We start from the raw sequence: 143,027 nt of genomic DNA, 5'->3' as shown, positions 1-143,027 counted from the left end.
CTTTGTATGACAGTGATGAGTCCCATTTTGTAATAAAATTAAGAGAGAAGCCAATTAACTGTTTGTCAAGTATTATAGAGAACAAAGAACAAAGAACAAAGAACATTACAGCATAGTAACAGACCCATCAGCCCACCAAGCCTGCCCCAATTCCTAACAACCAAAACAGAAAACACTGGAAAATCTCAGCAGTTCTTACAGCATCTGTGGAGAGAAAATAGAACCAGTGTTTCAAGTCTGGATGGCGCTTTGTTACAACTGATGATCGCTGTTCCTAGTCCTTATTTTGACCCACTGCTTATTGCCCATATGTGATTCTATCCCTCAGTTCGCCTCCCATTCAGTAGCCATGGAGAAGTCATTATATGTTCAATCTACTGAATTTCTACTTTGATTCTTTTCACAAGCATTAACTATTTATTGAGTTATTGAAAGGGATTTAAACTGAATAACATTTTATGGATGTAAACTAATTAGATGAAAAAATTTTGTCACTGGCTGATTGCTTTTTTAAAATTGTACAGTCCTAATTATGATTCATTAACCAAAGCAACCAACAAGGGCTTGCTTTTAAAATAATTTTCTTCCAATAAAGTTTTATTCACTTGACTTTTAAGCAGTTATTGAAAAGAAAAACAAATTCCAAGCAGCTGCCATCACTGAAACTTTTTTTCTCTTCTATCTCATCTTCCGATTGCAATCAAAACCATGATTATCAGTCATTTCAAATGCTATGTATTATTATTCCCTCTTCTCTCTATTTCTCAAATCACGCAGAGCTCCATGTAAACACAATTATTTAAATTTTATTTTTCCCATCAAAATATTCCAAATCTCTCAATTTCAACCTTGCATTTAAAAATGAAAACACCAAGAATACTAAAATCAACGTTGATTGCCTGTCAGTGAATCTTAGTTTAAATTTTAATAGCAAATAAATATTGCATGAATTATATTCATTATATACCTTTTAAAATATTGTAAATAAAAATCAAAAATGCATTTTTAAAGTAAAGTTAGTTTATTAGTCACAAGTAGGCTTACATTAACACTGCAATGAAGTCACTGTGAAAATCCCCTAGTTGCCACACTCTGGCGCCTATTCAGGTACACTGACAGAGAATTTAGCATGGCCGATTCACCTAACTTGCACATCTTTGGACTGTTGGAGGAAACTGGAGAATCTGGAGGAAACCCATGCAGACACAGGGAAAATGTGCAAACTCCACACAGACGATGACCCAAGCTGGGAATCGAACCTGGGTCCCTGGCGCCATGAGGCAGCAGTGCTGACTACCCTGCCACTGTGCTGCCCTTTTATTTCTGCTCCATGTCTGATCAAAATCTGTTTATCTTTGCAAACAAAATATTCATATCAACTCTTTGACTTAAGAGTATCTTACATATTTGACAATAACCATTCAATTTACTTGTGAAGAATGTTCAAACTTACCCTTCACATTGTAATACTTCAGGCTTTGCCTTGTAAGAAAGTTCAGGCAAAGTCACTGTGAAGTGAATAGGAAACAGTCCACCAATAATGATGTCTCCGTTTTTATGGACTCCATACAGATTAAACTTTTCAAGTAGCTTACACGATGGATCAATGGCCCAATACGCAGAGAGAAACAAGGAAAATGTGAGGACCAAATATACATTGAACTTCATTGCTACCTTCATCACAGGATAAAAGCAGACTGAACTATTTCAGTATCAGTTTGCCCTTATATACAGCTGGTGCATTTGGCAGAACTTTTAATTTTACAGAAGTTCAGAACTAAAATATCCCCAAAAGATTGTAGTTGAATCCACATAGGGAAAAACAACAGCTATAATGATGAAAGTAAATCGTGCTTTGTATATAATGTTGCTAAAGCACAGCAGCTTGAAAACATCTTGCTCCATAACTAATATGTGGATGAAGGAAAAGGTATAATAATAGACACAAAGATAAAACTAGGCTTTAGTTAGAAACAAACGTATTATGATGGCTTGTATTGAAATGCAGAGAACAAATACATTTGATTTCAGGACTATGTGTATCCTGAAATTGGACTACTAACCATGAATGGTTTATTTTAAGAATATAAGAACATAAGAACATAAGAAATAGGAGCAGGAGTAGGCCATCTAGCCCCTCGAGCCTGCCCCGCCATTCAATAAGATCATGGCTGATCTGTTGTGGCTCAGTTCCACATTCCCGCCCTCTCCCCGTAACCCTTAATCCCCTTGCCTATCAAAAACCCATCAACCCGTGTCTTAAAAATATTGAGCAAGGTAGCCTCCACCACTTCAACGGGCAGAGAATTCCAGAGATTCACCACCCTTTGAGTGAAGAAGTTCTTCCTCAACTCCGTTCTAAACCGCCCCCCCCCTTTATCCTGAGGCTGTGCCCTCTAGTCCTACTGTCCTTTCTGAGTGGGAAGAGTCTCTCCACCTCTATCCTATCCATCCCATTCAACATCTTATACGTCTCAATGAGATCTCCCCTCATTCTTCTAAACTCTAATGAGTACAAGCCTAGTTTATTCAGCCTCTCCTCATAGTTCAACCCCCTCAACTCCGGAATCAGCCTAGTAAACCTCCTCTGCACTCCCTCCAAGGCCAAAATATCTTTGCGTAAGTGCGGTGACCAAAACTGCACACAGTACTCCAGCTGCGGCCCCACCAGTGCCCTGTACACCTGCAGCAAGACCTCCCTACTTTTATATTCAATCCCCCTCGCTATGAAGGCCAGCATCCCATTCACCTTCCTGACCACCTGCTGCACCTGCAGGCTGGGTTTTTGCGACTCATGCACAAGGACCCCGAGGTCCCTCTGCACCGTCGTATGCTGCAGTTTTTTGCCACGTAAGTAATAGTCCTTCCTACCATTATTCCTACCAAAGTGGACAACCTCACATTTGCCAACAGTAAATTCCATTTGCCAGTTCCTGGCCCATTCGCCCAGCCTATCTAGATCCTTCTGCAGACTCTCCACACCCTCCGCAAAATTTGCTGTTCCACCAATCTTGGTGTCATCAGCAAATTTCGATACCATACACTCTGTTCCCTCCTCCAAATCATCTATATAAATGGTGAATAGCTGAGGCCCCAGCACCGACCCCTGGGGCACTCCACTAGTCACCAACCGCCAATCCGAATAGCACCCATTGACCCCCACTCTCTGCCTCCTATTTGACAGCCAATCCTCTATCCACGCTATGTATTATAATAGGATAGTTCACATATATAAATATACATACAACTTCCCAACTTCCACTTCATTTCTGGATCATCAATTCCATCAATAAATTTATATGTATTATTTAGTTAATCGTACAAAATAAGCTGTTAGTCATAAGTTAAAATAAAACTTGAGGCATATTAATTTAATCCATTGGCAACCATATGTTTGCTTTTATCCTGAACCAATTTATTGAGATTTGGGTGAGAATTGGGACATAATAGATGCTGAAGAACAAATGTATATGTAACCAAACATAGTTAGACTCATCCGTCTTCAAAAAATTCTTACATGTGATAGGAATGCTTCCAAAAGCTCCATTGAGATACCATTGTTTGTTTGTATAAACAAGGTATTCCAACATAACAGCTATCACAATAATGTCCCATCCTGTCCTCCACAAAGTCCACATTTTTAAGGGAGGAAGTGGATAGCAACAAAGTGGGTGAGGTTGAGGGGGTGGGGGCGGGCGCACCCTACAAATGACAACCAAACAGCGACTAACCACTTCTTTTTTTCCCTTTAAGCAGTTGAATGAAAATAAATCAGGCTTCCTGCTCCCATTTGGCTGCCACACCAAACATTTTATTGCATAGTCAGCATATTATCAGTGTCAACTGGCTTATAATAAACCTAATGGGCCCTTGATTATTCATTTAATATGGTTGCTGCATTGCTGATTTCAGCACCCATACACTCTGCCATGCATTGTGGAGAAACATGTCAGCTGGGGACACATAATATTCAGCCTCATGTTTCAGAAAAGGTCAACCGATAGTAATTGGAAGCAGGACTCCATGATTGATTCCTGTCTCTCTAGCCTGGTGGAAAATTATTATAGCCCATTGCTGACATTAGCTAACTCAATGTAGGAATTGAATAATTAGTGTGGGTCAACTGAACATTTCATTTACCAGTTTAACCATGTGTGGAGGCTTTTTTGCATTGAACTTTTGTGCACACTCTTTTTCTCATTGTCCCCCGCTTCTTTAATATTGAAAGTTTTAACTCATTGGTGTGCTTTACTTGTCTTTTAGATTATTTAATCATGCCACTCCCCTATGTTTTCTTTAATATTTCAATAAAATCTAAATAAAACCAGAATAATGACCCAAAGGAAAACAAACCTTGGACTCCTGCAATGAAATAGAAAATGATGCAAGTACACAGCATTTCAAATTGAATGCTTTGCATAGGACACGGTTAAGTCCTTATTGTACGTGCTTGTTTGATTTTGAAAGTATCGGTGATTTAGTTGTTGATTTAATGCCAAACAGAATGCAGCACTCAGGTTCAAACTCATTTTACAGTACTTGTGCAATCTAACTTTTGCTGATTGGAATTATTACCATGGTGAAAGTTTATGTGAATGGATTGTATCAACTATTGAGCCTATTGTTAGATTGAGACCAACCCCAAGTTGACATTTATATATATTTCAACCACCTTAAAACCCAAATTACTGTGCTAAATGTCTAACTGGAAATAGATTTGATAGCATTGTAGGTCCAAAACATAATTTGGAGACAGAACTGAGCCATCAAGGAACAAAATGAAAAGATACTGGGCCCACAAAAGATATGGAGAAGTGGGATAAAGCAGGACAAAGATAAAGATTTATGACCGTGGATAAAATGTGTGGCCGTGGATGCCCTCAGAAGAAGTAGGTTCTCAATAATGATGACAACATATTTAATTCAAAAAGTTTCCAAATACAAGAAATAAAAGAGTTGATGCTGAGCACTAGTGCAAGGATTTGGGGAAGCAAATATAGGTTTTGGTTCATTTTGGTAGCTTTTTCATCTGTATCAAATGTTGGGATCCAGCCTGGAAGGATCCTGAGTGACTCACACTGTTTGGCTAATTGTTATTACGACATGGATTTTCAACTATGGGTTTTGTGTGCAGATTGGAAGACTTTAAGGCTCTGTGAAAATGATGTTTAAAAATTGCTGCTTACATCAGATTTTAAATCCATTGGGTGGGCACGGTGGCTTTTGTGTGGCAGGAGTGAGCTGAGGAGAAGGCCAGCATTGGAGCTCTGGCACTAGGTCCAGAAAATTTTTTAAAAAGATGAATCATCCCTCTAGCCCTCACCCCTCATCCTCTACACAATGTATAGCCCGTCATATCCTTCACACCAACCTATTCTCCTGTACCTACCCCATAGCCCCTTCCCAGCCAACCAATGCTACTTTACCCACCCCAGAGCCCTTTATAGCCCCTATGCCAATTTAGTGTCAACTCATGCAACCCATGTACCCCACCCATCACCCTTTGCACTTATACCATGTCAACTCACCCAGTATCCACCATGGGCAGATGCATGCAGCAAAAAGATGAAATAAAGTTCTATAAAATAAAGTTGTGCCTATTGCAGACTTTGCTTTCTTGAAAAAAAATACATTCATAAAAATACATTTATATATTGATATTCCTGCAACTGCATAACATTTTATAACGATAAGTATAAGTATTGGAATTCGTAGTCTCATTTCAAAGAATCCATAACCACTGTAGCTTTCAATCAAATCGTGAAATGGTGAACATCCTACAGTGAGAATAGAGGAAATTAGGCACAGTAAGCAGTCTGACAACACCAGGTTAAAGTCCAACAGGTTTATTTGATAGCATAAGCGTTCGGACTCTCACTCCTTCTTCAGATGAGTGAGGAGTTGTGTTCACAAACAGGGCATATATATACACAAATTCAATTTACAAGATTATAGTTGGAATGTGAGTTTTTGCAGGTAATCAAGTCTAAAGGTACAGACAATGTGAGTGGAGAGAGGGTTAAGCACAGGCTAAAGAAGTGTGTATTGTCTCCAGCCAGGATAATTAATGAGATTTTGCAAGCCCAGGCAAGTCGTAGGGGTTACAGATAGTGTGACATGAACCCGAGATCCTGGTTGAGATGTCCTCATGCGTGCGGAACTTGGCTATTAGTTTCTGCTCAGCGATTCTATGTTCTCATGTGTCATGAAGGCTGCCTTAGAGAACTCTTACCCGAAGATCAGAGGCTGAATGCTCTTGACTGCTGAAGTGTTCCCTGACAGGAAGAGAACACTGCTGCCTGGAATTAGGCATGCAGCACTGCTCCAGTAATGAAAACCTCAGGCTTATGTCAGGGTGAAATAGCAAGTAATATTTTTGACACTCCAGGCATGATTTCAAAGATTTAAAGGGAAGGACTTTCAAATGATTTAATAATTCAAGAGGTCCCTTTAACAGATGCTTTTGACAGGTCCTCTTGACATTATTGCGAGGTCCTCCTGACACTTTTGACAGGTCTTTTTGACAGGTCCACAAAACACTTTTGACATGCCCTCTTGATAAGTCCTGCTGAAGGTTCCTTTTGACTGGTCCCTTTGGTACATTTGACGATCCCTCTAGACGGGTCTTCTTGACAGTTGCTTTGCACACATTTGACAGTGATTTTGACAGTTTTGTTGACTTTTCCAATGAGCTTGGCAGTAAATGAGTTTATGCAAATGTACATACATTCATGCCTAATTTTAATAATTCCAAAAGGCAACGTACCTCCCCCAAATGTGTCCAGGGAGCCCAAAGGTACCCCGGGACCATATCCAGAGGGGAATCTTACGTCTCCAAAGGGAGGAGACCTTGGCTATCCAATAAAATGCAAAAGGTTCAGACTTGCTCTTACCAGGTCTATTTTGCACAGTTCAAGTTTAATACATCCAGGCCAGTAAAATCAGACTTGAATGGAGGCAGCTGTCAACTTAAATGGCCAGCTGCATCCGTGAAATGCAAATACTCAAAATATGAGCCACCTCCGTTACCAACAGTGTGAAAATGGGAAGCAACATATTCAGGGACAGGACTTCTGATTTTTGGGCTCGGAGACTATAATTGTCATAATGGAGAGGTTCTCTGTTGGATGCCACTGCAGTGAATGGAGTTTTGACAAATACTCCACTCTCGCTGAGAGTGAGACAGGTATGGACAAGATTGGAGAATCCAGCCCATTAACTTTTCAAAGAGTGCTGATATGGAGCAGAATCTTTTGCCCTCCCTCCTAGTGAAATGCAACAACTCCCTATTAAATCAAAGCATGCACTAAATACCTCCAAGAACCCTCCAGAGGTGACCTGTTCACAAAAGGCTACAATAGCTATGGGGCAGCAGTGGAAGTGCCTCTGGGTCTGCAGCATGCCAGAGAGATGGAGAAGAGACTGTGGAAAGAGATAGCTGTGCATAATGCCCTCCACCAGTTTGGAGCAGGACACTTCCAAGCTCCCAGACAATGACAGGAGGAAAGGCAAGCCAATACACCCAGAAAATCAGTTGCCAAACATGCATACTCATTAGCATTTGCCTGTACACCACCCAAGAGATCATCATCTGAATCCCCCGCAGTGGGACTGCATTGTGACTTCATCCTCTGCTAAGCTGACAAACAAAACATCCTTTCCCCCAGCTGGGCTATAGCCCACTGGTGATCTCTCACCTACCTACCTATGGCTGGGCAGGCAGTTGTTCAAGGGTATCTTTTTTTCATTCATTTGTGGGACTTGGGTGTCACTGGCTGGCCAGCATTTACTGTCCATCCCTAGTTGTCTTCAAGAAGGTAGTGGTGAGCTGCCTTCTTGAATCACTGCAATCCATGTGCTCTGGGGTGACCCATGATGTCATTAGGGAAGGAATTCCAGAATTTTGACCCAGCGACTGCAAAGGAATGGTGATATATTTCCAACTCAAGGTGGTGACTGGCTTGGAGGGGAACTTGCAGGTGGTGATGTTCCCATGTATCTGCTGCCCTTATCCTAGATGGAAGTGGTTGTGGGTTTGAAAGCTGCTGTATAAGAGTCTTTGATAAATTGCTGTAGTGCATCTGAAAGCAAAAAAATCAGAGGAAGGTAGATTAATGAAAAAAGAGTGGAATGGGAACCAAGAGGTCCATGAACAGATCATCTGCAGCTTCTCATCATATCAAGTTACTTTATTGAATACTACTATTTTCAATTTTTTTTAATTAAGAGATTGTTTGATTCTCCCATGTGATCTAAAATTAATTATTTGACATTCACACACCTGTGTTCCCTGTTTTATTTTACAACACCAACTGGAAAAGTAACCTCAGAGGGGTGAATATTGGAACACGTTCAACTCAGTGCTACTTGTGTGATAGAAGTCTGAGGTCCATCAGGGACGTTCCCAAAAGAGAGAAACATCTGGGTTCTCTCCTCCTGTAGGCTAGCAAGAGCTTGCCAACTCTGCTTATCACAAGGCCACAGACTTTATTTTGTTCTCATGAGTCATTAATCTATTAGAAAACTGAGTATAATGTCAATCTAACACCTGAATGTTAATTGATAGACAGCAGCACAAGTCTTTAACATTGGCTCCTTTACAATTATTATTTATGATTTTAATCAAAATAAGCAAAATATTTTTTAAAGGAACTTCAACAATGGGTGGTATTTTTTGGAGGTGACAGGGGTCTTGCAGGCTGGCATGAGAAACAGCAAACTTTCAACTTTAAATGCTTCTCAAGCTCTTAACGGCAGCGGCAGGAATTACCTGTAATCAGAGCACCCTGGAAGTGGGAAATCCTGCTTCCCTCCCAGAGCTGCTGACCAGAGGTTGGTTCCTGGGCATTGCTCAGCAGCGCCACCTGGTGGTGGCAGTTGCCAATAATTTATACCATCCTGAGGTCCAGAATCACCAAGGAACCCACAGAACAGGTGAGAGATGGTGGGATGAGGTTGACTGGTGGAGGACATGTGGGGAGGGTGCGGTGAGAGTTTAGCAGAAAGGCTAGAGGGTGGGTGGTTCTTAGAGACCACTTGCTTTTCCATATGCCAAGTCCCTCAATCAGCCACTGAGTGCCTTTGAATGAGGAAGCCTCTTCAGAAGTCTTCAAACAACTCTCGACCAGCTTCCCGCAAGGCAATACCCTGTTTGCTGTGTTGAACGAATACCTTAATAAGAGCCTCAATTAGCGAGGGGGTGGGAAGGCCATCCATGACCCTTTCCACCCAGGACTAATCAGGGCAGAAGGAGGAAGGCAACAGGGTCCCTAGTTCAATTAAATGGCCCCTGTCACCAAATTCTCCTCGGGGGAGGGCATAAAATTTCACCCAACATTTCAGTAAAGTGAGGCTTTTTTTTCAGCTCAATCAGGTTAGCACTAGTGCCTCACAGTGCTGGGGACCCAGGCTCAATTCCAGCCTCGCGTAACTGTGTAGAGTTTGCACGTTCTCCCTTTGTCTGTGTGGGTTTGCTCCAGGTGCTCTGATTTCCTCCCACAATCCAAAGATACACCAGTTGGTCATGGTAACTTGTCCCTGTGTACCAATATGTGTAGATGTGGAGGGGTGTGGGGTTACAGAGAGTGGGCCAAAGTAAGATGCTCTGTTGGAGAGTCGGTGCTGACTTGATGGGCTGAATAGCCTCCTTCTGCACTGTAGGGATTCAATGATTCTATGAATAAACCTATCATTGTGCTTATTTTCAAACTACTGAAAATGCTCCATTCTCTGTATCAGGACAAATGATATTTGTATGCTCTAAGTTTAGGTATAGGTTAGCATTGCCAAGGCCAGCACATCCTCAAGTGTGAGTTTCATACAGTTTGTTCATTTAGGACCACACTACTCATTATTGTATTCCTTTGCATTAACAAGTAAACCTATGCATTGCTTGCTCATATTTATATTGATAGGACTTTGACATTACTAGGGGTGAAATTTTACCACTTTGTCATGGCAGAGCAGGGCTGTAAAAGGCAGCAAATCATTCATCAAGTCCAATGACTTCAGTGGGACTGGAAGATGCCTCTGGCAGGAGGGGCTGTAAAATTCCACTTTAAAGTATGGACAATACATAAACAAGTCAGACAACTCAACCAGGTCTGCACTGGTGTTCATGCTTTCCACAAATTTCCTGAAACCCTTATACCCTTAATTTTGTCAACATATCCTTGAAATTGTTCCTCTCTTACATGCTTAGCTAGCTTCACCTTGAATTTATCAATGCTTTTTATCTCAACTACTTTATTATAGTACGTTTCACATCCTAACTATTATCTGGGTAAATAAGTTTCTCCTGAATTCCCTATTGGATAAGTAATTATCTTATAATTATAACTCATAATTCTTGTCTCACCAGCAAGTGGAAGTATAATTTATGTAGCCATCCTTTTATCCTTTTCTTTATCCTAAAGACCTCAACAGGTAACTTCTCAGCCTTCTCTTTTCCAAAGAATCTCAAAAACTGTTCAACCTTTCCTGACAGGTATAACTGATATCATTAAAGTAAATCTTTTTTATACCTTCTCCAGTATCAGTTTTCAATTTTATCCTTCTAAAAATGCATCTCACAGATTCATTTGCTATTTTTAATGGTCTTATTGACTTAGGTTGCTACTTCTAATGATTTAGAACATAAGAACATAAGAATAGGAGCAGGAATAGGCCATTTGGCCCCTCAAGCCTGCTCTGCCGTTCAATAAGATCATGGCTGATCTTTTTGTGGACTCTGCTCCACTTATGCGCTTGCTCACCGTAATCCTTAATTCCATTACTGTTCAAAAAGTTATTTATCCTTGCCTTAAAAACATTTAATGAGGTAGCCTCAACTGCTTCACTGGGCAGAGAATTCCACAGATTCACAACCCTTTGTGTGAAGAAGTTCCTCCCCAATTCAGTTCTAAATCCGCTCCCTTTTATTTTGAGGCCAAACCCCTTAGTTCTAGTTTCACCTGCCAGTGGAAACAACTTCCCTGCTTCTATCTTATCTATTCCCTTCATAGTCTTATATGCTTCTATAAGATCTCCCCTCATTCTTCCGAATTCCAATGAGTATTCCCCAGTCTACTCAGTCTCTCCTCATAAGCCAATCCTCTCAACTCCGGAATAAACCTGCTGAATCTCCTCTGCACTCCCTCCAGTGTCACTATATCCTTTCTCAAGTAAGAAGAACAAAACTGTACACAGTACTCTGGATGTGGCCTCACCAGCACCTTATACAACTGCAACATAACCTTGCTGTTTTTAGACTCCATCCCTCCAGCAATGAAGGACAAAATTCTATTTGCCTTCTTAATTACCTGCTACACCTGCAAACCAACTCCTTGTGATTCTTGCACAAGGACACCCAGGTCTCTTTGCACAGCAGCATGCTGCAACTTTTTACCATTTAATTAATAGTCCATTTTGCTGTTATTCCTACCAAAATGGATGACCTCACATTTACCAAAATTGTACTCCATCTGCCAGACCCTCACCCACTCACTTAGAGTATCCATATTGCTTTGCAGACTTTCAGCATCCTCTGCATACTTTGCTTTGCCACTCATCTTTGTGTCATCTGTGAATTTTGACACACCACACTTGGCCCCCAACTTCAAATCATCTATGTAAATTGTAAACAATTGCAGTCCCAACACTGATCCATGAGGCATATCACTAGTCACTGATTGTCAACCAGAAAAACCCCCATTCTTTGCATTATGTTAGTTAATCAATCCTTTATCCATGCTAATACATTACCTGTAACATCATGCAACTTTATCTTATGCAGCAGTCTTTGGTGCAGCACCTTGTCAAATCAAGATACACTACATCAACAGGTTCCACTGCTCATGTAATGTTCTCAAAGAATTCCACCAAATTAGTCAAACATGACCTGCCCTTCATGAACCAATGCTGTGTCTTACCAATGGGACAATTTATATCCAGGTGTGTCGCTATTTCTACCTTGATGATAGATCCAAGCATTTTCCTATTACAGAAGTTAAGCTAACCTGCCAATAGTTACCCACCTTTTGTCTACCTCCTTTTTTAAACACTGGTGCCACATTTGCTGTTTCCCAATCTGTGGGAACCACCCCAGAATCCAGTGAATTTTGGTAAATCACCACTAGTGCATTTGCTATTTTCCCCGGCATCTCCTTCAGTACCCTGGGATGCATTCCATCACGGCCAGGAGACTTGTCTACCTTTAGCCCCGTTAGCTTGCCCAACACTCCTGCTTTCGTGATAATGATAGTTTTTAGGTCCTCACCTACCATAGCCTTCCTGTCATCAATTTTTATCATGTTATTTGTGTCTTCCACTGTGAAGATGAATGCAAAATACCTGTTCAAGGCCTCAGCCATTTTCTCATTTCCAGTTATTCCATCCCCCTTCTCATCCTCTAGAGAACCAACGTTTACTTTCGCTGCTCTTTTTCATTTTATATATTTGTGGAAACTTTTGCTATGTTTTTATATTCTGAGCTAGTTTACTCTCATAATCTATTTTACTTTTTTATAGCTTTTTTTGTGGCTTTCTGTTGACCTTTAAATATTTCCCAATCCTCTAGTTTCCCACTAATCTTTGCCACTTTGTATGCCTTTTTTGTTCAATTTGATACCCTCCTTTATATCCTTAAATATCCATGGCTGATTATCTGTTTTTCTGCAGTCCTTCCTTATCACTAGTATATACTTTCGCTGAGCACTGTGAAAGATCACTTTGGAAGTCCTTCACTGTTCCTCAACTGCCCGTCCATAAAGTTTTTGCTCCCAGTCTACCTTAGCCAATGCCTCCCTCATCCCTTTGTAGACTCCTTTGTTTAAGCACAAGACACTGGTATTGGAGTTTACCTTCTCATGCTCCATCTGTATTTTAAATTCTTCCAAGAGGATTCCTGACTATAAAATCATTAATTTTTCCTGTCTTATTACACAGAACCAGATCTCAGAAAGCTTGCTCGCTTGTAGATTCCATTACATACTGTTCAAGGAAACTATCGTGGATAAATTCTATGAACTCCTTCCCAAGGCTGCGTTGACTGATCTGGTTTGACCAATTGATATGTAGATTGAAATCCCCCATTTTTTACATGCATTAGTTATTTCTTTGTTGATTCTCACTCCACCATGATGTTATTATTTTGTGGCTATAGACTATGCCTATCAGTGTTGGGGGAAAGAGGGGGCATCCTCCATGTCCGTGGAAGAGGCTGTGGGAAGTTTATTTTTAGTTCAGGTTGGGGCACCCTTTAAACACGGTGTCATGATCTTGGTGGAGCCAGCTTTGGCAACTCTACCAGCCCTGCCCTGCCATAGTGACAGCATAAATCATGATACCAAATTTTTTTTGCTCAGCATCGGGAGATCTGGTCTGAAAACTTGGCCATGAAGCCAGGGAGTTACACACCCGTTTTCAGTCTAAGACTGATATTCTGACAAGCTTTGAATTTCCCTGTGGTTTGGGGATTGGCCTTGAGTTAAGGTCATGTTTTATGAATTAAAATAAAATGGGAAAATTCCACCCCTGGGTATGGAAATGCTCAGATACAACTGGCATATTGGAAAGTTCTGATTATTTTAGCAGAAGTTTGAAATGAACAGTTAATTACCTGAAGTCTTCAACAATACATTTAAGACCACTTCAGTTCCCATTTGCAGATTTCAAAACACCAGATAAGAGATATACCAGATAAGAAACACCAGATATCCTTTATCTTTTTATTGAAAATTCAGAGGTAACATATTTAAGTCCAATCAAATAAATTAACTTTTTCCATTTATAGAAATGAATTAATTAAGAGTTAGAAATGAAATCATTTTAAAGTTTAAGTTGCAGTAGAATTCTTTATCCAGACAGCTGCAAAATATTGCAAAGTGTTTGCGGTATATTCACAATCCTACTATAAAAAGTTGAAAACTTTCTTATTCATCATCATGGTTTACATTCTATAACTGCTGATCTGAGGCATTTAGGGAGAAGACTGTTGGTCAGAATATCACACCAATCATCCCCCTCCATTGAGTTCCTTCCAGCAAACTTATGAATGGTATTGTCTGCCTTTAGCTCCATTTTGATCAAAGTGGAACTTTACTTCAGGGAAAATACAATGCAAAATGTCTGCTCCCTGACAATTTTGGAGAGGCAGTGGCATAACAGTATCATCATTGGACTAGTATCCCAGAGACCCAGGGCACTGCCCTGCAGGCCCCGGATTTGAATCCCGCTATGGCAAATAGTGAAATTTGAATTCAATAAAAATCTGGAACTACAAGTCTAAGGATGACCATTAAACCATTGCTGATTGTTGTAAAATCCCATCTGGTTCAGCAATGTCCTTTAGGGAAGGAGATCTGCCATCCTTACCTGTTTTGACCTACATGTAACTCTGGATCCTTGTGATAGACTCTTATCTGCCACTTAGTTCAAGAGTAATGACGAATGGATAAAAAGTGCTGGCCTTATTAGTGATGCCCATGAAAGGATAAAAAAAACTTCTGAAACACATTATCAGTGGTGATGGAGGGACATTATTAGTATTCAAGAGCATAAGTAATAGGAGCAGTAGCCTCACAGCCCCTCCAGCCTGCTCCACCTTTCAATAAGGCCACAGTTGACTGGATATTGGCCTGAACTCCACTCTCCTGCCTATTCCTATTCTGCTGAATATTCCATTGGTCATTAGTCTGCCTAAGCCTTCAACATATTAAATCACTCAACCTCCATGGCTCTATGACATAAACAATTCTGAAAATTTAGGACGCTCTGAGTTGAGAAATTTTCTTCATCTCCATCCTAAACGGGCAACCCCTTTATTTTGACCTCCTAGTTCTCAATTTCCTCTGTGAGGGAAGACATCCTCTCAGCATCTACCCTGTCAAGCCCCTTCAGAGTCTTATTGAAATGTTTCAATAGGATCAGCTCTCTTGTAATTGGATCTTGTAGATTCCAATGAACATAAGCCCAATGTTACATTTAGGATTATGTGACAATTCCTTAAAGCTCTTATTAATATAAATTAGTTAATTGCTCACAGCAAGATGTTAATTAGCAATCTCATCCAAAAATTAAGCTATTCCTTTGCTGACAATTATTGCAGTTCACTGGTATTGATGTTTAACCAAGGGTTTAATTGATGAACGCATTTAATGAAAATATCTTATAATTTAAAGAGACTAAATAGACAGCATTAAAAACCCACTTCCACCTAATTGAATTGAAAGGGTTTTTACAGCAATTCAAATGAAGTTTATGGCAATTCAAGTGATTTCCAAAGACACCCATCTGTGGTGATATCAACAGCACAACTTATGGAGCTGCAGAGAATCATTAACAGCAACTTCCAGATTTGCAGGTTTAATTGGGCGCACATGGATACCAGAAGTTGCCATCAGTTTCACAGCTGCATTGGTGATGTTGATTGGCCATCATTACTGCCACTAAATCTGAGCCTTTATTTAAAAACATTATGTACAGGTTTGAACAAGGCTTCCTTTGGCACAAATATCTCTGCACAGGGGTCCCAGGATGTCCTCAACATCATTAGGTTTCTATCTAAATAAGTTGCCATATTTTCCTATATTGATTGAATTACCAGCAAATTATTCTTGTTGCTTTAAATGCCAATACATTTTCTGTAATCATAACATTGTTTTCGTTTTCATAGTTGATGGTATTTCAGAAATGAAGGCAAGATATTTTTGTAAAGTGCCAATATTCACAAAACAATTAGAAAACCACTAATTCTTGCATAGCATATATCACCCTTAAAAAACAAATATTTCTTATATATTTAAATAGGTTTATAACTTATGTTTCATCAAAATCTTTTAATATTGACAGCTCTGATAACATTAACATTGATGTACTGCAGACTGCGATCCTTATTGAAAAGGATATTTTAAAAAACCTGTACAATGGTGAGAGTATCACATTGCCATTAATAGCAGCCCATTTTAGGCTGTGAAAACTGAATTTCGCTGGATGTTTGTAACACAGCCCAATTCTTTCATCACCTAACAATTTTCATTTTATAACCCTGGTGAATAGAAGTTATTTAACAAATATGACAAAACATGTTTATTCATCGTATTTCATATGAAGGGCAACTAATCTGAATTTTGATATTAAGTATACATGTATATACCTAATCAGGGGAGGTTATGGCCTAGTAGTATTAACGGTAGATTAATCCAAAAACTCAACTAATGTTCCGAGGGACCCGAGTTCAAATCCTGCCACAGTAGAAGATGGAATTTGAATGCAATAAAAACAAATCTAGAATTAAGTATCTACTGATGATAGTGAAACCATTGCCGATTGTTGGAAAAACCCATCTGGTTCACTAATGGCCTTTAGTGAAGGAATCTGCCATCCTTACTTGGGCTGGCCTACATGTGACTCCAGAGCCACAGCAATGTGGTTGACTTTCAACAGTTCTCCAAGGGCAACTAAATGCTGGCCAGCCAGCAATGCCCATGTCCCACAAATGAATAAAAAAAATTAAACAGAAGTTTTAATAACATTACAGTGGGAACACAATCTAGATTTATAACAAGTAACTTACTGAATATTTATTTCCCTAAAACACACCTAATCCCAAACTTCTGGTGGCTGCCAGCTGGAAGCTTCTTTGTTGTTGGTCTGCAGCTGCTGGTCTGTCCCTCTACTAGGTCAGCATCATTTGTATTGAAAGTGGCAAGTGGAATTTTGGAATGTGACTGTGCTGCAATTTTATGGACTTAAGGTTATATGAAATGATATCACAGATTCAAAATTGCTGCTTTCCTGATGGCAATCAATTGCCAATGATCCATTGTAATTGGGACTTAGTGACAATCATGGAGCCAACTTCCAGTTGGATATGGTCCTGGCACACAAATATAAAGACAGCCTTTGCATGAGGGTTAACTTGAGGGGCAAAATTTGCATATCATAACATCCTGATATTTGCATATCATACATCCACCTCTTCAGCTAATAATTGCATGGCGATGGTGGGGCAGGTATGGATGGACAGCTCGTCTCTACATTTGGTAGAGTTTGGCTGTGTAATTCAAGAAATGAAGAATTAGTGGAATAGTGTCCCATCACTAATTTCTGTCTACCTGTGCTGTCAGCACCCAGGAAGTTTAGAACAGAGATGAAAAGAGCCCCATGGAACACCTTAGCCCCCTTCAGGACTGACTGAAATAAAAGCGGAAAACGCTGGATTCAGCAAGTCTGATAGCATTTCTGGAAAAAGAAACCAAGTTAACGTTTTGCGTCTGTATAACTCCTTCAGAGGTGAAGAGGAGTAGAAATGTAATGGATTATATAGTTAGTGAGGGTGTGGAGAAGCTGGAGCAGAATGTAGAAGCTCAGGTGAGATTGATAAAGATATCATCAATACAACAGATTGTTAATGGTTGTGTTAAAAACGGAAGATGATAAAAATGACATGAAAGGTAGCAGAATGTGTTAATAACTGAACAAGGCATCAGCATTCTTTAAAAATAAAACAAGTTACTCCTCTGCAGAGGAGGGACTGGGAGGAGAATCAAAATGGAGGACAGAATTCATGGTGTGAAGTTGTTGAACCCTGATGCTAAGTCCAGAAGGTCGTAACATGCCTATTCAGATGATGAGGTGGTGATGTTCCTCCAGTTTGTATTGGTCTTCACAGGAACATTGTAGCGTGCCAAGCACGGAAATGTGGGTATGGGAGCAAGATGGCAAGTTAAAATGGCAAGCACAGGAAGATCAGGGTCATGCTTGCAGATTGCGTGAAGGTGTTCTGCAAAGTAATCACCCAGTCTACATTAAATCTCTCTAATGTAGAGGAGACTGTATTGTGAACAGCTAAACTGGAGAAGGTGCAAGTGAAATGCTGCTTGTTTGGGGCTTTGGATGGTGAGGAGGTAAAGGGACAGATCTGCATTGACTGACTGATACTGTTAGTGTAATGTGTGCACGAAAAGTATATAGCCTGGGCAGATTGTGTATTCAATCACCTTGTAAGGTTGATTCTTGGCACAATTTGGCACGTTTGACTACACAATTCCACTTAGCGTCTTCTCGTAATCAATGGACCACCCGCCCACCACCTAACTCCTTGAGCCCAAACTTTGGGAATTTTACCATGGCACCTCCTCCCATTCCCTTTTCAGGGTCTGTTTTAACAGTCTCCTGGACCCCGTTAGAAACCTCCTTTCCATCCCCTGAATTAATACCTCCAGCAACATATCAAAACTCCTGGGAGCGCTCTCTCTTTCCTGGTACTCCATTTTCAATCCTTTTGGTTCTCACCAAATCTAGGAACGGAAATTCAAAAAGTGCAGCACCTTAAGTGGGGAAAGCTGAATTAGGTGTGCAGGCTAAGTGAAACGTGTGCTAGTGATGTACACTGCTAGACCCCTTTTCAGCATGCAACCAGTCAGCAGTATGTTCAGCACTCAACGGCATACTGAAGTCATTTAGATAAGAAGGCAACATGCAGTTTGAGTGCTCCTTAATTCAAAGGGACTGGTTATGGGGGTGACTGAGCATCATGATCCCCATACCCGCAAACAGACCTTAACAAATACTCACCTACACCCCCTGCAGATTTTAAGAAAAAAATGCCCAATCTTGAAATCTGAACCTTACTATTCCTTACAATTTACAATTTCCTTACGCAGTCCGAAAACAGATGGCGGAGTGTGGCAACCAGGGGATTTTCAAGTAACGTCATTGCAATGTGAATGTAAGCTTACTTGTGACGAATAAATAAACTTTATAAAGCAATCCATTTGATTGCTACCTGTTCCACAAACATTCAATCTCTCCATCACCACTGAACGTTTTCTAGGAGAACAAGTGGGCAAATATTTTGAGAAATGCTTAGTGAAAATGCCTGATATTATCCTGTTATTTTGTAAATTTTTAAAGATTGCTTCATTTCCCATGTGATCTGAAATCAATCATCTAATACCCACACACCTGTGATTTCGGTACGAGTTCATGCTATATTGAAACCATTCTCTCAAAGGGGAAAGTACTAATACTTGAGAGACAAATACAAGCCTCATATTTATCAAAAAAGAGCCATGTGGATATCACATCTGGGACCTCTTTTTCCTCCGGCGAATAAGTTCCTATCAACTCTGTTTACCATCAGTACATGTGATTCTGTAAACCATATCAGCGTGTACAAAACGCTACATAGGCTTTATGACATGTATGATGAGAACAAAATGTTTAAGATTGATTTACAGATTGATCTTGAATGTTTTTATATTACAGAAAATGCATTGTGCTGTCAATCTGACAAATCAATCGACAGTTCAGAACATTCCAAATGGTTCAAGCAGTATGAATAGTAAGCATAAATATTTTCATAAGTGTGGCTGCCTTCACTCAGTGATGCAGCACTGTCACAATAAAACATTAGACCAAATCTCCAGTCATGAATAAAAATCACATCAATAGAATCAGATCTATAATTGAATATATGGGATCTGATGGGTTTTTCCAAAAATTGAATAGTGTACACCCAAATTCCCTTACAAAAGCAAATTACTGTGGATGCTGGAGTCTGAAATGAAAAGAGAAAATGCTGGAAAATCTCAGTAGGTCTGGCAGCATTTGTAAGGAGAGAAAAGAGCTGACATTTTGAGTTCAAATGGTAAATTCTCATTTGAGTTATTTCATGGCTAGGTCATCCTTCTCAGAATGTGTACATTTCACTGAGTTCTTTGCCACTTGGGGAGGGAATTCTAATATATGTTTACATCTCCAACATCCAGGAGTTACCAGTTATCAGAAACTGAACTGGACTATGCATATAAATACTGTGGTTACAAGTGCATGTCAAAAGCTAAGAATACTACACTGAGTAACGCACCTCCTGACTCCCCAAAGCCAGAACACCACCCACAAGGCACAAGTCAAGATTGTGATGAAATACTTTCCACTTATATGGACAAGGACAGCTCCAACAACACTGAAGATGATCAACACCATCCAGGGTAATAGAGTGGCACTGTGTTGCAATGGTTAGCACTGCTGCCTCATAATGCCAAGGACCCAGATTCGATTCCTGGCTTGGGTCACTACGTATGTGGAGTTTGCACATTCTCCCAGTGTCCGCATGGGTTTCCTCTAGGTGCTCCAATTTCCTTACGAGGTCCGAAAACAGATGGCGGAGTGTGGCAACCAAGGGATTTTCAAGTAACGTCATTGCAATGTGAATGTAAGCTTACTTGTGACTAATAAATAAACTTTATAAAGCAATCCATTTGATTGCTACCTGTTCCACAAACATTCAATCTCTCCATCACCACTGAACATTGGCAAAAGTGTACCAACTACAAGATGCATTGAAGTGACCCACTAAGGTTCCTTAAGCAACACTTCCAAACCCACAATCATTACTATCTTGAGCATGACAAGAACAGCAGATACTTGGGAACTCCACGACTTGGAGGTCCCCCCTCTAAATTACTAACCATTCCGATTTGGAAATATATTGTTGTTTCTTCACTGTTGTTGGGTCAAAATCTTGCAATTCCCTCCCTAATAGCACCTTAAAGACTGCAGCAGTTCAAGGAGGTAGCTCATCAACGGCAACTTGGGATGGGCAACAAATGGTGGTCTAGTCAGTGATGCCCATGTCCTGTAACTGAATTTAAAAAGATCTTGGCTACAGGTAGGGCCAGAAAGTCTCAGCCTAGATCTCTATCAATGACAGTTCAGGGGTAGAAGCTGTGTTCATAGTTGCCATAAGTGATCATTCTTTCCATTTTCTTTTCCTTCCTTTAGGAAAATAGACAGTTTCTACTTGGCATTGCCACGACATCTTCTCCGGAGTCTTCAACATATCATTGATGAAGACGAACATCTCGCCAGGGCTATCCCCACACCCCCACTTCTTGCTTTCAGACAACCACACAACCTCAAACAGACCATTGTTCGCAGCAAACTACCCAGCCTTCAGGAGAACAGTGACCACAATACCACGCAACCCTGCCACAGCAACCTCTGCAAGACATGCCGGATCATCGACATGGATACCATCATCACACGTGAGAATACCGTCCACCAGGTACATGGTAAATACTCTTGCAACTCGGCCAACATTGTCTGCCTGATACGTTGCAAGAAAGGATGTCCCGAAGCATGGTACATTGGGGAGACCATGCAGACGCTACGACAACGGATGAATGAACATCGCTCGACAGTCACCAGGCAAGACTGTTCCCTTCCTGTTGGCGAACACTTCAGTGGTCACGGGCATTCAGCCTCTGACCTTCGGGTAAGCATTCTCCAAGGTGGCCTTCACGACACACGACAGCGCAGAGTCGCTGAACAGAGACTGATAGCCAAGTTCCGCACACATGAGGACGGTCTCAACAGGGATCTTGGGTTCATGTCGCACTATCTGTAACCCCCGTGACTTGCCTGGGTTTGCAAAACCTCACTTACTGTACTGTCTGGAGACAATACACATCTCTTTAACCTGTGATCAGTGCTCCTTCCACTCACATTATCAGCCACTTCAGGTCTTGAACAGCAGGTTAGGTGTAAGGATTCGCATTCTAATCAGTAATCTCTAAACTGTCTGTGCTTTATATGCTCTGTCTGAGGCCAGAACTCTCCATTCACCTGACGAAGGGGCTAACCCGAAAGCTTGTGAGTATATTATCAAATAAATAGGTTGGACTAAAACCTGGTGTTGTCAGACTTTTTACTGTGATTGCCCCACAAAGACAGAGGTCATATTTGAATTGCACGGAGAATTACAAGTGCAGACCATATCTTACATTAGGTGCCAGAGCTGTAAACAAATTTTCCATTTTTTTGGTCCAGAAATGTTACTATTTTAAAAATATACATCAAAAATACATGAGCTTGCCTTCTGCTTCCATATATGAAATTAATGATCAAGGTTTTGTGGTTCCAGTTTGATCTTACAGCACCTGCTGGAAACTTCATTCTCTCAAAGGAGAGAGTAGACATGAAATTCATGCTGATTCTTGTATGATAAACAAGCCTGAGGGCCAGGCACTACACAACTCAATTCCTTGTTCCTTCATGAGTGAGAACCTGTCATTTCTGTTTATCATCAGTCTGCATGGCTGAAAGGCTTGGCACCAATAAACAGAAATGGCTTTATATAAACAATTTTCAACATGATTTCAAGAAATGTACATGATAACTCACTCACATTTTATGATGCTTCAAACTAGCCTACAATTTAATCAGCTGGATGTTTTTAACATGGACTTCTTTTGATCAATAATTGACAAGCATTAAAAAAAAGCAACTTGGAGTACAAGTGGAAAATTTGGAATTTTATCCCTTCCCTTGTGCATTTGGTCTACAATGCTAAAAAGTCCACACTCATGTACAGCTGAATTTGTTGGAGGCTCCTGGACTCAAAAGGGGGAGATTCTCTCTTGCTCTGTCACTAAAATAGTATAATTTGTCTGATTCCTTGACAGTTTGGGGTACTAACCTTGACTATTCCCATTCAGTGGCTTGGCTTAGAATCTTCTCTCCATTGTCCTTATGTGTACTACAAAAATGCCATCAGATAAAATAGCTGATCATTAAAAGGTTCTCTCATTCCCATATTTCTTAATCATTCAATTAATCTTGGTCCACGTCTTGCAAATCCAGCATTGAAATCTCATAGTTTTCATTAATACCAAAACCACACTTTATCAAAGATTTTCCTTGTGTAATAGCCTTGTCAGGTTCAGTCCTCCAATACAAAAGTGTTTTAATAAAACAAAGGAAAGGCTATGTCCATGGCTTAAAACAAATCAAGGCCTGGGCTCTGGACCTACAGAACCTGTAGTCCAGGCTGTAAATGCAGGTTTTAAACTCCTGCCACTGGTCTCTCATTGAGCAAGCTCCTGCTCGCTCAATATGAAACATATATTCCACGAAGTCCATGGGAAGAGCTAATAATGACGCCCAATGTCTTTCATGACCACTATAACACCCTGTTTAACCCAATGAGATACACAGAGAAAGAGCTTTTTTTATATATAAAATAAATGGGTTTGAATGAAAGAGGAATAGAGGTGGCACAATAATAAGTTGGTACAATTGGTTTGGTTTAGTTGATAGTACTCTGAATTAAATGATTAAGGATACAAATCTTACTACAGCATATAGGGGAATACTATGACAGTGCTATACAGCATTGTCCAACGTGACATCTCATAGAAATTGAGAAGTATCGACCTGCTGGTACAATATGGATGCAAAGAATGACCCCTGCAATGGAGCAGGTAGACATGAGGCCCAATCAGAATTGGACTGGAAGCTTCATTTATATTATGCCAAAAAGCTGCAGATGCCTACTGTGTTTTTCCAAGCAGTTCACTGGTAAAGCAAACATTGTAGCATTTTATTCTTAGCTTTGTGTAAATCCTGGGAGCTGAAGATGGGGAGGAGAAGCAGGTGGAGTGCAAAGTGTCTCCTGGTCATCCTAACTTCCCCTCAAGTCAATAGTGACTTCTATTGGCAACCACAAGAAAAGGAAATGGGTCCAACACCACTAATGCTCATCACTATAAAAGGGGTTCTTTAACAGGTCTCATGTATCAGGAGTATAGCATATGTAATATGGCTATATTCAGCCAAGACGTTTGAAAATGTCAATGTCCATGAGTTTAGTAGTGAGGCTACATCTGTGCAAATTGCTCACAGGTCATCCACAGCTAAATTAATATGCTTTACACCCATTTTGTAGCCAAAAACAATATTTACACAAGAACATAAGAAATAGGAACAAGAGTAGATCATGTGGCCTGCTCTGTCTGCCATTCAATAGAATCATGGCTAACCTTTAGCTCTCCATTTTCCCACCTGCTGTTTGATTCTCAGACACCAAACTCCTTGTTTAATATATTCAATGTATCTGCAACCCCTTCTGTGTTGGCATCTGAAATACTCTGCAGTTTTATTTTCCACATTTATGGAAGACACATTTGCATTAGAGATACAATAAGGTTCTTTGGATGAGAGGTTGGTTCTTTGATGAGAAAGAGAGTAAATTGGGAATATGCTCTCTGGAGTTTAGAAGAATGTAAGCATGATCTTTTTGAAAAATACAAGATTCTGGGGATTGGCAACTGAGAGATTGTTTCCGTTGCCTGGGAAATCTAAAACACGGGTGCAGCCTTAGGGTTGTGGGGAGAGGGCGGGAATGTGGAACTGAGCCACGACAGATCAGCCATGATCTTATTGAATGGCGGGGCAGGCTCGAAGGGCTAGATGGCCTACTCCTGCTCCTATTTCTTATGTTCTTATGTTCTTTCGATGGGGAAATCTCATATCTCAGCCCTAAATGTTTGCCCGCTTATAATAAGGCTGCACCCATGTTTTAGATTTCCCAGGCAACGGAAACAATCTCTCAGTTGCCAATCCCCAGAATCTTGTATTTTTCAAAAAGATCATGCTTACATTCTTCTAAACTCCAGAGAGCATATTCCCAATTTACTCTCTTTCTCATCAAAGAACCAACCTCTCATCCAAAGAACCTCATTGTATCTCTAATGCAAATGTGTCTTCCATATATGTGGAAAATAAAACTGCAGAGTATTTCAAATGCCAACACAGCAAAGCCCAATAATTGTAGCAAAACTTCTTTATTCTTGTATTTCAATTCCCTTACAATAAAGGCCAATATGGCATTTACCTTCCTTGTAGTTTGCTGTATCTAGGTACTAACTTTGTGTTTCTTGTAAGAGTACACCAAAGTCCATCTAAGCATCGACTTCCTAAGCTTCCTTTAAAAAAACTGCTTTTCCATTCTTATGACCAAAATTAATAACCCCACAGTTCCCCACATTATACTTCCATTTGCCACCTTGTTGCCATTAACATAATCTATCCATATCCCATTGCAGATTATTTGTGTCCTCCTCACAGTTTAAATTCCTATCTAACTTTGTATCTTTAGCAAATTTAGATCCATTACTCACTGTCTTTCTGTCCAAGTCCGTGGATCACCGCCTTGACATGGTGGAGAGGCAAGCGTGCACTGACAATGACTTCAGTGATGCTATCAGAATCTCCTTTGCTCAAAAATTGACAAAAAAATACCATAAACAAGGTTTTATTTCCTGCTGCACTCAAAGTTCTGGAGCTAATTTTAAACCCATTCTGAACCAGTGTAATTGCAGTAAATTTTCATGTATTGCTATTTAGCTTAGCAGCAGAGATAAGATTTGTTCAGGCACAGGGATTGATAGGTGGTTGTAAAAGATCACAGAAATTCAGTCAGTGTAATTACATGCATGGCTCATACCCTCAATTTAAGTTGATCTTTTATGCTTTATGTCTCAATTACAGACGTCTCTAGATGACATTTGTCTCCATAATGCTATTTCTTGGTATCTGTGAAACAAAAATGTACTTCAAATTATGAACAAAATTTAAGCATCAAATAAAACGGATGCTTTTATTTCAAACAAAACGTAACTTTCACAAGTCTGAGCAAACTGACAAAAACAAAGTCTACAAATACGACAGAAATCACAGCTACGTAAATGGATTTATTTACCCAATTGATTAACTTCCCACATCACCATTAAGCATTTCAGCAATGTGTATAAAGACCAGTAACAACTTTCATTTCAAGACTCCAACATAAAATTTTATGCATTCAACATTAATAAAACTTCATACATAGAAATTCCAGTTCAATGACATTTACTTTTAAGACGACAACAACTCTTACATTTTTAAACAGTTAAGGAACTATGCATGTGCTTTATTCTAAAATAATGTTTCAAAGGGAGTGTTATTTTAAAAAGTTGCAAATGGCATTTTTTTAAAAAAAGTCCTAAATCACAGTCTAAGTAAGAAGTAAATTTCTGGCTCACTGACGGTGCTGGGTTCAGTTTGCAAAATTGAGTTGTCAGTGTAAAAGTTGTCAAGATACCTATGATGTAGTGTACTACAAGAACCTTCAGGAATACCTCGGCCTTCCAATCCTTCCTCTTCAAGCTGGTTCAGGTATCCAGCAATGTAGGAACCTGTAGAGTGCCTATTAACTGTATGGTGCTGTATTGGGGGTTTATTTCTTAAAACCACACCACCAGAATATCTGTGCTTGTTGGCTTCTTGAATTTGCTTTGCTCTGTTAGCAATGTAACGCACTCTGCTCTGACTCCTGGATGACAGCTTTCTTACTAGTCCCCGTTGGAAACCGGATTCTGGCCTTATACCTGAAACCTGGGTTACTTGATTTTCCTCCTGTTCTAATGATACAAGTTTGCGCAATTGCTCTGTTAAAGCATCTGCAGGCTGTGGCACATTTTTAAAGGAAGATGTCTGTTGATCTTTTATACGTGGCACAATAAAACCTTTGCTAATGAACTTGTATTTACTTTCAAAGGTGCAGCCTATGTCCTCGGAAGTCAGATCACCAAGACTCTTGGATTTACATGAGCTCGGTTGATTTGCTGCAGTAAAACAATGGATGTCTGTTGAGGTTCTGCATGTAGCTGAAGGCAGTGGATTCCAATTATTTGTTTTAGAAGTACACAATCCTGCCTTTTCATCTGCAGTTGAAACTGGCAAGTCCTCCAAAAACATGCAGTTTCTTACTTTTTCACCATCCATGTGGCCCAATGGATAATAATTCCAAGCTGACGGGGAATTTTCTGGGCCCATGGCTTCATTACAGTTATCAGTGGCTGTCATTGTAAACTCAAATTCATCCATTTCGATCAAACTACTGCCAATAGAATCTATTGGTGGAGGCACATTAAGAACTGTATCATCAGCTGCCATACTTGTGGTAGCTGTACTATCACACTTACTGTGATCATCCATTGAGCTACAGGTTACATCATAGATACTGGATGCACTTACATTTATAAAAGTATTTGTATGGCTATCCAAAGGGTTAAAGGTTTTATTCAATGCTACCTCCAAAGTTTTATCAAATGTATTTCCATTTCTAGTGTTTTGCAAGGAAATTGGAGAGAGAACTTCTTCGTGAATTATGGTATACGTGGAATGGTCTGATGTTTCAGGGCTAGAGAAGACTGTAGTATCTGCTGTAACATCCAAACATGGTTTCTTGTTTTCAACATTCTTACATAATGGATCTACAGGTGCACTCATTTCTAAGCCATTAACATGTGACAGTCCAGACATCATGCTTAACGTATGACTGCCGGTTCCCTGAAAACTGGAAACCGTGGTCAGATTGGTTCTGTCAGCTGTTGTTTCAAACTGTGAAATGAGTGCTGAAATGGAACTGCCAACTCCACTTTCACTGGACAAGGACATGGCATCAATCAGATGAGAGACTGTGCTGTCAGGAGTCAAAGCTAAAGATTGTGAAGCATCAAAATTGTTGATAGGGACTGGTGAACAAATGGAAGACATTGTGAGGTAATGCACCTTATTGTTGGATTCTATTTTTCCAATAGTTTCTTCAGCTTCTACAAGCTTTGTATTGCAAAATGGAGCTGAACCAATTTCCAGATTTGGTTCCTGCTGTCGCTCAATGAGATCCTGTTCTTGTATCAGGTTTTCTTTGGTCAGCTGACACAAAGTCCGATTAGCTTCAAGTTGGAACTGTTTGTTTTTGTGCAAATGTTCTTCCTTATGTACCTCATCAGATTTAGCATGATGCTGCCCTTTGAAGAGAAGATTTTCAAAGCAGCTTTGCTCATGTTTTGGAATGTTAGATGAAAAGTCTTCTGTATTTACAGATAATGCTTTAGAAATATTCCTTGTCAAGTCTTGTGACTGAGATCCACAAAATTCATTGGCAGCAGTTAATGGAATACAGTGAGATAAAATAAAAGATGATTCCACATGGTTGTCTTCACAACACTTTTTACTTGAGCTTTTGTTAGTTTTTGTTCCTGCAAAACAAATCAGCAGAAAGTGAGTTTTTGAAGGAGGGCCCATAATTTTATGTTGGTTTAATGGTAATCTTTTCATTTCTGAATCAGTTGAAGGATTCGAGTCTTACTCCAGGCAGTGCCTGCAAGTGAAGCCAAGAATATGGCCTCTAAATCGTTGGTTCTTTGCATCTAGATGGAATGACCACTGGTCAGTGGTAGAATTCCCACTTGTGCGACAGAAGGGGTCAGTTTGGGCTCCAGGCCAGACAATGTCACAGCACTGGTTCTAAATGTTGGACTGGCTTCTGGCTGGGCTAACATTTTTTGCCCATCATGTTGGGTCATTTCAGAGAGCAGTTACGAGTCAACCACATTACTGTGGGTCTAAAGTTCTTTGTAGGCCAGACTAAGTAAGAACGGCAGATTTCCTTCACTAATGTACATTAGTGAACCAGATGGGTTTTTATAACAATAGACAATGGTTTCAAGATCATTATAAATCACTAGATTGTGTCCAAGGATGTGCATTTTAGGTTGATTAGCCATGCTAAATTGTCCCCTAGTGTCAGGTAGATTAGGAGGGTAAATACATGGGCTAAAACATGGCGTCTTTCTGCACTGTAGGAATTCTATGATCTGATGAATGTGGACAATGGCTGCAACAACCATCCTGCCTCTTCCTCCCCACCATTGTATGAGTAAATGAGGTTCTTTAGTCTTAGCCAACAAATTCAAATCATAAGTATAAATTTAAATGCCCTGCATAATTTGAGTGGTTTTATCAATCCCAAAGTGTAGCAAGAATTAATGTCCAATTTGTGTATGAAGTAAATGTTTCTGATCTTGGATATTACCAATTAACTCTCAGCATTCTGAATGCAGATTTGTAGGATGTAAATTGCAACTCTTCACTGCAACTCATTCATCCCTACTTGATCCTTTCACTGAAGACATCTGTTTTTAACAATCACACTAGAAAATATATGGAGATGCAGGTTTCATGGAAATATTTTTAAATACTTGGAGCGAAGAAGAGAAAAAAAGTTATTGATGAGGTCCTTCACTGAACTTCATCAAATGTTTCAGTTTAAATTTACTGACATTTCAAATCTGAAAACAGCAAAGAAAAGAAATTTGTGAAATACAGTCTTGATTCTTATCAGTGAAGCACCTTTCTCAAAGTTTAGATTTACCTGCAGAAGTTTCCTAGTCAGTTTTGAACTATAAAGAAACAGGACAGTGAAGACAGAACAAAAATAGAAACAATTTTGTTAAAATAATTCTCAAATCAGATCCACATTACAGAATTTCAAAAGAAAGCAATTTAATCAAAGGGAAGAACACAACTGGATCATTAAATTTAAGATACAGAAAATGCTTCATAAACAACATTCACACACTTTTGGCAGGGATCATATAGATATTTTTCATGCATTCATTTATTTTCAATTTAAATTTGCCTTCCTAAACGAGAGAAAACTAAATGCTGGTTTTTAAAAAATTGACGCAGCTTGCAAGGCTATATCATGAACTGAGAGTGTTTTGATAAGACTGTGGCAATAATTATTTGTACAGAGATTCTTTATAAATTCTTTATACAGCAAGTTCAGGTGAAGGGGTTAAAAGCAAAAAAAAAATACATCAATATAGATAGGGTTCAAACAATGTGTCATCAGATAACCTTCAGCCAAAGAATGCAAGGAATTCAAGAGGATTCCATATCATTCTACATCCAGAGGATGATGGAATTAAGGATTTGAAAACAAAATATTTCTTGCCTGTATGGTTCATATAAAGAAGTCAAGAAAAACTTGCCATGACTTACTAAAACACTCATCACCTCATTTGTCTATTTGCTTACATTAAAAGGCAATTACTTCACTTTATGCCTCTACAAAATTTTGTGTCACTAATATCATGAAATTATCTTCTATTTGAATATTCAACATGCTAAATATGAAAAGGCTACTGAACCAAATCTAGAAAATCAATTACAACCAGAACCGGGCTTGCAGGGATGAGGACATGCTCTCTACATGCCATGTAGGTCACAGCACCTATGTTAGGTTGGTACTGGCAGGCCATGATAAGCCAGGCATTCAGCCAGTCATACCCACTTTTTAATGGCTGTAGGCTTGTCTAAGGGTTGGGATATTGAGCTTCACTGACACAACTTAACTGGCTGGCATTTCTTAAAAGGAACATGCGTCCTGGTTGCAGACAGCAGGAATTATTTGCAGTGGAGAGTTTAATGCAAGTATAAAGGGTGCATCCAGATTCTCTGAAGCTGTATTGAAAATCCAGGTCCCAACAGTGGGCTAGGAGAAAGAGCTAGGGGCAGAAATCTTTCCGGGCAGAATCTCCTCTGCCAGTGGGAAGTGGACGCTGAGGAGCAAAATGCCAAAACCATGGCTCCCAAGGATATGGCTGCAATGCAGGAAGCAGTTCAGTAGCACAATCAGGATTTTCATAGTAAAAATTTTGTTTCTCATAAAAGGTTCCCATTAAAGATTTTCAGCCTTTTTTTTCAGTGAGTGGTCCCTTTGAATTGCTTTGAATGCAATTGTGGAATTATTCTGCCTGTGCAGCACCTTCTGGTCTACACACTTGTGCAGCTTAGCAAGAACATTGCTTCCAGCTCTCCTGTGCTTTCCTCATCTGCAATCTCAATACTGCTCTCCCTTGCCTCCCTCAGTTCTCTGCAATCACTACACCACACTATATTCCAGCTTCTCTTCTGTTCACATAGTTACACTTTCATCACTATTATGATTCTCACTTTCATAAGTCAGATCTCACAAACTACATGCAAACTACTTGACCATGACAAGCACCTTCTTTAAATACTTGATGAGGTTTCTCATGGCAGCATGGGATGCCAGTTCTGCAGCTATGCCTGGGGTTGCTGACAGTTTCATGAACCACTTCCGAAGATCTTTGTTGCTCAGTGGCATGATATCCTGAGTTGATCAAAGACAACACAAAGGGATGGTGCAAACTAAATGAATTGTGAGTACTCTCAACAAACTAGATATAGAATTGTAATGATGCTCTGCCTATGTACACAAATCAGCTGGACACAGAGGGAGTGGAATCCTTTTCAATTCAAATGATGGAGGTCAAACAATGCACTGTTGTGCAATCTACAAGAATTTACACCTTGGGAATCCTGCCAAGAGGTGAAACCCTGTGTTTTTTCACCCTGCTTTCATTCTGTGCATTGAGAAAATAATGTAGCTGATCCAGTTGGTACAGACATCCTCAGAGACCTCCCATTTACAACACTGAAAAGTAAATCAGTAGATATCGCTGGTGTCACCTGCTGCAGTCTGGAATGACGCCATGACAAAAAAGTTAAGGGCCATAGTGACTTTAACAGCTACAGGCAGTGCTGTTTATGCTTCAAAGTGATGATGCTTCAAAATTAAGAATAAAGACCTGCTGTGGGTATGGCCTCCTGCTCATTCCTGTCATTTTGAAAGCTCCCCTACTTATTTCCAGTCCTAAAGATGGATCTACAGATTATCCATGATTGCAGAAAATTTATTTTGGGGGAAGAGTTCAATACTGGCAAAATGTGTCAGATCACATATCAGCTGTAGAAGGCACAAAATTTTCCAAAATCTCCCTGCAACAATCCCCTCCTTCCACCACAGTAGTTAGCCAGAAGCCTCAAATGAAAAACCTGCACCTAATCTGTATGTAGTGAACCCTTTAAATAAACATGCTAAGCAATCCATTCTGCCTGTTAACTCACTCATATGACAAGTCTCTTCTTCAAAAGTTCATCTTTTACATGCACTAAATCTCTACTGGAGGGAAACCAACTTGTGTAAATCCTTCTACTACTATATACTATGTTAGTCAGGTGAATTTCGCCTCCACCAGTTTTGTATAGAATGTATCATTCTGAATGCCAATATTAATTGGTTAGGAGGATTGGCTGTGCTAAATTTCCCTTAGTGTCCAAAGATTTGGAGGCTTGGTGGATTAGCCATGGTAAATACGCAGGTTTACCGGGATAGGGCATGGAGGGCCTGTGTGGGATGCTCTTTTGAAGAGTTTGTGCAGACTTGATAGACCAAATGGTCTCCTTCTGCACTGCAGGGATTCTATGATATTCTACTATATGGTAATTATTTGATCCCAGTTGCCCTGAAGCAGCCATCAGCTGCTCTGTCCCTACATGTCTTCAGAAGTCACTCTCACCTTAATTCTGGCATTCAGCTCTTTTGTCCATTTTTGAACTAAGGCTGTAATGAGGTCAAGTGGCCCTGGCGGAACACAAACTGAGTGTCAGTGAGTGGGTTATTGCAACTGCCGCTTGATAGCACTGTTGATGATCCCTTCCATCACTTTACTGACAAGCAAGAGTAGACTGATGGGGTGGTAACTGGCTGGGTTGAATTTGGTATTTTTGTGTACAAGACATAGCTGGGTATTTTTCCACATTTCTGGGTAGATGCCTGTGTTGGAGCTGTACTGGAACAGCTTGGCTAGTGTAATGGCAAGTTCTGGAGCAGAAGTCTTCAGTATTACAGCCGAAATATCATGAGGGCCCACAACCTTTGCAGAATCCGGTGCCTTCAGCTGTTTCTTGATATCATGCGGAATGAATCAAAGTGGCTGAAGACTGGCATCTGTGATGCAAGGGTCCTCCTAAGGAGGCCAAGATGGATCGCCCATTCAGCACATCTGACTGAAGATTGTTGCAAATGCTTCAGTCTTCTTTTTTGCTCTGAGAACAAGGCTTTTTATACACACAAACTGGGGGTCAATGGATCAGAATAGGAGTAACTTTGCTGTGGATTTCTTGACACATCTAAGTAGTTTCCCTTTCTTTTGTATGATGTAAGAAAATCCTATTTTTGTTATTGATAAATAATAAACACTCTAAAATGTCATCTTTATGGAAAGAATCATATTCCTGTTTGCCCTACTTAAAAAAATGTAATTTTGCATTTTTAGAATTATGTATTTGCCTTACCAGAGCTATCTTGATTTTCATCAACAGGTGGCGTTATTTCTCCACAAAGCAGTTTATCGACCGGCATAGACGCAGGCCGTGTTTGGACTTTTTTCATTCCACACCTGCTGCGAGTTTCTTGCCTGCTACAATCAAGAGGATCGGATTCTCTTGGCTTCAATTCAGTGCATGTTTCCAAAAGGACACTTTTGCTCTTTTTGCCTCCCTTTGTAGGTGCACTGGCAGTGCGACGTAGAATGCGATTCCCAAAGGATTTCTTCTGCGTAAAGTTGCCACGGTTTCTGTTTCCAGAGACATTCTTGGTGTTCTTGTTAAATAAACCTTTCAGTCCCATTAGTTGCTGCATCTGGTGGTTAAAGCATTAGTAACTCAAATCAGGAAAATTGACTAAATTTTTTTTGAGGGATTTTATATTCCTGATGTTGAACATGCTGGTATCAGATTTTTTTTTATATATCAGGGAAAATCTGAGCAATTCTACACCAGGCTTGCTAATTAATAAATACAATTCACAATGCCTGGTACACACTACTGTGGAAACTTAAAAATATTAAGTTGTACATTTTAAATGGTTACTTACAAAATTGGAAATGATTTCCATTTGTTTCACAATTGTATACAATGGTTTTTCAAGGTTTTTGATTTATTTCAAATTAAGGACTAAATAACCCTTAAAATAACACATTAAATCAAATGAAAACAAAATGATCCATATTGTATATTGTTATGACAACAAAACTGTCAGCATTACTGTTGCTACTGTATAAAATGGGCAATCATTTCTGGTGTTCACATATAGAAAGTGAAATATAGAAATCTGGAAGCTTCTGTCAATGATGCCCTGCTCCAATTTTATAGATTTGATCAACACAGAATAAGTGATCCCACATGAACTCCAACTTTGTAGGCATTATTCTCACTCAAAAGTCTTGGTGAATGAGGTATAACTGAGTTTTTGACAGGTTAAATACCCATGAATTCTCTGGAAAGATTAACATTACTACTGTGGAGTGTCATTTCCTCACAATATGTAAACATTGGATGATTTTTAAGTTAAAAGATAACTTAATTTTAAAGTTTATGATATTTCAGTTTTTACCTTAATCTCAATTATTATGCTCCCTGTATTATGACTAAAAAGTGATTATGACCCATGCTTTTATTTTCTGGCATTCCAGCTATGAAAACACTTCATTCTGATTGGTTGATCCACCAGCTTATGGCTTTACTCTTGTTGGATAGCACAGATTCCAATAGACAGTGCCAGATTCAATGTCACACCCGAATAGGAGAATTGACATCAAGAGACACTAAGTGTTGGTGGGTAGCTTTTCTCGACATCATTGGCATGCATCTTTTCTTTACTGACTGATGTAATATCCACGTCCAATATATCATTTAACATAGTCACCAATTTTTGGCAAGGTCCATAGGCAAAAACGCCTATCATGGACCATCATTGGAACTCTGAGAATAACACTAAATTGGACTGATTCGGGGCTCTAGTGCAAAATAAAAGGATGTTTAAGTTTATTTATTAGTATCACATGGCTTATATTAATACTGCAGTGAAGTCAGTGTGAAAGTCCCCTAGTTGCCACACTTCAACGCCTGTGACTACTAGCAACATTGATCAGTTTGTCAGAGAACATAACTGTGGGATATTCTTATCACTAGCCAAATACTGTAAATACAAGTTCTAACTAGGCTGATGTGGCAGCAAAGTTTAAGTGTCATCTTGTATAAAAGATGTAGGAGCAGAAGCAGAAGCCCATTGAGTTTGCTCTGCCACTCAATGAGATCCTGATATGATAATCCTCAAATTCACTTTCCTGCCTTATCCCCATAATCCTTGGATTCCCTCGCTGATTCAAAATCTGTATCACCTTTCCTTGAACATTTTTAATGATCATTTCTGAGATTCACTAAATCAGAGAAGAAATTCCTCCTCATCAGTCTTAAAGGGTGACCCCTAACTCTGAGATTATGCACTTTGGTCGTAGATATCGCCACAAGGGAAACAACCTTTCAGCATCTACCATGTTAACCTCCCACAGAATCCTATCTGTCTCAATATGTTCACCTCACATTCTTTTAAACTCCAATGAGTACAGGCCCCGTCCTCATAAGAAAATCCTTCCATACTTGGGATCATCCTCGTGAACCTTTTCTGGAGTTTATGCCAGTATACCAGAAGTGGTAAGCAGCCATTCCATTCGTAGGATCATCTCATTTTCAGTGGTTAGTACTGCTGCCTCACAGCACCAGGGACCCAGGTTGAATTCTGGCTTGGGTCACTGTCTGTGCGGAGTCTACATGCTCTCCCCACGTTTGTATGGGTTTCCTCTGGTGCTACAGTTTCCATCCAAAGTCCGAAAGATGAGTTGGTTAGGCGCGTTAGCCATGCTAAATTCTCCCTCAGTGGACCCGAACAGGTGCTGGAGTGTGGTGACTAGGGGATTTCCACAGTAACTTCATTGCAGTGTTAATGTAAGTCTACTTGTGATACTAATAAATAACATTTAAACTTATCTAAATAATATTTAAAACTTGAAGATGATCGTTTACTCATCCAATTTCAATTTGGATTCACAATTTAAAGCTGTCCATTATCGTCAATAACTTTTCAAGTTAAATTGCCAAAAGCTAACTTGCAATTTGGTTTTACTCAAAGCTTTAAAATCATGCAAATTCATCTAGTGAGATGTACTTAACATCTGATTTTGTACCTCCAAAGAATACATTCCATACAAACAAAAACATTTCCAAATCAGAAATGAAAATAAACAAATCCAAGCAGGTTACGTACCTTTCCATAAATATCATGAATCATCACATGCACAAAGAGTGAAGCTTCTTCCATGCCTTCCAGGTAAACATGCCTATATCCTGTGGAAGGAAGAGTTTTATTTAAATTTCTATGTTACTTGTTGGTCCACATAGCAATGTAATAATGAATGGCATTTTCATAAATGATTTCAAAAGGTGTACTGACCAGGCATGAGAGTACTAAAAGGCACAGTTCTTTGACCAACAAAATCTCGACCAATAGGATCATGATCCCAGACCAGAAACCGAACCAGGGCTATTTCGGGCATGTGGACTGTAAAAGTTATAGTTTCCTCCCAGACAGGATTAAATCCTAAAGATGAGGATTAAGTGAGAATTTCACTCCTGTTTGAAACGTCCCTTTATATCATACACACATCTTTCTCTGTCATTAATTGCTTTATTAGAAAAAAACCAATACTGCTTTAGAAAATACAGTTAAAGAAATGTAGATGCTGGTACCATTCATCATGTGGTGAAAATTGAAATATGGAGTGCAATATTACATATTGTGTGTGATGTGTAAAAACTAACAAACTTTATATAGAGCTATCCAACAGTATGCAAATTAATCAAAAGTTGACTGTATAAAGCAATGAATGTAAATGTGGCAGATGAATTGACTCATACAAGGGAAAGAAAGCGTTTGCACATACACAAGAAGGTATTGTTAATCAACATATAGCGTGGAGCCAGAATCCCATGCTAGCTGGACTGGATATGGACTGAAGAATATTAATGAATCAGCTGGGTTACAATAACTTAGCAACCCATCATGCTCTTTTAAAAATTCCTTTACTTGCCCACAAATTACCAAATTTGGTCAATTGTTTATCATAGTGGGATTTGAACTGTCATTTGCTGAGTTACAAATCCATTGCCATAACTGCAACACAATTGAATCCACAGGATCAAATGCTCAGGAAGTGATGGGACTCTCAGGTTCCAAAGCTTTTCCCTATGTATCTTTCACCTCTTCTCCAGAAGACCTCCTCCCTCCAGTGCATGTATAACCCAGGAATACTCCCCATTGCTATTTTGAGATACCAGAGTCCTACTGTTTCCTCGAACTGACAAGCCTGCATTCAACCAGATTGTCAGAACTCCGTCCCAGCGCAATGATAACTGGAAGCCTTCCGAATTCAGAATACAAGCTATGGCTGCCTCCATGCTCGTGAGCAGAGCATCCTCCCCATCTTGACTAATTCTGGAACCTTCTAGTGTTAGTGGTGGCAAATGGTAATACCTTCACAATGCTATGTGAGAATAAATTTGGGTTACATTTTATCTGACCTGGAGCATGTGCATATTATATTCAGGGCAGTAACTCACAAGGTCAAGGAAGTCATTTTAACACTACCATGTGGCTGAAGAAACCATTTTGTATCTTGTATTAATATGTATGAATAAAAGTTCCGTATTGAGTAGTGCAGTGGTTCTTAACCTTTTCATACGTCATGACACACCTCTGTATGCTAAGAAAATTAAGGTGCAACTCCTATTTTCTCTTCCTTCTTCCCTGATTAGGAACTTAGTTTATAAACTAAGTTTGTCTCTGTCCTGTTGCCTGTATTTTTAATCTCTTCTTGTCTCTGTCTCTCTCATCTCTTCCAGTGTTTTTATGCTCCTTTTGAATTTTTGATTTTTGTGCAGGCGCATGGGACCTTTGCCTTCAGCATCAAGTCCCATTGGTCATGCGCATGGGTCTGATCAACATAAAAAATCTAAACTGTGCACCTGCGGCTCTTTCCCAGCTGGTGCATGCATGAGAGGCCCAAGATTCATTGGGTCTTGGAGATGCCAACCACAGAGCTCAAGATGAAAATTAGTTTCAGTTCAGTTATATGAATTTTGAGTCAATTCTTGCAACACACTTGGAGGGGTCTTCACAACATGCTGGTTGGGAACCAATGCAGTAGTGACTGGTCATGAAACAGGTCACTGGTAAAATGAATGCATCTTCATAGAGTTAAAATCAGTGAAATTGATAATGATATTACAAAGACTGGGTTTTTATTTACATATTAATGTATAATCACTGTATAAGTTGTAAATTTTTCTCTCCAAAAGTGTAGTTTTAGCTGGAATTGTGCAAACAATCCTGATTAGGTTAGTGAGCCAGTATGCTATAGTCTTCAAGAGTCTAGCTTCATTCAGGAACAGTTGATTAATAAGCAGCGAGAATTAATCCCATTGTATTCCTGTTACAAGCTGGTCTTGTGGCGTATTGGATCTCTGAGCCCAAAGCTCTGGCTTCGGAAGATGCATGATGTGGAGATGCCAGTGTTGGATTGGGGTAAACACAATAAGAAGTCTCACAATACCAGGTTAAAGTCCAACAAGTTTATTTGATAGTAGTAGTAGTTCCACACACTTGACAAAGGAACAGCGCTTCCGAAAGCTTGTGGGTTCACTATCAAATAAACTTGTTGGACTTTAACCTGGTGTTGTGAGATTTCTTACGAAAGAAGACACATTCATAATGCAGTCTACAAGTTGAGTATCAACCTGCAAAATTCTTCCAATGCACCAATGGCAGACAGTAAGAGCGGGAGAGTCTCCTGGACAGCCATACTTTGTGTAGAGTTATGTTCCCCAAAGTACAAGTCTGGCAACAGGCTAATGACTTGTCCCAGGTAAAACTTGCTATGGAATCAGATGAAAGTCTGCCTTATGCACCAGTAGGTGTGGGAAGAGAGACAAACAATTCCTGTTAGAGATCCTAATTGAGATAGGGGAAAATGATGGCATAGTGCTAATGTCACTGGGCTAGTAATCCGGAGGCTCAGACTAATACTCTAGGTAACATGGGTCAAAACCTACCACAGCAGTTGGTGGAATTTAAATTCAGTTAATAAAATCTGGAGTTAAAACTACTATTATCTCAGTAATAGTTCACCAATATCCTTTAGGTAAGAAAATCTGCTGTCTTTACTTGGACTAGCCAACATGCATATCCAGATCACAGTAATGTGGTTGACTGTTAACTGCTCTCCAAAATGGCCAAGCATGCCACCCATTTCGAGAACAATTACAGACCATCAACAAATGCTGGCCTTGCCTGCGATACCCATATCCCATGAAAGAGTAAATAAAAATGAAATTCAAGAAGATAGACGGTCTCAAGAGGGAAGATGCAAGTGAAATTTACCTAACCAATCATTAAATCAATGATGGTCTGACTCTAACATGTTATGATCATCGAGGGGTTCTATAAACTTTTGTTGCTAGCCATCGAATAGTTCAAACTAATTTACAATCTTGACAAATGGTTTCCAGATCAGACCAGCAGCTTCAGAATGTGAATCCTGTGGCTTACACTTCAACAGAATGTGCAATCAGCTGAAGCTAAAAAAGTCATTGGCTCAAGTTGCTAAGTGTACATTTTCATCAATAATCTTTCTAAATTTTATGATTCAAAACATCATGTTTTGCCTTAATTGGTTAAGTTTCTTTCAAACAAAAGTAGATTTATCAAGTCACTTACAATTTGAGTATTGCTGAAAAGAGACATGCTATCAAAGCTTTTTGCCTTGCACTCATCAGGACAGATTTGCAAGAGTACCAAATCTCAATAACAATTTACATGCAAGAAGCATGTCTCCTTTGTCAGCAATCCTCAATACTATGCTGCCAAGTGACTATTTGCTTACAATTGCTGGCAGTTTGACTGAAATCAGTTATATTGAGTTGTACATCTCAAATGGCAACTACACTTCAATAGAACTGTAATATTCCAGGGCCCTAATCCTTTTACCAATTGCTACAAATTCCTATGCTATCTCTCAATTTCTTCCAGATTCAGAAAACATTTTCACTGGAGTGGAGGGGGGGGGGGGTGGTGTGTGTGTGTGTGTCGCGGGGAAGATAAATGGGGACAGGTTGTAGTTCATACATCCACAGTTCATGGAGTGGCTGCACATGTAAATTTTCATAACTGAGATGCCAAAAACATGACTTGTGGGTTTTAGACATATGAGGATAAAGGCTAAAGTTGTCAAAGTTATTAGAAGAGGTACAGTATTCTTTCAAGGGTGCAGTTATGCCTTTGAGAAAAGTGAGGTTCCTTTTGTTAGATGTCATGTGCCCCTTGGGTTTGAGAGTAGACAGGGCTGTGCATATAAAGTAGATAAACGCAGCAAAACTATCAAGCTATCAAATCATTTAAATTCCTAAACCCTGTGAATTTAAAAAAAAAGCCTGTGGTTGTTTAAAGATTCATTAGCTGTCTATTGACATAAGCCCAAGGGTTACCTTTATAAGATTTGCGCTGCATTCCACATCCTATCATTTTACAGTGAGGTGGGGAGCTCTGGAAGTTCACAGCTCCATTGATAGCCTCACGTGGTTATACAGTTTTGATGTGAGGCTATCAAGACAAATATTAGCTTTCATACGGGATCAAATACTCAAAGGAAATGTTAGTTTTTATTTGGAATTGAGTACTTGTAATAATTTAAATGTATTCAGTGGATTTTTGTTAATGACAGTGCTCATTTTTAAATAGTAAAGTCTGCAAAGACACTTAGAAGCCAGGGTAGATGAAACAAGTTTAGATGAAACAAAATAAACTTCAGAGCTCTGCCCACAGTGGATGTGGGCGAGTTGGCATGCAAGTGTAATAGTAAAGAGTGGTAGACCCGAGATGATGATCTTTATTGCAAATAGGAAATGCTTTTGTAAAAGGATACGTCCACAATTTTATTATACACAAACTCTGTTCTTATCCTGTGAATTTAAACAGATGGTAGGACAAACATTTGTGGCTAAATGAACAATGCAGACTTGAGCCAAAGGTGCTGACCACACCTCTGTTTCTTCATTTATAAAACAGCACCACTTAAGAACATAGGTACAAAGCACGTAAGCCCCAAGATCTCACCATTATCATCCACCACTCTGGTTTGTTCCTTACAGCAATCAATTGGTAAACCAATGATTTCCACTTCAACAAAGGGATCAATTATCTGTTGGAGATCAAGTAAGTAAAAAGCATAAACATGTGAATATTTTATTAAGAGTCAACTGATTTACTTACTCATTTTAAAGAAACAAAATAATAAAGAGAAGAAATTACATATTATATTACAGCAATAGATGCAGTGCAGTAGTGACCATTTGTACATGTCACAAGAAACATAACTGTTGGAACCAGGGGCTATATTCCCTCCATTAATTTTAGCAAACAATAAGTAAAGTATCAACAGTTCAAATGGTTACTATTTTTATTTTACATTTATAATTTATATTGCCAGTGTAGCTATTTTTCACAAATGTTCATTTTTTACCTGTTTGTTCTACCTTGTATCAGAGATCTGTGACGCGACCAAGGGATTTTCACGGTAACTTCATTGCAGTGCTAATGTAAACCTACTTGCGACTAACAAAACTTTAGAACACCTTCCAGTCCTTAGTGTACTAAGTGTGAAGAATTAGTATTTCTGGTTATCGTGCAATAAACACGTGATTTGTTTGTACAAGATTTCAATCAAGTGAAGTGGATCAATGTTGCCATCTCAGCAACCCAGTGAAACTACATTACCTCTCCTCTATAAGAAGAGAAGAACAGAAGAGTGTGCTGATTGAGTGAGACAAAGAGGGGTTGATGAGATTTGCGGATATGGACCATTGGGCAGAACGGCTAATTTCTGTACATTGAATGCTGTTTCAGTGAAGAGAAATGATAGTTCTATATCTTTACATTTCAATTTGGTTTCAGTACCAAGGCCAAATCTTTTTGTGGAAACTGAAAAGTAGCCACTGGAATAATTCCATTCTGGAACACACTAACCCCCTTCACCGTCACTGGATCAAAATCCCAGAACTCCTTCTCTAACAGCACTGTGGATGTACCTGCACCATACACACTGCGGCAGTTCAAGAAGACAGTTTACCATCATCTTCTCGAGGGCAATTAGGAATAGGCAATAAATGCTGACCTAGCCAGTAATACTCACATCCTTGAATGAATAAATAAAACATTTGTGTTGGATAAGAATACCACTATCACCGTAATTGGAGCTATGTTGGTAATTCACCTTAAATGAGAACTTTTTTTGGAAAGATGAATCAAAGTAGGGGTTGTAAAAGCATGAATTGTACTTCAATGATTAAAATCTATCTCAGCAACCCAGTGAAACTACATTACCTCTCCTCTGTCCCCAAACATGGAATGAGGTGGCTTTGGCAACTGCTGCCCACTGATTATTTTCAGAGTTAGCTGCTTTTTTGGATGGCCATGCAGAGGATCTTCGGAGAATGGATTAAAAACATCTAAAACAGCAATTTAATACTATTTAAAGAACAGCCACAGGATTTAATTGATCAGCTATGATTTCTTTAAGAGAAACAGACTTAAACTTAACACAACAGCTTGTCAATATTGGTATGCAGGTCAAACTAATTTAGTCGTATGTTGCTTCCACTTGGCACAACTCAAAATGCATCTGCTACAATTATTAAACTTCAATGAGATGCTTGCACATCATCTGCTTTGCTACATAAAATGGACTTGGCAAAAATGAGAGACAACCATCCAGAAATTATTGTGTATTAAGCTTTCATCAGCTATTATGCATCTGTATCTGCGCAAAACATTAGCTAGATGTTGTGTTGTTTAAAATGGAATTACATAAAATTATATTAAAATGTTGTTTGCTTTAACTCCTAAACTGAAATCTGAAAAGCTTTGGGGAATCTTAATTCCCACCAAACAAACTCCCACTAAAACTGAAAGAGGAGGGGAATTAGAGAGGAGTGGAAGACTTAACTGCTGCTCTCCACTCAGGCTGACTGAACATAAGAACATAAGAAATAGGAGCAGGAGTAGACCATCTAGCCCTTCGAGCCTGCCCCGCCATTCAATAAGATCATGGCTGATCTGAAGTGGCTCAGTTCCACTTTCCTGCTTTCTCCCCATAACCCTTAATCCCCTTGCCTACCAAAAACCTATCTACCCGCGTCTTAAATATATTTAGCGATGTAGCCTCCACCACTTCAACGGGGAGAGAATTCCAGAGATTCACCACCCTTTGAGTGAAAAAGTTCCTCCTCAACTCCGTTCTAAACTGCCCCCCCCCCCCCCTTATCTTGAGGCTGTGCCCTCTTGTCCTGCTGTCCTTTCTGAGTGGGAAGAACCTCTCAACCTCTACCCTATCCATCCCCTTCATCATCTTATACGTCTCTATAAGATCCCCCCTCATCCTTCTAAACTCCAACGACCGCAATATTATATTGCAGCTAAAGCTGGCACAGTCCTCATACAGATTGGGCAGAAATCACTGTATTTGGCCCTCACCACAATCTGTGCAACTGAATCTACGCATCTCCCTAGTAACTGTCTCCTGTTGAATCAGACGGTTCACAACCTGTCTTCTATCTTGACTTCGGCTCCACTTCTGAACCCGAAATCTTCCCATCACTAAGACCATTCATTTCCTACTTCAAGAACTCTGATCTATGTTTTTTGATACTTTTAGGCTCTGGTCTTCAGCAGTGCTGCTTGCCATTCAGTTTTAATGATCAGGCAGGAACTTCTTGTCCACTCCTGATAGTTTCTGTCAGAAAGCCAGTGACACATTAATGAAGCCAGGCCATTAAAATTGGTTCAGCTTTTCAGCTGCCATTCTCAGATAAGCCAGACACTCGTTTGACATAATTCCTAATGGAAGGTTAAAATCAATTCCATTGCTTATTTTAATTCAATTAGTCCTAAACCGTATTGAATCATATAGTGCAGAAGGGGCCCTTCAGCCCATCAAATCTACATCCACACGAGAAACACTTGACCTACCACCTAATCTCATTTACCAGCACTTGGCCCACAGCCTTGAAAGTTATGATGTGCCAAGTGCTCAACATCTTTTTAAAAGGATATGAGGCAACTCGTCCCTACTACCCTCTCAGGCAGTGCAATCCAGACCGTCATCACCTTCCTCACATTCCCCAAAACCTCCTGCCCTTCAATGAGGGAACAGCTGCTCCTTATTCACTCTGTCTAATACCCTCATAATCTCGATCAGGTTGCCTCTCAGTCTTCTCTGCTCCATTGAAAACAACTCAAACCTGTTCAACCTCTCCTTAACATAAATGTTCCACCCCAGGCAGCATCCGGGTGAATCTCCTCTGCATCCCCTCCAGTGCAATCACATCTTTCCGAAGATGAGGCAACTAGAACTGCACACAGTACACTAGCTGTGGCCTCATCAGAGTTCTATACAACTCCAACATGATTTCTCTGCTTTTGTAATCTATACCTCGACTGATAAATGCAAGTGCTGCAGATGCTTATGTTTAGAAAGTATTGGAACAGAAAAGTAGTCATGGCAGGAATCTTATTAACAGCCAAGAAGTTTTCAGATAGATCCAATTGGTTCAGATTCTTTCAAACATGAGCTGATAGCTCTTCAAGTGCAGATGTTAACTGGCCCTTTTTAAAAAAGATTCTGGTAACAACTCCTGCAGGGGGAAATGAGACAGTTCATTTTTTAAATTGCAAAAAACTGATCACCAGTGCAATCAGATTGTACAAACTGTATATACCATAAATTAACTACTATTTTGTGGGTTCTCAGACTCTGTACCTGTATCCCTTTAAAAAAAAATGTATCCTTCAGGAAAGGTATACATGTCTGTTTTGTAAACCTGCCTTTATTCATCAAAAGTTATTATGTTGTAAAATAAAATATTAAAACGTATTTTTAATGCCATTTTGTGGTTACAACAACTCCCCATTCAAAGGTGGTCATTTTTGCATCTACCTAGTTTACCCAACATTCGCACAGTAACACTTAATTTCAGTAGTCCCAGGAAGTAATATATTTACAAATTGAATTTAACATCGAAAAATATTCCAATACATTTCATATAAATATAATCTAACACAAATTGATACCAAGCCTAAATAGGAGGTGCAATATTAAAAAGGTTGACAAAATTCTATTACTAAGCTACGAAGAGGTACAAAAAAAAATCTACACTTGAGGTCATTTTCTTCAAGATTAGAGATCAATGGAATCTTCTACCAACTGTCCTTTATTCTTTAAAAAGATGAGAAATAGCTGAAAATTTAAATGGCAGAATACCTTGACACATCGACTGAGGTTTCAGGACATACCCACAATTTCCATTCAGCGTAAATAGCGCCCTGTTTAGCTGCATCATTCGACCATCAGACTGGTAATTCAATGCCACTGTGAATACAAACGGAATGCCAGAATCACAAACAGAACATTTCCCTCTCTAATACTTCAATAGCTACTTTCTAAGAATGAAATGGCCTACAGAATAGTTGTACAGATTAAGCTGTAGCAAGGCAAGTCAACTGTTAATGTTAAAAATTAATGCTTTTATTTGGTTCTGAACTAACATTTCATTTCAACAATTCTGAAACGTCTCAATCGTAAAAATCTGAAAGGAACAGTTTGCTCAATCTACCCAACATTAAAAAAATTTTTTTCTAAAATAGGAGGTGAAGGGACCAAAATATTTAAATTTCATTTTGGGTCAGAGGACATCTGTAATGCATATGCTGCAATAATTAGGATAATTTATCAGTTCCAGGAAAGCAACTTATTTTACCCTTTTTCTTTTCTATAACATTAGGTATGTTGGAATTACCAGTGTACACCCTGATGCAGTTAATTCCTTCCCTTTAAACTTGTTCCATCAGCAGCTTCTAATAGAGTTTGTCAGGGAGCAGCAGCACAGGAAATAAATCAATACATTCATTTCAATGGCGATGATTTTCAGGCCCCACCATAATGGATGAGCAACTCCAGAAAATTCTGCCGGCGAATGGGGCCTGAAAATCTTGCCCAATACGTCCATCATGTTTCTACTCAAAATTTTGAACCCTTGCATCTGTGATGCTTGCGTCAGTGATGCTTATAGGTAATACTGATAGTAAATCCCCAATTTATTTTCAATTGCATTGGAATATCACATGATGGCTCCTTAAATATTATTATTCTTCCTTTTCCTTTAATGTTGCATTTTTGAAACAGAGTTGGAGAGGTCTTTGCCAGTATTTCCTCTGACATAATGATGAGCATGCTATCAGTTTTGGTCACTTTAAAAGTAAATATTTGGCTTCACCATAGCTTAGGCAAACTGGTGCCAATTTTTACCATTCTCCCCAGTTGGTCTGTTCTGCTCATGAATGTCCATCGATGACTTTAGACTTTAAATGCAAGACATTGATTTTTAATAAAACATTCAAATTATCTCATACACAGTGAGGAAAATTTTGCATCAAAAAAGGCCAAATGTGGGTTTGATGAGAAGTTAAACTAAAAGAAGTCTGAACTCTGAACCTAATGTGCTGATTTTCAATCTATTTCAACGCAAGCAGGATGAGGTGGGGTGGCAATTGGCAGCCAAACTACTCCAAGAGGCAGCTTGGCACCTTAAACATTACAAGGAGATTGTGCACTACATTTTATATTCACTCCCATATGAAATTGAACATTGGTCTCAGAGATCATGCCAGCTAGACTGAGGTGAAAAGCTTCTGGATTAGGCAGCAAGTGCCTTTCCACTTACCTGCTGATCCAGTGTGCTTGCCTGGCCAACCAATGCTTATCATCTGCATAGCAGTTCCATTCTGTAGCTTTGGTAGCTCATTTTTAGCCATCAAGACTAACTACACCAACCTGTGAACCACTTTGCAATGCATTCTTTCATCATAAAAACTTTTCCAAGTGTTAAACACTCCTTAAATAAGCATAAGAGAGCCTGTTAAATCCTGAAGTCTGTGGGGAAACCGAGTAGACCGTCATAACAGGCACAGACACTTCTCTCCCCAGTCAACCTCAACACTATTCTCCTCTTGTAACCTAGTGTCTTGGCCTTGACTCTCATGGGTGATTGAATGGTACTAATTACTTTCAATTCATATTTGTCCCACAACATTTACAGAGATGATTTTGTGCCATAGAATAATTACAGTGACAGCTGAAATTTTGCTTATAAGCACTTAAACATAAAACAATTTTAAGATAGGAATCTGAAAATAGGATTTAGCCATCTATTGTTAATTAAACATCATTTTTAGATATCTGAACAATAAGTAAACTATTACATCACCAATGTGGTTACTCAATTTGGCAAAATCATGCTCTTTCAGATAAACATGGATTAAAATGAGAGGCAGATTGCTCCAGAAACAAGAGAGACACGATAGATGAGAATCTAAGGAGCAAAGACTTCAAACTTTGATAACTGGTATTTATTCAAATAGTAAATATTAATCGAAGGTTGTCAAACATTTACAAAAACAAGTCATAAGTCGGGCAGGTCCAGATTTCTTGGAGGGACTGCACCTTGAAATTGTATTTGCATAGTATGTGATATGATCAAATTGAAGGAGAAAACAAACTTAATTGTATTATGTTTGCTCTTGGAAGAGATTCGATTTTAAAATCATTAACATACTTACCCATCTGACAGCCAACATTCCAGTATTCTTGTGGGTTAAAATTGCTCGAATCTATTCTATAGGCAGATGGGTAGATGCGGGTGAGTTGCTTTTGATTGAAACGGATGAAGTATTCCGGTTTTTGATTTAAAAGTTGGTTGGCTTGAGTCTCACTTAAAGACAAAACTTTCCCTGCAGGACCTGTTTGAGCATATTTAGAATGTTAACTGGGGACAGAACCTTACATAAAACGAAGGCATCAGCAACCATGACAATCTCATCTTTGTGTACTTTACCAAATTTAAAAGCAAAGAGAGTCTCGATATGAGTGCAATCTCAGTATGAGATAAGGGCTGCCACTGATTAGGTTCATACTTAAACAACAGCCACTTGCATAAGTGCTGGAGAGTAACTCAATGCATTAGCACTACAATGAATCATTACTTTGAGGAAAGGGGAGTGACAGGAAAAGCATTGGCAGAAAAGCGTTTGACAGAAAAAACGTACCCCCCTCTTTGTTTCTTGGTTCTCAGCACCCCACAACCCCACCACCCCACCCACAATCCCACCACCCCGCCCACAACCCCACCACCCCGCCCACAACCCCACCACCCCACTCCCCCCCCCCCAAGTTATTCAGCAGCCTGCCATTGGCTGTAGCGAGATCTTCTGTTAAGGGGATTTGCCATTCAATCCTTCCAATGCCACTGGGAAACCCACGGCAGGGAAATGCCATCAGCAGGGCCAGAAGACCCTGTCAGCATGAAGAACTGGAAGATTTCACTCAAAATGTTTTTGAAAAAGTGAGAAATCAGATGATGGAGGGTACAAGTGGTCAAAGAGTTGACATGATCACATGCCATCCTTGACCTGGAACTATATCAGCATTGCTTCATTGTAGTTGGGTCAAAACCCTGAAATTATTGTTCTATCAACACTGTGGATGGGCCTACCCAGCATTCAAACTGGCAGCTCAGCACCATTTTCTCAAAGGCAATTAGAGATGGGTACTAAATATGGCAGTCATCAATGAATGCTTACATCCCATGAATGATTGAAAAAAATGATTGTCACAAATGTTTAGTGCTGCAAATCAACCTTGAATTCATCACAACCTTAAATTCACATCACAAGCTGTTGCAGTGAATATATGATTGACGATCAGATTGTGCAGCAAATGTTTTACCTATGGTGTTAGCGGGTCATTTTAATTAGTAGCAAGCTTATTTGTAGTTTTTTGTTCAAAGCTCAATCCAGATTTTAAAACATTCCAACAGAATTTTAGTTTCTTTAATAGGGTTTTACAACTATTTCATGTGCATCTTTCATAGTAAGAATGCATACCATAAATATTTGATTGGCAGCTGATTGTGTGGAAATGTCAACTCTCAACCTTTGTCCAAAAATCCTTAATTTTTCACATACCTCACGTATACATCAACCCCCAACTTTTGGAGATAAACTCCTTATTTTTTGCATGTACCTCAATTAATTAAAACAGTAATTATGTGACATTTTCCAATGGCATGGTCTTTTGCTTTTTTTCACTTTCTCTCCCAGGCTGTGGGGGTTGACGGACACTCTCTGATAGGGAGCATAACCTGATGAAACCTTGTCGCAGACTGGGCTTAAGTTCAGTACCTCTATGGGATTTTGGTGGAAGCACCATGTTGACAGATCATTTGGTCACCTAACATCTAATGTGTGCAGTAAAAACGGATCAATCTGGAACTGAGTGCCATGCTACCTGAAAGACTGGGAGCTCCATGCCCAGTTCAAAGTTCATTGGTGATTAAGCCCTGGTACCTTGCTTGGAACCAAAGATTGGTTCCACCATTTAAGACAATTCAGACATGCACCCAAACAATAAGTGGGCTGATTGGTGTTTCCATACTTCTTAGCGATGGCTTCCCTTTTATCTCTTAATTGAAAGTAAGCCTGTTGAAAACATTACCTATGTAATTGTCAACCTCATCCCCCCACCTAATTTTTTGCCTAAAAATTGGGTCTTAGAAATTCAACTCTTTTTTTGGTCATGAGAGCCTCACAAATGTTGCTTACCTTTCCCTAGAAGATCCTGAGAAGTCACAGAGTTGGTGTATATAACCAGATCAGAAAGGCCGCGGTAGAGTTTCATTGTTTTCCTGCGGTGGCCCATTCTATGTAAAAACACAAAGAAAACTTACTGATGATAGGAAAAGTAGTTTAACTCCAGCAACCTATCCAACACTGGTCTGGAAGAAAGGTCAATTAGTGAGCTGAATAATTCCATTTACAACTCAATTAAACGTTGTTCTTTAAAGTGATCCTTTGTAAGACTGCTGTAGCCAAATCTCTGGAGACCACATTAAAAACACTTCATGTAAAAATGACTTCTACTGTTTCCATTTTAAAAAGTTATGGGTGGGATCAGATTCTTCCTAATTTTAAAATTGAAAAAGAAGAAAGCTGAAAGTACTCGGACTTGGCGCCATTTATGATGAAGCAATCTGATCATGTTTCGCATCTAAGATCCCTCAGGGCTGGAAGGTATTATAGCTGTACATCAGGTAGGAATAATAGTAGGAAGGACTACTACTTACATGGCGAAAAGCTGCAGCATGCTACAGTGCAGAGGGACCTGGGGGTCTTTGTGCATGAGTCGCAAAAACCCAGCCTGCAGGTGCAGCAGGTGGTCAGGAAGGCAAATGGGATGCTGGCCTTCATAGCGAGGGGGATTGAATATAAAAGTAGGAAGGTCTTGCTGCAACTGTACAGGGCACTGGTGAGGTCGCAGCTGGAGTACTGTGTGCAGTTTTGGTCACCGTACTTGCGCAAGGATATTTTGGCCTTGGAGGGAGTGCAGAGGAGGTTCACTAGGCTGATACCGGAATTGAGGGGGTTAAGCTATAGGGAGAGGCTGAATAAACTGGGCTTGTACTCGTTAGAGTTTAGAAGGATGAGGGGAGATCTCATTGAGATGTACAAGATGATGAAAGGGATGGATAGGGTAGAGGTGGAGAGGTTCTTCCTGCTCAGAAAGGACAGCAGGACTAGAGGGCACAGCCTCAAGATGGGGGGGGGGGGATAGTTTAGAACGGAGTTGAGGAGGAACTTCTTCACTCAAAGGGTGGTGAATCTCTGGAATTCTCTGCCCATTGAAGTGGTTGAGGCTACCTTGCTAAATATATTTAAGACGCGGGTAGATAGGTTTTTGGTAGGCAAGGGGATTAAGGGTTATGGGGAGAAAGCGAGAAAGTGGAACTGAGCCACTTTGGATCAGCCATGATGTTATTGAATGGCAGGGCAGGCTCGAAGGGCTAGATGGCATACTCCTGCTCCTATTTTTTATACTCTTACGTGCCGACACAGATGTCTCTCTAATCTAATATTTTCTTGCCCCTATGTAGACCATTTGCCTCTATTCCCTGCCTATTCACGTATCTATCCAGATGCCTCTTGAACGTTGTTATAGAATCTGCATCCACCATCTCCTCCAGCACTTTGTTTCCGGCATTCACCATCCTCTGTGTGAAAATCTTACCCCTTACATCTCTTTCAAACTTTCTCCCTCTCACGTTCAACTTATGCCCCTAAGTAATTGACCTTTAGATCTTGGAAATAAGATTCTGACCATCCACTCTATCCAAGCCTGTCATAATCTTGTAAACCTCTATCAGATCTCCCCTCATCCTCTGATGCTTCAATGAAAACAATCCAAGTTTGTTCAACTTTTCTTCATAGTCCATATCCTCCAAACCAGGCAACATCCTGATAAATCTCTTCTGCACCTTTCCAATGCATCAACATCTTTCCAGTAGTGTGGTGACCAGAATTGTACACAATATTCCAAATGCAGCCTAACCAAAGTCTCAAATTTTCCACTTCCTATACTCAATGCCTCAACCAATGAAAGCCAACATGCCATATGCCTTCTTGACCACCTTATCCAACTGAGTTGCCACCTTCAGGGAGCTGTGGATCTGCACACCTAGATCCCTCTGTATGCTAATATTTCCCAGGGCTCCACCATTTGCTTATCTACCATTTTCTTCTGCAGTAGATCTTCCAAATCGCATTACTTCACATTTGTCCAGGTTAAATTCTATCTGCCATCTTTTGGCCCCAGGTCTCCAGTCGATTTATATCCCACTGTACCTCTGACAATCCTCCTCACTATCCACCATTCCTCTGATTTTTGGATCATCTGCAAATTTACTAATCAGACCACCTACATTTTCCTCCATATCATTTATATATATTACGAACAACACAGGCTCGAGCACTGATCCTTGTGGAACACTGCTTGTCATAGATCTCCAGTTAGAAAAGTACTGTCCCACTGCTACTCTCTGCTTTCTATGCCCAAAGCAGTTTTGTATGCATCTTTCCAGCTCACCTTGGATCCCATATGACTTCACCTTCTGTATCAGCCTGCCAAGAGGAACTTTATCAAAGGTTTTACTAAAGTCCATGTATACAATATCCAATGTCCTGCCCTAGTCAATTGTTTTGTTACTTCCTCAAAGAATTCAATCAAGTTTGAGAGAACCTCCCCTTCACAAAACCATGCTGCCTATCACTAATGAGCCTATACTCTTCCAGATGTGAGTATATCCTGTCCCTAAGAATCTTCTCCAATAATTTTCTCATCAGTGATGTAAGGCTCACAGGCCTGTATTTTCCAGGATTGTTACTTCTGCCCTTCTTAAACAGAAGATCAACGTTAGCTACTCTCCATTCCTCTGGTACCTTGTCTATGGCTAAAGAGGACACAAGGGTTTTGACCAAGGCCTTAGCAATTTCTTCCCTTGTCTCTCTCAGTATTCTAGGAAAGACCCTGGGGACTTGTCCACCTTATTGTTTTTCAAAACCTCTAATATCCCCTCCTTTTTTATTTCAACATGCCCTAGAATATCAACATTCTACTTTCTACACTCACTATCCACCACATCCTTCTCCTTTGTGAATATTGATGCAATGTACTTGTAAGGGACCTCACCTATCTCATCTGGCTCCGCGTACAAATTCCCTCAATGTCCTTGAGTGGACCCACCATTTCCTTAGCTACCCTCTTCCTCATATACACAAAAAGCCTTGGGATCCTCCTTAATCCTGCCTGCCAAGGGCATTTTATGGGCCTTTTTTGCCCCAAGCCCCTGTTTAAAATCTCTCCTGCTATCTTTGTATTCCTCAAGAGCCTTATCCGTTTTCAATTTCCTGAAATTTATGTATGCCTCCTCCTCCTTTTTCACTAAGTTTATAATCTCTCATCATCTAGGGTTCCCGAGTCTTGCCACCTTTATCCTTCATTTTTATAGAGACATACTTGTCCTGAATTGTTAACAACTGACTAAAAGACTCCCACGTTTTATTGAACGTTTTTAAATTATGGAATACTTACAGTGAACGAGAGAATCACAATGCTTCTTACCTGTAGACCTGCCCAGTTTCTTTCCCTGTGGATTCCTGCTGATCTTCATCACTTATAGCGTACAATTTTGCTCTGGATTTTCCATTTTTCTAGGAATAACAAAGGAAATTACATTAGGCGCAACATGCTAAATGCACTGATTAAAAGCTGCACTGCTACTAAATTCAACGTATTGGATAAGCTTAAATAATTAAACTATAGCAGCCTGCTGTGTACAAATCAGTTATATATTGCTCTAAGTTTTAAATAACAGCTTTAACACATTGTACCAATAGATTAAAATGAGCAAATGATACCTTGTGTTTGGAAAAGCTACTGATAAACGAACGATTGTGTGCTTTCTTTTCACTTTCTTTAACATTTTCTTTAACCTCTAACTTCTGGAGGAGCAATAAAGGAAATGCATAGCAGTTAGATTTACAATACAAAAGTCAGATGTATGCCATAAAATATTCTATAAAATTATTAAACGATCATAAAAATATTGCATGATAATGGCGATTAAATTATTACAATAAAAAGACAAATTTCTTCCTTAGTCGTGTTCAGCAGTTTTAGAATCCTATAACAGGTGACAGACATAGTGATGCACTACAACTGTCCTTTAGTATTTGGATGTGGGATTGTAATTCCATAATTATGCATTTTCCTAATTTAGGTCAAGTTCCTGACAGGCAAATCATTATGGCATGCTTACATACATCATTAATCATGAGTGGGAAGCTCAGGAATATTATTGTACCTGACCCAGTTTATTATCCACGAAATACAGGCTTATGAAAAAGCCTGTACAAGAAAGTAATATAGCAGGAAAGTATTTACAAGAAAGTATTTACAAGAAAGTAATATAGCAGGAAATGGAAAAAAAAAAGCTACTTAGCATCCTTTATGTGGTCTCAGTTGGATACTACAGTTTATTTTAAAACTCTAGGCTTTCATTTTAAACAACCCAAGACTGTCTCCTGGTTCTGAATGTCTTACTGAAATAAATTTCAGTTCCATCAACCATAGCACACAGCTAGCCATACTTGCTCTCAAGCATTACTGGAACACAAATGTGGAGAACTGAAAATATTGCAACTATAGTGGAAGTTACTTCTAAGATTTCTGTGACTTAGAGGAAGATTTTCATTGCATTTGAATAACATACCCAACACTGGATCGATTGCGGTCACATGCCCGAAATGTGAGTTTGCAATTTTGCAGCAGGAAAGAAACTAAATTCAATAGTTTATATACTAACGTAATGAAATGAGCTGGAAAAATATTTCAGTAAAGTGAATGCTACATTTGTTGCTTTCTTTGCCAGATAAGAAAATAAAATGGAATGTTGAAGTATTTTTTCTCCAGATTAATTTCTTTCCTTGGATTAATTTATTCCTTTAACCCTTCTTTCACAAAAAGCCATGCAGGAAACAGCATTCTGCATCATATAGGAACAGGAATAGGCCATTCAGCCCCTTGAGCCTGTGCCAACATTCAATGAGATCGTGATTGATCTGTGGCCTAACTCCAAATCCTTGTCTTTGGCCTATATCCCTTAATACCTCTGCTTAACAAAAATTTATTGATCTCAGATTTAAAATTAGCAACTGATCACAGATCAACTAGTGTTTGTGGAAGAGAGTTTCAATACTTTGTGTGTAGAAATGCTTCTTAACATCTCTCCTGAATGGACTGGCCCTCATTTTTGGACTATGCCCTCCAGTTCTAGAATCTCCAATCAGTGGAAAGTTTATTTTTATCAACCCTGCCCTTTTCTATTAAAATCTTGGAAGACTTTGATCAGATCATCCCTTAACCTTCTAAAGAAAACAGGCCTAATTCGTATAGCCTCACCTCATCTCATAACTTAACCCCTAAAGTTCAGGTATTATTCTTGTAGACCTGTGTTGTGCTACTTTCAAGGGCAGTACATCCTTCCAAAGGTATGGTGCCCAGATCTGTTCACAGAACTCCAAATGAGTTTCCTAACTAGGATTTTGTAGCATTCCGCTTACATCCTTATACTCCACTCCTCTAATATAAAGGCCAGGATTCCATTAGCCTTCTTGATTATGTTAGTTTGCCAATTGTCAAACAATCAATTGATAAAGTTGCATTCCAACCAACTAGATACTTGGGTTTGATCCAGAGACTAGCCTGTTGATTAAGCAATGGTTAAGGGACTGAATTAGGTTTTCTGTTCGTCTTTTTGATGAAGATATGATATTGGATTAATGAAGTCCACTCAAACTCAACAGCAATGTGATCAAACACCAAAGAGTAATAGCCTTATTTAAGTATAGTACACTATATCTGAGGCTCTTCATTGGCATCTATGTCTCCCTAGAGATCTGCAAGGTAGCTTCAAATTTACAGACCAACTATTCCACATTGCTCACAAATGTCTCACCTTTCTGGCTATATATCTTCTAATTTCAGATTCCCAATAGTCAATGATTCCATCTTGAAAATCAGAAACAAGTATTGGTTTTACTGAAAGTTATTTTCAAAATTCTGCACAGCTTGGCAGAATATCTTATTGCAATGCCAGTCTCCTTCGAAATGAGTCATGCTTAAACTTATTTTAATATCCTCTACCCCATGTTGACCCATACAAGAAGGCTCGAGTGCCTGATTCCATGCTTCAGTGGTTGCTATTTCCTTAGGTCATAGTTTGAGGCTATTTACATCCAATTAGCCAAGTGAAATGCTGGATGTGACTGAACAATGGACTGAATAAAGAACAAGATTCAGGCAAGGCAATGACTTGTGACTGATAGCTGATCTTTCCTAAGTACGTGATTCATGGGCATGATTGCTAATTTAGATTGGAATGAGTAAAAAGTAGGGTTATAATGGATTTCTTGCAGAAAGCACTCAATCAAGAAAGAACATTATCTCCAAGTGCAATCATGTAGGAATAAGAGAAACAATCACAGCAAGATATAGATCGGTTGGAGGCTTGGGCAGAGAGATGACAAGTGGAGTTTAATCCAGACAAATGTAAGATAATGCATTTTTGAAGGTCTAATACAAATAGGAAATATATAGTAAATGGCAGAACCCTTAAGAGTATGGATGGGCAGAGGGATCTGGGTATATAGGTACACAGGTCACAAAGTGGCAACGCAGGTGGAGAAGGTAGGCAAGAAGACATACGACATGCTTGCCTTCATCGGCCAGGGCACTGAATTTAAAAATTGGCAAATCATGTTGCAGCTTTTTGGAAACTTAGTTAAGCCGCAATTGGAATATAGTGTTCAATTCTGGTCGTCACACTACCAGAAGGATGTGGAGGCTTTGGAGAGGATGCAGAAAAGAGTTTACCAGGATATTGCCTGGTATGAAGGGCATTAGCTATGAGGAGAGGTTGGAGAAACTTGGTTTGGTCTCATTGGAATGGTGGAGGTTGAGGGGTGACCTGAGAGAAGTCTACAAGATGAAGGGCACGGACATAGTGGATAGTCAGAAGCTTTTTTCCAGAGTGGAAGAGTCAATTACTAGGGGACAAAGATATGAGGGACAAGGTTTAAAGGCAAGTTTTTTTTACCCAAAGGGTGGTAGGTGCCTGGAACATGCTGCTGGGGAAGGTAGTGGACGCAGTGAGTCTTAAGGGGCGTCTTGACAAATACATGAATAGAATGGGAATGGAGAGATATGGTCTCCGGAAGAGAAGGGGGTTTTAGTTCAGTTGGGCAGTATGGTCAGTGCAGGCTTGGAGAGCCTCTTCCTGTGCTGTCATTTTCTTTGTTCATATCTGGTCCTGGAAGAGTTGGAGTGGGAACGTGATACCCGGATAGAGGCCGTGAAGGGCTTAGTGAGGCAAACCTGTGAAAGGCATGCTCACTTCAACGCATTCACAGATCCATTAAGGCATCAGTGATGCAGGCAACCCTACCTTGGTAATGATTCTTAGCCAGGTGAGAAGGGCCCATTGCAAGTTGGCCAGGATGAGTAACAGCCTGTGTGCAGCAAGTGGCAGTAGGGCCTCAAGTAGGTCAAGATGTTGGCGAACACAGACATCTGCAACAGCGAGCATTGGCCTGACCACGGTATCACAGACCGTATTCCTTGTGAAAGGCAATGCATGAGTCGCAAAAACCCAGCCTGCAGGTGCAGCAGGTGGTCAGGAAGGCGAATGGGATGCTGGCCTTCATAGCGAGGGGGATTGAATATAAAAGTAGGGAGGTCTTGCTGCAGCTGTATAGGGCATTGGTGAGGCCGCAGCTGGAGTACTGTGTGCAGTTTTTCGCCAACATCTTGACCTACTTGAGGCCCTACTGCCACTTGCTGCACACAGGCTGTTACTCATCCTGGCCAACCTGCAATGGGCCCTTCTCATCTGGCTAAGAATCATTACCAAGGTAGGGTTGCCTGCATCACTGATGTCTTAATGGATCTGTGAATGCGTTGAAGTGAGCATGCACAGCACTTACGCAAGGATATTTTGGCCTTGGAGGGAGTGCAGAGGAGGTTTACTAGGCTGATACCGGAGCTGAGGGGGTTGAGCTATGAGGAGAGGCTGAATAAACTAGGCTTGCACTCATTAGGGTTTAGAAGAATGAGGGGAGATCTCATTGAGACATATATGATGATGAATGGGATGGATAGGATAGAGGTGGAGAGACTCTTCCCGCTCAGAAAGGACAGTAGGACTAGGGGGCACAGCCTCAAGATAAAGGGGGGGGCGGTTTAGAACGGAGTTGAGGAGGAAATTCTTCACTCAAAGGGTGGTGAATCTCTGGAATTCTCTGCCCGTTGAAGTGGTGGAGGCTGCCTCGCTAAATATTTTTAAGACGCGAGTTGATGGGTTTTTGATAAGCGAGGGGATTAAGGGTTATGGGGAGAGGGCGGGAATGTGGAACTGAGACGCGACAGATCAGCCATGATCTTATTGAATGGCGGGGCAGGCTCGAAGGGCTAGATGGCCTACTCCTGCTCCTATTTCTTATGTTCTTATGTTATGTTTATGTTCTAAAGGTGCCTACATTTGTCCCTGGGTGTGGATGCTCACATCTGCTAGTTTGTCCAGTACAAGCTGCAGCCACAAGGATTCTGGAGGAGAATGAGGAGCTCCTGGCCTGGATTGAGTGAACATCTGTCCAGGTCCCATTTAAATATGGCACCAGGGCCTTTGGCCCATCTGGTAATGGCAGAGTAGGTGACTTCCTGCTCACCCTACCACAAGATTTGCTGTACCCCTTATAAAAAAACTTATTGCCCATGCCAGTATAAAAGAGATAAAACGCAGATACTTTATCCTCAAACAAAAGCATTGTATTAAAATTCTTACTGTTACTACAAAAGAGGACAAAGTCAAGTAAATTTACATGAAATGTTTGTTAGTACCAGTAAAAGAAACCATGCACTCACAATTGCAATATAGATTTTTTTAAACGTTGAAGGGCTGTCCTTTTGTTTGATTCATTTATTTTGTTGAAAAAGCAGCAAATATCCTCCCATCCTGCTGTATCTTGTGGGGAATCTCCTTTTTCATCAGGCTACACAGGCGATGGTGGGGTAACTCTCTCATATTCTTTCATTCAAGAAAGATGTGATCAAATACAGCCTGCAGCAAACCTTTCTGGTGTGCTCATTAAATATATTTACCCACCAGAACTCATGGTGCTGCAACCCTGTACAAACCCTTTGGGCTGGATTTTATACAACCCCACCAGGCATGCTTCTACTAGGAGCCATGTCAAACGTGCCAGATGGCCAGCCCACCACATTCCCACCCGCACAGCCCTGAGTGCAGAAATTGGCAGCCTACTATATTTAAATAAATATAGATCATTTAGTCTGGCTTGCAAGCCTATTGATTGGCAGAATACACTACGCATGCCTTAATGCGGTTGCTGAAGTTGCACGGGTGGTTTTTGTGACCAAGATGAAAAACAGCAGGAAGGATGGAAGACATCTTGTTTGAGGGTAGAATGGGGAGGGTCCTGTATGCATTAGGGGCAACCATTCTAAGGTGCCATCCCTCTTTCTCCCTCAACTCTTGCTCAGCAGTAATTGCCCCTCCCCCCACAAAGCTCTCTCTCCCACTCCCTGGGTTCTTGGATCCCCCACTCGCCTTCCTGCTGACCCAGCAAGGCTACTCATAAGACTGTTTACAATTGTCGGCCAATTAGGTTGGCTGTTTGATCTTAAGGGCAGGGCTTCCATCCCATCAAGAAGTCCCATTCTCAGCAAGTACTGCCCACACTCCAATATGCTGTGGTTGCAGAGCATGCTTCTTTAGGACCTGTCACAGTCAGGCGATTTTCCTTCTGGGAGGTAAGCAGTCCGCAGCCCCTTTTGCGAGAATACTGAAGCAGAACTGCCACCCTCTGCCCAAAGCTTTTGGAAGTGCTGGCAGCTATGCCACAGATTCCTCAGAACCAAATTCAGTGAAATGCTGGTGCAATATTTTGTTGTGGATACTCTGATAAATACTGCACTGTTTCTGCTGTAGTGTTGCAAGTGTTGGTCCTATATCTTACTGATGTGAAGCTGGGATTTCAGCAACAACCTCAACGAAAGTAATGAGACATGCTGAAATAGTCACAAGTCATAAGATTTACTGCATAGAAGGAGGCCATTCAACCCATCCTGTGCTAATGGTATGTACTTGTTGATGGTACCTACTTCCCATACCTAACAGAATTGTTGCTGGACACTTTACATAATTAAAATAAAAATAACAAACAAATTTAATTGTATTTTTATACAGCAAAAATACATGTATTACAGGAGATCCATGAATTTTTATAACATGGGAGGACGGCTTCAGAAGCAAATCGTTGCCCTTGATAATAGCAAGTGTATAACACCCAAGACCCATGGGAAGTCAAGCTTCCTTCTTCTTCACAATTATAAAACATATATTTGAAGAATTTTAATTTTGCTCTCTGTGCAGTAAGCTTTATTTGTAAACAGAAAGATTTTCCTTTTTCAGCTTTTGCTAGATAATATCTTAAGACTTCTGTTCATAATTTATTTAGAGGCTATCTTCTACTCAGACTCCACTAATTCACTCTGGGCAGGTACCATTCATTTTGTAAAGCAGATGTTGGAGAATTGCGTTTCCATGTAATACTGATGTCTTAACTTAATGCTCTGCTTGCCATGTTTTGAATACCAACGAGCTGTATCACAAATACAAAAACACTGGGCTGAAATGTAACCTGCAGGAATGAGTGTGGGAGTGGGTTGAGGTTATAAATAGAGGAAATTGCATGCTGGGAAGCCTGTTTCCAACCTGTCAACTTCTGCATTTAACTGCAGCAGATGGAGCTGTGCCTGAACAACCCCCTCAGGAGGGGCCGGTTGTTTCAATATGTTAATTGCTCAATTATGACAATATTAATATGGCTTTAGCAATTTAATTGTGCGTCCATCAATCTCCCAGAGCTTCTGGAACTCACCAAGGATAGGGAAAACACAGTGACAATTGAGGGGGCTGGGAAATATACCAATAAGTACTGAAACCTCACAGCTGCTTTCCTACCTACTGTATGAAAGGCTTTGTTCACAGTACTTGTGCTGAGAGATTACTTTGAGAACACTGGACAATTGTTACGTCTAATCTCCATTATGGAGCTCTGATTAGCTTGTTTTACCAACAAATTAGGACCAAAAAGACAAGGAGCAACAACAGCACCAGCTGGAGAGCGGGAAGATCACCAATAAGAAAAGCAGCAACCTGTTGCTCCATTGGAGAGATGAGCAGAGAGAGAGAGAGAGAGAGACCAGAGGAGGCCATGCCCACAAGTTCAGCAGGAACAGGGTAAACTTTCTCGACCTGTAAGAACACAAGTATCTTGGGAGGCTTACCCTAAGCCTTGGGAGGCTTACTACAGCGTATGGCTGACAAAGTCACCACAACCCTTATCATCTTTGTCTTTAGATCTGTCCAGGGCTCTACTGAAGACATTTGTGGAATCTTGCAGTCAGTGGCCTACAAATGCATATGTCAGGTGACTGATGTCATGTCTGCCAATCAAAAGTGACCACATGGGTGGATTTGCACCTCTGATTGTCTTCCCACAGGTGGAAAGCATTATTGACTGAGGGCATGTGGCAATTAAGGTGCCCCCAAATCACACAAGACATGCACCAACCATGTGGGCTTCCATTCCAGCAATAGTTGTTTATTTAGGTATGAGCAAGACTCTAGGGCAGCCTGTGTTCATAACAGTTCACCCTTTCTGATTTCTTCACACCTTGAGGTAGGCTTAATAGTTTGCTGTTTAGAGGCAAGACAATACCCATTTCAATGTGATGACATCTGTGAGGAACCCAACCAATGAGCTCCAGGAGTGATAGAATGGAAGCCATATGATCACCAGCTGTGTCACTGAGCAAAGCACTGGCATACTGAAGCAGCATTTCAGCTGCCTAGGCACATCTAGAAGCACACTTGTGTATGTTCACTTTGTTAGGTTAAAATCCTAGAATTCCCTCCTTCACAGCGTTGTGGGTGTACTTGCACCACCTGGACTGCAGCAGTTCCAGGCAGCTCACCACCATCTTCTCAAAGGTAATCAGGGGATGGGCAATGAACCTACAGCCTGGATCCCTTGAATTAATTTTTTAAAAATGCACAAAGAAAATCTCCAGAAAGGCTAGTGTGTGCTGCGCTTTGCACAACAATGCTCAGTAGCAAAGTCTTTCAAAATTTCAGATGCGGAGGAACCTTCAAATATTGGAGTTGAAACCGCTATTGCAGGTCATCATCACTCCCACTAATTTCATCAGGAATCCCAGAAATAACATGAAAATGCAATGATTCAGTTAAAAGGCCATTGAGATTAGTGGTTACACTTATTTCAGGGTCCCGCATGCTTTACAATACCCCTGCTTCCAGTATGTCAGGAATGTAAAATTAATCAGGCCACATAAGGACTATGTAAAGCTCTTTCAGAAGTTTCATATGCATATGCCCAGCGGCCAAAAAATTCAGGCAGTAGTGTATCAAACATTATTGATGAGCTGTAGACATCAATGTGACAGATGCTAAAAAGTAAGTTGGCTGGTACTTAATGGCTTGTCCTCAAATGAAGTAATTGCATACAGTAACAGAAGCTGACTTTATTTATCTTATCAGATACATACATATTGCATGTATAAAGAATTCTGGATACAGTGATTGGTTTGACAAATAGTGAAACTTATTCCATCTAATTTGGTATCTGATTTGCTCATTTTTGAGTCAATGCACATTCTTTTTCACAAGAATCATGCAAGAAAATTCATAATTAAAACCTTGAAGCCCCTTCATCGCTCTTTGAAGACTGGACTCCAGGGCCCAATAACTGCTGTCAATTGTGGTCTCAACTGGCATTATTAGCTATGAACAAGATATCATTGATGCTCAGTGCAATTAAACTTGATGAGTTATACCTTCTTTGCAAAAATGGCTTGAACGTCAAGATGGAAAAACATTTTAGTGGCTGTCAATTTCATTATCATCTTTGAATGGGTCAAGATGATAAAACTCCGTTAACAGCACAAAATGACAATGGAATATTGAACTTCAGCGTGGAGATGGAAATGCATAATCAGATCATCCCTCTGTTATGCATCCCATCTGATGATCTCTGAGGACAGAACAAATCAAAATTTCTATTGGCTTCAAAGCCAAAATTGTGTGCTGCTCAGGCACTGATGAATTTAGTAATGAAAAATCGAGGCCAGCAGGTTAGGCACTTGCAACCCCAGCACTCTTTGGATTGTGGTAGGATGGAAACTAAGATCAGAAAACAAAAGGTCAATGTGAAAAGGCTACCTTGTAAGGAGAAGTCATTACAGCAAAAATTAAAAACTGAAACTAGCCTCCCATTCTGGTGACCTGACAGATGAGAGAGAGGTATGCCTGCCTAACCCAGTCAACATGTTACCATAACATCAGGCTCTTTGCACACGCATTGCATATTTTATTTTATTACCCATAGCTATCTTTTCTTAATAAGGGATTCGAAAAGTAAACAAGATAAAAGTCAAGTACAAAGAGAACAAAAGAGGAAAGGAGGTTATTAATGACTGACAATGCCACTCCTTTTCTTCATCATATTATTCCAGGTGTGTACATACTAAACATCAATCCCTTCCTCAAATTCATTTAACCTCACAGTCCCAGCTTCTTTCCTTCACACTCTTTTCCTCCTTCAAGCCCACACTGGATCAAGGTTATCCTGCCATTCATCTAGCAACTTGCCAACATCATAATGTTGAACACAGCCTCTAGCGCTCGGTTATTTCTTGCTCATCTGGGGCTTGAGCAACTGCTACTGACAGCAACACGGGTTCCCATTCACACAAACACACAGAAAGAGCAGTAAATAGTTGTAGTGTGAAGGCTGCACCATCGCAGCGATGTTCCTAAGGAACGCATAATATACAATCCCTACATTTCTTTACTAATTGGCATTGTACGTTTAGGATGAAATTCCACCAAGCTTGTTTCATCATAAACCAGTCTTTGAATTAGTACAAATTCAGATCGTTGCCATTACAAGATTTTTTTGGTGTGGCTCAGTATCTAGAACAATTTAACCAAATAGTGTGTGGCTTTGTCAAGTTAATGAACATTCATCCAGTTTGAACTTTCATGCCAAATGTCTTAACTCAAACATTTCAGTGTTTGAAAAATAGGCAATGTGTCTACAAGAAATAAAATCTATTAGAAATAACTGCTCTTTATTCATACTACAAATAAAATAGCAGTGCTATTTTTCCATTTGACCATTCTATGAAGACAGTTCTATGAATGTGAGGTAATGCATTTTGGAAGATCTAATACACAGTAAATGGCAGAATCCTTAAGTGTATTGATAGGCAAAGGGATCTGGGCGTACAGGTACACAGGTCACTGAAAGTGGCAATGCAGGTGGAGAAGACAGTCAAGAATGCTTGCCTTCATCTGCTGGGGTATTGAGTTTAGAAATTGGCAAGTCATGTTGCAGCTTTATAGAACTTTAGTTAGGCCGCACTTGGACTACAGTATTCAATTCTGGTCGCCACACTACCAGAAGGATGTGGAGGCTTTGGAGAGGGTACAGAAAAGATTTACCAGGGTGTTGCCTGGTATAGAGGGCATTAGCTATGAGGAAAGGTTGGAGAAACTTGGTTTGTTCTCATTGGAGCAATGGAGGTTGTGGGGAGACCTGATAGAAGTATAAAATTATGAGAAGTATGGATAGAGTGGATAGTCAGAAGCTTTTTCCCAGTGTGGAAGAGTCAATTACTGGGGGGCATCGGTTTAAGGTGCAAGGGGCAAGTTTTAAAAGAAATGTATGAGGCAGGTTTTTTTTACACGGAGTGGTGGGTGCCTAGAACTTGTTGCCAGGAGAGGTAGTGGAAGTGAATACTTTTAAGAGGTAGTGGAAGTAGTGACTTTTAAGGGGCGTCTTGACAAGTACATGAATGAGATGGGAATAGAGGTATATGGTCCCCAGAAGTGTAGAGGGTTTTAGTTAAGTCGGACAGCATGGTCAGTGCAGGCTTGGAGTGCCAAAGGGCCTGTTCCTGTGCTGTCATTTTCTTTGTTCTTTGTTCTAAGACTATATTTTCAAAATATGTACAAGTTTCTACAAGTTCGAATCAACTTGAAAGGGAATAAGCAATTCCATGGGTTGAATTTGGTTCTGAATGACTCATGGCTCAGTTGCTGATGACAGAAAGATAAATGGGAAAGTAAATTGTGAGGACATAACATATCTAAATCCCTTTATAGATTCTTTAGTGAGTGGGCAAAAAATTCACAAAGGAAGTATGTGGGAAAATGTTCAAGTACACTCTTTGGAGGAAGAATAGAAAAGCAGTACATTATTTAAATGGAGAATGACCGCAAATCTCTATGGTACTGAAGGATGTGGGCGTCCTAGTACATTAATCATAAAACATTAGTCTGCAGGTACAGCAAGTGATTGGGAAGGCAAATGGAATGCATCATTTACTGCAAGTGGAATGTAATATAAAAGTACAGATGTTTACTACAATTGTATAGGCCCGTGGTGAGATTACACCCAGACTACTGTATACAGTTTTAGTTTCCTTGTTTGAGAAATGATTTAGAAGCAATTCAGAGAAGGTTCACTCAATTAATGCTTGGGATCAAAGAGTTATGAGGAAAGGTTGGACAGGCTGGGCTTATGTCCTCAGGAGTTAGAAGAAAGTGAGGTGTACTTAATGAAACATGCAAGATCTTGAGGGAAGGTGACAGCATGGACCCCTGTGGGAGATACTAAAACTAAGGGACATTGTTTAAAAATAAGGATCCCCATTTAAACTGAGGAGAATTTTTTCCTCTCAGAGGGCTGTTGGTTCGTGAAATTCCCCACACACTAGTGGAATTAGGGCCATTGAATATTGGTCAGGCTGAATTAGATAGATTCTTGATTGACAATGAAGTCAAAGCAAATAGAGGATGGAAAAAAAAAGTGGAGCGGAGGGCACAATCAGATCACCCTTGATCTTATTAAATAGGAGAGAAAGCCTGAATGGCCTACTCATGCTTGCAATTTGTATGTTTGCAAAGACCCAAGACATTTGTGACTTCTCAAAGGAATGATCAAATTGTTCAAAAAACAGGTGGATTAATAGCTCCGATCTACAGATTCATCCCAACCCTCTTTCTTTTCCTCCCTCATTTGAAATTAAACCACCAGGGACAACAAGGAATAATACAAGGATATATAGGTTGTATACAAGTTGACAAGCATTACCTGCTGTAGACTGACATTTAGGCCTTTGTGTGTAGCTCTCAGGAGTGCACAGACTGTATAGCTATCTGGATCCTCTTTATCCTGGATCTGTGACTCTTTCAGCAAGAAATCCAGTTTCTTTCTGATAAACGATTCCACTTGATGATAGTTTGTGCTGTTACCCTGTATGGGTCACATATAAAGACAGTATTATATTGTGTTGCTATACAACTGCTAAAACATGCTAAAATCAGAAATTCCACAGACAATTTTTTGCTCTGCCAGAACCAGGCAGTATAAATCAGTTGGGAGGCATATCTGCTAATGTCTTGCTTTATTCCTGCAGCCTTTAGATTTAACCTCCTCTTCTGAGCAAGAAGTAGGGAACACCCGGCAGAAACATATTCCTTAAATATGCAGATTAGGCACCAATAATGTCATCATAGATCGATTGCTATTTTAAGCATCATAGTGGGGAGCTTTCTATCCACATACAGTAAAAACAAAATACATGTTCAAGATCATTCTAACTGAAGGTTGTGGTATTACAAAATCTACGGAGAATAAAGTTATAAAAAGCTGGTGATAATTATACCATCAAACGTTTTAAAGATACCTTAAATGCCAAGGCTTGCAAGTAATGTTAAGAGACAGGTTCACCTCTCAGCTGTTATCATTCAACAACTACACAAATTTGTCTCTTGATCAGACTGGATGTATGTTAATTACAGAGTGGTTTTTAAAACAGAATGTCATCCTAAAAACAGTGATGAAACCTATAAAAAGTTAAATTCAGAATTTAGTTTGAAAATATTCAGTTGAACTCAGTCTGCAGAGGGATCTGGATAGGCTGAGCGAGTGGGCAAGGACCTGGCAGATGGAGTACAATGTTAGCAAGTGTGAGGTTATCCACTTTGGCAGCAATAATAGTAGGAGAGATTACTATTTATAGGGCGAAAAGCTGCAGCATGCTACGGTGCAGAGGGACCTGGGGGTCCTTGTGCATGAGTCGCAAAAACCCAGTCTGCAGGTGCAGCAGGTGATCAAGAAGGCAAATGGGATGCTGGCCTTTATAGTGAGGGGATAGAATATAGAAGCAGGGAGGTCTTGCTGCAACTGTACAGGGCACTGGTGAGGCCACAGCTGGAATACTGTGTGCAGTTTTGGTCACCGCACTTGCGCAAGGACATTTTGGCCTTGGAGGGAGTGCAGAGGAGGTTCACTAGGCTGATACCGGAGATGAGGGGGTTAGACTATGAAGAGAGACTAAATAGACTGGGTCTGTACTCGTTGGAGTTTAGAAGGATGAGGGGGATCTTATAGAGACGTATAAGATAATGAAGGGGATGGATAGGGTAGAGGTAGAGAGATTCTTCCTGCTCAGAAAGGACAGCAGGACTAGACGGCACAGCCTCAAGATAAGGGGGGGGGGGGGGGTTGCAGTTTAGAACGGAGTTGAGGAGGAACTTCTTCACTCAAAGAGTGGTGAATCTCTGGAATTCTCTGCCCGTTGAAGTGGTGGAGCTACCTCGCTAAATTTACTTAAGTCACGGGTAGATAGGTTTTTGACAGACAAGGGAATTAAGGGTTATGGGGAGAAAGCGGAAAAGTGGAACTGATCCACTTCAGATCAGCCATGATCTTATTGAATGGCGGGGTAGGCTCGAAGGGCTAGATGGCCTACTCCTGCTCCTATTTCTTATGTTCTTAGTTGGAAAAGGAAAAATTAAAGTGAAAAGGGGATGGGGCAAGGTTGAGATTTAACACAGGTATATTGGGCTGAATAACCTCCACTTTGTACTATGGTTGTAAATTCATTCTCTCTATTATATAACACATTACAAATTACATGGCAGAATAATTCTGATAGATGGGGCATCCTACAAATTGCCACAACCAATGCCACAAGAGATCCACAGGTTTCATAGCATCTTTACTTGCTAATGCCAGGGTTCATTCCTCTCCAACAACTCTCTCTGCACCCCCCTTCACATCATCCCCCCTCCCCCCAAATCCACAGTAGATGCTTTTCAATACTTCCTTTAATCTGCTTTGATAAATTTATCAAAGCAGATTAAATTTAAGTACAGTTATTTGAAGCCATATGAAGTATAATTTTTCATGCATGCTAGAGGAAAATTGTAGAACTTTGTTACAAGATTAGAAGCCAAAATAAATAATTTCCATTTCATCACACTTAAATGACATTGAGCACTTGGACAGACCAATGCTGAAATGCAGGGTTATCCATCTCAAGAGGAAATGAAAAAGCAATTACATTTACAAACCAAAATTTCTCTTGGATAGATCAAATAAAACAATGAAACCTTTAGGTTCAAACTGCTTACTTTGGGCATAAAGGAAAAAAGCCAGTTAGCAGCAAAAAATGATTGACAAAACATTTTTTCAAAGCAACGTTTGTCTTTAGTCATTATAATAAATGAGAGTTTTTTACATCATCAATCACAACTGGATAATGTGATTTTGTGCAATTTTTGCATATGAAACTGCTCCCTGCGAAACAAATCATTATACTTAAATGCTATTAATAAGTTTCATTCTGAATTTGGCTTGAAAATGTTAAGTTGAATATTACATTGATTTGTTTTAATTTGCACTCTTCTTCAATTTCATCAGCACTATCTTCATCAGACACTTCTCCTTCTTCTGCATCGGTCCGGAGGTCAGGAGGCAGTTTTTTTCCCTGAAACAAAACAGCATTGCACAAGCTAGTCAATTCTCACTTTGCCAGAGTATAATTTTGGGTTGTTTTTATTATTGAGGTTACATTTGTCTGCTACACAAGGCTTTATGCTACATCTTTGAGAACAAGTTTATATTTGTATCAAATAAAGGTGACTTTTAATTACTTCAACAATGTGTGTACTTTAAATCGGTAGAACACACAAATCTGGCATTAATAATCTGGAAATTTAAATCTACTATAGAATTTGTGCTATGGAAACATTAAATTCATTATATTTCAAGTCCATTATACTAACAAGATGGTAATTGTACTGTGACTTTTGAGTTAACGTAGAATGGCTTTCGTTCCACATTATTGCGTATCACCATAGCTTGAAATTTGTTTTGCGAGTTGACTTTCAAACAGCACAAGTACAGTTCATGTCGCATTTGAGTGACTTCATGTGGAATATAATTTCAGTTTGGTTTAAATGCAATAATGAATAACGCTCAGACACAGCACTCCCTTTTGATTTCCTGAATATTTTATAACTTTTCCTAGTGTTACAATAAGGCACCCACATATTGAGAGTCGAATCTACCTTGGACGTATCTTTACTACAGCTGTGCTGGTGTACAAATGGATTAAGCATCTTATGTTTACGTCCATTATCTAATAGCAAGAAAGGATAACCAAAAGACCATAGAATCACAGAATCACTGCAGTGCAGAAGGAGGCCATTCAGCCCATTGAGTCTGCACTGACTCGCCAACAGAGCATCCCACCCTGGCCCTATCCGCGTAGCCCCATGTATTTACCACTAATCCCCCTAAACTACACATTTTGGGATATTAAGGGGCAATTTAGCATGGTCAATCCACTTAACCTGCACATCTGTGGACTCTGGGAGGAAACCTATGCAGTCACAGGGAGAATGCGCACACAGACAGAGACCCAAGGCTTGAATTGGGCACGGGTCCCTGGCGCTGTGAGGCTGCACTGCTAACCACTCTGCCACCCATCTTGCGATCAGAGCTAAAAATTGTACATTTTGCATTGGCGTCAAGTATACATTTATTTTTAAAAATAGCTAAAAAAAACACAAGAGCATACCATGAATCATTAATCCGCTTTACTTTAGAGACAGCAAGTGATTTTAAAATAACAGGTGGTATGTGATCTCAATTCTAATTTCTATTCCCTCAAAGAAAAATAACTTTCTGCTGCTGTCTTGGTAAGTGATCTAACGACCATTCTTTTAGATCAAAGCAAGTACTGCAGTTGCTGGAAATCTGAAGTATTAATGCTGAATGTGACTCCTCACTGAATGAGTCATGTTTGGCTCCAAATCTTAATGTTGTTTCCCTCACCACCATTTCTGCCAGACCTGCTAAGCTTTTCTAGTTACCATTCTTTTCATCTGTCTTTGCATTAAAAACCAAAGCTTATGCAGGACATGCTTGTCCCTTTTCTTAAAGTAATGTGCATGGACTTTACTGGCGGCCTTCTTAGCAACTCACCAAAGTGATCTCTCAACATTGGTAAAACCTCTCTTCAGAACAATCTGAAATATTGGGTGGAATTATTGTGTGTGGGTTGCAGGTTAAAAGGTCAGAACCTGCCAGGGTGTTGGAATGCCTGCAGAAATCTGTCAGCTTCTGTATTTATCTTGAACACGTTTGTTAGCATGCAGGAAATCGCCACAGGGTAGGCAGGTCTAACGGTACATATGTTAGAAGCCAACTATGAGGAGTTTTAACTCTGAGCTCACAGATTTCTTGAACTCATTATACTGAGCTAGATGAGAGGACAGTGGGGATAGGAAGGGCTGAGCAAGTGGCAACCAAGGAATTTTTTAAGAACTAACATATTATAGCTGCTTCTTTGACCAAAGACTTTTGATTACAGGACTTGCTCTAAGAATGCACTTTCATCACTTTGGAGGGGTTTTCCAATACATTGGAAGCAATTTCTGCTAGCTTGGGAGTTTTAGGGGGAAAAGGATATACTGGCGCTGGAGGGGGTGCAGAGGAGATTCACTAGATCGATTCCAGAGTTGAGAAGGTTGGCTTATGAGGAGAATTTAAAAGCATGAGGAGGGATCTTATGGAGATATATAAAATTATGAAGGGAATAGATAAGGTAGAAACAGGGAGGTTGTTTCCACTGGTGGGTGGAACCAGAACTAGGCGACATAGCCTCAAAATAAGGGGGAGCAGATTTAGGATTGAGTTGAGGAGGAACCTCTTCACCCAAAGGATTGTGAATCTGTGGAATTCCCTGCCAAATGAAGCAGTTGAGGCTAACTTGTTGAATGTTTTTAAGGCAAAGATAGATAGATTTTTGATTTTAGGAATTAAGGTGAGCAGGTGGGTAAGTGAAGCTACGTCCACGAAAAGATCAGCCATGATTTTATTGAATAGCAGAGCAGATTCAAGGGGCTAAATACTCTACTGCTGCTCCTAATTCTTATCATTCTCCCAAAAAAAATCTAAGTGTTGGACTCATGTGAAAACTAGAGTAGGTCACACTGGTTTTTTCAGCGGGAGTTTAAAAATGAATGGCCGTGCAAGATACCCAAGGGTCCCATGGTGTCAATCAATCCTGCACCAGACAAATCTCCTATGGATACTCACACCTTCAAGCAGTCGGTGAATGGCTCCTTAGAGAGAGGAGCTTCCTTTAAAGACGTGGCTGATGATACCTGTGAGGAATCCTACCACTAGCACTCAGGAAAAGTACAATCAAAGCCACATGTACACAAAACGGTGTTGGGCAAGCCATCAAGGTGATACAGATCTGATTAATTTAACAGGATCTAAGGGTTTCTAGAATGATCGTGCTGTCTCTTGCACAGCAATGAGGACTGGACTTTCCTGGGGAGGGGGACAGTGGCCATTCTGTATTTTTGAAGGAGAAGCCCGATGTGGTAAAGGAATGGAGCTTGCCAAAGATGCCCGCATGGTTTGATTCAGACATGCTTCAGCTAATCTAATGCAGTGAAGCCATCTGGAACATTAATTCTGAAGCCACTGTGTCCCTCAGCCTCCAAAACAAAGCAGTCCCACATTCAATAATCCATCCCTATCACAGATATCCATTGTTCATTTATCATTCATGTCATATAATTTTTCACAAGGCAGACAACAGCAATGGGGAGAATAGAGCTTCGAAATAAGGTTTATGGTTGATAAACAGTGAACAAAAAAATTACATTGTTAGTGTTAAACACCCTGGTGAGTACCCAAATACAAATCCTTTTTCTTCTACTTTGTGTAACCGCTGTAGCTTTAGCGGACCTGAATCACACTTTTTTTTCCCCTCTCTGCTGCATAGTTTAGATGCTGACAACCTCTGGGACTTGGAACACACAAGAGTCACACCAAAGATTACCAAACTGCATCTGTGCAGGGGCAGATTCAGCCAGTGGTACAAATGTGGCATGTGGGCAGAAGTTGAATTGCTTTGAGCAGAGTCTGCATTTCCATCTACCCTTTTCCCATCTTCCCTTTCGTAGCTAGAAGCTGAGAGCTGGAGAGCACCTTGCTGAATTACCACGTTGAAGCTGTCCTCTCTCCTGCTTCAGTAGGCTATGGGTCAAGGCAAGCCAATACCTATTGCTTGCCATGTTAATAGTCCCTGAATGTGGCCACTCTTTCCACTGGTGTAGTTGTCAGATCAAATGCCTGAGACACCATAATACTTATGGTGGAGACAGTCTTCCAATCTCTCTCCAATCATGCACAGTGCCTCTGGAATATTTTCTGCTGCTGCGGGAGAGTCCTTTTCATTGATAACCTCTTAGGCTGACCATCTGTGTTCAGCTGAGCAGAGCTTGGAGCATCCTGGTTCTCTGGGGAGATATCTGTTCCCATCTCCACCTTCTCGCTCCATTCACTTGTGATGTGTGCTTCACTATGGGACATCTTGGCAATCCCACTGAGTGCACCTTCTCTCTGCAGCAAACTTCTCTCTTCTGCCTATCATCTCCGTTTTTCTCTCTCCACAGATGTTGCCTGATCTGTTGAGTATTTTTCAGCATTTCAACATGATGCCTTTTTTCCCCTCTTTCTCTCCTGCAGGGAGTTGGATTCCTAACCTCACCCAGGAGTTAGTTACATGAGATGCTACTTAATCCTGCTGTATACCTTTCTTTGAAACTGCATCTGCAAAGCTCAACCAGAGTGCATTTTTAAACTCCCTATGGCATGACTGTTTCTTGGAAACATTAAAATTTTATCCAGCCCTTTGACCACCCTCTGACTGGGTGTTGGTAAAACTGCGGAAACCCATCGTCCCCAACCGTATCCCGCCATCAGGGAATTTTCTCGCAGTACTTGTTGCCCCAGTGATATCTCCAGAGGGGTTTCCTCTTCAGCACTCACCTGCTATTACTAAAGTTTTCCTTTATCCCGCCAGCTGTTGGCTGCAGGGCTCCTGCCTGCCTTAGCAGTGGCCACTGCTCCTGATGGCATGGTTGAAGCTGTTGGACCTCTGGTTGGACTAGTTCTCAGGCAGGCTGCGATTAGGAACAGGATTTCAGCAGCCCAATGGCAACCACTCAACTAACTGCTGCCCATCAAAAATTTCTAGAAGGCCCATTGGCAATACATATTTCTACGTAACATTGGGCTGCTGAACCAACCTGTGTAGTCCCACCCTATTTCTGACTGCCATGCAGGATGGCAACAAACAACAGCTCCATCCCCTCTATGTACCAGCCATTTCATGCTGGAGGAGAATTTCTAAAGGCCGGTGAGATCTCCTGTAAATTAAAACCAACATTTTAACCCTAATCTAATACAAACGTGGTAACAGAAATTCTGAAAAGATCGCAGAATCATTACCTTTATGAGAATTTTTCCCTTCAGGCGCTTGGGAGTTGGAAATTGGTCTGTATCATGAATACCAACAGGGGATAAGTCCAGTTTGTCGCCAAGGATATCTTTTAAATATTGGGCAATCTTTTGTTGCTGCTGGATGCTGCAGTGGTTCTCAATGGACAGGATCACAGGATACCTGCCAATAAAATAAAATGAAAAATATTAATTCAGCTGCTGGCAATGTTGCTGGGTGTTGGGTGAGGGGAAATCTAAAATCATATTTTGTTTCTTTGCAGCACACATGAACATAGCTTTTAGAACATTTAGTATAACATCGCAAGTATTATTATCTAAATATTAATATTTATTTCTTGTGGATTCATTTTTCCTCTTTTGGTGTAACCCATGCTATTGGTGAATGCTAGACTGAAGGCCTACATAAAATAAAGAATCCTGTATGGTATATGGCAAGTCACCAACCATGCATCATAATTATCAGTACAGAAACTGAGATTGGTAACATGGATTTTGTGAACTGGAGAAAATTAACACCTGACACACAAGCATTCAATATTAATCTGATCTTCAGTTATTAAAATCTATCACAGTGGCAAACAGTACAGTACAGGAACAGGCCCTTCAGTCCATGATATTGTGCCAAACATGATGCCAAATTAAACTATTCCATTTTGCCTGCTCTTGGTCTGTATCCCTCTATTCCTTGCATATTTATGTGCTTATGTAAAAGCCTCTTAAACATCCCTATCATATCTGCCTGCACCACCACCCCGGCAGCTCATTCCAGACACCAACCACAATGTCCAAAAGATTTGCCCCTCACATCTCCTTTGAACGTTCCCCCCCCCTCACTAAGTGCATGCCCCCTAGTATTAGACACCATCACTCACTCATTTTGGATGAAAGCATATTTGCCGATGGTCTCGACAACATCTCTGAAGAGGACCTTGGAGGTGAGTGTGTAGCCGTGCTGCACAATCGGCTCCCCCTCTGGACCATCCCAGCAGTCAACTGCATCAAGAGAAAACAGTTTAAAGGTCAAGCTGGATCAATCATAATAAATCAAGTAACTCGCCAACAGAGATAACATAGATAAATAAGAGAAAACTGAAAATAAAACGTAGATTGATAACAGTTAAGTAATTCAATCTCTCTTTTTGTTGTGCATTCATACTTCAGGTGGCAGCCATTCATTGATACATTCTCCAGGGCAATACGTTCATCAATCAGGGTCAAGCAGCCTGGTTTAAATTTCAAATAATGCTTGGCAGTTATTTGTCAGTCACCATCAACTTGTGCATTCTCAATGGCAATGCCTTTACCAATCAGAGCCACTTGCAAAAAAATCAACATTTTTTCTCATACAGTATAAATTGTTGTTTTGCCCCTATACTGATTTCTTGTGAAGTGTCCTGATGAATTCAAGGCAGAAAATCTTAAACGGCTGCTTTTTTCAGCAACTGCTTCTTTACTAAGATCAACTTTAGAAGGGAGTTGTCCCAGCTTTAAAATCAGAACAGAAGTGGAACCTCACCGATCCATGGAGAATACAGTGCTGATGGCTTCACTGCTCGTATTAGGACACCAGCATTGCATATATAATTTGAAGCTAACACATCATTAGTACCTTCCACACAGCGGCAACCAGCCTGTAGTACCCAGGAATACATATCCACCTTGGATTGAGAAAGGAGTTGATCCCCTGTCAAGTAAGTGTTGTGCGATGAAGCAATAAAGTAATTGCACAGGGGCTGATCCATATCCTGATTTACTTCACAGTGCAAAGGGTTAAATATGTCACATGCAGGACTGCGCATGAAGTTAGTAAAACCTAGATGCAAAAGGAGAATTAATAAACCAGAGAAAAGCAGGTTTTGTTTACAATTCTTCAATTCACACACAACATGGAACCTTTCCCCATGGAATAAAATCCATTAAACTTAATGAGCCTAAATGTAAAAAAAAACAGCAAGGAGTATTGTTTATTATAATGATGCCCAAAGTTTATTTGTCTCAATATGCAATTGGAAACCTCAAATGGTTGAAAACACTTTCAGAATAAGTTTACCACTGAATACCATACCATTCTTCGTCCATAACTAAATACTTACAGCATTGTGCTAGTTCTGTAGGTCTCCAGGCCTGGTCTCTAATTATCCATGTGGAATGAATGAAGTTTTACTGGCCCCAATTTTCCATAGAACACTGGAAACCACTATGCATACTATTAAATTAGTTAGTCTTTTGAAGTTGTGCTATTATTAAATCTATATGGTAGACTGGTATATACAAGAAATAGGAGCAGGAGTAAACCATACAGACTCTTTAAGTCTGCTCCATGAATAGGAAAAAAATAAATGCTCCATTTTTTGGGAAGGACTCACAAACCAACGTACAAGGTTGACTGATACTCTAGCAAAATCTCAGGAACAGGCCTGCATATTCCAAATACCAGAGTGATGACCTTAAATGGACTAAAAAAAAATCATTTTCACAATAGCATTACAGCTTAGTTCCTGGTTTTGGCCTCAATGTTCTTCATTTGCAACTGAAAGCTTACAGTCTGAGCTGACTTTTTTTTTCCAGATGTTATCACCTCTGTGTAAATTATTTTAAGAAAGTAAACATCAAATTCAACAGAGAATAAGCATATCATGCATGGATTTTTAAAGGGTGAATATCTGTCCAAGTTTTTCAGAATAACAACTCAAAGCAGACACAGCCCAAATTTCCTCTGGTTTCAGAATTGTGCCAATAGTACTTCATAAAACACAACAAAATAAAAATAGGAAGCAGCTGTTTAACCAATTGTGTCCATGCTAACTCCATTCTACAGCTATTCAATCTCAGGCTCTACTCCCTTTAATAGCTTTCCAGCTGATTGATTTTACTTCATATGATCATCAGAAATAGGAACAGGAGTAGGCCATTCAGCTCTTCAAGCCTGCACTGCCATTTAATAAGATCATGGCTGATTTAACACTCAGCAAGTCCACTTTCCTGCTTCCTCTCTGTAACCATTAATTCCCCAACTGATAAAAAACATATTGATCTCAGCCTTGAAGATGTTGAAAGACTCAGCCACCTGGGATAAAGAATTCCAAATAAGAAATTCTACCTCAAATCCCTCTTCAATTAGCACCCCCTTAGTCTGCATCTATGCCCTCTGGCCCCAAACTCTCCCACGAGTGAAAGCACCCTATCTGTTCCCCCTAAGAATCTTATATGTTTGAATCATATCATCTCTCATTCTTCTGAGCTCCGAGGAGCACAGACCCGACCTGTCCGAGGAGCACAGACACGGACCCGAACTGTCCAAGGAGCACAGACCCAACCTGTCCAATCTTTTCACATATGGCAGCTCCTGCATACCTGAGATAATTTTAGTAAGCCTCCTTTGTACTGTCTCCAATGATATTGTATCTTTCCTTAAATAAGGGGACCAAATCCGTACACAATATTGTAAATATGACCTCACTAGTACCTTCCACAGTTCAGCAACACCCCTTACTTTTATATTCCACCTTCTTTGAAATAAAAGCCAGCATTCCATTTCATGGCTGGAATTTTCTGGTCGTTTACGCTGGCACGATTCTCTGATCCCACTGCAGATTTGGCCGAACGTCAAATTCTTTGTCCTTCCTTGCAGCAGCAGCTGGGCGTGAATGGCCGGAAAATTCCGGCCTATACCTTTTTTTTTGTCTGTGCTTTTGATAAATTATAAACCTATTTCAATACTTCTTTCAGTAGCTGTCATTCTTCTATTCCAATGTACATCCAAAATGTTAAGAGTCTACTTAGGATTCTCCAGTAAAATGTATTTGCTCATTTATAATATTTGTCATTGTGAACATAATACTAAGAAAGAACTTGCCTTTAAATGGCATCTTTCACAACCTCAGGATGCCTCACAATTGCTTACAATCAATTAAATACATTTAAAGTGCAGTCATTATTGCAATGTAAAGAGAATTCATGTTGATAACTCTCTGTGTGGAACAGGTAAATTGAAATTACTCAACTGTGTCCCAATCATTTTTTTTTACTATTTCTTCTCCCTTGAAATTCTTACTCCAAGAGAATCTGAATGCTCCTTTAGCTGACTGAACAGCTTATGTGCCTTCACATCAAAAAGTCCTTCCGAATTTGTTTTACACTCTGCAGCTTTAGCTCAGCCTACATAAATCACTAACTCATACATGAACTTCATATATCCCCAGAGACACTAATATGCTGTGACATGACCCCCGAGGTTATATTACAACTCAAAATAGTACATTCGAGAAATGTTTCAAACTAAACTCTCGTGCTTAAATGTGTTTATTTAATTCAGAATGTTAAAACTGATTGCCTTGAGATCATTACACTTGTTTAATTTATGATATTTTTAAAAAGGTTACAGAAGTCAGCAATTGCAAAGAATATTTCAACCACATGGCTTAGCAGCCAGCAGGTGCCATTTTTAAATTCAAACTTCAAAAACCAAGTGCTGGATTTTCACCAGCAAAATAGGCAGTTCAAGTTGGGAAATTTCAAACCTCCTTTAACAGATGCCCTTATATCCAATTTTGATTCTGGGGAGGTGGAGGGTGGGATAGAATCAGGCCCACCAACCCTGGAAGCAGATCCTAAGCATTCACAACAGCAAGCAAGTGGGCTGGTTAGAAAACCTGCTTCAGTTCTCTGGGACTTCATCCCTATTGCCCTCACACCCATTCCCAACGGCTGCTGAGATCCACAAGCTATCTTCATGCCAACGCATACATCTTACCCCCTCCCATGCCCCATCATACCTCATGGCACTTCCAATCATGCCCCCACCCTTTCTCAACATACTCCCAATTTCCCCTCATACCAACAAGTCCCTTCCACAACCAATTCCCAAATATCTACATTGGGCAGACTTCAAGAGCCGTATGGAGTTTAAAATAGAACTAAACAAATGCAGCTCTCACTCATTTACATTAGTGGTAGAGGTAGTAAAAATTTGCATATTCCCATACAACTCTGTTAATTAAGCAAATTATATACACTGACGTCACTAAAACGACTGCAAGGAATTTCTTGCAGAAATCAACATTTTAATGTATGATAACATTTTTACTGCATTGATAGGAATGATAAGATCATGAGATGAAAATTAATATGCAAATATTTTTCATAACATTTAAAGCATTTTTAGTGTAAACTTAATGTTAAGTAAGAAAAGGTACCAGGTTATCCAATCAGATCATGAGGTTAAAAGTACAAAAGAAAACATTCGGCTAAATTCCATTTCATTAGTGCTGCAGTGCGTACTACCATCAAGTGTAGTACAAATTCTTTGAAAAGTTCATTGTTCTAATTACCTTCAACTCCCAAAACATTTTGTTGCTTGTTTTCCTCGGAGACTTCAAACTTTCTTATAATATCCATACAATATTCTAATGTCACATTTGTCATCTGTGTGAAGAATAAAAATGAACCTAGAGGTTTTTTAAAAAGAAATTTCACCATTGTCCTGAGAAAAACACAATGCAATGGTCAAAATTTCAAATCTAGAGTTTGCTGATTATAAATAAATTAATTTTTATGTAACTCCAAACAATTTAGTTCAATTGAAATTTATAACATTTTAAATAGACACTTGAACTTGGGTTAAATTGGATAGTTTCTGAAAGCAGGTGCAGAGGTCCCATGCACAAGACACACCGGGTGGAATTTTCTCATCCCGCCCCCTATGAGAATCGTAGCAGGTGGGATGCGGACCATACAAACATCCATTGACTTCAGGCAGGATCTTCCGGCTTTGGGGTGAACATGGCTGGAAGATTCCACCCTTTCTTTCTGTTACCTTCTCATCTGAATGATGCCAGTGCCCAATCAGTGCTAATCATGCTGTTCATTGACTGGGCACATTAGCAAGAGGTCAATATCATGAGTGGCAAGTGCCAATTAAAGTTATTTTGTACTGTTTAAAGCAGCTTGCACGTGTTGAAGTGGACGCGCACTGTGACTGGAGTAGGTGCCAAGAATTGTGGTCGAAGACGATATAGCCAGCAAAAAAATGAGGAATGGCATAGCCGCGGAATGTGCATACTCAGAATTTTCTGGACAATACTCTGGAGACCTTGGTGAAAAGGGGAATGGTTCAGGTCTAAAATGCACTGCCTGGAAGTGTGGGAGGGGGACGTTCAATCACGGCATTCTAGGGAGCATTAGATAATTATTTGAATAGAAACAATGTGCAGGGATATGGGGAATTGGCAGGAGAACGATACTAAGTCATGTTGGTTATTTGGAGAGCCTGTGCAAACATGACCGGACAAATGGCCTCCTTCTGCACTGTAACAATTCTATGATCTTGTTCTGATGCAACTGGTTTGCACTGAAATCTTGAAGCCAGCAAAACATTCTTTAGTAATGATCATATCACTTCCTGTAGTCTTTTGCAACTCCAAACAATCAGTTCTAGAATTGTAGTAACATCAAGATGAAATCAACTAACAACTAAGCAATAAGTACATAATGAACCCTTTAAATAGCATTCATGACAGAGGAGTTTTTCTTGTTCAGTTATGTGAAGTTACAGGAGCATTGAGCTGCAAAGTGATAGTGTTGGTACCTAAATCAATGTTGCTTGATGTTATGATCTGCCTGCTATGTCTCTGTAGATGTTCAATGAGTGCAGTGCTGCCTGCACCAATGGGCCACTAACAAGTTCAATCTCTTGACCTGACATTCTTTTAACAAAATGGCTTTCACTGGATAATAGATCAGTCGTCCAGCTTTTCCTCTCCTCAAGTACAGCAAGGGCAAAAATGCAAATTAATTATTTTGTTTCACTGCTTCAACTAACACAATAATTATTCTCCATTACACTATTAGCCTTGCAGTCAGGCTTTCAGGAGGATGGGGCACAAGACAGGGTTTCGTACATGGGATCCAATTGGAAAGTACTATATAGCAAACTGTACAACTTACACACAGCAACATAGCAAATTTGCCAGATCTCTATTTCTGATGACTACCTAATGGGCATCGTTGCAAAGTATGATTGTGTAAGTGACAACTGAGCAAATCTATGAAGTCCTCTTTAAATTGCTCCTCAACACCCACTGTTTAAATTCACATTTGAGGAATGGCTGCTTCTACAAAGTACCAGAGGCAGCCTCAAACAATAAGAAATATATCCCAGCATGAGTTATTAATAATGACTTTAGGAAAGTGAAAAAGAAAATTGAGTGTTGGATGGGAGTGGGTGGGTGAAGAGAAATTAGCCACAAGTTATTTATGGAACCATGAATTGTGCACAGATGTTGGGTAATCAACAAAACTATCTTATTATTACTGCAGTCTGAACCTTGGACTGATTTGACAAAGTTTTTTAATCCATTAAAGAAAGCTGCAAATCAAAACATTGAAAATATATAGGTAAGCACATGTTCTCAATGGCAACTTAAAGTTTGTAGAGTTTAAAATATGGTGTTTAAATGACTTACTTTTTGTTCCAATTTAAGAAACTGAGCAAGCTCTTCCACGGTTAGATAGTCCTTCCTGTCACTGTAAAACCTCACCAGTAGGAAGAGATCCCTTCTCAAAGACATCATCTTATAAAACACAGAGAACTCTTCGAGATTTAACGTGCCCTGATTTTCATCTGTATCAGCTTCCTATTGGGGAAGAAAACATAAAAGTCTTGTTAAAACAAAAAATTCAAGTTATTTGGCAGTACATTTTTTGACTTAACTTTTATGAAGATTTTTTGGAGTATATTTTCTTTTTACCAAAACAATCTTAACTCCTTGCTGGTTTTCCTTTCTTAAAGTTACAAAGTCAATGCATAGAGTGGACAGGAAAAGTCTTTAATCCATTTCCACGTTTTCTCAAAAAGACAATTCAAATCAAATCGAATTCATGGTCCCCACAAGACAGACATTCAAGATCCAAGCTGACAAGAAAAAGCATTGCACCTGATCTCGAAATTGGTCTTTTCGCCTCAACAACCTCCTACAATTCTCCTGTTAACTGCAGTCAGTTTCAAAGCTGCTGTCATTGCAGTGAGGACAAGTCATAAATTATTACATCTCACCAGCTTTCCCTTTAGCTTCCAACTCCCAAAGTGGAACAGCGCACACCCTCCTCTATTAAGCTGAGACCAGGGACTATTTAAGGTAGAACACCAACCTGCATCCATTCTTACTATCTAAAAACACTCAAAACCAGTTACAAAATTTGAAGTATTCACATGTTATCCACATGGAAGAATTTCTACAATAACAGTTGGAAGTGAAATACAGCACTAGAAATTAATTCATATATAAAGCAAATATCCATTTTTACATTAAAAAATTCTGTGGACACATTAACAATTGTTGGTGACAAAATATAAAAAGTAAAAGGGTACAAGCAGAAATGCACCATTATATAAAACGGAGAGTGAAATGTTCAATTTCTTAAAAAAAAGTTAGGAGTATTTTGTCCAATGCAAATAGTTTTATAAAGCAACTATTATTCTAGTGATCTTAACTGTTCAATTAGCTTATTGCTTAATCATATTTGGGAATTCATTGTTCAAATGGTAAAACTCAGTCATGTCCATTGAGTTAACTGAACCCATGACTTAAAGGCATTTGTGAAAAAGAGAATTTATAATCATATGTATATGTAAGTCAATCATAGTACCATCATGATAAAGTTGTCTTGTCTGATATTGTGTTAGCTCTTTTTCTACTTCATTGGCAATCAGCTGTGTGATTCTGTCATATTAATTATAATAGCATTCTTTGCACTCCCCTTGCTTGTCATGCTTCATTAAATTTAGGAAAGAATGAGCAACTGATTCATTTATTATTTGAACTGTATCCAAAACAATGGGCTGATTTCTTCCAAGTCCTTGCCGGTTTTGATCACGGACATGGGAGGACACATGATGCCTAGATATCTGTTTCACGCCCACATGAAGTTACATTGGAATCAGTCCTCGGTTAGTTCTCAGCAAGGTGGGTCAGAAACCCCGCCAGAGGCTGGCATGAACCTCATATGCATCCCATTAACTGGATGTAGATGAAAGCCCAACCCCCAGATTCTCCACAGTGCCAGCAGGAAAACAGGCCAACGTGGAACACATTCCAAACAACATGGCATGCAGATGTCGGAACTCATCTCAACAATGCCTGAGGCAGCCTTCAGAATTCAGGATGGAGGCTGCCAACAACCCTGGAACACCACAGCAGAGGGCCTAGGAGGCATCTGTATGTAAGCCTTCCAGATTCAGTACCCTGGAGGGGGTCCATTTTACAGCCTCAATGTTCCGGGAGATCATCTGTGTTCTCAAGAGGTACACCTTCTTTCTTAATAGTGGGTCAGTGATTTTTGGGCACCTTTTCAATATGGCACCCAGATACAATTGCAGACTATGTGCCATCCAGACCAGCCTCGCCACAGAATATGGCATGAAACATCCAGGTGCATAATAGATAAGGTTAGGGTCAGAAGATTTAGTATGTTTTCCCGTCGGCTGCCGCAGCAGCGGTGGTAAATAATGCCTCTTATGCATAATACTTTGCACTGGTTTTTGCATGCTCTTGAGTAATATCTGTCATATTCTGGTTTTTTTGCAAACTTCTATTTCTTCACTGAAAAGATTCAAGAAAGAGTGTTTAAATGCATTTAACATAAAAAGACAATAGATGCTGAAAATGCTAATGCATCAAGCTCAAACTTTGATTTCCCCATTTCTAAATATAAGCTTTTTTTTCATCTCATCCATACAATAAATAAATGTCACACATTGTTTTGGGAAGTCTCTGTCCCTTCTAGTGAGGACACAATATGATTAAAAAGCCACATTAATTTCATGCATTAATTAGTTTCAAGGACAACTGACATTATTTGCAGATATTGCACGTTTGAGCCAAATGTGTAAAGTAACTTACAAAAAAAGATAGAGGCTATCTTTTCGATGGTGTAGCAATATCATTTTATCAATGTTTGATAAAAATATTAACTGCCTTCTTCTATTGCAAGTTCTTTGTCTTTTTTCAAAAACATTTGGAATTCTCCCATTTCGAAACTAAGTGCTGTAGTGGATATAGGAATATGGTGTTTCCTATTGTGCTGGCTGGCAGAGAAACATGCCAAATCTTCCGGCCCTAACCTACAAAATCTATGAAGTCAGTGAGACTTCAAACAGAAATAGGTCAATGAAAGCTTTGATGAAGCTCAAAAGTTTGGAATGCATTTTCTGCATGTGACTTGGGAGAAGTGTGTTTATTGTTTAGTCATATTACATAAGGACAGCATTAATTGAACCAAATCAATTGACCCTATCTGTTCCTTTGTATGTCCACTTGCCATGAAATAAAGGAGCCTAATGATTTTTAGCTGGCCACACATCATAAGCGTACCTTGGAAAAGATGGAAAAAAACATACATGCAAAAAAAATACAAATAGCCAGTACAGGTTATGAAAGTACTGCCACATCGTGAATTAGACTTATGTATATATAGATAGTGGCCACTCTGTGAACATATGTTTTTTAAAAAATAGGCTATATTAGAATGACCAGTACCAATAATTTATTGGCAAGGATCATTCATCAAAATTAGATAAATGGCCGCTGCATTAATTCCTGAAGACAGAATCATCATATTGTTACAAGTGCCATAGTGGGGCAGATTTTAGCTTAAAAGATTTTTTAAAATGGTTTGAAGATTTTACTTGACAATTTAAGTTTATTTATTATTGTCACAAGTAGGCTACATTAACACTGTAATTAAGTTACTGTGAAAATCCCCTGATCGCCACATTCAGGTACACAGAGAGAATTTAACATGCCAATGTTTCATTTCTTACTGCTTTGATCTTGTAGTAGGGAATGAGTTAATGAACTTTGTAATACTTGGTGGAGAATGAGAAAAATATCCAGTAGCCTACATGCAGCTAGTTTTCATATATTTCAGATAAATGTAACTTTGTTTTCGTGTGCTCAAACAGGGACTCGGCAGCTGCTCTTGCTATTATACACAAGTTTATGATAAGCCCACTTAGAAATGTAGTTGACCCAGCTTGTAGTTATGTTGTGTCTTTAATTTCGTGGACTTTCGCCTAATATAGAGAAGACTGCATGTCCTAAATATATTTTATTTATATATATATATTCATTATATACTGCTTATGTGTCATATACTAACATATTTTATATATACATATGTTATACAACATATGAGCACAGATTGTTATACTGGCATGTTAAGTTTAACTTGTCTTGTCAGCCTGTATGTTAGCTAAGGGCTAATCATCAATTGTGGCCTTGAGATAACCATGAAGAAATGACGAGGCAGCCATGTTCCCATGATGGAGGACAACCCACAGCCTGGGAACCTGCTGAGAATGAGAAGATGCGTACGTGACTGAGGGGGTATAAATATGTGCTCTTAACTTGTGTTCGGAGAGATGCCTGGGGAACCGCTGTTAGGTGACAGGTGTATCTCCCAAAAGCTTTTGAATAAACTGCTGTACTTTGACTCACAATTAGTCTCAGAGGTATCTTTACCTACAACAATCTGATACCACTCTATCTAATGCATGTCCTTTGCTGATTATTTACAAAAGATTATTCAAAGCCTTTAAACTTATTTAGGTATTTGCTGGTCATGGAACTATTAAATCAGAATCAGCAGATGAAAACAAATTTTCACCTTAAATATAGCTTTCAATCATACATTTAAAAAAGCATTACAGAGTTAATTCAGAACATTCTATTGTATGTTACAAGATACCAAAAATAATTTTGCCAATATTAGATATTAGGAAAGCTCAACTCATCGCTGGTTCCCTTAATACTTTCTCTTTCATGAATATTTTTAGATAGTATACTTAAAATTGTCATAACATTTCATAATGAAAAAAAGGATAAAAATGAAAAGAGTCTTTACTCATGACTCATATTAAATTGAGATCTATGCACAAATACATATATGCATTCAGTAAGTATTCCTCCCAAGGTTTGATCTTAACTTTTATTATATACTGAAGCTTCATCTCTATATATTGAGGGTAGTATAAGCTGATGGGATTCTACTAAAATGAAGATGCCTGCTTAAACTGTCTGATGACTGATTAAAATCTGCCTCTTGGCCTTCAACTATTTGAATCGCGATTGGATTACAGGCACATTTTCATTTTTAGATGATTATCAACATTGGTGAGGGGGGGCTTTAGATAAAATTTAGTTTTCAATATTATATAATGAACAATGGGAGCATTGTAATAACATCTAGTTCAATCTAGATTGGAAAGAAGTGGTTTGGGGAATCACACTAACTCATTGCATATTATAAAAATGCTTCATTATTTAAAAAGTATCTCTCGTTCATACATTTTATTTTATGGAGTATGTGCTTTGCACTCAGCTTGAAAACAGTTTCTAGGATTGCCTCTATCACAATCTTGAGATTAACAAACATAGAAGTGGATGCTTTGGATGTGTGTATGTCTGTATAAATGTCTTTTCCACAGCCCAAGACAAGATGATTTCTAGCAAATCAAGTTTATGCTCTGATGCTGCATAATCCATGACCCTTAGTAGAGCTAGACAAGGAGCCATGGCCTTAGTTATGTCATTCAAGAGGAAAAGGCTGCTCCAATGGATGACTTAAAACAAAGGGGCAGAACTTAACTATATTCAGCAGCTCAATAAGGTCATCAGTTAAATTCTCTATTCCTCTTCCCCCTTCTTGTGTGCCTTGTTTTTCTACATTTGGAACAAGTTTAGCTGGCAATCCAGGTAAGTGAATCAGATTATAAAATGGAGATTTTAATTCTGTACTTTCTAGGCTATACGTATTGGTCAAAAAAATTCCATTCTCGTTTGGGGCTGGGATTTTCCAGTGCTGATGACAGCGAATGGAGTTTTGGCTGGAATGCCAAATTTTCTGTTCTTACTCCTAACAGGTCCAACCATGGATGAGACCAGAGACCTTTTCCAGAAAGCAAAAAGCTGCAGAAATTAAGAAGTTATAAACATGAACTATTGCAAAAATGCAGTAGATCCACTACTCCCCAAGGACAAAAAGAAACAGGTTAGACAATGATACTCATCCCAACATTCCTGACTTGTGTTCAGAGAATAGGTAAATATTTGAAACACGAACCTAACTCCTCTCTCTAATGCAACCAGATTCCCAACTAAATTAAAAAGTGAATTATATTTATTATTATTTAGTTTCTTTTTGTTAATGCCACAAGTAGGCTTACATTAATAATACAATGAAGTTACTGTGCAAATTCCCTAAATCCCATTGACTAAAGTCAATGTCCAGACTAGAGGGTTACAACATATAGGTGAGATTGAAGAGTTTGGTTGGAATAATATAGGAGACCAATGAGAGAAGTAGAAATAGCATTCAGATGGGAATTAAAGAAGTCAACCAGCTGGAGGACAGGGAAAGAGAGCATCTAATGTGCATTTGATTTCCATTATGTTGATGCAGATATGCACCCACATGGAAAAGCTGCAAACACAGAAGACAGAAATAGACAGAAAATGAATTGATATACTTGCAACATTCTTCCAATCTTAATCTATCCATTAATCTAGACAAGGTTGCTTTCAACAGTATTCAATGAACTTAACAGAGACCCGTTCTGATTCTGCATTGATACATTAATTACTTGAATTGAGGGGTCATTTTGAAAGACAGCAGCAATTCCAGCCAGATTTTATTGGCACATGTTTGAGATATCTGGTACATAATCACATTAGGATAGCAACATCCAGTAGGGCAAATATATATCAAATTTGAAATCAAAAGCTGTATTAATACCTATATCTTTGGTTCTCTGTGACCTCATTACTGTTGACAGAATAATCCAGTCTAAAAATTAATTTTATAGCTTAAATGCCGAAGGTAGATAACTACAGCTCAGTGGCAGCAGTGCATACTATTTACAAGATGCAGCAATTTACCAAAGATCCTCAGACAGCACTTTCCAACCCCTGACCATTTCTATCTAAAAGGATAAAGGCAGCAGATAAATGGGAACACCACCACCAGCAAGTTCCCTTCAAAGCCACTCACCATCCTGACTTGGAAATATATCGCCGTCCCTTCGCAGTCGCTGAGTGAAAATCCTGGAATTCCTTATCTAATGGCATTGTGGGTCAACCCACAGAACATGGACTGCAGTGATTCAAAAAGTGGAAATGCCAATGTTGGACTGGGGTAAACACAGTAAGAAGCCTCACAACACCAGGTTAAAATCTAACAGGTTTATTTAGTAGCAAAAGCCACTAGCTTTCGGAGCACTTGCTGCTCCTTCGTCAGGTAAGTGGGAGTTCTGTTCACAAACAGGGCATATAAAGTCACAAACTCCATTTACAAAATATGGTTGGAATGAGAGTCTTTACAGGTAATCAAGTCTCAAAAGGTACAGACAATGAGTGGAGAAAGCGTTAAGCACAGGTTAAAGAGATGTGTATTGTCTCCAGACAGGATAGTTAGTGAGATTTTGCAAGCCTAGGCAAGTTGTGGGGGGTTACAGATAGTGTAACATGAACCCAAGATCCCGGTTGAGGCCATCCTGTCTGCGGAACTTGGCTATCAGTCTCTGCTCAGCGACTCTGCGCCATCATGTGTCATGAAGGCCACCTTGGAGAACGCTTACCCAAAGATCAGGGGCCAAATGCCTGTGACCGCTGAAGTGTTCCCCAACAGGAAGAGAACAGTCTTGCCCGATGATTGTCAAGTGGTATTCATTCATCTGTTGTCGTAGCATCTGCGCGGTCTCCCCAGTGTACCATTCCTCAGGACATCCTTTCCTGCAGCATATCAGGTAGACAACATTGGCCGAGTTGCAAGAGTATGTACCGTGGATGGTGTTCTCATGTGAGATGGTGGCATCTGTGTCAATGATCTAGCACGTCTTGAGGAGATTGCTGTGGCAGGGTTGTTTGTGTGGTTTGTGGTCACTGTTCTCCTGAAGGCTGGGTAGTTTACTGCGGACAATGGTCTGTTCGAGGTTGTGCGGTTGTTTGAAGGCAAGAAGTGGGGGTGTAGGGATGGCCTTGGCAAGATGTGTGTCTTCATCAATGACATGTTGAAGGCTCCAGAAAAGATGTCGTAGCTTTTCTGCTCCGGGGAAGTACAGGACAATGAAGGGTACTCTGTCTGCCATGTCCCCTTTTGTCTTCTGAGGAGGACAGTGCGGTTTTTCACTGTGGCATGATTGTTCACCATGAGTCCAAAGGAATTGCACTGAAATAACTATATGGTGACATCAGCAAGTTTCATCCCTCCATCAGACTCACCGTGGACTACTCTCTGGAATCGGCTGCCTTCTTGAACACACGTATCTCCATCAAGGACAGTCACCTCAGCACTTCACTATACCGCAAGCCCACGGATAATCTCACGATGCTCCACTTCTCCAACTTCCATCCTAAACACGTTAAAGAAGCTATCCCCTATGGACAAGCCCTCCGTACACACAGGATCTGCTCAGAGAGGAGGATCGCAGCAGCCACCTCCAGACGCTAAAAGTTGCCCTCATAAGAACAGGATATGGCGCTCGACTCATTGATCGACAGTTCCAATGTGCAACAGTGAAAAACCTGTGCCTAACACTTTCTCCCCTCACATTGTCTGTACCTTTGAGACTTGATTAGCTGTAAAGACTCGCATTCCAATGGAGTTTGTGTCTTTATATGACCTGTTTGTGAACAGAACTCCCATTCACCTGATGAAGGAGCAGCAAGCGCTCCAAAAGCTAGTGGCTTTTGCTACCAAGTAAACCTGTTGGACTTTTAACCTGGTGTTGTGAGATTTCTTACTGTGATTCAAGAAGGCAGCTCACCATCATTCCTCAAGGGCAACTAGGGATAGGCAATAAATGCTGGCCAGCCAACAACACCCATGACCCATAAATTAATAAAAATTTTATAAAACTAGAATTGTGAAAAATAGTTGCTTAATATATACCAGGAGTGGGAATTTTATATTCCCCATTATAGACTACACCAACTACATAGGTCCTACTAGATGATGGGTAGCTAGTGTCTGTGTTCGTATTGTGTATCCACCATGAATTGCCAACCAAATGCCTGTTATCTCTGGTAAGATTTTGTTCATAAGTTGTACTAATGACTCCTGGGACAGGATTTTGTTTTCAGATCAGGACCAAATGGAGGTCTCAATTCTGTGCTGTCTGGAACAGCGGTCCAGCAATGATTTTCTCTGAAGTAGCCAATTTGTGGCCAGAGGGAGCACTTACTCTCCAAATAAGCATGTCAGGCGAGTTGTCTCCAGCACTCAGAGCTGCAGCCTGCCACTGCAGGTAAGAGGGAGGCTGCCTCCATCTTAGGGCCATCTCAAATTTATTAACTTCACAGCTGCCGCATCACCATTGTTATTGGGGCAGCCCTCCACAACTGTGGCCATTTAAGCAGCGAGGACCTCAAAAGTTGCCTGGAGGGCTCATTCCCTGTTCTGCTGCGAGGTGGCTGCCTCCGGGCAGCTGGTCTGTTCCTTACATCTTGAACTCCCACTCACCTGACGAAGGGGCAGCGCTCCAAAAGCTAGTGGCTTTTACTACCAAATAAATCTGTTGGACTTTAACCTGGTGTTGTGAGACTTCTTACTGTTTCACAAAGGCCAACAGACCGGCTGGAAAATTCCAGTCAGCCTCTGGACTTAATTGCCCTTTTCCTTCCTCCTCAATTCAGGCTCCAGCAAAATGGCTAGAAGGCATGTTCGTGCCAACAAATTAGCATGCCAGCTAGTGAGTCAAAGTTACATGCCTGCCTGCATCCACTGTCACCTCTATATTGGGGTGAAAATTCTGCCCCTGGTTTCCAGTATTATGATACCTTAGATGCCATTTATCATTCACAGATTACAGGCTGTTGTGGATATATCAGTGCACATTTTTGAAGCCTATGAGAAAAATTTATCATCTCTTTAACCAGGTAAACAGCCCATATATTATCAATTCCACATGAATGATAAAAGAGTTTGAATATAAATTAATGAGTAATTTTCTAACATCCTGCATCACTTCAGCAAAATACTTACATTTTAAGAGAATTAAATAGAGAAATTAACAAAGCAAATCATATTGGCTAGCTCAAATCAGCAATGACCAGCTCAGAGGAGACAACAAACCTGAAACATCTGCCTGATTTTCCTGCGAGGTAGATTCACATTTAATTTATGCATCAGTTGATAGATTTCCTCAATGCACAGTAAGCCATCTCCATTTCTGTCAGCTTCTTCAAAGGTCTGTTTCATCCATTTAAAAGGGAAATTAAGGAAAAGTAAAATTGTAGAACATAGTGGGCAGTGCATTCAGGTTTGCTGAAAATTATTCCAACCTTTATATGCATCATTGTCCACATGCCTACAGTAAGAGTAAAACTGATGACCATGGAGTTTTGAATGTTTGCTTATTGTAATAGAAGAAAATGCATTAAACAACTATATTAGCAATTCAACAAATTCTGGTGAAAATTGTTGAGACACATTTTAAGTACATGTTTACATGGACCGCCAATATGGCATAGATATGGTAATGAAATCATTATGGTACCTAGCTTCGAGCCGCGAAGTTATGAGTTCCAATCTTACCATGCAAAGTTGAGAAAATAAACTGGTGACTTGTGAACTACAAGGATTTGAATCGTTCCCTTAATGAGATGAAATGAAAACTGGTTTGTAGTCTTAATTCCAAAGGATATTGATCATGAATTCTCTGTCTTTTAGCAAGTGAATCTTCATCTTTAATTCCAGCCATTAGGTATTTTAATCCAGTTATCCAAGTGCGTGCATCCTCACAGTTGGATGTTACCAAATCTAATGCCTCCATATGACTGCCATGGTAAATACTAAAGCAGCAGCTAGAATCAAAGCTCCCCTCAGTATGCCGATGAAGGGTCCCTTCTAAAACTTTACAAATGGAATCAATGGTAACTGAGGGAAAGAAGAAAAAGTTGCAAATCATTTAAATGCACAACAGTGGTTTTCACAAATCATCTGCTCTTTTATTTTACAATTTTTATCCATTTAGTTTAAACTTGCTGTTTCATTTGAACATGGTATGGGCATGAACAAGTATTGGACATCAAGCTATTAGTCTACCATTGTAAGGAGGAAAAGCATCAGTATTTAAAAAGTAGTAATTTAATCTTTAAGACCAACTAAATTTGGTTTTTTTTCCAGGCAGTACAGAAGTTATGCTCTTCTAGAATGTATCACTTTTTCTTGTTTTGCATTCCTTTTCCTTTAATGGTGAAGTTCAAGCAAGTAATGAATCCATTCTTTAGAAATGGAAAGAAATCATGTAGATTACAGATCTTACAATGCAACTTATTCAGTCACTGGCATTTTTTCAGATTAGTGAATTAATTCTGATACAAGCTTTTCAAATAACCTGCCCATAAGAACATACGAAATAGGAGCAGGAGTAGGCCATCTAGCCCTTCGAGCCTGCCCCGCCATTCAAAAAGATCATGGCTGATCTGAAGTGGATCAGTTCCACTTCAAAGTTAACCTGGTGTTTTGAGACTTCTTACTGTGAACCCAACTCACCGCTCACCTGATGAAGGGGCAGTGCTCCGAAAGCACATGCTACCGAATAAATCTGATGGACTTTAACATGGTGTTGTGAGACTTTTTAATATTCAAAGTGCACAAAGTGAATTTTACAGTGCATCTCTGTGCTTTCCACCACCTGAAGTTTGCAACCAACTTTTAAAAAGGCTATCTTGTAGCAATATAATGCTGTGAATGGCCTCAAGATTGGGGGGACTTTTGCGACTCAATGGAAGGAAATCCCACTTTTGAGAGCTGTTGGCCAATCTTTCAGTCCTAGCAATGCAAAGTGCTGCTGAGACTGCAAGGAGAGATGAGTGGATGCTGCTGGGGCTGCAAACAATCCCATGAAAAAGTCAGCTTGGATGCCAGAAAGAGGCATGTCCAGGCTTTTTGGGCGGAGGGAGGCCAGGCATTGTCAAAAGAATCATAGAATCTGTACAGTATAGAATGAAGTCATTAAGCCCATCAAGTCTGCATTGACCCATCTTTTTATCTTACCCAGACCCTATCGCCATCACCCCACGTATTTAACCTGCTCACCCCTACTAAACATTTTGGGATACCAACGGTCAATTTAGCATGACCAATCCACCTAACCCACACATCTTTAGAGTGTGGGAGGAAACAGGAGCACCTGGAGCAAACCAACACAGACACTGGGAGAACGTGCAAACTGCACAGACAGACAGTGACCCATGACCGGAATTGAACTCAGGTCCTTGGCCCTGAGAGGCTGCACCACTATGCCACCGTGCCAGTGGAGGCAGGTGGATTGTCAGGTTTGGAAGGCTGTGTGAGATATGGAGAGGGCACAAAGGTTAGTTTCTACCTTGGGGGTGTGACTCAATGCACACAAGGTGCCCCCCCCCACCCCTCAGAAGGAGGTAATCCTTACTTTCTTTCCATTTTTTCACTTCAGATGGTGGAAAAGCAGGCTTTCCACCTCATCCACCTTCCACTGCCTAGCACTGTATGGCAGTCGAAATGGAATGAAAGCCTTAATTGCCACTTAATTGGATAATTAAGGTTCTCATTAGGCCTCAGGGTAGATGGCCTGGTGGGCACTTCACCCACTCATTGTATTAAAGGGAAATGGTCAGGGGTGGACAGGAAGACAGTGGGCTAGCCACCAGTCATAATTTAGGTGTTCACCCAATTGAAAACATGTCTGTTGGGAGGCCACAAAATTCAACCCCTAGGCGTTTAGTTAGATATATATTTACTGATATATTTTACTACAAACTAATTGGAAAGTAGGAGTAAAAATTCTTACTTTTTGCCTTTTCATTTTTCCTGGATGGGCGCCACCTAATGCACGTCCTGTGTTCATCCAGGTAGAAAAGACGAACCAAGCCTTTGCTCCCACCTTTTAGCTTGACCATTTGAGTTCCTGACTGCATTACACTCATGCACCTTTCCACTGTGAAAACAAGCCAGTAACAGTCAATTAGTAAGGATAGAAAAAGCAGGTTTGATGTAAAGTCTGTTGATTAACATGCTAAGGTACCTCAAAAACTACATTAACAGATCCCTTCAGTACTAAAATCAATGTAAATTATTCCAATAATGCACCAGTTTCCAAGAGTGTTCTCTTTTACAAATAGGAAAAGAGAAGAATGGAAGAGCAGTAAGCAATACTGTTAAAGTTTGCATACATCATATAACTTTTATCAAAGGGATGACAACATAAATATTTATGACTGACTTAAATCCTCAGTGAAATTACATTAACTTTGCAATCAAGTGGAAAACTTAACATACCTTTAATAAGAGCATAAAAAGTCAGGAGCAAAAATATTACTCATTGATCATATTTCTCCAATCACATATTGAAGAAAGAGACATGCATACAAGGAATTTCAATTTAATATTAAATTTGTACAATTCAAGTCCTAGCTCTCTCCCTCACAACAGTGTGTGTATCTACACCACATAGACTACAGTACTTCAAGATGGCAGCTCACCAGCAGCTTCTTAAACGCTGGACTAGCTGGCAATGGCCACATGCCGTGAATGAATATTTAAAAAATGACTCATTGCTGTCTTTGAGTTCGCAATCCCAAAATCTCATCTCACAGCCTGACTGGTCATGAGCCACGCCATGGTTTGGCTTAAAACCTGCAACTCATTCTAATTCACCAAAAGAAAGCATCAAGTTTAAAACTGGTGTCTGCCAGATTATGGATAGAATTTTAATGAAGGAAAGTGACTAAAGCTTGCCATCCATCAAGTCGGCACGTAATATGTTACCAACAACTCTCAGAAGCCCACTGCCATTTAATACTTATTTGAGCATCGACTGACAGTTGCGGGGATGACTCTGCCACTAGACCCACCTGTGGCCAACAGCTCTCCAGCCAAGCACAGCACTGCAGTGGTGAGAAGTGGTCGTGCAGCGTTTTGTCAGGAACAAAGTCCCTGGACTGTTGAAAAGGCAAGTCCCTCAGGTCCCAGTGGGTAGGTCTTGACGGGGATGGGGAAGAGGGTGGGGGGGGGGGGGGGGGGGGGGGGGCGCAAATCTGAAGGGATCTTCAGATTAAGGCACCCAGCTCCCCTTCCTGTCTGAGATGGATGAAAGGGTTTTTCTCCGTTTCCCATGCTCTTGCAACCATTTCTGCCAACTTAAAAATTAAGGCTCGGTGGGAAAAGGCCCTTGGGTGCCCACTTAAGGCCATAATAAGCAAAAGGGCAGATTTCCTACCCGAAGCCCTGTTTGCCTAAGTGTACAATCTGGGTTTGGATGGGTGGATTTCCATGGGGAATGCTGCCCATTCAATTTTATGCTCCCTCTGCCTCAGTACCAGCTGCAAAGAACCAGGAAATGGAGGAAAGAATTCATTCATATTGCACCTTTTTGCATTTTAGAACATCCCAAACGTTTCACCACTAATGAATTAGTTCAGAGTGCCATGCTGTGAAGTAGACAGACATTCGAACCAAGGATTTTCACAACAAAAGCCAATGAGAAGAGCATCCAGTTACGATGTTGGTCGCGAGGTGGTCATTGGCCATGACATTGGAAGAACTACCAGCTGTTCAAGAGCACAAAGGAATTTTTGATGTTCTGCTAAACAACTAGATGTATCTAAAGATACATATACTCGGTTTCTGATAAAACTTGCACCCTGTCAGAAAAATGATTAAGCAGCATTTTAAAAACTTCATCATCTGATGCTGCTAGTGCTTACTCTTGACTCTTTTCTCAGCTCATTCTCTTGATTTTGTATGTTACGCTCTGAAATGTTGAGCACTTCTCTTTATTGCTCTGATGTGATTCTCTGTTCTGTTGTTTGAGTGGCTCTGCAAGAATTTCCATGCAAAAACATGTTTTAAAAAGAACAAATATCACCTTCCCTCTAAAATATTTGACAATGAATTCAGTCCAGCAAACCATTCACTGCTTTTCTATTGCAATCCTAAACTACAGCCACTTTTTTTTTCAAAAAAAAGGCTCCACAGATCATTTCCAATCTTCCCCATGCAAAACTCCAATCTTACAAGGGACTTGCAATAATGAGCCACCAAAAGGACATGCAGGTGAGTTGATCCCACAACTTACACTCAAAAACAACTGGCAAAATCCAGCTGACGGGTACAACACTGGCATAAATGGCCCAGGTGAACTTGGGGCTAAAATATTCAGATAAATTTTGCTCTTTTTCTCTCAGTTCCATTTGTCTCATCCATTGTGATACATCTTAATAAAAATTCTAAAAGCTAGATGCAGCACATATTAAATAGCACAGGCATAAAATCTTTTAAAAACGGAGCTCTAAACAAAAGTTTCCATTTGTACCTTCATGGTCTACTTTAATTACAGAAATACAAAAAATCCAAATACAGAGTAGCTTTATTATTGGTAAAATTTTATTTGTCAGCATACAAATATTCTAAAACAAGTTACGCATATACACTGTAAAGTGGTACGCATCCTTTACTTTTCCTGAGAGCTTCTTCCAGATGTTTTAAAGCCATGAACTCCTTAAACTTGAGCTCATACAAAACGTTATTGCTTTTATCAAAGCTCTACAGCTGCAGTGAATATTCACATCTTTGCAAAATTTGAAATAACTGAACAAATTTTATTCTCAGCATTCCAAAACTTACATGATTCCTTTTCTAAATAGATAGCGAAAACTAATTCATGACTGAAAACTTTTCAAGCCCTTCACCATACACAAATGGGTCAATGATACCAACCTATTTGCTCCAATCTGAATTTCTGTGGTGCAGCAACACTACAGCACACACTGATCATCCCCGATGCCAGAAGGACAGACATTCTCACAGACAAGGATTCTAGATATTGCAAAAAAGAAATCCGCATTTAGCTGTCGACTGCTTCTTCTGATCAGCAAGAACTGATTGACTTTACCAAGTCAGATGCTGCATAGTATGACCCACTAATCCACGACACAAACCTAACCTGAGTGATCTAATCATCAAATCTTATCTTGTAATATACAACAGCCTAATACTACAGCACATGTTAAAAGTCTTGCATGTTTGTAAACATGAACACACTGATGTATTGCTGTGCGCGAGGGATACACAAACATTAGCGGATGGGCAATAAATGCTGGCCAGCCAGAGATGCCCATGTATGGATAAAAAGGTATACAATTTTAATAGGAAGTCAATCCATTTAGGTAAGGAAATCCAAAGCTTAAGTCAAGAAGGCTGAAGGCACAGCTCCAAATATTAGGATGAAGGGAATGGGGAAAGCACAAGAGTGCTTTTGAGGAACGCAGAGTTCTTGGAAATGTTTTAGGATTAGACAAAAACAGAGGAGTGAGCCTTCGGAGGATTTTAAACATGAGCATGAGAATTTTAAATTGGAGGTTTTGATGGATCAGCAGCCAACAGGTCAGTGATCGCAGGGGCGTTGGGTGAGCATGATTTGGTGCAGGTTAGATATAGGCAGTAATGTTTTGTATGAGTTCAAGTTTAAGGAGGGTGAAACATCACAGACTGCCCAGTTACAGTATCAAGTCTGTGTAACAAGAGGATAAATGAGTATTGTAGCAGCAGAAGGTTGACAGGCATGTACGATGTCACAGAGAGGGAAATAAATGATTGTAATGGAAAAAAATGTAGTCAGAAGCTCAGGTCAGTGTCAGATACAAGGCTGAGATTGCATTCCATCTGTAACCAGGAATTCAAATTACAGATGCATCTCAAAACTTTGGCAGAATGCTGAGAAATTTTACTCATGACTTGCATATTTTAGTAAACTGAATTTGAGCTGCATCAGCCATCATTATACTTTCTAAAGCATCAAAACACAAATCCAGAAAGCATTCTAGATATCATTTTCAGAGGTATTTTGATCAGTAAAAGTGGTTTGCATTAAGCATCAGCTTTGAAATTAAGATGTTCTGAATTTCAATCATCTCACAGCTTGTTTATCCCATTATAAATGTAGCAAAATAAACAGTAACAAGCCTATGGAAAAGGGCAAAAATTAACCTCTTACCCAGCTATATTTCTGTAAACATGGCCAGAATTTTCCATTCCAAGACTAAATGCTGAGGTGGGTGTAGGAACAGAGGCTGCTTGGAAATCGTGAGACCCTGGCCTAATTAATAATGCAATTGGGCTGACATTTTGCATGGCAGAGCAGGCTGGATGGTGCACATGTCCTGCTGTAACATGCAAGCACCTTTGCATAACTTTTTGAGGAGAAATGGCCTAAAGGAGCACAGGGAGGTCCAGCACCCAAATTCTGCACCCTCTCCCTGGGCATCCTGCTCGATGAAGGTAGCCAAGAAGGACATCCTCTAACCACAGCATGGGAGGAGGTGATCTAGCAGGAAGGTGAATTTGGCATGGGAGCAAGACTCTAGGGCAGTCATTAGCCAAGGTGTGCAATGGAGTGGATGAACAACATTTGCTCTGCCTCAACACTTCTAAATGGTACAGGGGACATGGGCCTCAGTGTCAATATGATAAGGTGATACCTCATGGGGGAGGACGAGGAGGAGTAGTAGTAGTAGTGAATGACATATATCTGCAAGGAATCAACACTCTGGAGAGTGCTGGCTCCTGTAATGCACTTTCTCTCTCTTCTCACATTTGCAGGTGCCAGCATGAAGAGGACAAGGCCCAAAATTAATGAAGCCCTGACCAATACTCAAGCCCAGAGCAAGGACGTTACAGGGTAAGGAAGTGCACCTATATAGGCACTACAGCAGTCACTTGTACCCTGTATCAACCTAGAGGCACACACCTTGATAGATATTAAATCTGGTTTAGGAATAGTCTCAGATGAGGTGGTCATTGCATGGATATGTATCTGTACCAGGAAGAGGCTCAGCCACGCCCATCAGCACTTGGAGGACTGCTGGAAAATAGGCATCTATTGAGGCTAACACCTCATCAGCCTTCCAACTAATACTGGAGAAGCAGAAAGAGGCAGAGGAAGATCAGGGAGAGACTTCAGAAGTTCTTAATAAGATGGCCTGCAAAGCCATGGAGTTGTCTGCCTGCTGACTGATAAAGTTGTGCTGATGTGTGCTTGTATCAAGTTCTCCATGGGGAAGGCAGCAGGCTCCATGGAGAACCTGAACCAGAAGATTCTGTCAGAGATCTGTGCAGACCTGCCTGCATTGCTGTAGCCATGAGTGAGCGTTTGCAGTGGCTACATGAGAGGTGGATGGAGCATACTGATTTCCCTTCAGGTGCCCATTTCTCCTTAAGACAGGGCACCTTAGGTATGCAAAGGAAGGAGGAGTAGCAATTGGAAGCCCCTGGCATCTTCACTGAGGACTCTCAGGATATCCAGCCTTTCACAATCTCTCTAGCTTTGACCCCTTAAACTGTGGTCTTCTGTGACCACACAGGGAGCAACTACCCATAACAGTGGGGCCGTCATCTGTAACGAGAGGGGTGTAAATTGGTTTCACATCGGCATCTAGTAGGAATGGTGACCCAACCATGATGAGCGGGAGCGCAAATGCCTGTCATCTATGGTAGCTATCAAGATAGGCTAGGGTTGTTTTCCTTAGAACAGAGGATGCTAAGGGGTGACCTAATTGAGGTGTACGAAATTATGGGGGCCTAGACAAAGTTTGGTTTCCTCTAACTGAGGGGTCAATGACAAAGAGGCATAGATTTAAGGTGGCTGGTAGAAAGATTAGGGGGGACATGAGGAAAACCTTTTTCACTAGAGGGTGGTAGACATCTAGAACTCACTATCTAAATTGTTGGTTGAGGCCAAAATGCTCAACTCAGTTACCAAGTATCTGGATCTGCATCTGAAGTCCTGTAACCTACAAGGCTACTGACTAGGTGCTAAAGCGGGATTAAAATGAGCAGCTAGTTTCTTTTTACCCTATGGTCACCACGGGCATGATGGACTGAATGGCCTCTTTCTGTGCCATAACCCTTTTATGATTCTATCCTCTTATGCAGGTAGGAAACCGATTTTTCAAGTCCTGCATATTGTTCCTACCTGGCTTGCCATTAAACCTGCTGGGGGTGGGGGTACAGAAAATTCCACTTCATGGTTTTTGCGTTGAGAGAAAACCTTCCTTCAGTTTCAAATGTAGAAACTACTAGTTACTGAAGAATAACTTAAGCATTTAAAGCCCAAGTGTGCTTGGAACAATAAAGAGTAACCATTCATTTAGGACACAAGTCAGTGAGCGAGAAATCCTTTTTCCGTTCTAAACTCTTTCAGCTGAAGCACTGTACTAATAGTTCTGCATTAAATATTTAAATTTTGAATGGTACTCTGGATACTTAAGATATCTTAACCATCAGGGAGGACAACATAAAATTTATTTGTCCTAAAGAAATGTGCAGAGTGCTACTGTTAAAGGGAATGCCAATTGGGAATAATCAACTACTTCATTTTAAAACATGAAATATTTTGCAATCCATTAATGGATGAAGATAAACAACTTTCCCCAACTAGCTCTATAGCTCAACCAGTAATCCTTTCATTAATCATTCCTAGAAGCTACTGAGCAATTATTTATGTTCAGTTTAGATAGGAAATTCAGATTCCAAACATGAAAAGAATTGCTAGTCTGTTTCTGCTTCTGTTTCCAAAACATTTCAGTGTTTGACATGTGCTTCAAATGGAAGAGATTAGATTGTTAAGGGATTTCTCACTCATCATCTGATCTCTACTTTGACAGATACTGCCACAATAATGACAGCTACATCAAAAGTTGCACTGAAATTCATTGGTATGCATATATTTATAATCAACTTCATAATACATATGACACACTAAAGACAAGCCAGTTTTGCTGTACTCTTAAACTGCAGGAGAGTACTTCAATGAATTGGCATGCATTGCAAGATCAATGCAGAATATACTACTGATGAGATTTGACAATATGCACTGGGCTGCAACACTATCCACTAAGATGTCACATCAAATTTATTTTATAAATACATCACACTAAAGCAACAAATAAAATTGTATTTCCCTATATACGTATTTACTAACCAGAGCCACACTTCAGCTTCATTTTAGATAGAAATATTTTACTGCCTAGAACACACTATTAAAAATATGATCTGAAGAGATATTCCTATACTGCAATTCCACAGCATTTGGATGGTAGCAAACAACCAAATTTTTCAACTGTCAGACATGCAAAATTTAAAATTGAACCTTTTTTATTGTTTTCTTTGAAGTTAATAAATTGACAGCTGTCAAGTAGAATTCTAGCCAGCTAAAACTCAGGAGACAATCTGCCTACAGAAAACTGCTGTTTAGTGGTTAGAGCTAAATTGATAACAGCAAAATTACTTAATCATTTATTTAATCAATTCATAACTGTTATCAATATATTAAGCAGCATTTAACAGAATGTCCTTATTAAAAAAGGAAAAACAACGTTGTTTTGTTCACTAGGAAAATTAAATGAAATACAAATGAAAAGCTGTGTAATTAAATAGAACCCAATGAAAACGTTGGCAGAGAATGGTAGTTCCACTGCTATTTATTTTGTGATAGATCTACACTTGAATTAAACACACTTTAGTAATATATCCCAAAAGTACAGTTAATTTTAACTAAGGTGCATTCTTTTAATGAAACACAAATCATTCCATTTCTCTTAGAAGCGAATTAATGTCTTTTCTTTAAATAGCTACCCATCCCACTCCCTCTTCAAAATTAAAAGCCCAATCATTACATTTCACAAAGTGCAAATTAACCACAATTATGCAGAAGACAAATGTACCTTGCAATATTCACATGACTTGCAGTACAAGAGAGGGATCACAAATATGTGAACATGGAACCTTTACAATTATCAGCAACTGGATTTTGGGCAGAAATATATTCAGCTGAACTAATACAAAAATACATTTAACATTTAAAGTAATTTAACATTTTTGTGAAAACAACTCATGAATGCTTATCTTTGAAGAGATCGGAATGCTGAGTATTCTCATCATGGATAAGCTCCAAGTCAAATTTTACATCAAACCAATTAAAAGGTGCGCTTTTGAAATATTTTGAATTTACCATCTTAACAAATACACCATTTAGTAGCCTTAGTTGTATTTCTTCACAAATTTAAGTAGGTCAGCTTACAAAATTATCCCAAGTGCATATAGGAAAAGCACTTACCTCTATCAGGACTGAGATTCTTATAAAAATCTAGGTCTGCCATGAGTGATATATTTCTTACACATCACTGGATTAGTCATTAGATTTCCTGAATAATATCATCAAGAGTCTTCCCACTCACAACCCTCTTGTGCTCTAAGTTTTATTAATAGATTTCATACTGTATGCTATTTCACATAAAACCCATAATCTGAAAGATCACAATCATGTCATTCATAAAAGAATGCCTCCACCCAGACTGCTGAAACATTTGATGTAAATTCCACAGAATTGTGCTTGAAGAGAACTTCTCAATAAGTAAAAAGCTCAAAGCAAAAAAAAAGAAAAACAAAATCGTCAGTGCCTGTTTCCAACTACTGCTTCTGTGAGGATGCAGTGGGCGTGACTACAGTTGGAAACATCTATTTATGTTTGATGTCAATACAGAGGTCCCAATAATTCTAAATGCAAATGAAGTGCAGGGCATTGCAGGTAAATCTTTGGAGGGAACAGCAGACTGAAGATTTGCTCTTCAGCATTCCAGAGTCAATTTTGCTGTCAATAATTAGGCAATTAAAAATCATAGAAAGTGAACTCGAAATTGAACTCAAAAGGAAATTATGCGAAAAGTATCGCACTTAGAAGTGCAATCCCACTAACCCTTGAACCTTGGTAAACAAAAACCTATTAAGATTGACCCAACTTTAATAAAGCCGATTCTTTGAAAAGTTCTTCAAACCTTATTTCATCCAATGTGTATTCTGGACCCTGAAACGGTCTATGTTATTGAAAGGGTTAGATTTCCTACAAAAAAACAGTTTCTAAACAACGTATCAATACTGAAATTAATATTTATATTTTTGAACATATTCTCACATTTTCTTAAATTAAAACTTACATTCATCAATTTATTTCTGATAGCCTATCACATTATTCAGAAGAGAAGCACAGTGGGTAGCATTGCTGTCTCAAGGTGCAAGGGTCCTGGGTCTGATTCCGGCATTGGGTAACTGCCTGTGTGGAGATTTCACGTTCTCCCAGTGTCTGCACAAGTTTCCTCCCACAAATGTATAGATTAAGTTGATTAGCCATGATGAATGTGGGGTTTACGGGTATAGGGTAAGGGTGGACCTGGTTTAGATGTTTTTTAAAGTGTTGGTGCAGACTCAATGGGCCATATGGTTTACTTCTGCACTGTAGGGATTCTATGGAACCCTCTGGCTACAGTGCAAGTGAGACAATCAACTGATTGGAAGAAGCTTATTCCCATCAAGTGCAATCTAGTAGGCTGGGTGAGATATGACAACGTGAAAATATAGAATTGATCAGCAGAGGAATTTAAAAAAACAAGGGAGAAGAGGAGATGGGAGTAAGAGGAGTTGTGAAGTTGGAGCTGCAGACATTGGAGCTGGATTTCCATCCTTGAGATGGGTTGTGAGAGTTGAGAAAATTCCTCACTTGGCCCACCTGCCTTGCGCCAGGAAAGACAGGATTTTCATTGTGGAGAGGGCTGGGAATGGCTGCAATTTGGGCAAGCTGACCCAGGAAAGGATTCCAAGGCAGCCAGAAGGGCTGCTGGGAGCTGAAGTGAGTTGATTACAAGGCCCACTTTGATGCTGTGGGTTACTGTCCCATTTATAACAAAAAAAAGGCTATCTAGCCCTCATCCTTGACAGCCCAACTAGCTTTGAATATTGTGGAAAGGAGAGATATGCTACCAAAGCTTTTTGTCTTGCACTCATCAGGACAAATTGAAAAAGCAAGGAGGACTTCCCAAACTCCCAGGCATTTCAGAAAAGATGCAAGGTTTGAATATTCCTTTTGTTTTCAGGAAATGCGTCTCTGTGCGTTATGTATGTCGCATGAACGAGTCATGTTACAAGACTGGAGAATTTCACCAAGACAATGCCTCAGTCAGAGTCGACCTGCCAACTAATCAAAACGCTGTTCTCCTTTAGTATCAACTGTTGTGATCATCTGATATTTAACAACCTTGCATTTGCTTTGATGAGTACAAGGCAAACAGCTTTGACAATAAAGTCCCACCTGAGGCCAATGGAGCATTCCGTTCTGCAAGCCTTGCCCATCCTGATTCTGGGGCAGGTCAGGTGGTAAAGTTCCGGCCTATGTCTCTCTTTCCAGCCATAGTAAAGTTCAGAAAACACAACTTGGATAAATGAACATATTTGGCAGCATATATTGTGAGCAGGTGTTTTCAATGCTCAAACTGACCAAATCCAAAGTGAAAGGCACAATTTTGAATAGGAAACTCAGTTGGCATGAGAATCAGATAGTCCAAATATAAAACGCATGGTGTTTGAAATTCAAAGGCAATCTTTGTACTCAATTTTAATTTACATGTACATAGAATCCCAACAGTGCAGAAGGAGGCCACTCGGCCCATCAAGCTTGCACCAGCGACAATCCTACCTAGCTCCTGTCCCTGTAACCCCATGTATTTACCCTATTAATTCCCCTAACCTACACATCTTGAGACATTAAGGAGCAATTTAGCACGGCAAACCAACCCAACACGTACATCTTTGGACTGTGGAAGGAAACCGGAGCACCTGGAGGAAACCCACGCAGGCATAGGGAGAATGTGCAAACTCCACACAGACAGTGATTGAGGGCTGGAACTGAACCCGGGTTCCTGGCGCTGAGAGGCAGCAGTGCTAACCACAATGCCACCATGCCATTCTTGGAGATGGAGTGTATAAGAACATTGGAAGAAGTGGGCAGAAATTATAAGCTCAACCGGCAGAGAAGGCGGCCCAGAAAAAACAGAGGCCAATGAATCCTGCACCTTCTCGGCCTGATGTCTTCCTCTGCAGCAAATGCAGCAAGGACTGCAATACCAAAAGGGGACTTGTCATATCAGGCAATAGAGTGGCCCACCATGGCACATGATGGTCTTATGAAATGGAAAGCTGCTATAAGAACATAAGAACTAGGAGCAGGAGTAGGCCATCTGGCCCTTCGAACCTGCTCTGCCATTCAATAAGATCATGGCTGATCTTCTCGTTGCCTCAGCTCCACTTACCCACCCACTCACCATAACCCTTAATTCCTTTACTGTTCAAAAAAATTATTTATCCTTGCCTTAAAAAACAATGAGGTAGCCTCAACTGCTTCACTGATTCATAACTGTTTGCGTGAAGAAGTTCCTCCTCAACTCAATCTTAACTCTGCTCCCCCTTATTTTGAGACCATGCCCCCAGTTCTAGTTGCACCTGCCAGTGTAAATAACTTCCCTGCTTCTATCTTGTCTGTTCCCTTCATAATCTTATGTGCTTCTATAAAAACTCCCCTCATTCTTCTGAATTCCAATGAGTGTAGCCCCAGTTTATTCAGTCTCTCCTCATAAGCCAACCCTCTCAACTCCAAATTCAACTCAGTGAATCTCCTCTGCATCCCCTCCAGTACCAGTATATCCTTTTTCAAGTAAGGAGACCAAAGCTGTACACAACACTCTAGGTGTGGCCTCACCAGTATCTTATACAGCTGCAATATAACCTCACTGTTTTTATTCTCCAATCCTCGAGCAATGAAAGATTGAATTCCATTGCCTTCTTATTACCTGCTGCACCTGCAAACCAACTTTTATGATTCTTGCACAAGGACATCCAAGTCCCTCTGCACAACAGCATTCTGCAATTTTTTACCATTTAAATAATATTCTATTTTGCTGTTATTCCTAGCGAAATGGATGACTTCACATTTACCAACATCGTACCCCATCTGCTAGACACTTGCCCACTCACTTAGACTATCTACATCCCTTTGCAGACTTTCAGCGTCCTCTGCACCATTTGTTCTGCCACTCAACTTAGTATCATCTGTGAATTTTGATACTAGGTCCCCAACTGATCGAGCGAGCGAGCAGCGACAACTGACCAAGACAGCGGGGACAACTGACTGATCAAGCGAGCAAGCAGCCCTTTGGCAGTCTATTAGCAGCTCCTAGCCTTTCCCCAGATCTGAAAAAGACTCATCTGAACTTGAAATGTCAGCTCTGTTCTCTCCATACAGATGCTGCCAGTCCTGCTGAGATTTTCCATTATTTTCTCTTTTGGTTTCAGATTCCAATATCAGCAATATTTTGCTTTTATCACACATGAAACCCTCATACAAGTGCAAACTGCGTAGGAGAAATCATAAAATAGCATTGCAGCATGAGGTAGGTGTAAGTTTACAAGTTAACATTTATGTTGCCCTATAACTTAGATCAAATAATTAGTTTAAAAGCAAAATAAAACCACACCAATTAAATGCATAATTCACAATATATACAACAAAGTTGAGTGGGGGTGGCCAGAACGGTATTGTGCATCAACTGTAGCACATTGGAGATTGTGCAGAGTATGGGCGGGATTTTACGATCTCGCTTGGGCAAGGTTTGTAAAATCCTGCCCGAGGCCAACAGAGAATTCTGTTCTGTGAGCCTCACTTACCCACCCCGATTCCAGGGCAGCCGAGGCAGTAAAATTTTGGCCTATGGCCCTAAGAGCCCTGAAACACTCAATTGTCATTTTGGGAAGAACAAGGGTAGGACAGAGATCAAGCCTGTCAATACCCAAAGCAGAGTGTCAGCAGCCACAAGGATGCTGAGGCATAGTCATTAGAAGGCTCGCCTTCTAACTGTGTGATCATGTTCCCCATCTGACCCCAATATTGGGACTCTGAACCAAAGCCCTGCCTGTGGTAACAGAATGACCAAGATGTGGAATTTAATATTCCTGGATACATGACCTGTGGGGAAAAAAAAGGAACAGGAGAGGTTACCCTGATAACAAAGGAGTGTTATATTGACCCCTCCCCCAGCCGTGGGAACCTGTCAGCCATCCTGAATTGGCCAGCAAGAGTGCCATGGATTGGTCAACTTGCAGGGTGACTGTCCCTGACATGGTGTGGGCCAAGATCCATATTTGATTCTGGTTCCTAACTCCAAATGGAAAATCTAGTTCTTCCTACCAGTCTTCATGGTAAATGCATTCTAGAAATGGGAAAGCAGTGGTATGTAAAAATGATGGCCTCAAGGACATTAATATTAGTAAGGAAATAGTACAGGAGAGTGGGGGAGACGATGACATAGCAGTAATGTCACCAATCAAGTAATTTAGAGGCCCAGGCTAAAACTCTGGGGAAAATGTTTGAATCCCACCATGGCAGCTGGTGGAATTTAAATTCAGTTCATAAATTTGGGATTATAAAGCTAGTCTCAGTGATGGTGGCTACAAAACCATTGTTGTAGAACCCCATGTAGTTCACTCATGCCCTTTGGGGAAGGTAATCTGCCACCTTTTACCCAGTCTGGCCTACATGTGCCTCCAGACTCACAGCATTGTGTCTGACTCTTAACTGAAATGGCCACTGAAAATTCCCTCCGAAATGGCCTAGCAAGCCACTCAAGCTGGATCACAATCGTTACAGAGCTGACAAAATGGAATGAAATTGGATAGACAGCCCAGTTTTGACCTAGGCACCAGAAGCAACAATGACAAACCCAGTCCTGTTGACCCTGCAAAGTCCTTCTAACATCCTGGGGACTTGTCTCAAGATTGGGAGAGCTGTCCCACAGACTAGTGAGGCAACAGCCTGATATCATCATACCCTCAGAAACATACCTTACAGACAATAACCCAGAAACCACTGCCACCAAAAGGTGACAGCGACACAATGGTGTACACATACGGATGGTGTAGGTTTACGTTGGTCAGGCCCATGCTCATGACCAACGGGACTTGGTGTTGAAGACAAAGATCCCATGCACCTGCACAGAAAAGCAAAAATGCTAGAAGGACACAAAAACCCTGGGCAAGCAAGAGACAGAGAGGGAGCGAGGTTAAAAATAAAAACAGGCAAGAGAACAGGTAGAGTTAAAAACACTTTTTTTTTTCAATAGTATAGATATGAGCCATGACCCATAAAAGGTTGGGAACCACTATCTATCAAGATTCCTTTCAGAAAGAAAAAGCCTTACACTACAAATATTGCATTGAAATTAACACAGTAAAGTGATGACTGTATTACTGCCTTTTAAGTAAATTTGAGGAATTTCATACAGCAACACCCCCTTGTGTCCAAAGAAAGTAATAACAATCCAAATGCTGTCAGAAATTACTGCAAGTCTGAGTATGTGAAGCAATATTTTTGAAAAAAAAGATGCCTCCACATGGTAATTCTAGAACCAGAGGTGGAAACAATTGAGAAAGCCTGATTAAAGATTCAAAAACTTACATAAATAGGAATATTTTGTAGGACATTCTAGCATTTATGAGCACGTGACCAACACAAATCTCCATTGAATGAGTTAAGTTTACATGTTATCCCCTGGTTCAGGACTAAAGCATGTTCACTTCAGCTTACAGTACAATAACAGTGCTGTGAGTGCACCTATATCACATGGACTTCCACAGACCAAGGCGACAGCTCGCCACCACCTTCTCAAGCGCACTTAGGGATGGACGATAAAAGCTCAAGCCAGTGACACCCACATCCCATGAAAGATTTTTTCTAAAATGAGGCTGTAAAAATAAGGTTTTTGAGCCTCCTGAAGTTCATGAAGCTCCATCTAGTGGTAAATGTACACAGGTGCCAGGTACATCTCAAAAAGACAATCCAGTTAAAGTGCCATGCGTTGGCATGAAAGAATGAATGGTAGTGTCCAAATGACCGACACTTGCACCAACATCAGTGCGAGCAAAGTAATGAGCAACAAAGCAAATCTACAGTGTAGCTAAAAACAGAAAATGGCCAACAGACTACAATTGAGTGGAAAATTACAATCCAATGGGAGGCTAAAGAGAACTTGGATTTGACTGTAAATTACAACGCAGAAAACACCCTGCATTGAAATAAACTACCTATGAGCATAAACCTTTAACACTATGCTGAAAAGCTGTCACATTTCTTTTTGTCCCTTTGCTGAGTATAGAAGTTGCATTTATGTGTTTATCATTTAATACTTCTACTGTTTTTACTAAAGTACGAAGTTGCAGTAAAATTCAAAAATCAAACGGTGTCATCTTAATACACACTTTTCTTCTTATAAAAGGAGCACCTGACAATGACATAGCAGATCCAATATGCCTCTAATTGCTGTTATACTGCCCTGCATTGGTTGGACCAGTTTTTAAACATGAAAGGATCAGTAACTCATGCAGCAACATCAAAGCTACCATGGGATTACCAGCTTAAATACAGCCCAAACGTTATTAGAGTTTTATAGTTTGCACGCAAGAGACCGGGGCTTACATGGTGTTCTGATATTGCACACACCAACCATATCAGCAAATTAACTAACGGAATTCAACTGCTCCACCAATTCCATCAAAATTTGTCAAAAAACTCAACCTTCAATTTACCCACCACATACATTTCAGACAACCAAAGGAAACTTTGATGCAATGGAACCAGACTCCCAGTCAAGTTATTAAATTCACCCTCAAAGAATAATGGGTAAATTTGACCAATTCTTTAGAGAAAGGGCAGGACAAAGTTGAGAAGGTTGTTAAAAAGGTAAATGCTTACCTTTATAATTACAAAATTGAGGGAGTAATGTTCAACCTTGATAAAACACTAGTATAGGTGCGACTCTCATATTGTGGCCAATTCTGGACAGTTTAGAAAGGATTAGAGGGTGTAGCTGAGATTTATTGAAATAAGTCATTGAATTCATATAGTGCAGAAGGAGGAGGTACTTCAGCCTATCAAATCTGCATTGACTATCTGAAACACCATCTTACCCAGGCCCATGTTCCCCCACTCCTCCCAAACCCAAGTCCTCCATTCCCCCCAATCTCTGTAACCCCGCACATTTATCTTGGCCTATCCACTTAACCTGCGCATCTTTGGACTAGGAGAAAACTGGAGCACCTGGACGAAACACATGCAGACATGGGGAGAGTAAGCAAACTCAAAGCAAACTTCTCTATTTCTCTAATAAAAGTTTAAAATTACTTCCGTAAAAATAGAAGCAATTGGAAGTAAACAGGAAAGATAAAACTTGGTTTAGAAAGGTATAACTATTGTAGTTTCTTTTCAGAATATCAGAAATATTGCATAAGGGTACTGGGAACCCCCTTCAATATTTATTCACTTGTTGAAGTGTTGGATATTGTAAAGCTGACAGCTTTTGTATCCAACTTTGCCAACAACTGATTCACTCTGGGATTCAAGTAAGTGGTTAGTGGAATACTTGGTGTTGCAACTTACTTATCCATCTTAAAATGTACTGTATAATATAGTTCAGTAATAAATTTGTAAATAAGTTAGTAAAATATAATGTCACTTGTAATCTTCTGTATGAAGAACCCACCACCCTTGTATTTTCTGAAAGTGGGAGATACAATTTTTGAAAATTTAAAAAAATCCACTTCAAATGGCACTGATGTGTTCTTGACAAGGCACATCTCAGACAGTCCTCTAACTGCTGCAGAACTCTATGCTTATAGTTCAGGGTGTGGAGATACCAACGTTGGACTGGGGTAAACACAGAAAGAAGTCTCACAATACCAGGTTAAAGTCCAACAGGTTTATTTGGCAGCAGAAGCCACAAGCTTTCAGAGCGCTGCCCCTTCATCAGGTGAATGGGACTTCTGTTCACAAACAGGGAATATAAAGACACAAACTCAATTTACAAAATAATGGCTGGACTGTGAATCTTTACAGGTAATCAAGTCTGAAAGGTACAGATAATATGAGTGGAGAGAGAGTTAAGCACAGGTTAGAGACGTGTTGGACTTTAACCTGGTGTTGTGAGACTTCTTACTATATAGTTCAGGAGGCAGTGTTTACTGACAGTGGTACCAAGACCCTAACTTAAACTTCTAGAGACAACAGACCTTTGATCACTGTTTGTGAGGTTCAAGTACAAGCTCCCCAGTTTCAAACCTGGGGTGGGGAATTTTCTTAAAGTTCACTTTAAATCCTAGCTGAGGTTAGGTCCTGACATAATGGTTCAGCCTGAGAGGATAGGCTTGATCTTTACATTGGGTAATCCCACTCAATGTTTTAGAAAGGGCTAACAATCCAATTCCCATCCCATTCTCTGAACAATTGAAGGTTTTGATGCTGAAGGACTGCTATGGCCCATTATTGAGTTATCGATCCCCAGGAGGGAGGGATTCAGCAGACTGGGACATTCAGGACGATACCCCTGAATCATGTGATTCCTTAATGATTAAATGCACCCTCGCATAGTTAAGTGTTTTAACAAACAGTGCTCATCAGGGCAGCAGTATTTCTGGTAGAATCACTGGCCTGGATGCTCCTTACATCAATGATGGCCATAGGTTTCGAATTTGATGGCTCCCTTTTGGTGAAGTACCAACTTGTCATCTTGGAGAAGATTACAAACAGTTGCTATCTCGCTACACCCTAATCTAGACTGCAATGGTCACATCACTTGCAGGTTTCTAGTTCTCAGCTTGCAGCTCCGATTACATTCTTCAGCAGTGTGAATATTAACCCTATCTATGCTATTGTGCCCAACCTCGCTCCACAGGCTATGACAAGGCATGTTATACAATCTAGACAAGTCAGAAACTCGTTCCAAGGATTGGGATCCTGAACATTTTAGACAATTCCCGCAAATAATTCACCACCTGAATCTAGTTTTCCCACTTACCTGGTGTAATAACTGGATTTAAATTGATGCCTATATCCTGCAGACTGGCATTATGATTTTTTTGATTTGATTTATTATTGTCACATGTTAGTATACAATGAAAGGTATTGATTCTTGCACGCTATACAGACAAAGTATGTTGTTGTTCATCCATTGTTGATGAGGACCTCGACACCATTAGTCATTCTGAGGCTGAATGCAATGTGTCCGAAGATGACTGATCAGGCCAATTCGGGACAGAAGGTCCTGGCACATTGGACAGACTTGTGTAGGCACTGTAGTTGTTGTGCTGGTGGCTCTGGACTGGCGCAGCTCGTGCTTAAGCTGTGCTTCAGCATTGCACCTTGCTTTGTAAGCTTGACAGCCTTTGTGGATGAGGCAGTGCCAGTTAGGGCGGTTTTGTGCCAGCGTTTCCCAGCTGGTCTGTCTATGTTAAGCAACTTCAGGGAGGCCTTGAGTGCATCTGTGACGTTTCTTCTGCCCTCCGTGCGAGCACCTTCCAGTAGAGACTTCTCCAAAAAGGCACTGCTTGGGTATGTGCTCGTCTGGCATACGGACGACATGACTTGCCCACCATGTCTGTGCTCTCATCAGCAGTGTGTGGACTGATGGTAAACTTGCTCTAGAGAGAACTTCAGTGTCTGGTCAGATGTCTTACCATCTGATGCGTAATACTCTGCGAAGACAAGTCATGTGGAAATGATTGAGCTGTCTTGCATGTCTTTGATACACAGTCCACGTTTCACAGGCATACAGGAGGGTAGTGAGTACCATGGCTCAGTAGACCTTCAGTTTTGTTGCTGGGCTGATTCCTCAACGTTCCCATACAGTGGAGCACAGTATACCGAAAGCAGAACTTACCTTTGCTATTCTGCAGTTAACTTCTGTATCAATAGTCACGGCTCAGTTCCACTTTCCCGCTTTCAGACCATAACCCTTATCTTGGCAAGATAAGTGAACTGCCAAGATAAGTGAACTGGTCCACTGCCTGTAGTTTCTGCCCTTTGATTGTGATTATGGGTTCTGTGTACAGTGCATGAGGAGCAGGCTGGTGCATGACTTCGGTCTTTTTAATGTTGATAGCGAGTCCAAAATTGTCACAAACCATGGAAAATTTGTCCATACTGACTTGCTTCTGTGGCTCTGAGCCAGTATACAGGGCACACAGTCATCGGCAAAGAGGAAGTCTCTCAGAACAGTCTTCTTCACTTTGGTAATAGTTTGAAGTCTCCTCAGGTTGAAAAGCTTCCCATCCACTCTGTACTTGAGGCTGATTTCAGCACCATTGTCCTGGAAGGCATCATTCAGCATGGCAGTAAACATCATGCTGAACAGTGTGCGTGCGAGCACACAGCCCTGTTTGACGTCATTGGTGACTGGGAATGCCTCACAGAATTCTCCGCCATCCAGTACTCTGGTCATCATGCCATCGTGGAACTGGTGTACCCTCGGAATGAATTTGGGGGAGGCAGCCGAACTTCGACATGATCCTCCACAGGCCTTGTCGGCTGACACAGTGTCAAAGGCTTTCGCGAGGTCAACAAAGATTGTGTAGAGCTTGCGATTCTGCTCCTGACACTTCTCCTGAAGTTGGCGCGCAGTAAAAATCATTCAATAGTCCCGCGACCTTTGCGAAAGCCACACTGTGACTCTAGAAGCAGGCCCAGCTCCAGATGAGTGACCAGACGATTTAACAGGACTCTTGTGAGGGTTTTTCCTGTGATGGAAAACAGCGAGATTCCTCGGTGATTGTCGCATACTTGCCGACTGCCCTTCCTCCTGTAGAGGTGTACGATAGAAGCATCTTTAAGTTCCTGAGGAATGGATCCTTGCTTCCAAAAAGGACTGAAACAACTTGATGAGCTTCTTGATAAGTACAGGTCCAGCAGCTTTGTAGATCTCCGCGCGTATGACATCTGCCCTTGGGGCTTTGCCACTAGATAGTTGGCTGATGGCTTTCGTGACTTTGGCTACTACCAGTGGGTCCTCCATGGTGCTGTTGATATCGACCTGGGGAATCCTGTCCATTGCCTCATTGTTAATAGATGATGGTCGGTTGAGGATGATTTCAAAGTGTTCAGCCCATCTCTGCAGGATCTGAGCCCTCTCTGTAATGAGAGTTGTACCATCTGTACTCAGGAGGGGGGAACTCCTGAGAGATTGAGGTCCGTACAGAGTGTTGAGGGCTTCACAGAACCATTTCAAGTCATTTCTGTCACCGTATCCCCATATTTCATCTGCCTTGGCGCTCATCCAGGCAGCCTGCATTTTAAGCAGTTTGGAGTTTAGAAGGCTGAGGGGGGATCTTATAGAGACTTACAAGATAATGAAGGGGATAGATAGGGTAGAGGTAGAGAGATTCTTCCTGCTTAGAAAGGATAGCAGAACTAGAGGGCACAGCCTCAAAATAAGTGGGGGGGGGGCAGTTTAGATTGGAGTTGAGGAGAAACTTCTTCACTCAAAGGGTGGTGTGTCTCTGGAATTCTCTGCCCATTGAAATGGTGGAGACTACCTTGCTGAATATATTTAAGTCATGGGTAGATAGGTTTCTGCTAGACAAGGGAATTAAGGGTTATGGGTAGAAAGCGGGAACGTGGAACTGATCCACTTCAGATCAGCCATGATCTTATTGAATGGCGGGGCAGGCTTGAAGGGCTAGATGGCCTATAACTGCTCCTATTTCTTATGTTCTTGTTCTGGACTGTCCTGCGAGCACTGGTAAAAGCATTTTTCCTGACAGCTGATGATGGGTCATTCTGACAGGCCTGGTGAAGACGGTGCTTTTCAACAAGTAGAGCCTGTACCTCCTCATCATTCTCATTGAACCAGTCATGCTGCTTGCGGGTAGAGGGCCCAAGCATCTTCAGTACAGATGAATGGACAGCATTCCCAGTTGTCTCCAGCGCTGCCTGCGAGGTGTATGTCAGCAAGCATGATTTCTAAGTCTTCAGCCAGTGCTGAAGCTATGCTGGGGTTCTTTAGCTTGGTCGCATTGATTCTTTTCATAACCTTGCTTCCTTGCGGTCGCCTCTTGGGTCTGATGTGGAGCCTCATTTTGGAGACAATGAGCCTGTGATCTGTCTAGCAGTCAGCACCACACATGGCCTTGGTCACTCTGACATCCTGCCTGTCTTTTCTCCTGACAATGACATAGTCGATAAGATGCCAATGCTTAGAGCAGGGGTGCATCCAGGAGGTCTTGTTATGGGTAGGCAGATAGAAGGTTGTGTTGGCGATTGAGGAGGTCGTGTGCTGCACAGGTCTTCATTAAGAGTAGGCTGTTACTGTTACACTTGCCCACTCCATGCCTCCCAATGACTCCCTGCCAGATTGCACAGTCACAGCCTACTGTTGCATTGAAATCGCCAAGTAAGATCAGCTTGCTGGTACTGCTCACTGCTGATATTAGGGGGTCTAGTTCTTCATAGAACTTGTCTTTCATCTCGTCTGGGTTGTTCATTGTGGGGGCATAGGTGCTGATCAGGGTGGCTTGACTTCTGTTCATTCGTTCACGCCCTTGGGTAGGCTAGCAAGTTTCCGAAAACGTGACTCCTGACAGTGAATCCTACTCCGCACAGCGCACATAGAGGAGCAGGTACAGAATGTAGTGTTACAGTCATAGCTGGCTGTAAAGAAAGATCAACTTAATAAGGTAAGCCAATTCAAAACTCTGATGGCAGCAGGGAAGAAACTGTTCAAGGCGGTTGGTATGTAATCTCAGGGTTTTGTATCTTTTTCCCAATGGAAAGTGGTGGAAGAGAGAATGTCTAGTGTGCGTGGGGTCCTCAATTATGCTGGCTGTCTATCCAAGGCAGTGGGAAGTGTAAACAGAGTCAGTGGATAGGAGGCTGGTTTGAGTGATGGATTGGGCTACATTCATGTCCCTTCGTCACTTCTTGTGGTCTTGGACAGAGCAGGAGCCACATCAAGCTGTGATACATCTAGAAAGGAAGCTTTCTATGGTGCACCTATAAAAGTTGATGAAAGTTAGAGCAGACATGCAAAATTTCCTTAGCCTCCTGAGAAAACAAAGGCATTGGTGGACTTTCTTAACTATAGCATCGGCATAGAGGGACCAGGACAAGTTGCTGATAATTGGACACATTGGAACTTGACAGAGGAACTTGAATGTAGCCCAATCCATCACGCAAACCAGACTCCCATCCATTGACTCTGTCTACACTTCCCACTGCCTTAGAAACTCTCGATCATTTCCACTTCATCCCCATTGATGTAGATAGGGTCATGTCTTTCACTATGCTTCCTGAAGTTGATGACTATCTCCTTCATTTTACTGACATTGAGGGAAAGATTATTGTCATCACATCAGTTCACCAGACTCTCCATCACTTTTCTGCACTAAGTTTCATCATTGTTTGAGGTCCGACCCAGTACAGTGGTGTCATCAGCAAACTTGATAATTGAGTTGGAGGAGAATTTGGCCACACAGTTATCAGTGTATAAGGAGAATAGTAAGAGGCTGAAGACACAGCCTTGTGGGGCGCTGTTGTTGAGGATAATCGTGGATGAGGCATTGTTGCCTATCCTTACTGATTGTGATCTGTAGGTTAGGAAGTCTAGGATCCAGTCACAGAGGGAAGAGCTGACTGAAGAGCTGAGTCCTAGGTCACATAGTTTGGAGACGAGTTTTTTAGGAACAATGGTGTTGAAGGTTGAACTGTAGTCAATAAATAGTTTGACATAGATGTCTTTGTTATCTAGGTGTTCCAAGGTTGAGCGCAGGGCCAGGAACATAGCATGTGCTGTAAACCTGTTGCGCCAATTGGCAAATTGTAGTGGATCCAGGCAATCTGGGAGGTTGGTATTAACTCACGCCATGACTAATCTTTCGAAGCACTTCATAATGACAGATGTCAGGGCTACTAGGCGATAGTCATTAAGGTATGCTGCCTGGTTTTTCTTTGGTATTGGGATGATGGTCATCTTTTTGAAGCAGACATGGACGTCAGATTGGTGTAAAGAGGTTAAAGATGTCTGTGAATAACCCCTCCAGCTGGTCCGCACAGGATCTGAGTGCTTATCTGGTTACCCCATCAGGGCCAGTCGCTTTCCGTGGGTTGACCTTCGAGAAGGCTGCTCTGACATCTGCTATGATGACTTCAGATACCTACTTGGCTGAAGCTTCCAGGTGGAAGGCATGCTCTCGCTGGCCTCTTGCTCAAAATGGGCAAAGAATGCATAGTGCTCATTGGGGAGGGGTGCATTAGTGACAGTGATTTTACATGCCTTCAACCTGTAGTCAGTTAAATCTTGAAGGCCTTGCCACAGTGTGGCTAGGCTGGGACTCTAGTTTGGTCCAGCACTGTCTTTTGGCATCTTTGATGGATCTCTGTAGATTATATCTGGATTTCTTGAATACGTCAGTGTCACCTGACTTCGACTGTCTCAGACCTGGACTTCAGCAGCAGTGAATATCCCTCATCATTCATCGTTACCAGTTAGGAAACACATGGATTTTGTGGTCATCTTTCAGAATACAGTTAAAACTGGTGGTTTGGCAAAACTCTTATTAATAGAAACTGGGAAACAATTCATAGAGGCTTAGTTAACCAATACCACAGTTCTGCTTTCAGGATGCATTGTGCCTATCCAGATGACCAAAGATGGGATAACGTTGAGCGTATTCTCAACTATAATCATGTCCTGGCAAGCTTGCCCCTAGTAAAGCCTGTCAAAAAGCTGGAACCTAATGTCAGACAAGAGGCCTCGGCTGCACAGAAGCAAAGCCGTCCCTCGCAAGGTACTGCTGCCTGTCTTGGGTGGTCACAGCCCCATGCCTATACAGCCTCCCTGAATGGCAGTTTGCTCAGTCCATACCTCACCTTCTCTGCAGTACAAATGGCATTTCCTCCAGAAAGATGGGATCACTATAGGCCTCCACCTCACAGGGATAGCAGGGAACACTGGAGTCTTGCGGGGAAAATTTCTATACTAGTCATGACTATAAAAAAAACTCTGGGAGGTTTTCGGTCTGGTAAAGGCAGAGATTGTAAGAAGTCTCACAATATCAGGTTAAAGTCCAACCAGTTTATTTGATAGTAAACCCACAAGCTTTCGGAAACGCTGTTCCTTTGTCAGGTTCCTTCGCCAAAGGCAGAGATCAGCAAGATCTCTTACAGGAGTGGCATCCACCCCCTGCTGGTCAGTGCTGTGACTGCAAGGCCCCTATCAAACCAACTAATAGCTCAAGGAAAGTCGATGCCCCTTTGAAAGAGCCCAGCCCCTCTGTTGAGAGCGATTACAACTCAGGAACAAAAAGTCAGTTTTCTGACGAGCACAGTTCTCAGGGTTGAAGATTTGGCAGGCTCTTTTGCATTCCCCTATGCCCTGGCCGCTCGACCCACTGCTGTACAAGTTAAAGTTCTGTTTGACACAGGCTCTGAGTACACTGTCTCAGACCTTAAATTGTTAGCGCCTGTGTGGAAGATTTGAGGTGCCCAATTTATCAGTTATCCTTAAAAGGATTTACATGGTCTAAACTGCAACTAGTTGACTTTAGTTGTCTTTCTATCGCTGTTTATGGCATTATGGCTAGCTTTAAGGTTGGGCTGGTACCTGGCTTAGTTTGTCTTATTCTGGTCAGCCTGATAGACAACATTTCCTCAGAATTAGAAGATGACCATCCAGTATATCTTCAGGCACAGTTAGATTGCACTTGTCTCAAGGAAAGAGAAAAAAAGCACTTAACAAATGGTGATGGTGACTAGTGGAGTGCCCTAGGGGTCGGTGCTGGGGCCTCAGCTATTTACCATTTATATAGATGATCTGGAGGAGGGAACCGAGTGTAGGGTGTCAAAATTTGCTGATGACACCAAGATTGGTGGAACGGCAAATTGTGCGGAGGGTGTGGAGAGTCTGCAGAAGGATCTAGATAGGCTGGGCGAATGGGCCAGGAAATGGCAAATGGAATTTAATGTTGGCAAGTGTGAGGTGGTCCACTTTGGTAGGAATAATGGTAGGAAGGACTATTACTTACGTGGCGAAAAACTGCAGCAGGCGACGGTGCAGAGGGACCTCGGGGTCCTTGTGCATGAGTCACAAAAACCCAGCTTGCAGGTGCAGCAGGTGGTCAGGAAGGCTAATGGGATGCTGGCCTTCACAGCGAGGGGGTTTGAATATAAAAGTAGGGAGGTCTTGCTGTGGCTGTATAGGGCATTGGTGAGGCCGCAGCTGGAGTACTGTGTGCAGTTTTGGGCACCGTACTTACGCAAGGATATTTTGGCCTTGGAGGGAGTGCAGAGGAGGTATACTAGGCTGATGCCAGAGTTGAGGGGGTTGAGCTATGAGGAGAGGCTGAATAAATTAGGCTTGTACTCGTTAGAGTTTAGAAGAATGAGGGGAGATCTCATTGAGACGTATAAGATGATGAATGGGATGGATAGGATAGAGGTGGACAGACTCTTCCCGCTCAGAAAGGACAGTAGGACTAGAGGGCACAGCCTCAAGATAAAGGGGGGGGCGGTTTAGAACGGAGTTGAGGAGGAACTTCTTCACTCAAAGGGTGGTGAATCTCTGGAATTCTCTGCCCGTTGAAGTGGTGGAGGCTACCTCGCTCAATATTTTTAAGACGCGGGTTGATGGGTTTTTGATAAGAGAGGGGATTAAGGGTTATGGGGAGAGGGCGGGAATGTGGAACTGAGCCACGACAGATCAGCCATGATCTTATTGAATGGCGGAGCAGGCTCGAAGGGCTAGATGGCCTACTCCTGCTCCTATTTCTTATGTTCTTATATTCTTAAATACTATCTTTATTTCCAAAGATATCATAATCAATGTGGTAAAGTGAATATAGTGCCTCATTTAGCTTGATAGCAGAATTCTGCTGTATTTCTTTCTGGTATCAGAACAGCGCACAAGTACATATTGATCTTGCAAATGGCTTTTGGTCCCACACATTAGTTGAAACTGATTAGCTGAAAACAGCTATGATAATCCCTGATGGATTTCAGTATGTCTGCACTTGTTTCCTGTACTTTTCTCAGCTCATGTTAAATTTTTAAAGGATTTGCCTAATGTTAACTCTTACATGGATGACAGCTACTTTTCCCACTGTAATCTACAGGATCATTTAAATGATGTTGATGTGGTTGTTGTCCCAACTCACTGATTAAACACCTGGTAGCAACGTTAATTAGAGTGAGAGAGCAGATTGATTTTCTAGGCTTCCGTATTACTGGAAATGGTGAGGGTTAACCCATTCCAATCAAAAGAAAAGCTAGCTAAGATTCGGATACGGATCAAGTAAAGGCAGCAGATTTTTTAAAATTAGGACATCATGATCGGCACAGGGTTGGAGGGCTGAAGGGTCCGTTCTTGTGCTGTACTTATTTTTGTTCTTTGATTCAGTATCCAAAGACATTGAAGAACCTGCGAGCCAGTTTAGGACGTTCCTAGGTCTTTTTCACTGCCCTTTCTCGAGATCTCAGCATCTATATGCTGAAGTGGGCAAAACGACAAAAGACCCACTTATATTTTCCCAGATTACAGAAATTGTGTCATGCTGTACAGAAGATCACTGACCTGGAACAAAGAAACTTGCAAGTTCCATTCAATATGCAATGGCGATTTCACTCAAGGTAGGACTCGTTTTTTTTCAATGAAAGATACTTTAAACGTCTTTTCAAAAGAACTTGAGAAGTGTTTATGATGGTATTGTTAATCCTTATCTAATCAGAAGACATTCTTACAACTTAGCACAGCTCATTAGAAAGACAGACTTTAAAAACCTATATTCCTCTAGTAAAAGTTTAAAATTACTTTCATAAAAATAGAAACAATTGGAGGTAAACAGGAAAGATATTAAGGACATACTTAAGGAAATGACCAACAGATATCAGGCTCATAAAATGGATAATAAAACTATTTTAACAATTAAATAATAGTGAATAACAAGAACACATATAAGGGGAGGTGTTAAATCAACACCCTTTGTTGTTAAAGAATGATGTATTCTGGTTCAGAAGGTACAACTGTTCCAGTTTCCTTTCAGAAAATCAGAAATGTTGTAGATGGGTACTAAAAGAGCCCCAATATTTCTCCATTTGTCGAGAGATCGGATATCATAAAGCTGACAGCTTTTGTATCCAACTTCCCAGCAACTGATTCACTCGGGAATTCAGGCCAAATATTAGTTTGAATACTGGTGGGTTTTCTTAAATTGATATTAACTGTGGCATTATATTTTTGAAGTTTTGTTTTATTCCGTATTAGAATTAAGACTATGCTTTTCACCTTTTATAGTCATTAATTTGTTGATGGACTTATCCGCTTTAAAGTGAATTGGCATATTAAATAGTTCTGAAATAAACTTGTAAGTAAGCTAGTAAAGTATAATGTCTCTTGTAATCTTCTGCACGCGGTATAAGAACCCACCTCTCCTGTACTTTTTTTGAAAGTGGGAAAATATAATCTTTGAAGAAAGACTCCAGACTCTCAATATCTAATGGTGGAATTCGAATTCAATAAAAAACATCTCGAATTAAGAACCTATTGATGACCACGAAACACTTGTTGATTGTCAGAAAACCTATCTGGTTCACTTATGTCCCATGAATGAGCCATTCTGCCTGCACTGACTTTTTGAAATAGTTTTCCATATAGTTCTACTACCCTGCTTTTCCCCCCTTGCTCACACATTCATCTTTTTTGAGCATTTATTCAATTCCCTTTGAAAAACATTAAGTCTGCATCCACCACACTTTAAGGCCATCCACTCCAGATGATCTTGCTGCATAAGAAAATGTTTACACATGTTGCATTCGGTTCTTTTCCCAATTATTTTAAACCTATATACCTTGGTTACTGTCCCTTCTACCACTGGAAACAGTTTATCCTTATTTACACTATAAAATCATTGAATATTTTGAGCTCTGTCAAGTTTCCCCCAAACCTTTTCTATTCGAAGGGGGAAAACTACCGTGTCTTTAATGTCCCAATGCAACTGAAATCTTCCATTGTAAGATTGAAATGGGTTATAGCTCTAGCTCCAAATGCAGACTACCCTAAAGCAGAGTACTCCCTCATCTGAGTTACTGTGCAAATCCCTTAGTCGCCACACTCCGGCACCTGTTCAAGGACACTGAGGGAGAATTTAGCATGGCCAATGCCTCTAACCAGCATGTCTTTCAGAATGTGTGAGGAAACCCGAGCATCTGGAGGAAACCCATGCAGACATGGGAAGAATGTGCACACTCCGCACAGATATTGATCCAATCCAGGAACTGAACCCAGGTCCCTGATACTGTGAGGCAGCACTGCTAGCCACTGTGCCACGCAAACAATTCAAACACCCTAAATATAATCTTTGAATATGCTCTCAATTCTTTTAGATTGGAAAATTGTACATGCCACTCCACCATTTAAAAATGGTGAGAGAAGGAAGCCATGGAATTACAGACCATTTATTATCAGGAAATTATGTGACTCATAACCAAGGATAAAATGACTTTAACATTTGGAAACTTCTAGCTGATTAGAGAGGGCCAGCATAGATTTCTAAAGGCGACATATGCCTGATGAATGTGTACATTTTTTTGATGAGGTGACTAAAGGAAAGCTAGGGAAATATCCATAAATGTTACTTGTATGGACTTTAGAAGACATTTAATAAAGTCCCTTTAAGGTTTAATAAAAATGGGTAACTAAAGTTGAAGGTTATGAAATTTAAGTCAAAACACTAACTGAGTGGGGAAAGGGTGGAAAGAGTGAGATCACCTCATACAAAAATTATTAAAATGTCATGGACAGGTGCAAAAATAATCAAAAATGGTTCATGAAAAACTGTCCACTATTTCTAGAGGACTAGAATATAAAGAGTAAGAGAAGTTATGTTGCAGCTGCAACACCTGGGGTATCGTGAGCAGTTTTTAGGAACAGTATAATGGCCTTGGTAGGAATGTGACATAGAGCCCGATATTATTCTGATAAATCTAAGGGTTAAATTGCCAGGGGAGATTACACAAACTGGGCTTGCATTTCCTGCAAATTAAAAGGTTAAGGACTGAAGTTTTCAAGACATTAAGGAACAGATAAGGTAGAAAAAAAGAAATTATTTCTCCTGGTTGAAGAATTTGATGATTATGAGGCACAGTCCAAGAAATTAGAGCCACGTCTTTCAAAATTGAGTGAAGACGGAAGGCAGTTTGGAAATCTTTTACAAAAAACACCAGTTGATGCTTGTTCAATTGTTAATTTTAAGTTGGACATTGGTAGATTTTTGGTATAAAAGGACATGGAGGAAAGGTGGACAAATAAAACTTGACAAATCAGGCTCAAGGGGTTAAATGGCCTTCATTATGTTCATAATAACTTGCATTTATTTCGCACCTTCAACATAGTAAAATGTCCAAAGGTTTTCACAGAACTAATATCAAACAAAATTTGACAAGGGCACATTAGGACAGGTGACCAAAATCTCAGCCAAAGAATTATATTTAAAGAAATGCCTTAAAGGACCAACCAGTGGAGACGCACAGAGGTATAGGGAGGGAATTCTAGAGCTCCGGTCGACATTGATAGTGGCACAGCTGTCTATGGTGCAGAGATTAAAATAAGGGATGAGCAAAGTGGCCAGAATGTTGTGGGGGAGGTGTGGAGGGTTGTCAAACTTGAAGAGACCGCAGAGACACAAAGGCATGAGACATTTGAAAAAATAGCGAGGTTTTAAAATGCAGCTGGAAGGAATGAAAACCTACCTAACCATAACTTCAAAGTTCCAACCATTGAGTAAAATTACTGCAACAGTAAAACGGTCAGCTACTCAGACCTTTCACGCTGTTGGTGAAAAAAAATCATTGGAGAGAGGAGAAAAATCCCATTCTGCATTTGACCAATGTTAGGACAGAAACATAATCGAAAAAGGACTTTTAAAAATGGTGGCATCAGAAATCCTGCAAAGTCAAAGGGAAATTATACACAATTGTTAAATCTCACATAAGGTTATGTAGAAATCCAACCCCAAGTCTGATTCCTCACAAAAACTATTTTCTTACTAACTTAAAAGTGCTTCCGAGGTAGAGTTGTAGGTGCATTGTAATGTTAGTTATACAACAACAAAAAAAAATTCAGAACATTCTACATTAAACTGCAATGTATGTTTAACTAAACAAAAATTGTTAGATATTAAACTGGAAAATTCCAAAAACTTAATAACCCTGCCAGTGAAATAGATAAGCTGCACCAAAGCCTATCATAATCACCCCAGCGTCTAGAAAAAAAATACAAGAAGCGATCAAAAGGTAGCATCTGTGAAGAGAAACAGAGTTAACATTTCAGGTTAATGACCTTTTGTCAGAACCTGACTCCCTGTCAACATGTTCAAAATGGTGGACCTGCCATGGTCCAGCAGCGAACAATTTCTCTCACCATACATGAAATCCCTGGTACTACTGTCACTAAATTTCCATCAATAGGTTAGGTTGATTGGCCATGCTAAAATTGCCCCTTAGTGTACTAGGATGCTTAGGTTGGAGGGATTGGTGGGCAAAATGTGTAGGGATATGGGGGTAGGGCCTGGGTGAGATTGTGGTTGGTGCAGAGTCAATGGGCTAAAGAGCCTTTTTCTGCACTGTAGGGTTCTATGATTCTATACCACATTACCACGGAGGATGGGCCAAGTGGCCTCCCTCTTTACTGTAGGGATTCAATGTCAATGTCGAAAGACTAGGGTCAGGATTTTCCTTCTGGGTTTCAGGACCCCACCATCAGACTCAAATGGGAGACAGAAGCCCGCACTGAATCATAAAAATGTTATGGCTGAGAAGGAGGCCATTCAGCCCACCATGCCTGCACTGGTAAGTAGTCATTCACCTGTGACTTTCCCTGAATTAGTCATGTTATTCAGAATAGGATTGTCATGAATTTTGCTGATCATTGCAACCTGGTTGAGATTACCATACCCCAGGACTCTGCATAAGTAAGTATGTCACTTACTTGGAAACAAAGAGCCTCCCTTTCATGCATCATAAGACTTACGACAAAAGGCAATATACGCACTTTCAGCAAATACGATTGGTTTGGTTGGCCTGTCGAGAATGTGAATGATAAGGCCTCATGTTTTATCGCACACTTCTTCAAGCAATTGGCACTTACTTCCCACCGCGAAGTGTTTAATCTGCATTGCAGGATGAAGTGTGGAAGATGCTGTACAGAAAGACTCTCGTACACAACTGTCAGATGGCCCTCTGCTATTGTGGAAAACATTGGCACTGGAGATACTATTACAATGAAGTCATATGTGAAATTAAGAAAGCAGAGCAAAATCACTATACATCCAAAGATAGGAGAACTAATACATTCAAACCCTGCAGCATGGCATCATGAGATTTGCTTAATGATTACTAGCAGCACAGCTTCACATTTAAATATTGCAGGTGAGATCATTAACCAAACTGATCACCAATCTGTATTATTGCAGATGAGATCATTGATCAAACTGATTAATGGTAAGCAGTTATCGGATAGGCACATGGAGCACACCAGAATGACAGTGAGTGGGATATCTTGATCTTGGGTCTGGACATAGCTCGGCGCAACATTGAGGGCCAAAGGGCCTGTACTGTGCTGTACGGTTCCATGTTTCGATGATCACCAATCCATCACAGTGTAACATGTTCCCATTTTGCATTATTTGGAGATGATTTATAACCACTAAATCCCATCTTATACCCAGGCTGTCTATCATCTCTTCTGATCTGCCAGTTTCAGCCACAGGAGGCCTTTGGAAACTTGGGACAGTTGAATCTTGAAAGCATTCCTGACAACATCTCTGCCAAACTCATCCATCAGTTTTCATACGAAATTGCTGTACCTTTTGGCAACATAATCAATGCATCACATGCATAACAGACAGTGAGAGAAGAATGGAAAAGGGTGCAAATGATTCCTATCCTGAAATCATCAGCCCCCAGCACTGACAACCTGTGATTAGTCAGTCTAACCAACAGATCACAGATTAGTAAAAGCACAATAAACAGCAGAGGCAACACAGCACAGCTTTGATCTCACACAGCTTGTAAACTTTAAAGCAGCATTACATTGCCTGATCAATATCCCGCATATACTGCACGAGTATAATGATACATCAGGATCAATTTCTCCAATGATGCTTATGAACCTTTCCAAAGCTTTCACTCACATCAATCATTTGACTGCCAACTCAAAACTCCTATGAATGGGAACCAATTCATCTCCTGTTTCAAGCAACTTGATTTCAAATCGTGTCAGTGTATTAGGTTCAATGGCAAAGTGTCCAAGCTAAGGTGGGGGCTGTTGTGTTACTTGCCATGGTCAACAATGCCTACTACAGAGAAGCTGACTGGCATTTGCTGCTTCAAATTGTTCGATCTGACAGTTGCTAAATTCACACTGAATTTCACATGCCAGCTGTTCTTGAGAAACTTGGCTCAGTCGTTAGCACTGCTGCTTCACAGCACCAGGGACCTGGGTTCAATTCTGACCTCAAATGACTGTCTGTGTGGAATTTGCACATTCTCCCTGTGTGTGCGTGGATTTCCTCTGGGTACTCCAGCTCCTACTCACACTCCAAAAACGTGCAGGTTAGGTTGATTGATAAGTGTTTGGGGGACTGGCAGGATAAATATGAGAGGTTATGGGGATGGGGTCGAGGTGAAATTGTTGCCGGTGCAGACTTGATGGGCCAAATGGCCTCCTTCTGCATTGTAGGGATTCTACGATTCTATAACTTCGCCATTGGCCTGTTGAGAATGGAACATTTCCTAACCTCAATAAACATGTGTCTGCTAACATCTCCTTCATTTAAATCAAACCGACTTCTCCCAATTGGACAGTGAATTCAGTCATAGTCCAACATTTCAGTTCACTGGGTTTATTTATCCAGGCAGACCTAATTTCGGATGTACATATCAGTTCTATTGCTCATCAAGCTAATAGCCATCTGTACATGCTTCAGGAGCCGAGTACCATTCCCTCTGGAGCACTGATTTTGTAACCAATTTTTACATTTTCTGTCCCTATAGTGGAATACGAGGCACTAGTGTGATTGAGCTAAGTCACAACGCAGCAATGTAAAGCCATTAAAACTATTCAGATAAAGGCTTTCAGGGTCATTCTTGGTCCTGATTACCATAGTTACTCAGATGCTTCACACAACTGCAGTCTGGAGATTTATGAGAACAGACAAGATCAGAATCTCTTGTTCTTTCGTGAGATTGCTGCTCAACTCCAAACTTTACTACTTCACATCTGGAGACAGATTTCATAGCAGTTAGTAGTTATAAAGTACAAAAGCAACTAACTGAGGTAAGATGTAAAACGCCAGGATTTAAAAATGTTCCATCTCATCTGTGCAATGAATAAACTATAATGACTGCTAAACTTTGAACCCTGACAAATCAAAGGCCTCAATGTAATGATCATTATATTTATGTTACTGTGCTTTATCTTTTTTTTGTATTTTACTTGGATTCATTGTAAAACTTAGTTGAATTCAGCATTTAGCCATAATGTTGGTTGATTTTAAGTAAATCAATAAACCTTTGATGGTGATGAATTAGTGGCCAGAGAGTGAGATCACCACCTAATTAAGGATACAGGCAGGATCAAAGCTGAAGGACAATAGGAGATCCTCCAACCTGGAAGCAGCAAAATGCCATGGCACGTAATCAAGGACAAGATGCCCTTTCTCCAGTTTAAAATAAAACGGTCTTGATGGGTCACCACTGTGGGGGAGGAATTCTTCCACAGGCAGCCTACAGTGGCAGCCACAACCAGACAGGCAGCCCGGTTGGACCACTGGCCCTCTGGTAAGCTGCAAGAAGACTGCCTCCAGGCAAATCTCAGTTAACTTCCAACAACAGGCCTCAACAGGCCTTTAGGCCAACTGGCTACCACCACTCAATCAGCTAAACTTACCATTCATTGCTCCCACCACCCACACTAGTCTGGGGCCCAAGAAATCTTGCATTTAATCAATATTGCGTACATACATCATTACTCATTTACAGAGTATTACATTTGCACCAGTTACAAAGGGACACACCTGAATAGTGTGATGCTGTCTTCTCGCCTTGCAAATCTTTTTTTTGTAGGATATGTAGCTTCCCCCCGCCGCCCCCCTCTTTTCATCACCAATGTCTTCTTCAACTTTAAGCACTGACTTATCACTTGGTAATCTAAAGAATGATATCTACATCTTGTTTAATAGGTAAAGCAAGTCAACTTACCATGGAACACACCATTGTCTGCTAGAAAATGTCTACAGTACTGAAGGCCACCTTTTCTGTTCAGGATCCAGGAGCTCATTGTAAAACAAACTATAACCAGAGAGAAGTTCTATTGTGCTCCAGAATAATCCAAACAAACTGCAAAGCAAAGAAGAACAAGGATACAATTAATTATAATTAACAAACGACATGTCTACTATCAAGGATTGAAGGAGGGGATCATAGAATCGCTACAGGGCAGAAGGAGGCCATTCAGCCCATCAAGTCTGCACCGACCACAATCTCATCCAGGCCCTATCACTGTAACTCTAGGTATTTACCCTTGCTAATCCCCCTGAAACTAAGGGCAATTTAACATGGCCAATAAACCTAATCCACAAATTTTTGGACTATGGGAGGAAACTGAAGCACTCAGGGGAAACCCAAGCAGACAAGGAGAGAACATGCAAACTCCACACTGACAGTGACCAGAGATCAGAACTGAACCTGAGTCCCTGGCGATGTGAAGCGGCAGTGCTAACCACTGTGCCAGCCCAACTCATTGAATCTTATCCAATGTGTTTAATTTTTGAATCAAACGCATCTCTTAATAATGAAACTGGATCATGAATTGAGTAATGAAGAATTCTTTTTGGCTGATCAACATTGATGGCTAATATCATTAAAAGACAAGTGGCCTCCTTCTGCACTGTAGGGATTCTTTTTTTTTTGTTTTTATTCCAATTCAATCAAATCAAGTCCAATTTAGAGTCCCAACAGTTGAGACATTCCTGATCCAAGCTGACAACAGTAAGAAGTCTGATAACACCAGGTTTAAGTCCAACCAATTTATTTGATAGTAAACTCACAAGCTTTCAGGGTTTGCCCTTTGTCAGGTGAATGGAGTGTTCTGGTCTCAGACAGAGCATATAACAGCACAGACAGTTTACAGATTACTGATTAGAATGCAAGTCTTTACAACTAACCTACTATTCAAGTCTTAACAACTAACCTACTATTCAAGTCTTAAAGACGCCGACAATGTGAGCGGAAAGAGCATTATGCATAGGTTAAAGAGATGTGTATTGTCTCCAGACAGTACAGCAAGTGAGGTTTTGCAAACCCAGGCAAGTCATGGGGGTTACAGATAGTGCGACCTGAATCCAAGATCCCGGTTGAGACTGTCCTCGTGTTTGCAGAACTTGGCTATCAGTCTCTGCTCAGTCGTGTGTCGTGAAGGCCACCTTAGAGAATGCTTACCCGAAGGTCAGAGGCCGAATGCCCGTGACCGCTGAAGGTTCACCAACAGGAAGGCAACAGTCTTGCCTGGTGATTGTCGAGCAATGTTCATTCATCCGTTGTCGTAGCGTCTGCATGGTCTCCCCAATGTACCATGCTTCAGGACATCCTTTCCTGCAGCGTATTAGATAGACAACGTTGGCCGAGTTGCAAGAGTATGTGCCGTGTTCTCACGTGTGATGATGTCATCCTTGTCGATGATCCGGCATGTCTTGCAGAGGTTGCTGCGGCAAGGTTGTGTGGTGTTGTGGTCACTCCACACCAAGCTGACAAGACAGGGCTCTCACCTCCTGTCTTGGGCTTGATCTACATGATCCAAGCTGATTGGAGTAGGCATAGGTCCTCCTCCAAGGCTTGATCTCATTTGCATCTTAGCCAAAAGGCTGAGATGCTGCTTTTAAAAATTGCTTCAAATGAAGCTAAAATGTAACCTAATGACTTCAAACAAGCACAGCATGTCAATACTGCACTTCATCTTACCCAAAAGGCCAATGATTACCTCTATGATATAGTATCATAGTCACTGTGATGGAGGCCATTCAACTCATTGTCCCTGAGCTATTTCTTAGTAGGAGCAATTTGATTTGTATAATGACATTTGAACACAATTTTCTCAAAATCATACTGTTAGCTGTAATGCTTTTAATGGTCCAATAATCCTAATTAAATACAAAATAATTCTCATGATTTGTTAATTGTATGGCAATATTGATCAATATTGATGAAATCACATTGCTTGTCACAATCTTTACTCAGTGTAGTTTTAACCTGGTTTCTAACTTGCCTCAGAATAAATAATGCATTAAATAGCTTATATGGCTATTTATTAAAACTTAGCGGATGAAAGTCAGTAAAGGAGTGGAAAAGCTGTAGGTTCAGAAAGCATTCATGCCATGTTCTTGTGATTCAAGACAAAATTGAACAGTGATTAAAATGTGTCTGTCGTTCATGTACAAAAATCTGTAATTTTAGGTTTTCTTGGCCCTGAAGCATCAGGGATGGATTATAACTTTACTTGAAAAAGAAAATGGTCAGTTTTAGTTGAGGGAAATAATGAATTTTGTGAAGGATGTACTCACAAGACTGTATATATCTTAAAGTCTGAAATGTGCATGGTGACGCAAAGCTGTGCTCTTTGCAACTTTCACACTCTTTTACACAGTTAATATTTTGTTTATGTTGAAACAAAGTGTCACTAGTCTACAAATTTATCTTCAGAACTAGACTGCCCACGTAGGGCATAAGATTTCATCAAGGTATATTTTTCTCTGCCAGTTCCTGCCCCAATGGATTTCCATTTAGTTGTTACTGTATGGACTTCATCTGTTTTCTGAAGATATCTATCTAGTCACACTGTACAAATGTGCTATCCACTATAATTTTCTTGACTGTCTTCAGTTGATATTCAAGGATGTTTGTTATGGACTTCAGCATGTACCATTATCAAATGACGTATTTTAATTTCATAGATAAATATTTTAATACGGGGGAAGTTGAGGTGGAATTGCAAATTTTCAATTTAGTCTTTATGCTCTAAATCACTGACAGAACACCAATCTTTGTAGATGTTTGCAGGCAAAAAGTCTTGTGTGATAATTAAAATAATAGAGAAATAATTCTCTTTGCAAATACATCTGTCCCAGAAACAGAATCAAAAGTTAAGTGAGGTTTTAAATTGTCAAAGATTGTGCATTCATGTGTTGATTGATTTATAAATTCATGGATGTTCTTAACAAAAATTGAACATTTTGTTAAACTTCTCGAATACATTGTTAGGAAAACCAATGCATAACTTTGCCATAAACACCAGAATTTACCTTGGTTCACTTCTGATTTGCACTGAGTTTACTTATCTCAGCTGGATTTGAAACTGAACTGGTTTCAGTGCCCCGAAGGAAAAGAAAGTCAGCCCGTGTTCCTGATTAGTATCTAGCAAGTCCTGCTGGAAAACACACATATGATTATCTCAGTTGATAAGAGGATAATGCTGGCTTTTAAATGCTTCCCACATTTGAATTGCACACTGATGCTCAATGTCCACGCTCAGATATCAAAACTGGTTGAGATCCCGAAGAATAATTGACGGCTATGGAATTGTACTACAAAAGAAGTCAGCACCTTTAGAAGAGATATGCTGTGTTTCAGACTCAGGTGGGGGGTGGGGACCGGGTTTTCAGGTCAGACTCAGAGGGGGAGGGGGTGGGGTCAGGAAAGACAACTGACTCCAGCCATTCTTGCACATCTTCCAGTGACTTGTCACAGGTACCAACTCATGGAAAGCTGGGAAAGTTGTCTGTCTGACCATTGTCTCAATCAGACCACAGAGAGATGAACGAAAATAACTAATATATCTTAATTGGTTGCTGATGTTGTAGTTATGTACAATTTGTAATACAAAAGGTCCACAACTGAAATATAATGCCAACGTCACAGTGGTAAAGCACTTTATAGAGAGCTTGTGGTTTTGTGAGGTACACTATATTTATGGTGCTCATTGCCTCATTCACACCAGTATGTTGCACTTTATGCTTTTTGTTCTTAGATTGTTTCATATGGTGATAAATTTTTATTCCAGAGATCAAACTTTTTCATATTTTGTACATATAATGCAGGGCTTTCTCATTCCCTCAAATTCCGCAGTTTATCACTACTACAGAATCTAACAGACAGATGCATATACAATTTATGACAAATTAGACAATCGGAATGAGGCTTAAATACACATCGAGCAAACTGAAATGAAACATTTAAGCTATTCAACTACTTCAAGGGCTCAAAGGCTCAGCAATATTATTCACTAAAATCAAGCTTTACTTTTATCTCTTCCTCTGTCCAGTGAACAGATTCGCTAACTCCAACTCAATATCCAGTTGCAGTTGGCATGGTAACCAGCCACACACGCCACCCCCTTGGCCTCTGAGTTTTTTCATAAACAAAGAATGGTGTGGGAAAGATTAAGATTGTGAACGTGTTGATTTGTATTCCAAATTATATTGTGATTAAATTTAAGAAAAATCTGATATTGCCACTTTGTAAGCTCTGAGACATTAATAGAATATGAGGTGTGTTGTCATATTGACTCTTAGCATTTTTTACTCATCTTGAGTTGCATCATATTATTATAGCTTTAAAAACATGCACTGGAATTAGTAGGATTTGCAAATGTACAAAACTATTATAATTGCTCGTGTGCTTTCTGGTTTGTGACCATTAACTTAATCACATAATGTTTCACTGTTAACCACTGGATTTTGTGAATTGCACATTAGTCAGAAATTATTCTGCAAAACTAATCAGATTCAGCAGACTGTTAGGATTGCTCGGTATTTTTTATTTATGTGATAAAACTGCACAATTGAATGGATAGAAATGGAACATCATTGCTGCCTTCTTTAATCTATATCATATACAACAACACTGCCATTATTTAGGAGGTAGGTAGAAAATCCACTCAATATATTAATTAGGGCAATATTCTCTCAAGGGTTACTGCATAAAGTGCTTCTGCAGTACAAAGAGCTTAATTCATTATTGCCTTCTCAACACTCCCCAATTACAGACTGAAGTGAGAATGTTCGTGCCAAACACATAGCAGCTATAAACTATAGATCTGGGTTTCTGCTGACCAGACGGAGACTGATGACATTAATTTAACTTATAAACCTTAACAGCCATTAGAAAGGAAGCCTTCATCCCATCTGTTGTTTGGACTAGATTCAAACTCAGCTCCCAGAGGTGGAAAGACACAGGTTCCAAACAGTGTTCTAATGCACAATGCCATCCAGTTCTCCAGAGATCTGCAATTTTAGCTCATTCCGCACCTGGTCCTCATTCTAAATTACAAACAATACAATGTGCGTAAAAATCTGTGATATTTAGGAACATGAGAAGGAACAAAAAGCTCTCTCTTATTACAAGAAACTAACCTCAGACAGTAGATAGAAAACTGAACGATTTTCTACTAAAAGCTGCTCTTGTATTTCACAGACCAAAATGAAAAGATCAGGCATATTGCCATTATTTTGTTCTGCAATCTTATTAACACAAATGCACAAGCATCCCAAACTCCAAGCATGAAAGTTATTTCACTCAGATAATTAAAATGTTACTATTACACTAATTGTCGACTGTGTTACGATGACATTTGTTCACAATGTAAATTGAAATAATGCTGTGAAACGATGCTGTGATTTGAACTTGAATTGAATCCAGATATAAATTCATGTGCTAAAACGCCAGGCAACTGACTATGTTTGCCAAGCTATTTATCTGGTTACAAATAAAACCCAAATGGTAAATAACTCTACCTCGATATCATTTTTTAAAAATCATTACACTGTATGATGCTGGCAACAAAACTTCAAATTATTGCTGCACTTTTCACACAACTACTTACTGCTTCTGAAACAAAAGGAAGCAATAATGCTAGAAAACATAAAAGGGATAGAAACTCCCACAAATTGACCAATAGGCAACAATGACTATCCATTAGAACTTGCCAATGCTGATGCGCAAATGTAACAGACAGAATGTATCTGTTTTATTGTTGTCCATGATTAAAATGCTTTAACGAGAAAGATTTGGGTCTCCTCTCGCCATCAGATTGATATATTGCAATTTAAATTGTTCCAGCAGCAGACTTTTGAGAATTTAAAACTAAAGATTATTCATCATCTTGCCCCAGAGATTGAAACAGGATGCCACATACACACTAAAGGTTAGATGTAAATGAAAGGAACTAAAGGTATTCTCTAAAATCAGTTACCTTCATAGTAGGCCTATAGTTTCTTGGATCAATTAATGCTTTAGCTGGAGTAAAGACTGTGTAAAAGCAAAGGACTCTCAGTAAGCTGTGAAGCTTTATGTAGCTGAATTGTCAGGTGGCCAGTTCTCGGGTTTGTTTGGGGGGTTGGGGGGGGTGGGGGGGCGGTGGCGGTGGGGAGATGGAGGAGGATGATTCATTTGCTCATTTTGAAGGGATGACTGCATATTACCTTGGCTGGGTAGCTATCTTGCAGCTGGTTCGATAGTTTAGATGGTAATTCTGGTGGCATCTGTTTAAGAATAGCTTTTGCTGTTATATTTTAAATGCAGGCTGTCTTACTTCTATGAGCTGTTACAAGTCCAAAGTCCTTTTTCAAATAAGCTGGTGTGTTAGGCAACATCCTGTGTTCTGAGTTTCAAACAGCTAAGGGCTTTGTGTTTGGGATGAGAAGCCATCGCAATACAATGAAAGCTCAAACAGATCTATTTCACATTCAACTAACCACCATTGAGTTTTATGTTTCTATTGTCCATATTGAAGCAGAAAGATGAGTGGGTCAATATCTTATTGTCTTTTCTTTGATGGTGCATCATTAACAAAGACGTGTATGAATTTCACAAATGACTGTGATTACCCATATTTTAATTATGCATTTGCTGGAGTTTCAGGACTATCTGGAGCAGAATACTGCCAAGTCACATGACATGCTGAATAGCTTTTGATGTCCAGTTGTTTCAAAATTGGTAATATTTTTGTGCCTGCACACAGCGCGACACAGATCGAACTATCTTTCACTTTCATGATCAACTGGCTGTGTATTTTATTTATTTTTGATGATACCTAGTGCTGCTGGTCCCTGTGCGGTGGTTGCTGAATTTAAGCAAGGATTAGAATCAGTGGTGGCCAATTAGGGCAGCCTGTTTATACTTCTATATGGCTGGCAGCAAAACTCTAAAATTAGATATTTAATTAACCATTCAAATAGTAGAAACTTAAAAGGCAACATTTTGTGCAATGTTAAAAACGATACGAGTGATAAACTCCAATCTGCATGAAATGAACGTAATGAGATACATCTTGAAGAGCATCCCATTTACTATGATACTAATTAAATCAGGTCTGCATTATAATGCTCTGCTAATGTACATATACATATTTTCACAACCTACATCATCAACCTACATTATCAGTTTAAGAACACCGGGTGATAGCTACAAAAGGTATTTTGAGCTGAATATTTTCACAGAGTTTCCACGGCCTTATTGAAACTCTGATAACATCAACCAATAGTAATGTGTTGAGTATTGGTGGGTTGCAAGGAATGGGCATTGACATCACTGTCTCTCCAGTGTTGATTTATTTTAAGGTTTCTTCTCATAATTGCTTGAGTGTCAAGTGCAAGGTCCAGTGCCCCTCACTACTGCAAGCACCAGTCTGCTGGCCCCTCTTGTACAGCAGGTGCCCTAAGAAAAAATTGACTCCAGTCTCCAAGGGAACAATGCTAGCTATCTGCCATTCAAACTCAGGCCATGCAAAGAGAACGTCATACATTAGGAGCAGGCCAAGAGTAAAAGGTCGAACTGGATTAAAAAATTGTTGTAGCAAAGGTGAATGGATTTCTGTGACATTTCTTCGTGAATGTTATTGCTTAAAGTAATCATAGTTTGATCATGTGGAGATGGAACTTCATTTCTTGTCCGATTTCAACTTTTAGAATGTTCAGGAGAAGTATAAAACAAATATATCTCTATCTGAAGAAAGACTCGGCATAAGTCTTGACTAATAGGGGCTTAGTGGGAACGTGTGGGGGAAATTATGCAAGTTTAAAATGACTTCATTTTTTGTTTCGATCTTCCTTTTCTGAAAGTTCTGGCTTTTATTTGTGCTGACCTTGTTCTGACAACTGCTTGAATTTGTCCTTTGTCTTTCTTCCTTGTACTGTGGGAAAGTCCTTCTTGGTGTGTAGCCCCTGGTGCACCAGTGTCTACATGCAAGTCAGACATGGGAATGATGCGTGACTTTAAGAGCCTTCAAATCCATAGGTTCATTCTCCTTCTCTTCAGGATATCAAAATAAAGGTTCTTGCATTGAGAAGCCCACGTTTAGAATGGAAAGCAGCTGTCTTGAATATAGCCCATATAATTAAACATTAATGCTATGTAGCAAAGAAAAGTTAACTTTTAGTAATAGTACTCAAAACTATCACCTCAATTTGGTACCCACCTGAGTGATAGAGCACTGAAACTCTTATCACCACCAATACAAAGATGTAATTATTTGGGTTTGATTTAGGCAGAACCATAGAAGAGTAGAGTGGAGGGATAGTCACACACCTGTGACCATATTTAAGTTTGGCAGAATGGATATGCGGCAGACCTTAATGCAAATTTAAGGTTATTTTTGGCAGGGGATTGCCAGGTACAGTCATTTGTGACAGATTTGAGGGGCAAACCTTGGAGTGTATTTTCAGAAAAACAGGAAATAATTTATTGAAAGATTCAGGAGTATGCTATTTTACTAGTCATAAAGAAAACAGTAAGGTCTCAAAACTATAAAATGTCAACGATTTGGTCAAGTTACTCAAGCACCGGTAATTAAATCATAACCAGTGATGAGAACTCATTCCATTTCAACATCGCCCTGGGATAACCATAAAGTCATATTATTCATCTCTAATGACCTCTTACAACTTAAAGTCATTACAGCAATTCAAAATAAATTAATGGAGATTTCTGTAACTAGGCTCATTTTGATGCAAAGTTCAAATATAGCTCAGGCATGTTACTTTAATAAATTCTGAAGAAAAATGACTGGTACAAACTTACGAAATATACATCAGAAAGATGAGGTGCATGTATGTATCTGAACACCAAGATGAATTATATTGCAACTGCAAGTAAAATGAGTAATATTACACATCGCCAGCAGACCCAAGAGCTCTCAGTGCCTTCTGGTTGCTGGTAGGAAAATTATTCTCTTGCATTCACCTTCTGTCTTTGGAGTGCATCCCCTCTGGTCTGCAAATTGTTCTGGCACAAGCTGCATTGTCAGTTTTTCAGGATGCTCCCCTGGTTGGGTGGTCTTAGGCAGACACTCAAGGGAAAAAGGGACAATAATGTCCCTCCAGATTCATTTAAGGCTAATGTTGGTCTACATAAACTTAAACTGCAGAGCCAATACCACCCATTTTGTGACCTTATGAATATCCTGAAAATGTTTGATGGAGCGAAGGAGCTGGTATGTAGTGTTACCTCAGTGCAGCTCACCTCGTATATGGACAAAGTTGCCATTTATTTACTTATGGCAGGGAAACCATTGTAATATGAAAGATAACTCACAGCATAAATTATTTTGGATAGTTAGCTTCTGTTCTGAGAGGAAATCTGAACATCATGGACTAACCACATTAGTTATTTACAGCCTTGGGGAAAGCAGGACAAAAAGTGCACAATTCAAACACTGAAAGGCAATACGTGATATTGCCATTTTTTTGGCTCTAAAATACCACATCATTGTAAAGTTATTTTGTTGCCTTGTTCTGGTATTGTCACTGATGAAAATGAAGACAATGTAATTAATAATAAACATCGGCAACAGAAGATGTATTTTTCTCTTCATGTATCTGAACACCATTATATTGCAACTGCAAATAAAATGACTAATATGACATGTCTTATGACAGCAGACTCCAGAGGTCTCAGAGCCTTCTGGTTGCTGCTGGGAAAATTCTTTTGCATTCACCTTCTGGCTTTGGCATGCACCCTCTGGTCTGCAAATTGCTCTGGCACAAGCTGCATCACCAGCTTTACAAGATGCTGTGCTGTAAATTCCCTGTGCTATCCTGGGAAATTCCTGATGCAAAAAACAACCGAGGGCCAACACTTTGGCAGTGCTGTGTGGAAACTCTTAGGGCTCAGACCTGCTCAGCAGCTGTCAAAAGGCTGCAGCATTTTCTGGGTTCAGGAAGAGCATTTTCCCTTCAAACTAATCTTGTCATTTTTGAAATGGCCCCCAGCAATGTCTGCAATGACATGTGGTTTAGTACATAAGGCAGGAGTGCTTGTGATGTGCTCCTTCCACTTGTGCTTGAAAATTGCAAATGGTGTTCTACAACTGATGGATGGTCCTCATCTATATTAGTAAGCAGCCTCCCACCTGTTTTAGGCAGGAGGGCTGTGTCTCTGTTTAGAAACTTACATGAAAAGCAAATCAGATATGCCTTGGACATCCAATGGTCAGCCTACATAGTCCTGTCATTTTCAATTGACTTATAAGTGGGTGGGCAGCAACTGAAAATCTTTGGCTTTTGTTACAATGTAATGCCCAAACATACTATTAAACATAAAATCAACACACAGACTTACTTCAAACCACAAAGTGGTTTTATTATGCATGTATAATGAGCTTAAGTTGCTGTAGTAGTAGGGTCCATTACATGCAGGGTTAATGTGGGCCTGGGTACAGTACATCCATACACAGATATAAGAAGACACATGATCCAAAGCCAGGGTCAATCTTAGAGACAAATGGAGATGTGCAAAGTCCTAGGATGGCATCAACTCTATACCTGTACCCTCTACAGGCAATACGTATATAGTTACACGTTCTTAATATACTCAAAGCCGCAAAGCCTACTTCATGGTGTCCAAACCAGGATTCTTCTTGGTAGCAGCAGTTGGATCGAGAGTGGTGCATTAAGTTTCCTGTCAATCAGGAGTTCAGATGAGGACAGCTGCACTGTACGTGAGTTGATCTGTAAGTGCAGTGTAACAAGAAGTCCTTATTTTCCTTCAGGAAGGCATTCATCATACAGACTACTTAGTCTGCAAAGTATGACTGCAAGCTATCTTGTGGAGCTCTTGCCAGCATTGGTAGCCAAAGACCACCAGGCCATACAAGCAAAAGTGCAATCCCACAGACAGAAGCAAACTTCTGCCTATATCAGATAGCACCACCAGACACTTGCCACAGTTGAACACGATGACATGGTCTGGGCCTTGGGCCTTAGGAGACAAGGGACAGTCCTTTGCAAGAACAAGGACCAACCCCATTCCTACCAGATTGTTGTACCAGTGGGCACAGTCAGAAGCACTCCACTGTCTCCCTCCGTTGTATGAAGGAGGACTATTGATGAAGATGCCCAGACGCCAGTTAAGCCTTCAAGCCACCAAGGACCAGAAACACCAGAGCCTATCACTCTCTGTACAGAATGGCTTTTGAAATATCAGGCCTCCAGATCACTTGAACCTCTAATATGAAGGGGAGACATGAGGTAGCAAAAATACTGTTAACACTAATACACTAATAGCAATAATATTAGACAGAAACTATATACCTATGGGATAAAGTCTTTGCGGGGGGGGGGGGGGGACATGTAGTAGTAGGGTCTGGAACATCCAAGGTTATTGTTTGACTGGCTACAGTACTGCCCACACAGAGGCGCAAGAAGGTATATAACCCAGAGCAGGGTTAACCAGGTTGGGGGGGGGGGGGGGGGGGGGGGGGGGGATTGCTGCCAGCCACTGTACACTTTTTCCTTGGCAATAAATACCTGTCGCGTTTGTGACAAAGTCTGTGAACGTGCATCATTACAGGTCAGTAATTACTTGTTCAGGTTTCAGGGTGAAAAACATGCCACTTCCTAGCTGTACTCTTCAGTATTGCTCCCGTCTGATAAAGCTGTTGTGGGTCAGATTGTTTGACAAAATACTAATAGAGAGCATACTATGGTTTTATTTTTCAGCAATCTAGAAATAAAATACATCAAACAGTAACAAAACACAATAAAATAATCAAAAACCAAAATTCACATTCAAATTGAATTACCTGAGGGAGCTGGCAGCTGAAATAACCACAGTTCAATGCATGCAGTAAAAGCTTCTATCCAACTGCCATGCAAGTTGTTTACATTGTGGGTACATAATGTACTTCTGAGGAGGAACAGTAGTGGAGTCTTGTGTGTAAATCATTAAAGGAGGAAGAACAGATCACATGTGACCCTAGTAACAGAATAAGAGATAGAGTTAACAAAAGAGCAGCTATGGAAACCCCAGAAAAACAACAGAAATACTGGGCTTTCTGCAGCTCTCCTGCTGCAATGATGGCTGAACAATACACAAACCACTGTAGAAATTTCACCAGGACTATTATTTTTTCAAACATAAAACAAAACATGCATGCTGATTGCCTATTTCACCCAAAAACTGTGCTGCAGCTGGTAAGTCTCATGATAATTCTATGTCATCAGGCATTTCTACCCAGGGTAGCGTTCAATGCCCTAAAACAGTATTCCCATCAAGTGTAAAATGGCAGTAGTGGTGGTTTTGGTTGTGGGGTGCGGGGGGAGGGGGAGGAGGAGCTGGTGGAGTGTTATTGCAAGAGATAACTATATGTAGCGTATCTGCCAGAAGTGCAGTGCAGAGCAAAATGAGTTAAAAAAGGAATCTTGATTGAGTTAATAAGTCAATGTGAAAATTTTTTTGTTACTTTGTTGTGTCAGTTGTTTATTAGGTAGTGCTTAGTTTATGTTCATTTTAGTTTACTACCCTAAAAATTTAGTTCCAAAAAAGGTTTTTGGTCTTCACAGAGATCATAATCTGTATCCAGATTTGTGGCCTTCTTACATAACTTTAGTTTATTGAGGGAAAAACCCTGACCATTAATCACAGAATTCCTACTGTGCAGAAAGAGTCCATTCAGCCCATTGAGCCTGCACCAACAGTGATCTCACCCAGGCCATATCCCCATAGCCCCACATATTTACCCTGCTAATCCCCTGACACTATGGTGCAATTTAGCATGGCCAATCAACCTAGCCCGCACATCTTTGGTATGGGAGGAAACCAGAGCATCAGGAGGAAGCCTGTGCAGACACAGGGAGAATGTGCAAACACCGCACAGTGACCCTAAACCGAACTTGAACCTGGCACTGTGAGGCAGTAGTGCCACCCCAACATTGATTAAAAAGTGAGGTGAATTTATATTGCTGCTGTCACATGGAATGTCTGAGAATTGGGTGTATTCTGTACAAATGCCACTGCAGCAATTCAAGGGGGTGGCTCAATGCCAGCTTCTCAAGGACAACTAGGGATGGACAAAAAAAATGCTGGCCACAACCTGTGAAGAAATAAAAAAAGTAACAACACAAGATGAAATCTGAATGTAAACACAGCTTCCAGCAGGCTCATTTCTCCGTGCTGTAAAAAATCAAATCTTGCAGTGGAATATTCCAGCAGTCACTAGCAAGACCCACCTGAGGGACTCCTTGTTTCTAAAATCTCAAAGTCCCACCATTCCTATTCCTCCTAAACAGTAAACTAACTGTTACAAGTGCTCTATGTGGTAGCTAATATAAGGAGTTCATCCTGCTTTTCATAACTCCAGACCACTCGAACCTCTAATATGAAGGGGAGAGATGGGGTAGCAAGAATACTGGTAACACTAATACATCAATAGCAAAAATATTAGATAGCAACTATATACCCGTGGGATAAAGTCTTGGGGGGGGGGGGGGGGACATGTAATCACTGCTGCTTCTTCACACAGCAGTAATTCTTCTGTCTTTGTCCCTCTCTCTCCATGTCCAAAAGCAGTTGCCCCTCTTTTTATATCAATGTATGAAAACTGCCAATTGATTTTCAGCTTCTTTCTCATGACAACCAGATCACATGGACCTGTTGCCGGGCAGAATTAGCGTGATCACTATACAGATTCAATACATTCTATTTTACCTTAAATTAAGAGACAACAGAATTGTCTTGTGTAGCAACAACAATTGGGCTATACTGCATGGTTCCTCCTAAATGATTCTGACAGAAGTGTGCCTGAACATGCCAAATGTCTGCTTGATAAAGTCCTTGGTTGCAGCATTGCTGTCATTCTAGATCACGTCTATAGCAGTGTCGAGGTACCTGACAGTAGTCGTGAACCACTTCTGAAGATGATACCCTCTGTCGCCCTGTAGCCATTTGTTAATGTGATGGCTTAAGTGAAATAAAGACAACACAGAGGATAGTGCAGAATGACTGAATCACAAACGCTACATGCAAACTGGGCACAGGTCTACATGTGGTCACAAATGAACTAGACATTGTGGGTTGGATTTCCTTTATATTCAGAAAGATGGCAAGTTGCTAGTTTGGTACATTCAGGGCAACGGAGCTGCAATCTATGGCACCCAGTGCCCTGGGAAAGCTTGCAACATGGGAAAATCCTAGTGCTTTCTCCTCCTACATCACTGTCCGGGGTAAAATGTGTAAGAGACTTACCCAGTATAACAGCAAACAGGGAGATTCATGATGCCAGAGCTTGGCAATAGCCTCTTTACAGAAGCAAGGGTGTCTGATATTACTCCTTAAGTTAAAGGGTTAAAAGTGCTCTCTAAAGACCTATGTGGGTATATGCATTGCCCACCTCCTCCCTCTGCCCATTTGCTTCTGTGTTCCCTGTCATCTTGGCTGTAGCCTCTCATGCTCCAGCGCAAAAGAAGGCTCCCCAGACCATTCATGAGAGAGTGCAACTTGAGACAGACAAATGAATCCTTTATCTGACTCTCAGTACTGGTGTTCACTCTCTGAACTTTAAAACGAGGCCCTTATTCTCACTTACTAGCTTTCTATACCCCTCCCCCAAACTTTCCAAGATAATTGCATGCCCCTCCAGGAGTGCTGCAGCAGAAGGTCTGTGCGATTAATTCCCACGCACCAAATAGAATACATGCCCTTGGGATTTAGGAAACAGCAGCTCAGATCAAACCCTGGTGCGAAACATTAGCCAACTGGAACCAAGTAGCAGAAAAAAAACTCATCAGTGGCTAGGATTATAAGGACGATTCTATTTATTATGTCTTAGTAACAAAATGGAAAGAGAATTAAAATAACCATTCTAGTGTATAATATTCTTTGGTAAGCATGTTTTTAACAACCCATTCTCAGAGCAATAGGTAGCAACAGCTTGATTGGAAATCCTTGCTGTTTGGTCCATGGTGCCAAATGTAAAAAATATTTGAAGTGGTACAGCAATAAAGAACCTTTCTCAATAAGATGCAAATTAACACAAGCCTAATCTCAGTAATCAAGGTAGATGTTAAGGTGCACAACATGAAAGCAATAACTTTTAATGATTTTTTTTAACGTTTGTAATGTAGATCAAAGTACACCACTGGTTCATAAAAGATCCTTTCATTTATAGTCGGGCAACAGGCAGTTTGCACAAAGCAGGTGGGACAGCTACACAGTAACAACCCATTCACTCAGGCTACCAAAGCCATGCCAAAACAATTCAAAAGCATACAAGAGAGTAGTTGTGCCAAACTGTAACATAAATTCACTGCTCAAATTTATTGAGGACATCCATTTAAAGCTAACTAGATCTTGGCACAGATTTAGAAATGAACTGTAAAGCTCTTGACCACAGACATAAGTTACAAAGTATCCAAGACTATGATGCAAGTCTAAAAGATATTAATTTATATATCAATAATTAAATTTCCCATCTTAGATACTCAACCTTGTTAAATCCGGTGGAAAGTTAATTTCTTCCAGGATTAAGGATATAAATAAAGTTCATTATTTACTAAAAACACTAGCCAGTAATCCAGACATGAATTCTGAAACCTACGGTTATATTTTAAGTCCGACAGAGACTTTCTGTTGCAAGTGAAGACAGGGATCTACTGAGAACAATCCTTAGCTCTTTGTTGCAGGCTTCAATCACATGACCCTGACATAAATTATTTGCCGTAAGGGAGCTAAGGTTTATTTCTTTTTTGTTTGCGTGGAAACCTCTACTGCCTCAGGCATCTACTTTCAGTGTGTGTTCAGCAAGCATACGTACCTTCCTTTTAAAAGTTAACAGTGAAATCTGCTCATTCTAAATAACGTTCATGCTATTCTGAACAAAAACACAAACAATGACACTGGCCATCATGTCTAACTTTGACTGTAATTTAACAAATCAGTTACACTGTAAACATTCAATCAACATTTGAGCACTTTCTGCCTTTAGTTGTTATTCTTGACGTTAAATAAGTTAAGCTAAAATCAACGGTTGCACAAAAGGGAGTAAGTTTTAAAGGTCGTATCGACTGTGATTTACTGAAAATTGCACTCTTATTCGGTCATGGTTCGCTTCTATACGATGTTGATTACTTCCTTAGATATCTTGCACAGAACAGTGTGCTGATCATTCAGAAATTCGTAACATTAAGACACAGCTGAATCATGGCATGCATTCATTCAGTTCCCCATTAACCTCTTTGTTTCCTTTACCTTCACAACGCTAAATGTAAAGACACTATTATTGAA

General features: G+C 40.3%; 1 protein-coding gene across 1 annotated transcript; it reads right to left on the bottom strand.

Annotated features, from left to right (window-relative positions):
- Window positions 1-25,458: 25,458 nt before the first annotated feature.
- Window positions 25,459-100,935, bottom strand: plch1 (phospholipase C, eta 1). Its single transcript, XM_080185602.1, has 22 exons — window positions 100,848-100,935; window positions 92,526-92,672; window positions 90,398-90,628; window positions 89,825-89,955; window positions 80,161-80,331; window positions 78,028-78,121; window positions 74,307-74,510; window positions 73,570-73,690; window positions 72,686-72,857; window positions 67,749-67,856; window positions 65,174-65,335; window positions 52,772-52,855; window positions 52,476-52,564; window positions 49,124-49,221; window positions 47,084-47,263; window positions 44,730-44,837; window positions 41,795-41,919; window positions 40,529-40,613; window positions 35,813-35,959; window positions 35,627-35,706; window positions 32,818-33,163; window positions 25,459-27,848 (listed from the first exon to the last, which is right to left on the bottom strand). The coding sequence occupies exons 1-22, from the start codon at window positions 100,888-100,890 to the stop codon at window positions 25,813-25,815; spliced, it is 4,962 nt and encodes a 1,653-aa protein (XP_080041728.1). The 5' UTR covers window positions 100,891-100,935; the 3' UTR covers window positions 25,459-25,812.
- Between the last annotated feature and the right edge of the window lie 42,092 nt (window positions 100,936-143,027).

This window comes from Carcharhinus amblyrhynchos, chromosome 3 (genome assembly GCF_965287045.1).
Source record: "Carcharhinus amblyrhynchos chromosome 3, sCarAmb.v2.hapA, whole genome shotgun sequence".
NCBI lineage: Eukaryota > Metazoa > Chordata > Chondrichthyes > Carcharhiniformes > Carcharhinidae > Carcharhinus > Carcharhinus amblyrhynchos.
Note: the sequence above shows the minus strand (reverse complement) of the source record. Positions and strands in the feature narration are given on the sequence as shown.

Bases quoted from the DNA above. Each gene is read 5' to 3' on its own strand.
- plch1 (XM_080185602.1), bottom strand. From the start codon at position 100,890: ATGGCAGACCTAGATTTTTATAAGAATCTCAGTCCTGATAGAG. The intron at 90,629-92,525 runs GTAAGAATTTTT...TCTTTCCCTCAG, and splicing joins GAAAAATGAAAAGGCAAAAA to TTACCATTGATTCCATTTGT. The intron at 73,691-74,306 runs GTACTAATGATG...CTCTTGATGCAG, and splicing joins TGGTTGCCGCTGTGTGGAAG to TTGACTGCTGGGATGGTCCA.